This window comes from Sceloporus undulatus, chromosome 6 (assembly GCF_019175285.1).
Source record: "Sceloporus undulatus isolate JIND9_A2432 ecotype Alabama chromosome 6, SceUnd_v1.1, whole genome shotgun sequence".
Taxonomy (NCBI): domain Eukaryota; kingdom Metazoa; phylum Chordata; class Lepidosauria; order Squamata; family Phrynosomatidae; genus Sceloporus; species Sceloporus undulatus.
The window spans coordinates 101,721,688-101,859,182 of record NC_056527.1 but is presented as its reverse complement, the minus strand read 5'-3'; the positions used below and the strand labels follow the sequence as shown (position 1 = coordinate 101,859,182).

The following is a 137,495-nucleotide window of genomic DNA, read 5'->3' as shown; positions in this document are numbered from 1 at the left end:
GATGATGATGATGATGATGATGATGATGATGATGATGATGATGATGACGATCCTGCCTCTCCCTACAGGTTACAGTAAAAGGAAATAAAATACAAAGCATTACATAATCAAAGGCCTGTTACAGACAGGCCAAAATAAAGCTGCTTCGAGTCACTTTGGAGGTATGGTATTTCAATGATGCATAACTCCTACAAGTCCAAAAGCCACACTAAAGCTGCACTCCAGTCCTTAGGACTGGAGCATTGCTTTGGTGCGGCTTTTGGACTCTTAGAACGCATGCATCATTGAAATACCATACCTCCAAAGTGACTCGAAGCAGTTTTATTTTGGCCTGTCTGTAACAGGCCAAAATTATGCAATCCCTAACTCTCCACCAACATCAAATTGAAACAATCAATTGCAAATTCAAGATTAAAATTACGTATACAATGGTTAAAAAGAAGGGCTAGTGGAGTAGAACAGCCAGGGGGGTGGGCAGGATTATCTTGTAATGGGAGGTCAGTCTGGGAAGGTCTGCCAGAAGAGATTCATCTTGAAAGCCTTTTTAAAGTCATCAAGGGTGGTAATATGATGGATCTCCTCCTGCTATCTCCCCCCTATCATGGGGTTTTCTTGGCAGAACATGTTCACAGAGGGTTTGTCATTGCCTTTCTCTGAGCCTGAGAGAATGTCAAATATCCAAGATCATCCAACAGATTGCCATGACGAATTGGGATTCAAACCCTGGTCTGCAGACTCATAGTCTAATGCCCTAATTACTACAACATGTTGACTGTGACAGTTATGTATCATCCTTTAAACAAATGACAATTGGTACATAGTTTGGCAGCAAATTCTGTACACCAGGTTCCTTGAGCTCTCATGTCCCCCAAGCAGCATGGCCAGTAGGATTAGCAAACAGCTGAAGACTGGCATAGGTGATGTGGCAACTGTGGCACACAAACAGAATACCACCAGTCTTCCTTCTCCCCATCCAGTGTCCACTCAATATTTTGGCTATTTCCTCTTTCCATTTCTGTTTTGTCAGTTCTGTTGCATAAAATTACCCTAATGGTGGTAGTAGTACCAGCTGCCTATTTTCTTTGTTTACATTTTTAAAAGAAGGGGAGAGATGGGGAGTGGAGAAAGTGAGCAAGAGAGCTTATGAAGGACAAATTCTACACATACCTTCTATGAATTCAGTCCAATTAGGTTCAGTGGAGCTTACGTTCAGATATGTGAGTACAGGAATGTAACTCCTCTTTCTTCCTTGGTGGCTGCAATTCTAGATACACTTACTAGGGTTCAAACCTTGGGTTCAAGCAATGGCAGATGATGGCTTCCATGACAATAGAGAATCTGATCTAGATTTTAGGCTAAACAGCATAGGAGCTGTCCCAAGTGATAAAAATTGCCCCTGACATAAATTCAGGACCTTGGATAGTGCCTTTAAAGTTTAATCTGAAACTCAGAGCAGATTCCACTGTTATGGGGAACCACCAACTGCTGCTGATTCAGTGGGACTTAATTCAAAATAGGCATACTTTAGATTGCACTCTCTCATTTTTTCATTTGTCCTTAGAATCTAAACAAAATCAGAGTCAGAGAGAAAGGGTATAAATGTGATATCCAATATTTTCTTACTTTGAAGGAAGCTCCTTTGATGGCACTGTGAGTGTAAGACTGTGAGGATAGAAAGAAAGATAAAATAGAAATAAGAAGAAAATGAGAGAGGGAGAGGAAGAATGAAATAGAAGTCAGATATATGTGAGGGTGGTATTCTTGTTTTAAGTAAGTCATCCCATTGTTACAGATTGGAGATAAAGATGAATCCTAAGAAGGAAAAGTATAAAGCTTGAAGTGCTTAATTAACTTAAAGAAATCCACATTGTGTTCAAAATAATGTTTCTGGCTTTACAGCTTTCTACTTAGGTATATCTTGAGTGGTGTAGTGGTTTGAGCCCTGGACCAGGACACTGGGAGACCAGGATTCAAATCCCTGCTCAGCCATGGAAATCCACTGGGTGACCTTGGGTAAGACATACTCTCTGAGCTTGAGAAGAAGGCAAGGCAACCCCCCTTTGCACAAATCTTGCCAGCAAAACCCTATGATAAGTTCGCCTTCGCATCATCCTCAATTGGAAATGACTTGAAGGTATTTTTAATTAAAAGCAGTGAATAAGTTTTTCATTTAAAAAAAGTGTATTGGCTGCCAGTTCAAATTAGGAATGGAAAGAATATTCAAATAGTAAATGAACAATGGGTTCCCTGAGATCTGGGAAACCCTGATGAGGAGACTCTTGGACAGATAAGTATTTTCATAGTTTAGTTTCTATGCAGAAACTTCACATTGATTGTTTCAAGGGCAGAAATGGCATTTTCTGCACAGAATATTCACTTCCCATAAAGAAAACGTGGTTTTGTGCAGAAAGTCACATTTCCAAGCTGAAAACCAATCTTTCTGCACAGAAACTGTTATCAACTGTACAAAATGTCCTGCATGTGCAGGTCTTTTTACCAGGATACATCCTGAACACTGAATAGTCCTTGAAAACTGCAAGAGCCTTTCTCATAGCAGAGAGAAAAACAGTAAAATTATTCATAGAATATGATCATGTGATATGCACATTCATTGATACAAACTGACTGTACTTCCAAATTCACATTTACTTGAAATACACATTCATGCGTTGCTATAAAATATATGTTCAAGAGTAGCTAACGTGGCTGTAAGAATAGCTATCTCGGGTGTTCCTAATAGGCTAGTTTTCCAGAAGAAGGAGATGAGGAAAAGGAGAACAAATGTTTCCCAATTCAAACTTGATTAATTGAGTGACAATTCAAGTTATGTAGCACCTCCTTCAGTTTCATTTCAAGTGGCCCACAAATGCATATTTAAGCATTAAACTCACATGCCTTCTTTACCTCTACAGATGAATCCTGACCCAAGCAGACAATGGAAGAACCAAAGCACAGTGACAGAATTCATCTTGTTGGGATACCAAGAACATCGTATGGTCCTCTTTATTGCTTTTCTCATCATTTATCTGGCCATTTTACTTGGCAATGGTCTGATTGTAGTGGTGACAACATGGGACCCTGCCCTGAAGACCCCCATGTACTTCTTCCTCCGCAGCCTTTCAGGGCTGGAAATGTGTTACACTTCAGTCACCCTCCCTAAGATGATGGCCAATTTGGTCTCAGGCAACCTTTCCATCTCCTTGACAGCTTGTGCTACGCAAATGTTCTTTGTCCTCTTCCTGGGTGGAACAGAGTGCTTCCTGTTGGCAGCAATGGCTTATGACCGCTATCTTGCCATCTGTCTCCCTCTCCACTACATGACAGTCATGAGTCACAAGGTACAAGTAGGGCTGGTAGCTGGTTCATTCGCCATCAGTCTCCCAATGCAGCTGATCCAAATTGGACTTATCTTCTCCTTGCCTTTCTGTGGACCCAATGAGATTGACCACTTCTTCTGTGATATCCCACCTGTACTCAGCCTGGCATGTACTGATTTGTATGTCAATGAGTTGGCTGTGTATACTGAGAACATCCTCTTTGTTGTACTCCCCTTTGTGCTCATCTTGGCTTCCTATGCATACATCAGCAGAACCATTTTGAGCATGCCATCAGGCATTGGCCGTCAGAAGGCCTTTTCCACTTGTTCGTCCCACCTCACTGTGGTCAGTCTATTCTATGGCTCTGGGATGATTGTGTACTTGCCCCCAAAGACCAGTGATTCTGTGAGAGCTAACAAAGTGCTCTCCCTGCTCTACACAGTCATAATTCCCCTTTGCAACCCTCTCATTTACACTCTGAGGAACAGGGAGGTGAAGGCCAGCCTCAGTCGACTCTTGAGTCGGAAAGAGTTCTTCAAGGTGAATACAGGATAAGTGAAAACCAATGAGTAACTTAATGATTCACCTGGTGTAATAAACACTTCTTGCCAAAATTCTACATACCGTTGATAGGACTAAGTAGGTCCTTGACAAAGTCTTGAAGAGATTCCTTCTGCAAACATGATTAGTGGTCAGAAAGTATATTTTTAATCTGAAATTACAACTCCTTGTGGCAGTGTTCAGGGTTATCATCCCAAAGAGATGGTTTACCTAGCTATGAAAAACCCTTCCCTCAGTGCCATTGCACAGTTGAAGATCATGATGTGCTTTGATGTTGAGAATCTTTTGACTTGAATTTTGAATATAATTGAATAGAGTAAGCCCTTGGTATCCACTGGGTTTGACTGTGGATGGTTGGATCTGTGGATGCAAAATCCATGGATAAGGAGGGCCAACTGACTTGAATTTTGCTACAAACTGATTGTGCATTTGTCAGGTAGTCCAAAAATGGTGGAATCAATCCCCCAACATCAAAATCTGATTATAGAAGAAAAAATGTTTCAGTAAAGTTTCACAAAAGCATTTTGTTTTCTTACAAACCTAAACTCTTCTATCTTCATCTGCTCTGTTGTCATGAATAAATGATATTTGTGCCGTGTCCTATTGGGTTTTGCCTACAGAGGTTCAAGAGAGCCTTTCCTACATCTTTAAAAGCCTCAGCTATCATGTTGATGCCGCTGCCATATCTGTCTTCAGAATATTTGGGGAGGGGACTTAGGGACTTAAAGAAGGCACTAAGGAGCTGTCTTTCCAATACTATGCATACTATGGATTTTTCCATCTTCCATACTTTCCATTTCAATACCACAGTCTGCAGTGCGTGACGTGGTCAGTTTCTAAAGGTCTGTTTCCCTCAGTGATGATATTTCATGGTGGTGGAAGGTATTAGAGCCAAAATGAAACAACAGCTGAAGCCCCCAGCAAACCTTAGGGGATGCAGTGTAGGCACAAGTAATTTCTTCTCCAATATTTAGCAGGCATCTTCCAACATACATTACAGTGGACCCTGGCTTTACACAGGGAATCCATTCCAGAACACCCCCCACTCTGCATAAAACAAATTCCATGCAAGCTCAAGCCTCATTTGGATGAATGGGACATGCTCCTATGTGTGGCGCAGTGTGCACTCCACAGGCACATGTGCCATTCATCTAAATGGGGCTTCCTGTCTACGTGACCTCAAGTTCATGTATATGGTGAGCCAACTGCATTTGAAACTCTTGCCCCACTCCAACTAATGGTAGGGTTGGTAACGAAAGTTAGACTACATTGGATGGTTAGGTTTTGGCAGGTCACAGCCCTATGAATCATAATGCATGGCAGGGCCAGCCAAAGATGTTGTGTCACCTCAGGAAAAATGGTACTAAGCTACATTCCATCTATAAAAATTGACTGGATTGGCTACTGAATCTCACTTCAGCACAGGAGATGTGATAGGACTCTCCTCCACCCTTGAGGGCAATGGGACATTTTAGGTGTCTGAGCCAGGTTGTGTGACAGCAATATCTCACCTTCCAAGAGCGGAGGAAGCCCATGGGGAGAGGAAGAGCAAGAACACTTGGGGGTTTGTCCCTGCTGCCCCCTAGCAGTTGCTTCACTTCACCTAACCATAGGACCAGTTCTGATCAGGAATTAGCACATAATATTTTAAACCTTCTACATCCATTTCAAAATATGTGACTTGTTCAATACTTCTTCAGTACTTGAACCCAAAGCTTAGGCAAAATAGAAATGAAGGAAGTAGGCAGGAAAATATCTAATGACTGGCAAACCTGAGGATACAGGCTCACCTGCTCTCCAAATAAGCAGAAGCTATTACATAATCAAAGTTTATTACCTTCTCTCCCTCCGGTACTTACTGTATATACTCGACTATAAGTTGACTTCATGTATGTCGAGGGCAGGTTTTGGGGCCAAAATTATGGATTTTGACATGATCTATGGATAACTCGAGGGTAAAACTTACAAGCATGTAACAAAGGATCTACAGGATGGAGCAAAGGAAAACAATGCCAAAAAACTTACAAAATTCCAGCAGGCATGTTTATGCTCATACTAAAGGCTGTATGGATGAGTGAATAGAGTGTGGTCAGTGCTTCCAGGACAGATTACACTCTTGCTTATCATCAGGTGATGATGCCTTTTTAAACTAAGAGTTAAAGTACCATACTTACATTGACTCATGGATAAGTCGGCTCAGGTTTTTTTAGGTCAATTTTTTGACTAAAATTTCTAGACTTATACATGCATATATACAGTAACTGAATGAACAATGCATCCCCGCACATGCAAGCAACTTCAAAAGGGTACTATTCTCCAACTGCAAAAAGGTTACTGTTCTCCAGCTCCAGCACTACAGTCATCCCTCAGTGATGGCATTGCAAGAATTTATAGCCAGAAGAGGATCCTGGCAGGGTTTTCTCTTTGCCCATCATAATTATTCTCCCTTGATCATGTGCCAATTTTGAGCTATCAAATCTAGGGCACTGGAGAAATTAAGATGGGGGGGGCATAAATTTGGGACCCATTCCTTTCAGACTGGGACAGCCCTTACCACACCAGCATGGGTTATAGTGACTATGCCATCTAATTGACAGGAAGGTGGCATTCTCCATATGTTCAGATTTTCAATTGTTAATCATTCTCTCTATTAACATTTGTGTCTCTTTTAGGTTTGGGAATGGAGCTGGATAGAAGCAATGGGATGATCTGTGGTCACAGTGCGGTTTTCTGGGCTCTACACCAGGAGACACACAGCACTCACTTCAGATCCCATTGGGCGTTTGGGAATGAGCCATGGTGGAGTCGTTAGGGAAGAGGGGGTTCCATTGGAATGGGTTATTTTTGCTTTTTGAGCAACATCAGGATCTCTAGTCTCAGATATTGGTCATTAACTTATGCAGGAATGACCTTGGTCTATTGAACGGTAAGGCCCTTATTATTCAAGCCAAAGAGGACTTCCAGTTTTTAGAGGTTCAGTTGTCTGGAGTGAGAATGCCATACCAATAGCAACAACCAGTAGCGTCACTGGGGGGGGGAGGGGAGGAAGAATGCAGGCCACACCAAGTGATACCCCAGAAGAGGGGGTGACACTCCAGAATGGGTAGTGACACCTAGTTGTCTCCCTGCCCCCTGTGGGAGCTGCTCCGCCTGTGTGCACGCCCCTCAGGCTGCACCGGTGATCCACGAGCCCGCACCAGCATTCCTCAGGCTGGACCAGTGTTCCACAGGCCTGCACCAGCACTCCCTAAGCTGCACTGGCACTCCCTGGGCCCATGCCAGCACTCCATGGGCATGAACAGGCACTCATTGGACCTGCGCAGGTGCTGCTTGTGGCCTCAGGGATGAGGCTCCAGCCCACGAGGTGTGGTTGCAGCCCTTGTGGACGTCCTTCCAGCCCTGGACTTCCAGGAACCTCACCAGAAATCTAGGGCCAGAAGTCCCACCCACCGCAGAATTCCCCCCCCCCTCCGCACCGAGTGTCACCCAATGCGGGCATGCCACAACAATAGCAAATACATTCCTATACTGCTTATCAGTGAACTAGCACTCCCTAAGCAGTTTACAATGTGTAAGCCAATTGCCAATCTCCAAAGAAGGAGACTCCACCACACTGTTAGAGGCACACTTTTATTACTGTCTCTCTCAAGAAGAGAAGTGTTGTGATAGCATGTGGAAAGGCACAGAGAAAGCTGCTACTGTCCTGCTCCAGTTTGCTTTCTTTTCTCATGTGAGAAGGCTCTTAGTAATTGTAGTTGTATTCTGTTTGCCCGAAAGTAGAAAGAGGATGTGGCACTATTGCTTCAAGTACAAAATACTTTAGGTACTAATTATCTCGTCTAGAGGAGGGGCAGCACCATTTGCTGCTGTATCTCAAGTGAATGTCTTCGGTGGAACCTACTGTCCATGTTCTCTACCCCATCTCATCCCTTTTGGGATTGAAGGGAACAAATGTAAATTAACAAAAAGCAAAGATTTAAATTTAGAACCCAGGATCTATTTTGTTAGGCCAGGAAAAGTGAAATGAATTGGCAGGATGTGGAAAGAAAGGTGGCAAATTAATGAATGAAATGAAAAGGTTTGGCATAGCAGAAGCTAGTTGCTAGTACCAACTAGAGCAAACCAATGGAATCAATAGGACTTACACACGCATTGACTTACCTTGCAGTAATTGATTCAATGGGGACTAGAAATTGGATTAATGCCAGACGTGATTTTTCAAGAAAGATTAAACAGCCAAAGGCACATTGAGGGGAAGTCATTGTTGGTCACTGATACATCAAGGCTTTTGGATTTCATAGAAGCATAGAGTTGGAAGAGACCACAAGGGCCATCCAGTTATTCAGCTCTTCAATTGAATTTGGCTCCTGCAGTGAAGAGGTAAACTGGGATGTTTCCAGTGAAATTTTTATCAGTGGTACAGTATTTATCAAATACAGCATGTTTGGGAACTGAATATTACAAAGAAATAATGTTTTGCTGTTGTAGCAACCGCTGCTGCTGCTGGCAGATTATGCCTTGAAAAAAGAGGATAACTAATAGGAGAATGCTACCATCTCAAAATCAAGACATGCAAGACATTTGTTTCTTTGAAGTTACTTGTGGCAAGCAAAAATTTTTAGGAGCAGTCATATGAACCAACATAATTATATTGTCCAGTTTTCTGTGAATATCTTGTACCTACAAATCTTTTTGCTGCAGTTGACAAAACATCGCAACATCCCTGTTGCTCCAAGTGAGTGATGTCTTTTGTACACTTCTAGCTTTTCTCCCTTCTTGTTGCCAGGCTCCTTGCCATACCTACAAAGTTAGAAATCAGAAGGCGCACCAGTCATAGATGGAAACAAGTGCAGGATTATACAGTTTTTTTTAATGATGTGCTCTAAAACCACTGAGATACTCCAGAATCTAAAGTAAATTTGTTCAGTTGATATATGCATAGGTTGTATTTTAATTTCATTTTTAAATTATCTTAAATTAGACTAGAATTAGAATTAGAAAGGTAGAGGAGTTTTGTGGATGAGCAAAAAGAAAAATGCCAGCCCTACTCACAGAAAATCTACTAACTACAGTGGCCAGGAAAACTAGTATAATTCAGGGTAAGAATTCAGCAATCCTTCCCTGTTAACTATCTCCAGCAACTGCTATTCAAATACTGGGTAAACTTATCATCCATGACAATGTTGACTAATCTTTTCTAAACACTTATTCTAATACATGACCACATCTCGTTGCCAACAATCCCACCAGTAAATTTTGGACTGGGTGAAGAACTGTGCATATGTTCTGATCCACTGCCAATTAATTTCAAGGTAGGTAATGAAGTTTTATATATTATGAAGAAAAATCTACCTATGTCTCTACATAATTTAAAAGTCAATATGTATCCACATTTTATGTTTGGTGATGCCAACAGCAAGATTCATTGTGAATTGTGAAACAATAAACTCAAATTATTGTTGGTTAAATCACAAACTTGATACCTAATGTGTAATATGTATACTTGTCCTTCAGAATGAGGCTGACATTCACAAGCAACATATTGACCTAAATGTCACACGTTTTAGGGACTAAAAGTCTTGTAATGATTTCATCCTTATCTTCTGTAATCATATCATCTTCATGGTTCTAGTAGTGGTCAGTGCTTGCAACATCCAAGAAATAACTCACAAGCAAAAAGATAGTAGATGAAAGATAAAACAAATCTTCCCTCCTCCAATTCCATTTTTCTGATGAAAATCATTTGCCATTGGCACTAGGCAACATGTACGGTTTTGAGGACACCAAACTAGGGACTTTGTGTTTACTATGATTCAAAGACAGATGGGATATTTCTTTATGCTTATTTACTGGTGAGAGAGTAGTGTAGTGGTTTGAGCATTGGACTATGACTCTGGAAATCAGGGTTCAAATCCAGACTCAACCATGGAAACTGTGGCAAACCATGAAACGGTGACCATGAGGAAATCACACACCCTCAGCCTGAGAGATCCTATGAAGAATATTCTGTGATGAGTTCACCTCAGGATCTCCATAAGTTGGAAACAACTTGAAGGCACATCAAAAAAAACTTAATAATCAGGGATGGTTTCATAATGTCATGTTCTTTAGTTAAAAAGGCCAGAAATAATATATGCCAAAAAGGGGGCTACATAAATTAGGCCTACATCAGGGAAGGGTCTACATGGCATAGTCTTACACTTGCATAAGACTACTGAGGAACTTTCTGAAGATAAAATGTACATAATATTTAACATTTTTAATATTAAAGGCTTTGAGATCCCGTATAGTAAAGGATGCCTGATGTTTTGTGTGATTCTTCATTTGAGTGTAACAACTCCAAAATTATAGGGAAAACATCCTTTGGTGTCATATAGACTTGTGCTATAAGGACTATTCCAATGTTAAGGGTGTTAAATAACACAGGCCTACAAAACTGAGGGTCTTAAAAACTAGTTTTTAATGTATGCTGGATTTATAGGAATTTAGCATTCTACAAAGAAAAATGACCTCAGATTTGTTTCACCACAGTTCTTTTTGCAACTTGCTTTGATATTTTTATGTCATAATATGTGACTGAATGAAATGATCCTGCTAAGAACAATCCTGCACAGAGTAAGAAAGGGTTTAAAGTGCCCCTGAATAGCTAGCCCACGGCCAGGATTAGATGTGTTTGAGAGGTGGTGATGTGGGACACTGAAAAGAAGGGGGTAACAAGAGGATTTGAGTGACTCAAGGTTCGTTGTTGGTACAATCTGCACTGAGCTGTGATGGATTGATGGGCAGATGTATGGGTGGACGGAAAGAAGGAAGGATAAACAGCTCAGTCCTATGCATATCCATTTGGAAGTAAGTCCTTCGGTGGATCTTAATGACATGTATGTGTGCATCTATTATTGGAAATAATTTCCCATGTTTTTTCCAAGGGTGAGAGTGAGCTGGTTCTCTAGAATCCCAACAAAAAAGAAAGTATCGGGAAAGGAAAGTGGATAACTTGAGACCAATGATTTTACCAAAAGCCTAAGACCAGGATATCATGTAGCCCTACAAATGTTGTTGAACTGCAACTCCTATAATTCCTCACCATTGACTAAGAAGGTTGCAGCCATGGTAGTTGAAGTGGAATCATAGTGCCATCACTGTGTAGTGTAAAAGGGACCTTATGGGATAACCCGGAGGAATGGATGGAATGACTAGGAGGAAAGCTAATCAGAGTTTTGAGGTAATTTGGAGCTATGCCAGTAATACGCTGTAAACATATAATTTATGCCGTTTTTATTTCTATCCTGCCCAATCAGCAAGGAATCCGGGCAGCTAACAACAGTGAAGATACAATAAAAATACAATAAAAACAAACTTCAGAGGTGTGCCTGGTGGTAATTCAAACTAGGCTCTTCTCAAATGGAATGGCAGCTTGCCTCATGGCTTCCGTTATCTATATCCCATTGTCTACCACAATTAATGGATGAATTTGGGGCTTATTCACCCCAAATTATTTATCTGCCATTAAAAATCTTCCAATGACAGCACAGGATGCCATACCACACAGAATTTGGTCAGAGTGCAAGGGCAAGAGAACAGCCCTTTGAGCTGCATCCGAAAAGAGACCTACATATACATAACTGCACTGCTATACGCATATGTCACTAACAGAATGCCAGGCATAATATGTATTGAGGCCAAAGCCTCTAGCAGCTTCATCTTCACAGACTTGTAAAACCTGAGTTTCCTTATGTCATTATGCTAAACCAGGAGTGGAAATCATGTGGCCCAAGAGCTTTTGTTGCACTAGCACCTACTGCATTCCTCACAATGGACTATGCTGGCTATGGTCACTGGGAGGTGCAGTCCAACATCATCTAGAGGAGTATATGATTCCAACCTCTGTGCTACATTGAAAGGCTTTCTTTCATCAATCTGTCTTCCTCTGTTCTTACTGTAGATGGATCTCCAACAAGCCAAACACTGGGGGAACCAAACCACTGTGAATGAATTTATTTTGCTCGGATATCATAACCACCCCATCCTACTGTTCACAGCCTTCCTGGCCATCTACCTGACCATTCTACTAGGAAATGGACTGATTGTAGTAGTGACCACCATGGATCCTGCCTTGCATACTCCAATGTACTTCTTTCTCCGCAGCCTTTCTGGACTGGAGATGTGTTACACCTCTGTCACCCTTCCCAAGATGATGGCCAGTCTTGCCACTGGGGACCTTTCCATTTCCCTGCCAGCCTGTGCCTCCCAGATGTTCTTCCTGCTTTTTCTGGGTGGGACTGAGTGCTTCCTACTGGCAGCCATGGCCTATGACCGCTATCTCGCCATCTGCCTGCCTCTACACTACATGACCATCATGCACCATAGAATGCAGGTGGGGCTGGTGGTTGGCTCATTTATCATCAGTCTCCCAATGCAATTGGTGCAAATTGGGCTCATCTTCTCCCTGCCATTCTGTGGGCCCAACGAGATGGACCACTTCTTCTGTGACATCCCACCCATTCTTAGCCTAGCATGTGCTGATCTCTACGCTAATGAGTTGACTATATATATAGAAGACACAACATTTGTACTAGCTCCATTTGTAGTCATCTTGGCTTCCTATGTGTACATCACCAGGGCTATACTGCGCATGCCATCAGCTACAGGACGACAGAAGGCCTTTTCCACTTGCTCATCTCATGTGACTGTGGTGAGTCTCTTCTACGGATCTGCAATGTTTGCATACATCCTTCCCAAGACCCCCGACTCCATGAAAATTGACAAGTTATTGTCTCTCTTCTACACCATCATCATTCCTCTTTGCAACCCTCTCATCTACACTCTGAGGAATAAGGAAGTGAAAGATGCTCTGAAAAGGCTCTTGAACAATAAATGAACACCTGAAAGGGGCATGGAGACAAATTAAGAAGATAAACCAATTATCTCTTATTCTTTCAGGCTATGCAATTTCCCCTCCTCATACATCCTTGACTCTTGTGTTGAGAAAATCCAGCAAAATCTTGATAATGATGGCAAAAATGACATATTGCTTACCATTTTGGAATAGCTCATATGCTATGATCCAGGATGGAGGCGCCCATTCTTCTGATCATGCAGTGATGTCACTAGGGGGTGCAGACCACCCCAGGTGACAACCTAAGAGGGGGATTACACCGCTGCTCCTCAAAAACCTATCTTTTGCAGAAATGGGCTGTGGCATTCATGTGCTTCCCTTGAAAATGCTTGAAGAGATGATGGGGGAGGAGGAGAAGCCCCAGAATTTTAAAAAATTAAAATTTCAAATTTTGAATTTTACAAAAATTAAAATTTTGAATTTTTTAAAAATATTGTTTTTACATTTTCTTTAAAACATCACATTTTAACCAAATCTTCACTACGTATATATTAGGTTCTGTGCATAATAATGAAATTTGACGGTATAATTTTAATTTTGAACTCAGTTTGCATTAATTGAAGTAGGCCAAGGAGAAAGAGGGAAAGTGGGAGGAGGCAGAGAGAAATGAGGAAATTTTCTGGCACTTTATGGGGGGTGAAACTCTGCAGATCCCTCATACCAGATAGTTTAAGAAGCTCTACTCTAAATCATTCTCAAAATGTGTAAAAATCATTCTGAGCACTAGGAGACGCTGTAAAGCAGCTAAACTAATGAGAACCTGCAATGGATGAATTAATTGGATCCGCTGATTAGTCTTAATGCTCCCAGGGGAAGGGAAGACATGGCAGATAAAAGTAAATAATAGTACACTGTTCTTATTTCAGTTCTGCTCCATCAGAGAGCAGCAGAGAGCAATTCTGCTCTATCAGAGAGCAGAGCAGCTCATGAGCTGTGAAGTCAATGACATCTGGGCTAGGTAATTTTATGGTCTTCAAGGGTTTTATTGTATTGTATTGTATTGTATTGTATTGTATTGGAAAATTTAAATCAGTCCTAGCCTGCATAACTAATTATAAGGAATTATTCCCAATCCCTGGATCACATCTAGGCTACATCCTTTGCATGCTGGCAATACCAACCAGTAGTGTAGTGATTTGAGTGTTTGACTAGACCGACAGGAGACTAAGGGTCAAATACCTTGTCAGCCATCGAAAGTCACCGGGTGGCACTGGTGGTAAGTCACCCTCCCTGAGCCTTAGAGGAAGGCAACAACAAATCTATTCTGAATAAATCTTGCCATCAATCAGAGCCAGTCAGAGCTGATTTGAAGGTGTATAACTAGCAACCCACTGGGTCACTCTGGGCAAGTCACCTCCTCTGAAGAAACTTGTCAAGAAAACCCTGTGATGGGGTCATTTAGGGTCACCATAAGTTGAAAATGACTTAAAGTTGGAAACAACAAAAATATTAATACCTGGATTATACCAGCTCTTTTAAATTGGTGTGCCCCCAGATCTATTGTACTAAATTTCCCATTATTCACTGCAAGCACAGCCAATGCATCTGAAAAGCAATAGTTTGGGTCATCAGAAGTGAAGGGGGGGGGGTAAACTTGAAGGCACCTAATAACAACAAACAACATTCCCTAAACAAACAAAAATACAATTTATAAGTCAATCCAAGGGTGCACCCTCATGATCCCTTACTGTACACTCTTACATCCTGATCTCTGGAATTTTTTAGGATTGGAGGACTCTTGGCAGGCTCTCCTCCACTGCATTTTGAGTTGGTTCTGCATAAACAATTACACTCCATCCTGTTTGTCCTGCAGTGATTCTCTTTTCCCCAGTAACCTAGGATTCACCACATCATGAATAGCCATTTATTTATTTATTTATTTATTTATTTATTTATTATCTCATTTCTCTAGTGATCTTAAGGCATGCATCATGCCTCTCCTCCTTCTCTCCATGTTATCCCCACAACAGCCCTGTGAGGTAGGACAGACTAAAGGGTTCAACAGACCACCCCTTTGGAGTAGCCTGCAGCCACCCCTTTCCTCACCAGATCAGGGCTGTGACAACTACATGCCACAGTCCCAATTTGACCTTTCCATGGTGCAAAAAGCCGCAAAAAGCAGCTCCTTTTTGTGCCACAGAAAGGGTGCCTTTGCCACCACCGTGGCACTTTCCGGTGCTCCTTTTGGTGTGAGTCATTCTCGATGCAGCGCCTAAGTAGTGCCATGGCACCATCCATCATGCAGTTGGGTGCACATAATGCATCAGGGCAGCATCGGGGCATGCATCATGTCCCCACTCTGCCTCAAGACCAACATTTAGTGCTGGTTTGTTGAGGCTGTGAGAGACTGGCCTGTAGCTAGATTTCCACAATTCCCCAGCCAGCACTCTAACCACTGCACCACACTCAGCAACAATGGTTCTTATTCCTAATTTCTCTGTAATTCACAGTTTTCCTTCTGGTGTAAAGGTATTCTTGGCCCAATTGATGAACTAATAAACATCTCTCTTGCTTCTGCAACATGATCTAGCAGAAGTAACACTCCTGGACTCCAATATTTTAATTTCTAAAAAATGGAAGAGAAGTCATTTCTACTTGGGATCTATATTCTAGAGCAGTGGTTCCCAAACTCTAGTTTCCCAGGTGTTTTGGACTTCGACTCTAAGAAATCTCAACCACCTTAACCAATGGTCAGGGATTCTGAGAGCTGATGTCCAAAACATCTGGAGGAACAGAGGTTGGGAGCCACTGCTGTAAAGTCATGAAGCCCTAAAATATAAAAAGAAGCACTGGAGAATTGTGTTGGTGACAGTCTCTTTATTGTGGGGGAACATTTCATTTAAGGGCATTCTAAGCTTATTTTCAAGATACAAGCCCTTTCGTTCCCTCTTCTTCATAGCTCTAACAGTAATGAGGTGTAATGTTATGGACATCTAAGAGGAAAGTGTTGTGCTTATTAGAGAAATTATGGTTAAAGTATTATTGTATATGTATGATATACTATGGGGCTCTCCAGACCACCGCAAAGGGGCGGGCTGGAGGCACCCAGTTTTCCTCCAGAGGGACACCACAGCAGCCAAACTGCATGGCGTCCCTCTGGACCAAACAGAACCTGGAAAAACTGGGTTCTTCTTGGTGCAGACGACATCATAAGTGCACCATTGGTGCACTGTGATGCGTCCATGATGCAAGCGCACCGACCGGAGGTGTGTACGCTGTGCCACACTTGTGTCATGTACGCGCACCCTGTATGGACAGCAGCCTGGCATGATGGTGGCAGCACGTTCTATGGTTCTGAAGCATGTGGTTACTGCGTGCTCCAAAACCCTAGAATCAGTGCAGTGCAGTCTGTCTCGGGCCTATATGTAACAAGGCATGGTAAGGATCTGTTGGGGCAGATGAGAGTATGGAATGCTGGGAGTCACTTCTGATTGCTGTACAGTGGTCCCTTGCCTTATGCTGGGATCCGTTCTGAACTCCACCACGTAAGGCAAGTTCCACCTATGCTCGAGTCCCATTGAGCATAATGGGGCTCGTGCACGTGGTGGCATGGCAGCGCACGCATGCCATTCATTAAATGCTGGAAGCCACGTAAAAGGCGCCCACATATGATGCAGGCACACTGTATATCTAATAGAATTTTTAAAAGTGGGTGTATATAGAAGTTAATCAGAGATTTTCCTGCATAGCAGGGGTCTGGACTGTATGACCCTTGTGGTCTCTTCCAGCTCTATGATTCTATGATATGGGACTATCAAAGTTAGAGATCAAAGTCTGAGTTAGAATCATAGAATAGAGTCAATCAAGATTTGGATGTGTAAAATAAGGAACCTTTAACTGTATATATAGTTGGCCACATCTGTATCCACAGATTCTGCATCCATAGATTCGACCAGCCATGGCTTGAAAATATTCCAAATAAAAATACCAAAAAGCAAATTTTGTATTTTATATAAGGGACACCATTTCAATAGACCATAGTATATAATGAACCTTGAGCATCCATGAAGTTTAGTATCCACGGGAGGTCTTGGAACCAAAATACAGTGGATACCAAGAGCTGACTGTATGTCATACTTCTATTTAATAAATTAAAGTTTGTATTATACCTTTGTGCCTCTGAGAACACCACCAAGGCATCAGTGGTGTGGATGAGTTCAGACATATGTTGTCTGTGGTAGCAGCAGTGATTGGAGGGCAGTGGTATCCAGTAGTGGGATTGTATCACAAGGAACCATGAGGCCATCTAGGAGGTCCCCATATTTGGTACCACAGTAGAGGGACTGGTGGAATCCATCATAATTGGTGGCAGTGGTGGGAAAGATAGACAACCTTGATGCAGGGCAAACTTTAAAAAATGTATAACCTACATTCCAGTTCAGATATAATTTCAAGAGCAGCTGTGATTATTATGATAAACTAATGACAAGTATGAAAGGTGTCCCTAGATACAAGAATAAATCTCATTATACTGAATGGGGAAATGCATAAGGGTATGGTCATGGTTATAGGCATCATTGGATTTTACTGGTAGTAAAATCAGTGCAATGTTGAGCATCCATTTTAAGGGCACTTCCAACAGGTTTAAGGCAGCAGTACTAAAGGGCCCAAGTGTGGAAAATACCCAGGAGAAGGGGCAGAACTAAGAACGTGGCAGATTTGGCAGTTGAAACATGGACACCACTGCTGGTAGCTGTGTTCTTTTCAATAGTGCGCTGAATCCAGTCCATGTAGGAGGTGACTCGAGTGTAGACTCCAGGTCGGTTGGGCTCTGAACAGCTCAACCCAAAGCTCACCAATCCAGCCAGGTACCAAGTGTTGTTCTGCTTGCAAGCCAGGGGCCCCCCAGAGTCACCCTAAAAAAGAAGGAAACAGCCATAAGTCTTCTGAAAATGGAATGGGTAAAAGGCATTAAATGTTTACATCAAGTGAGGGTGCCCATGTAGCTTTCGTTCTCTACCTCTCAGCTTCTTCTAGTCAAGAGCTGCAAATTCTGAGGGCCTTCCATGGTCAAAAGGAGCAAATGGTGGTAAGAGCAGCAGCAATGATGATAATAATAATAGTGGTGTTGTGTTCTTTAAAATGGTGACACTCAATATTTATGTATGATGGGGTTGGGCAACTTGTTGCCCTCTGGATATTATCGAACTGTAATTCTCACCACCCCCAAGAAAGCATGGCCAAGAGTGATAAAACATTGGAGTTTCATTCTAGCAATGTATGGAGGGCCATATATTCCCCACCCCTATATATGACTTTAGAGCAGCTTTGCCATGCTGTAGGTTCTGCTCAACTGCCATCATGGGTCATTCAAAGGAATCTGACATTGGACACCAACCACAACCATACACTTCCATCCATTTACACATACACTTTGTCTATCTTTCTCATGTTCTCCTTCTATCATCACCTGAAATGAGAGATGCAGGGAAAAACATGAAATTTCCCACCTATACAATAAACCTACAGCGTTTTATAAATATCCACATTCTGATGTTACTTGGCCACATGTGTCCTGATGCTGGAGGCTATGACATATGCACCTGCATACTTACATACATAATATCCTTTACTGTTGATTTGCTGCTCTGATCCATAATTCTTACCTGGCAGGAATCCTTTTTTCCTTCTGGATACCCAGCACAGATCATATCATCATAGATCAGCCTGTAGCCTTTTGGCACGGTCTCAGTTTCACTGTCAGCATTGGAGTCATTATGGTACATTTTGTCACACTCATCTACATCGAGGATTGGCACCTCCAACTCTTGCAGGGTCCGAGTAAGGAAGGGGGCTGGTACAAGAAAAGGAAGTAAGTGAAACTGAATGTGAGCTCATTGCACTTGATGCAGATTGATTATCGATCGTTTAATCTATAACCATCTCAAAATGATCAGTGCCACTGAAGTCAACAAAATATGCAATGCATAGTACAAATGTTCCTCTTTGGCATGTTAGGGGCTAAAAATCATTTCCCCAAGAAAAACAAAGACTCTTATAGAACTTTTAAAACTAATGAGAGCCTTTGTGGCTGAAGAGAGTGGTATAGATACTGTAAATAAATAATAAATAAAACCTAGACGAGATTCACTGACCCACCGACATAGAAGCTATCATCTGTCACTGAGTTGTAGCTAACTACTAAGTAATTTTTTCAACTTCCCACAAATACACACCTGAACTAACAAGACTGCAAGGTGATACTTACCATCTGGATAGAGGTTTCCCCAGCCAGTGACCCAACATTGCATCCCAACAGGGAAGGGCTCCGGATCTCTTTTAGTTGGCAGGCAGATGGGCAGAATAGTTCGGGAGAAAGTGACCGGTTCCTTCAGTCGTACCAATGCAATATCCCCACTGAGTCCATCTCCAGCATAATATGGATGCACTATGATCTGGCCAATGGCAGCGGAGACCATGCTGTCTGCAGGTTTGGGGAGCTCATATTCTCCCAGGTTTATCCGGTACATAAATGGAGCCAGTGGTCTATGGAAGTCAAGGAAATGTCAATATCTTCTACAATAGGGAATGTCTGAATTTAAATCCTTACTCTTGGAAGCCTTCTGAAAGGCACTCTTGCTCAAGCTCATCTGTCTCACAGAGTTGTTGTAAAACTAGGATCAAGAAGAGTCAAACTGTTTATAAACTGAGGGACAATTATACTCTGGTCCCAGCCATCTTGATTTGTGTTGCATTGATTTCAATGAGATTTATAAGCATATTTAGAAATGACAGATCGTGACAACTCAATCATCAATGTTCCATTCATTGCTTGCAATAATAGGCTGCAATCCTATATCCCCTGGTCTGGGAATTAGTTTCACTGAACATGGTGGGACTTTTTTTTATTTAACGTGTATAGGATCACACTGTAACACTGTCTCACATACATTCTGCCAATAAAACATACAATAGTCCTTTAAGGTAGGCAAGCAGATTGTCCAAGGCTCAGGGAGTAGGTTTCATGTCCACAATGTTCTCAGTTGCATTGCTATTTGAACTGGAGGCTTCCTGGCTCAAAGTGTATTTGCCAGGAGCAAAATTAAGCTAAAACAATATAAACATCAAATAAGCAGGACAAATTACCTGATTGCTAGCATATCATAAGTAACTGCATTTCATGTGATGTTTCATGACAATACTAATTTGCATTTATATCAACCTGTGGGGTTTTAATTGACTCTGCAATTGGGATAAACAAATATCTTCATAATTAATGCTGACTCCAATTATTGTTCAATTGGACACCAACATTTCAAGTGCACAAACTATTGCAACCTATAAATATATATAATGACAGCTTACAAATGTATGCCATTTTGGATATAAATACTTTTAGCTGTACTGGTTTTAACTTTTGTATGTCACCTTGAGTCCCAGACCTGAGGAAAAGGCAGGGCACAACAAAGGAGGAGGAGGAGGAGGAAATACTAAGAAAGAAAGAAACTGGTCCATTGCTGAATTGCCCCTTACTGCTGTCTCACTAACTCCCCTCTATGATGTATTTGGGGTCTTCACTGAATCAGGGAGATTGCCTAAGCATGCAGCAAAATCTTATCATGTTCTTTATTCTACTCACCCATCAAAGCAATGAGCTGCTGTCACCACCCATTGAGATGAGATGAGGCTTCCACCACACACATGTCGTCTATTTTCTCGGATACTGACTTGCCATGGCCATTCCCCTTCTTCAGCCTTCTGCCCCCCAACAATCCGAAGGGAGTGCACTTTAGGCTGGCCACAGACTTCAAAAGAACCAGAAAAGGTGTTAGAAAGGGAGAAGGACAGAGAGTAGCTGGTTGGCATTTTATAGGAAATCCAAGCCACACACACTTGTAGATATACTGCTTTATTATAGTTCTCTCCAGGGTTGTGGAGTGAGAGATACAAGCAATTTTGGATACAGTAGAAATGTACTGACACCAACTCCAACTTCATATTAAAAACATAGAATATTAAATTCCTGTTTGTTGCATATTTATTTTCATATGAATTTGGGGAAGTTTCCTTGTTCCAAAATGTTAATCAAATACATATATTTTGTGTTCCAAAATGTTAATCAAATAAATATATCTTATGTGCCATCAATCTAAGTAGGCTGATGATTCACATGGTAGTGATGAAATGCCTTGTGCTACCATTTTACTATAGTAAATTTGTTATTATTAATTAATATCCATCTGCCATTTATGAAGGAGTAGGAATCAGACAGTAGAAAAACACAAGAGGTGGATTGGAATAGGAGACAAATATTTGGAGTACTGATTCCGCAGCCCTGATTGTCACTGTTGTTGTCACCACCACTATTATTATTATTATTAAGTGTGGAACAGCAAAGTATCTTCTGTGTGTGTGTGTGTACATGCGCATGTGTACTTGGGAAGAGAGGAATTACAAATTATCACAAAATAAATGATCTACACAATTCATATTTTAGCCAAAATGACAAATCAAATATTTAGATCATAAAATGTTCACTTCAGAACAGATTTTTAAATTATTTGCACAGTCAAATCAAACCTAATGTCATACCTGACAGCAGCTAGAGTATAATTAGACAAATGTTGGGAACATGAAAGTTTAAACAGAGAAATGAAGGGAAGGGTGCTGTTAGATGTAATTGACCTTGATTTTGCTATTTTATATAAACGCACCATTCACTGTGCCATTGTATTTAATGGGACTTGAGCATCCATGGATTTTGGTATCCACAGGGAGCCCTGGAACCAACCCCCAGTGGATACCAAGGGTCCACTGTATATATAAGAAAGAACTGATAAAGTAATAAATGATGAGAGCCAAATATGTAGCAAGAGAGACGTGGTAGAAATTAATATTGTGATGCAGGTGAATGGATATGTTTAATAAATCATGATGTATTTCATTCTAAGAGCTGTAATCCAAAAATAACTTTTTTCCAATCTCTGCATGTCCTATCAGCCAGGAAACTCTATTTAACCATTGCCTCTCCGCATCAGGTAGAAACCACTTAGGAACAAATACTGGTGTTTTCTATTGCTGCTCAACAACTGCAGAATATTTTTTTCAATTGGGGGGTTCACAACAGTTAGAGCCTGAATATCTTCCGGGGAGCATAATTTTTGGTTGGCTTGCTGGCTGGTTTGGTCTGACCAAGTCTTTCATGTTTCCTGTTTCTTTTCAAATGTGTCCAAATGCTGACACCTAACCAAAAGTCTGAAGAGCAGGGTGGGTCGGAAGTAGAGGTGATTAAATCAAAGTCAATTAAAAACAATGTGTGGCTGTTGTGGGCAAAGAGAGAGAGAGAGACAGAAAAATGTGGAAGGTATGTAGGTGGATGGGTGTGGATAAAATAACAATGGAGTGGTAGATGGGTAAATACAAGTGTGTATAAATATAAGGGTGTACACAATGACAGGTAAATAAAGGAATTATATGTGGACAAAGTTTGGTATTTATGAGCAAAAAGAGAACATGGATATACTCAATTTGCCAGACACTGGCCATACTAGCTGGTACTTCTAGAAGCTATAGTACAAAAAGCTATTTTTCCCAAGCTCTGGAAAAGAGAGATGAGGTTCAGATGCTTACATCTGTAGGAAATACCCCCTCCCCAACATTTCACAGATGAAAATTGGGACATATTAGGCTGAGCACCATCAGATTGTGGTCAAGATGGCAAAAGTTATTAATGAGGAAGAACACATAAGACAGAAAAGGCTGCAACAGTTTACTTGTGCCTGAGTCAACTGAAAAGGCCAAGATTCTGCCCTCTTCTCTTCCTCCCGCTGAATTAATTGATTACAAAATATTTCTGTACTTTAAACTCTGTTTGCAGCTATGGAAGTAAGCTGAGGATAAAGGGAGAAAGTGGGAGGAAGGGAGAAAAAGCAAAACATTTTAAAAGCAGCTGGAAAAGTGGGATGACAGAGGATTAACCAGGGCTGTCCCTACCGCATCAGGATATCTGGAGGGTGTGCTCTGAGGATATCTTCGCTAATTCTGGGAGATAGGCACACATACATGTAGACATATCCCCATGACTGGGCATGGTGCTTTAGAGGCCACATGCAAGAAAAGTATCCTCCACCAAGGAGTTTACAATCTCAAAATCAACTCAGGGAAATAACACAAGATGTAAAGGAAATTTGAGGCAAATAGGGAAAGAATCTATTTCATTTGTTTTGAATTAGTTACAGGCCAAAATTGCTTCTCTATCCCCACCCCTCTGCATGCTAGGCCTATTTCCACCATACTGTGATATTTGTGAGTGAGAGAAATGAATGTTTGAATTTAACACATAAATAAGTATATGTGTGTGTGTGTGTGTGTGTGTGTATATATATATATATATATATATATGAAGTGAGTAGAAATAAAATTAAGAGTTTAGACAGGGATGGTTTTTAAAATAGACACCACACACACATCCCCTGTAAAGAGGGGTTTTTTTGGACTTCAGGTTCCAGTTTTAATAAATGGTTAATAATGTAACAATTATACTAAGTCAAGAAGCATCAAAGACTGCACCTGGAATTCAAGGACACTTTACAAATGGGAGTCAAACCATTCTCTGATAAGAGAGCTCCATCCTCATTAAATGCTAAGAACACCATTTTTTTAACTTGGGTTACTAAAAGTTCAAGAGATTTTTTCTTCTGCATATGCTTAATAAGAGTATGAATATTAGTCAACACATCCATAAATGTATAATGACTAATTTACATGAACATGCATTGTATGTTGTATGTGAAGTAGGTGTGGAAAAATACACATGTAATGGGAGTTTCTAGTTTGTACATCATCCAATGAAAATTCAGATAAAATATTGTAACAGAAAATGTCTTATAAATATTGTGTAAAACTTGCGACAGGTGTGCCTACTTGCTTGAGACACCCCTTCTTGCAAGATTGTAATTAATAAATTGGAAATTGCTGCTTCACTTGTTTTGTCCTGATTAATTTGATTTGGTACTTCGGTACTTAGAAAAATCTATATCTCACAGTGAGTAGGTGAGGCTTCTTACCTTTTGGAGCAGGACTGTTTTCAGCACCTATAAATGGAAAAACAGAATGGGGAATCAGAATGAAAGCTTTAGAAGTAGATAGGGAACAGAAACTATGGCTTTTACACTGCTCCTGCCAAGATACAGACAGGCCTGTATAGTAAGTCCACATATAAATTTCAGAAAACTTGGTCAGCAGTGAAATGTCTGGAGCATGGCAAGTCAAGCCAGGTCGATGAAAGCCAGTGAAGCATCTCAAAAAGAAGATTTCTTATCCACCATTGCAATGGCTCTGCTTCTGAGAGATGATAACCAGCAATTCCAATCTCCCTAGCATTGCATTACAGGAATGGGAACAAAGGTAATGTGAACCTTCCACGGGGCCTAGAGAGGTACAAACTGTTTCAGCTCAGGTGAAAATATGCCACGGGCTAATCGTATGATACAAGAAAATCCTGAAATGTTGCACACTTAATGGGTTGCAAAGGGAAAAATCAAGATCCTCCCAGATTTTGAACTTTTCTCTCTCTACTCTCCCCTCCCCTTTTTCTTTCACCCATACACAGACATACACACGTACATTTCCAGAATTAGGATTGATGCCTGCATGTAGCCAGGCCCTTGTATATTTACTGTTTACATTTACATAGACAGAAAATAAACAAGTGAAATCTTCCCTGTGATGGGTCCCTCTGTAGCAGGAGGGAAGTGAGATCTGTTGAACTTTTGTTAGCATCCCTGCAGCAGAAGAAAAGCAGCACCTGTTGGACTATTTCCCAGGGCTCCCAGATCTCAAGGTCTGGAGGCTCTTCTCCAGTCCCGAGGATAAGAGAGAGAAATCTCAGGGCAAGAGCGCGGTCATGAAAAGTGTGCATGTGTTTTAAGTATGTATTTATTAGTTTTAACATAATCTAATTCACAACCAAAACCATAAACATACAGAAAGAAAAACATAAAAAGAAAAAGAAGACAAAGAGAGAGACAAATGATGAAAGATTTTGTTGTTGTGTGCCTTCAAGTCATTTCCAACTAATGAAGACCCTAAGGCAAACCTATAATGGGATTTTCTTGGCATGTTTCTTCAGAGGGAGTTTGCCATTGCCATCCTCTGAAGCTGAGAGAGTGTGACTTGCCTAAGGTTACCGAGTGGGCTTACAAACATGTGCATATATAGGGCACCCATGTCATATGCAGGCATGCTTTACGCGGCTTTCAGCATACGCTGAAAGCCACACGGTGAGAAGAAGCGCCACGACCCATAGGGACTAACGGGGCGCACGCCCATGGCGCATGCATGCCACCGCACTGCTGCACAACTGCGTGCACAAGCCCCATTCATTTAAATTCAGAATGGATCCCCCGCATAAAGCAAGGGCGCACTGTACAACTAAACTAAAACTAACCTATAATACTAAAACACTTAACACTTACTAAAACACTAAACAATAAATAACTTAGGCCCTCAACAGACTGGTCGCCCATCCCCATTATGCCAGCATCACTCCACCTGACCAACGGCACAGTTGATAGCATCTTTGGCGCAGCATGTAGACATGCTGCACCAAAGAGCTGTGGAAAAGCCACAGTGGCACTGGAAAGGGTGCCGTTTCCACAACACAAAAAGAAGCTGTGGCATGTGGTTGCCATGTTCCCAACCCAGGGTTTCCAGGTGCAGGGTGGCACCACCTCTTAACAGCGATCTGCCAAGCCCCTCAAGTGCATTTACACTATTGAAATAATGCAGTTTGACACCACTTTAACTACAATGACTCCATCCTACAGAATCTTGTGATTTGTAACTTTATGAAGCAGAAGCACTCTTGGGCAGAGGAGGTGAAAGACTTTATACAACTACAAATCCCAGTATCCACTGAATGGAAATACATCACTTAATTTCTACACTTATTTCTACAGTGTAGACACACTGAGAAACAAAAGGACAAGTCAAATACTTTTTTATCCTGAATTTGAACCTTAAAGAAAAGGCTTGGAATAGAGTACTGCACTTTTTAAAACTTCTTTTACATTTTTAGGTATGCTTAAAATTGTTACTATTGTTGCTGGTAATTTGATTACCTTTTAATGAGATCTCGTATGTTTTTGTTTAATCTTTACTACTGTACTGGGGAAAGGGGGAGATTACTGATGACCATGATTCTCATGACCATGGGATATTTTCATCCTTCCAACTTAGGTGCTGTTGCAAAATTCACACCATTTATACATCTACATTGTCATCTGCACAACTTTAAATGTGAATGGGATCCTGTAAAGGAAATAAGTACATAGAAGAGTGTGGCTTATGCACACACATATATTTTTGGGGTAGGTCACAGGAACCTGTTCTATAGCTGTTTGTGCTTCATCCAAAACCTCCTCTACTCCCAGGCAGATGCCAAGTTCCTGGAAAGTGTCAATGGCAACCCCTTACCTATGGAGAGAGGACAGAGGGAGAAGGAAATTCAGATGGTGCTCTGGGCTGCAGAGGGGAAGGAAAATTAGGGCACCTATCATTTGTGAGGACACCACCCTCCAAGTCCAGAGCACTTACATCTTCATTCTATGACCTGCTTCCTTCATCTGTCCCCTTCCCATAAGTAAGCAACAACAGCTTCTCCACCAAGGGACAAGAGAAGACTTGGAACTAGCCAGATGGAGCTAGTTGCGGAATCTTGGCTAGTATCCTGTCTAGTATCTTCAAATTTCATCCCCTTCTCATGTATCAGTATTTAATGTAACAAAGAAGGAATAGCCAGGAGGAGAAATATTTAAATATTTCCCAACATATCTTTGGCTTGTGGGAGTTTTTTTCCCAACTGATGTAATACAGTAGGACAAAAAAAAAATATCTGAGGTTTTTTTTCCAGTAAGTTGTAATGCACAAATGGGAAGTGACATGCTCTGGTTGTTCAACTGGTCGGCTCCATTTGGGGGAAACTGAACTTCCTTCCCAGGCAGCAGGATTTGGAAACTCCTCACACTATAAGTTTACATTATGCTCTAGCCCTCAATATATTGGGGCTCAGAAAGTACCATTCAGTTCATTCAATGCAATGCAAAAAACCCAGAGATCAGAAGATCCATAACTAAAGAGTTATTGAAGAAAGTAAAAGAAGTCAGCTAGCATGGTATAGTGGTTTGGGTATTGGACTAGTACTATGAGAGACCATAATCTGAATTCCTTCTCTGGGCAAGTCACATGTTCTGTGATATTATAGTGATATAATAATGCACATATTTTTCTACAGCATTGGCAACACATTGTGGGCCTAAAGCAGGGCTTCTTTAACAGAAATATTTTAATGGGAAAATTCATCAGCCAGGATCCTATAGTGACAAACTGCTCACTCAGTGGCTGGATACAAGGGAAGTTAGAATTTCATCACCCAGGTAAGGATGTATCCAAGACCACCTTGAACCAAAAAAAAAAAAAAAGAGTACCAGCAGTCAAAACAGTTGCAAACCACCCAAATCCTAACACATGCTATCTTTTCAGGTCTGGCTGAAGATTGTTCAGAACCAAGGCACTTTGAGAGAAAGGCATAGGTGATTTTCCAAACTAATCCTCTTATAATACCTTGGCTCCAAGGATCTCTCACAGTTAGACATTGAAGAGACAGGCACATTCAGATACTGGAATTTATCACACGGGAAGAATTTCTCTTAATTCCGAATGAAAAGAAAGTGGGGCCAGGATGCATTCACTTGAATTTGCTAGTTCAGCGAATTTACATGAATTCAAATTGCATTCGAACTGACTTCCCATTGCCTGGAAATAGCTTGCCATTGCCCAATATTGCATGTGATCACCTCTCACGCAATAACGTGAAACCCCATGATTGCGCTCAGGCTGACTTCCCATTGCCCAAAATTGCATGTGGTGATCTATCACGCAACAACATTAAACCCCATGATTGCATTCGGATTGCCATTGGATTATACTTCCAATTTCCCTTGTCTGATAACATCCACTGTCAATAATAATAATAATAATAAATATTTATTTATATCCTGCCTCTTCCGATTGAGGATCAAGGTGGGTAACAACAAAGAAAACACAATATACAACAATAAAAACAACAAGCCCCACTAAACCCCGACCCAACCCTCCCTCCCTCCCAACTATAAAATTAAACAGTGTTTAAAAAGTACATAACAATACATCAAAGTTAAAAACAAATCACAAATAAGAAAAATAAGAAAAGGGGGATTCCATTGGTTCTGGACATTATCAGGGAAGGCCTGCCGGAAGAGAAAGGTTTTTGTCGCCTTTTTGAAAGCTTCAAGTAAGAATAATTGGCAAATCTCTTCCGGCAGGTCAATCCAAGTTTTTGGAGCGATGACAGAGAAGGACCTCCAGGAAGTCACTGCCAGTCTGGTCTTTCTAGATTGTAAAAGGTTTTTCCCAGAGGATCAGAGTGTCAAAATATATCAGGTGGAGATGCACACCAGGTGGTCATTGATAACACTAGTGAAGCTTTCCAGTCTGCCAACACTGAAGAGGATTCAAACTAGGCTCCATCAGTTATTTGAGAATAACAAACCTAGGTCAAAATTTTATAGCCTATTCAACAGTCTGGTCCCAGATGACCAACCTCTATATCTCTCTTGCCAGAAAAATAAATCAAGTACAAGACCAAGTAGAATATTCTCAATAATCCTACAACTTTTCCAGACCTCATCATCCACCATTCATCTGGTGCCAATTAGCTTCCAGGCAAAGTATAAAGTGTTAGTTATTAACTTTAAAGCGATACATGGTTCAGGTCCAGGTTACCTACATAACTGCCTCCTCCCATATAATTGGTCCTGTACACTCAGGTCCTCTGGGGACCTTACTTCAACCAGCCAGAACTAGACTGGCAGCTGTCACCCAGAGAACATTTTTATTGGCCACCCCTGAACTGTGGAATGGTTTGCCGGGAGAGATTCAATAGCTGAATATGATGTCTGAATTTAGAACAATATTAAAGACCTGTCTCTTCCAGCAGGTCTGCTCAGATGATTTTAAACTATAACTTTAAAACTGGTATATTTTTTAATTTTATGTTGGATTAATTTAATTTGTCTTAGGTTTATGTGTTTTAACTTAATGCATTAAAATGGTTTTATGTGTTTTAATCTAGGCTGTGCCCCACCTTGAGCCTTGAGGAGAAGTGGGAAAGAAATTATCATCATCGTCCTCATCTACAGACCACACTTGAGATCTTCTGCTTCATATCCTACCATCTGACTCATACCCTTCTCAGAGAATTGCAGACATCCTGAATGTTTCCTTCTGAAATTAGGATTTGATGGCACAGCTAGCACAAGAGAATGATCCATTCCAAAGCCATTTTTAAGATGGTGGGGGACTCAACATTGACTAGCAGGTCATTATTAATTTTTATCTACTTTCAAGTATGTTGTTATGAAACAATGAAAACACAAAGTATGTTGCATTAAAATACCAAAAAATAACCAAATGACATGTAAAAAAAATCTGACTACCATGAAAGCAATGGCAAAATAATTTGAGTGAATAAAAAATTGAGTAAATTGAATGAATGGGCACAATAAATATGTCAAAAAAGGGGGGGGATAAATAGGACCCTATTAAGTGAACCTATCAACTGAATGAAAGGTTCTTATAATATTTACTAATACATTCACCCCTCCCGTACATTACTTTAATAGCACATGTTTTGGAGCTACATTAGGACACACATGGATGTGCCCATAATATTCTAAAAAGAAAATGCAAAATATGTGAAGCTACCAAGCTTGAGGTCTAGAGATTCTTCTAATACAAATTTGGGGCTAGGGATTAATTAAGGTGGTGGGAGCAAAAAGAAATGGTAAATTGCTCCAAAATCATCCCTCTAAACTGGGATAGTGGTTTTTAAAGTGGTAAATGAAAATCCAGTAAAGACAAGTGCCAAGTGATATGCAATAAAAAAATCCCAACTTCACACATGAACTGAAAGAATGTGAGCTGAGAACATTTAGAGGTCAGCATACAAATCTTATACATGGTACATTAATATCTAATATACAGTGCATCTACACTTAGAAATAGTGCTGAAACTCCATGCTATGGAATCCTAGGATTTGTAGTTTTATAAGGTCTTTCACCTACTCTACCAAAGAGTGCTAGTGCCCCACAAAACTGCAGATCCCAGGATTCTGTAGGATACAGTCATGCCAGTTAAAGTGGTGTCAAACTGCTATAATTTTGCAATAGGGCTACACATAATCTTCTGCCTAAATTATACATGAGAAAGTTGCTCAGCTTTAGGGGAAAAAGCACACTCTCCTTTGTTGGAGATTTCTAACCAGAGGTTGGATGGCCACCTCTCCAGAATACTTTACTTTGGATTCCTATCGTGACAGAGGTTGATCAGGTGAATTTTAGGAATCTCTTCCAACTCCTGATTCTGTGACTCAAGTCTGACCCATCAATGTCCCCAAAGTACTGAGACAAGTTAGTTCCAAACTACAAACAAAAATTACAGGGGGAAAGCATACTTTCTGGAGACTACTCACTCAAGGATGCCTGTGAGTCACAGTGTTTTGACACAGTGAGTCAAAGTAGGCCTTTTTCTTCTTCTATTTTTTCTCTAACACCCAAAGTAAAAACAGCTGCAACAAGTTTCCCTATCCCATTTTTCAACCAAGAGGCAAACCTACCTTTAGCTCAGCAAAACAACTCTTAAAGAGAGTGTATGTTTGCTAGGGCCATTGAGGGCAGGGCATTTTGCCTCCTTATATGTGATCTGGATTCTCTAGACAGGCCATCACAACAGCTATCATAGTGCTTGAGGGCAAAAAGTCAGGAGAGGACACTAGGGTTGGTGTCAAACTCATGGTGTCACCCCCCCATTGACCGCCTCCCATACCACACTATACAGAATCCTTAGTAAAATATTTTGTACTGCTCTTACTCATAAATTATAATTCCTGTATATCACTGAATATAATAGGTGTGACATAAACAACTAGCAAAGTTAAAATTATATGTTTAAATTACAATATCATATGCACAGTCTATATCTAGTTACATGTACAGTGTGCCCACGTTATACGCAGGCGCGCTATACGCGGCTTTGAGCATATGTGCTCAAGCTGCGCAGGAGCGCGCAGGGTGCAAGGGGTGGCATGTCCCATTCAAATGAATGGGGTGCGCACCTGTGGCGTGCACGTACCACCACACCGCCACACCGCTGTGCCACCGCATGCATGAGCCCCATTCACTTGAATGGGGCTTGAGCATAGGCGGAATTTGCCTTAAGTGGGGGGGGGGTCCAGAACGGATCCCTGCATAAGGCGAGGTTCCATTTTACATTGTTTCATATGGTGAAAGTTAAAATTTGGTAAGATGTGATGTTTAAAAGAAATTTTTGAAAGAATAAAAAAATTAATTAAAAAATTAAAAAACCTAGGGCTTCTCCTTTCTCTTCCCACCAAGCCTCATCCTACTCAAACCACCTCTTCCGCATTTTAAAAGGATTCAGGCAAATGCCACAGCCCATTTCTGCCAAAGGACAGATGTTTAGGGTGCAATAGTGCCCTTCCAGGGTGTCACCTGGTGCAGTCCATACCCCTGTTCCCCATAGTGATGCCACTGTATATGCTTAGAAGTCCTATCCATGAGTTCAATGTAGCTTATTTCCAAGTAAGTGTTTATAGGACAGTCTGCATGAAATCTTTGGTATTTCTGGGAGGGTGCAATCGCTATCTGAAATGTGTGTGTTTTCATGATCATTTAGTACACTTCTAATTGATAATTCCTGATGGAACTGAGCTCCATAGTAGTCTTAGTAGTCTAATTTTGCCTGATAATTTCAGGCCTAATCTAATTTTAACCCTGATCTTGGGGGGTGGCAGGCTTGAGCCCTCTCTATTCCATGATCCATGGAATGATCTTCTTACTCACAATATCTGGGACAGGAAACCAAGAATGGTTCTTACATTCTTAGCTCATTACACACTTATGCGCACACAGTATGGAAAAGTGGCCATGCTGGCTGAGTAATTCTGGGAGCTGTAGTCCCATAAGGTACCTATTCCATTTACTTTTATGTCACTCACACACACATACACACTCACATCCTTCCAGCCACTCACCTCTGAGCAACAGGAGTAGCAGCACAATCTGGGAGCAGGAAAGACTCAGCATGGTCCAGGATCATCAGCCCTGAATCATCCAGCTCTGATGCCAACCAGGGAAGGCAGGAGGAATATGTGCTGGGCTGGGATGCTGAGATCAGGCACCCTTGGACAGGATTGGTGCACAGTAAAAAAGGAGCAGCCTCTTGGCGTTGCTGAGTACCAGGGAGGATGCCAACAAGCTAAACCTGAGCTGTTGAGTATTATCCTCCACACTCCACCCCCAGCTACCTGGTGAGGCCAACTCAGCTGCCTACTCACTGGGAAGCCAAGCTATCCTTAAAGTTTTTTTATCTCCACCTCCATCACTGGGTGAGAAGAAGAGGCTAGTGGCTTTAGAGCAATATGAAAGAGGGAGGAATTGATTTGTGTGTGTGTGTGTGTAAGAGAGAGAATTAGAGAGAGAGAGAGAGAGAGAGAGAGAGAGAGAGAGAGAGAAGTGATAGGGTTGCCAGGAACAAAGGCAGACAGGGGTCTGTGTTGATTCACAACAGAAAATTTCAACTGATAGAGGAGAGAGAGAGACAGTGCAGCACTCATTGAAATTCTCCCTTCAGGAACTATAATGTCTACTAATTGTTTGTATGTAGTACAATTCAAAGTGCTGGTGAATGACCTTTTAAAGCCTTTAAATGGTTTGGGATTAGTGTATCTGAAAGACTACCTACAGAAACCTGTCTCTTTGGAGGGGAGGCTTTCTTTAAGTTTCAGTTAGATATCAGGAATTGTTCTGCACCACTTCAGCATTCTTAGTACCCTGACAAGGGTGGAGAATAGGCCCAGAACCAAAAAGTTAGTATCCCCGACCATTTGATGCAACTCCTTCTCACTTTAGCCACTCTGCCCATCTTCCTTCCCTCCCTCAGTAGTCACCAGCCATCACAGGTGTTATCATTGTAGGACCTTGGGGGACATATCCAGAGACCTCATTCAGCAAAATGAGCAGGAAAGCTCCCAAATACAACAAAGAGTATTTGCCACACTATGATGTGAATGACAGAATGCACATTATAGTCCATAGCAAGGGTGGACAGCTATGTTGGGTCCAGGAGCCATTTTTCTGTCCATGGCAGATACCCTCCAAAAATGTTACAGATAAAAACCTGAATAGGTGTGGCCAAGCATGGTTAGAGTATTGTCCAGACTGCAAAGTTAATACTGTGGAAGATAAATAAGATAGGAGAGGGTGCAGCAGTTTGCTTTTCTTCTTCTCTTCTCTTCCTCCTGCTGAGTTAACTGAGTGAGAACTACTTCAGTCTTTTGAACTCAGTTTGCAGCAACTGAAGTAAGCTAAGGTCAAAGCAGGAAATTGGGAGGAGAAGAGAGAAACTGGGACATTTTTAAAATAGCTGAAAAAGTGGGATGAGAGAGAATTATTTGGGATTGTCCCTGCTAAATCAGGACAACTAGGAAATATGAAAGGCCTGTTACTGCAGCTACTACAGTCGGCCCTCCGTATCCATGGATGCATATGAAACTTCCACGGTTTGAAATTATTCAAAAAAGTATAAATTCCAAAAGGCAACCCTCGATTTTGCCATTTTATATAAGAGACACCATTTTACTACACACACACACACACACACACACACACATATATATATATATATATATATATGGGACTTGATTTTGGTATCTGTGGGAGGTCCTGGAAGCAAAGCCCAGCAGATGCCAAGGATCCACTGTACTGCTGTGCTGTATTGTTGTGATGTTGTTTGTTTACAATTTTCTCCACAAGTGAAGTGACATGATGAAATTTTAAAAATTATTTTACCTGAATTGGGATAGAGTTGATAATTCTGTAATAAATTTGAAGAATGGTGAATATATATATTTTTTTTAAAAAAAACTTTCTAAAGGCCAGATATATTCCACTCTGGAAGGAGATGGGCAGATTTCAGGTTTGTAGGACTTATATATGTGTCGGGGCTGTTGGTGTGCTGCCTATGATTCTAGTTGAAATCAGGTGTATAATACTCATTTGGGTAAGTAGTTGCACTTTTGAATTAAGAACAGGGTACCTTTGTTCAGCCCAGCAATACATTTCTTCAGTCTGACCACTGAGCTCATAGTAATCTGGCCCACACACACACACACACACACACACAAAATGCATTACCAGTTTCTCCCTAGATATATCAGTTTTTCTTTTCTTTTCAGCTGCTTATTTAGCATGTTTGGGTTGCTGTCAGTATTCTTACTACAATTGGAAATAAGGAATCCCTGCTCTAGAATGTGAATCTTGGTGCTAGTTGTATGATCAGAGCCTTCCTTCATTTGTCTCTTACGTAAACCAGCAAGGCATCAATGCTATGCATCAAAATCAATAGCCCAGTTCATTGTAGCTCCTCCAGTTTCCTTCCCGTAAATTCAGCTACCCTCCCATCTCCTCCAGGCTTCTGTTCCGCATCCCTGCCCCCACATGCCTCCCATGGGAGCAGCTGAAAAAGAGCCTGGGCACTCGCAGAGCCGGTTTCCCTGGAATTGTGCTAGTAAACAACACTGTAAGTGAGATGTCAACATCCATGCTGGCAGGAGGAACTGCTAAGCAGATAAGTCATACCAATATACTTCCAAAACCTGCCAATGTTCACTTGTGCAAAAATGTCTACATTTCCCCATGGTGGCTAGTAACATCCATGTCAGTAGGGTGCTACTCTGACCCAGGTGGATTGTATTCATTTATATCCCCACCTTTCAATAATGAGACTCAAGGTAGCTAACAACATATTTTAAAACAATACAATTTTAAAACTATACAAAACCTTCTATAAAAGTATAAATATTAAAGTTATTTTAAAACAAACCATTTATAACGTTTAAAAGATTAAACAGTAAAAACTTGAATGCCTACAAGTCATTTCTGATTTATGGCAACCCTAAAGCATACAACTGAAAAACAACATCACACAGCACTAGAAGCCCATCCCAGTCTGTTTCTAAATGTCTGATGGCAGAAACATATTTTAACTTGAAGAATTAGGAGAAAGAATAGAGTCATCTTGGCTTCCCTAGGGAGCGGGTTCCAAAGTCTTGGAACAGCCACCAAGAAGGACCTCTCCCTTGGTCACACCAAACAATCATGAGAAGATCACAGGACAGAGAGATCCTGGAACTCTGATGAACTCATAAAGGGAGATATGGTCCTACAAAAAGTCTGGACCGAGCCATATAGAGCTTTGTAGGTCAACAACAGCACTTTAAATTGTACCCAGAAATTAAACAGTCAGTGGAACTGTTACAATAAGAAAAATCCATCATGTTCTAATCTCTGGCAATTCCAGAAATGCACCTATATCTTTTACCGGCTCATTGAGCCTAAAAAGTGGCAAATTCAGATGAGGCCATCGCATTTACCTGTTGTAGCAGTTCTAAAAAAGCAAAAGTCTGTTACTGCTAAAACATCAGCACTCGTACTAGCAATTTGTAAGACCACTGCAAGGTCTCAATTTTATGACCACAGTTATACAAGTGTCACTATATTGGTCATTATCATCATCAGTTCCACACTCTTCCAGGTGTTACCGTTGGGAGTTTTGGACCATCAATGACTTGGAACCTATCCAACAATCTAGGAATCAAAGAGATATTATCAGATAATGTGGCACGTTCCAAGCAGTGTCACTTTTTTCTAATTGTGCCAATGGCAATCTATGACAATTTCATTCAGACATTTTGTCAGTTCAATTGGAATTACTCCCAAAGCACTGATCACTACTGGAACCACCGGGTTTTGTTTTTTTCTCCTTTGAATCTCAATTTGAGACCAATGGGGGTTCAAATCTCCACTCAAGCATAAAAACCCATTGGATGACCTTGGGCAAGTTATACACTCTCAGCCTCAGAAGATGATAATGACAAACCCGCTCTGAAGAAACTTGACAAGAAAACCCTAGGATAGGTTCGCCTTAAGGTCATCATAAGCCAAGAATAACTTGGAAACATATAACAACAACAAATTCTTTCCCTTCTCTTTGTCTTTGATTCTTGTATTGCTGCATTCAGCAAATTTCCTTTTTCCCAGCCTCAGATTATGTCTGGCATATGATGTTGTAATGTTTTGCAGGTTTGAATCTTAAAGTCCAGCAGGATTTTTGTATCACCTTTTTGACTAGTAATTCTTGTAGGGGTGGTGAGAGCCAGGATGGTATAGTAGTTTCATCATTGGACTAGGACTCTAGGACATCAGGTTTCAAATCTCTGCTCAGCCATGGCCTGTTACAGACTGCCAAAATAAAGCTGCTTCGGGTCTCTTTGGAGGTATGCTGTTTAAATGATGCATGCATCCTAAGAATCCAGAAACTGCACCAAAGCTGCACTCCGGTGCTTAGGAATGGAGTGTGGCTTTGGCGTGACCTCCGGACTCTTAGGACCCATGCATCATTTAAATAGCATACCTCCAAAGAGTCCTGAAGCAGTTTTATTTTGGCAGTCTGTAACAGGCCCATGGAAACCTACTAGGTGACTGTTGACAAATCACACTCTCTCAGTCTCAGAGAAAAGCAATGGCAGACCACCTCTGAATAAATCTTGCCAGGAAAACCATGTAATAAGTTGACCTTAGTGTCACCACAAGTTGTAAATGATTTGAAGGCACATAACAACAACAGCAGAAGTAAAGTGCAATAACATGCAAAATCCACAAAACAGTAATACCCTTATTGGCCGATCAAAATGTACAAAATACATGTTGCAAGCTTTCTAAGCTCTGCTGGCTTCTTCATCAGGCAAAGATGTTAAAATCGTACAGGAGGACAACAAAAAGTATGTTAGTCACAAGCCTGCAGTTTGAAGACATTTGCTACTCTCAGTTCAGGTGTTGTTGAAGGGACATTTATGCAGGCAGCCTCTTCGCCTTGCTATGTGGGTACTTGTGGGGGATGGGATTAAGTTCGATTCGAAAGAAAAAAAGAGATTCTTCTCTTGAGATCCAAGTTGCCTCAGTCCTTTGTGAAGACAAAAACTCTTTTGTTAGGTAGAGAGTACTGAATTTCTAAGGAATCCTTCTATATTTTTGCATTGGGAAACATATTAGGTTTGGTAAAAGATTCTAAATGTAGTCCAAATTTTTAAGGAAAATGTTTTACCTTTGTTGGAGGAAGAGACCTCAAATGGTAAGGTCCCAGGAGATTATCGCACCACAAAATAAAGTGACTGATCCTTGATAGGATACAGTCACATTTCAGATTGCTACCGGATATTATCATACTCAAATCGCCACTGCTGCCACTGGGCAACTGCAATCCAGCTGCATCCTGGGTCCCAGCAGCATTTAGCCCACTGATGTTCCAAAACAGCAAGCTCCTGTTTTGGAAAATCAGCCAGCTAAGTGCTGCTTGGACTTAGGATACAGCCAGATTGCAGTTGTAGAAAAAAATGGAGCCCGTCAGGGGTCAGTCAGTTTATTTCATGGTGCGGTAATCTCCTCAGTATAGAGTGGAAGTAGTGGTGTCGGTAGTAGTAAGTAATAGTACTACAGTTGGTCCTCCTCATTCACTGGGGTTAGGGATGTAGGATCCCTGTGAAAATGGAAAAACCACAAATAAAAAGCCACTTTTTTAAACCTCAGATAACATACCTCTAGGAAACCCTAGGTCATAGCACTACTCTATGGTCAACATCAAATGGAAGTTGACCATAAAATTGTGCTGGAGGACCTACAAATGTCTAGAGAAGTGTTTTCTCAAGAAATCTTTATGGTCAAGGCAGAGATTCCTAGAGAGAATATGTTCATCAAATCCAAAAATAAATTCACAAAAGTCAAAGCTGCAAATGTGGAGGGCCAACTGTATATTCATTACCATCCTGCTTTTTTCCCAGTACTAGGAGTCAAGGCAGCTGATTCATGATGGCCCTGCAGTGGAAATTCTAAGTTCATATTGCCCAGGTACAGCATTCCTCATCAAAACTGTTGTGAAAGGGGAAAAGGCCACCTGCTGGTGACTGCTGTTCTCTGCATGTATTCCCGATTTTGTCTTCCCCAGACATATTCAGTAGCTGCCTGTGGTTTAACAATATTATGCTATAGGGACAGCAAGCATCAAGCTGCAACAGAGCCACTTTGCCTTGTCAGCTGCCCTTACCAAGCCTTTATGCCACAGATGGGAATCATGCAGCCCTCCGGATGTTATTGGACTCATCACATTAGGACTTGCAGTCCAACATCATCTAATATCTGAACTCTAACCTGCCACATTATCTAAATATTGTATAGCATTGTGATTCTACTTTAACTGCTATGTCTAAATCCTGGAATTTGTAGTTTGAGAGGTTGCTAGAATTCTCTGGCTGAGAATTCTAAATGCCTCTCCCTAAACTACAAACCCCAGGATTCTATATGATGTTGCCACGGCTGACAAAATAGAATCATGGTGCTATCTTTGTGTAGTGTGAAAATACTCCAATTAATCCAGGATTTACTATTTTATCAGAAGCTGCCCTAGTAATGTATATGAAGCCTGGGATAGAAACCTAAATACTGAAAAGGAAAGGAAAAAACTACAAATCGAGTAGCAGAAGTGCCAATATGATGTGTGTGTTTTAATGTTCATTTTGTGCTGCTATGCAAGTTGTGTCTCCCACAAATGCTCTTCACCCACCTACTCTGATCACAGTACTGTAATAATGTGTATTGGATCACAAGTGTTTGTGAACTGCAAACAACTTTGGCTGCATCCGCAGTGCAGAAATAATCCAGTTTGATACCACTTTAACTGCCCTGGCTCAGTGCTATGGAATTCTGGGAACTGTAGTTTTATGAGACATTCAGCCTTCTCTGTCAGTGAGCTCTGGTGCCACAACAAACTACAATCCCCAGGATTTCATAGCATCAAGCCACAACAGTTAAAGTGGCATCAAACTTGATTATTTCTGCAATGCTGATGCAGCAGAAGTCATATACAGGAAACAGTGAAAGAAATATAATCATTATAGTATGTCTGAAGAGGAGGAAGTTGTAAAAAGTGAAATAAAAAAGCACCCACCACTCACCCACCCACAAGCAGAAGCCATTGGAGCAAAAAATACCATGCATTTGAAATGCATCCCACTGCCCCGTCCTGCAAGTCCACTGCTGCCACAAGACATCCAGCCATGTGACAGTCACTGGGCACCTCATTCCAACTTCAGAGCAAAATGACCCACAGTGGCGGCGGGTGGCTCAGTGGAATATGTACGTGGTCATCCACCCAGCATCATAATGGAGGGCACTGCAAGGAGGACAGTTGGGACACTTCTGGAGCCAGGAAGCTCCCAGCTGCCCTGCACCAGTGCAGATAGGGCCATCAATTACCCCTTCAACACCTTAAGTAAAACTCTGAACAAATCTTGCCAACAAACTCCAATATAGAGTCGTCTTAGGGTCACAATAAGTCAGAAATGACTTGAAGGTACACAACAACAACAAAAATTCAACAGTGGATTCCCCACACCAATAATATGGACACCACAGGTCACCCATGTACCAGCCCTGACACAAATTCAATCTTAACCTCACAGCATATGACATGGCAAATGATCTGACATGGAATCATGTACTGCTACATAGGATTCCTTCCACACACTTTGTGTCATTCCAAGTAAGCCAAAAGAGACTAAAGTTAATGGGTTAATTGTGGCACAAATACCTATGGAACATAGCCTACAAAAGTTTTTTTATCCTCCATCGGGAAAATGGACATGCTATTGCAAAGAGCATGTATACATGTGTGTGTGTGTGTGTGTCTATTATAGTACTATATTATATATGTATATATGTGTGTATATACATTATATATGTATATGTATATGTGTATGTGTGTATATACATGTGTGTGTGTGTGTGTGTGTACACACACACACACACACACACACACACACACACCTGTCCCTACATATTTGCTAGGGTTAGGGGCACAAGACCCCTCATGAATCTGGAAAAATCGCAAATAACAAAACCATCATGCTTTTACCTTAGAGGACACCTCTCTAGGAATTTCTAGGATCTCCAGAGCAACTCTGTGGTCAACGTTCAACAGACACTGACCATAAAACTGCCCTGGAGGCACTACAAAGGCCTCGTAGGGTATTCTCTCTAGGAATCTCTAGGTCTTTCAATGCAACCTTTAGTTAAAATTGACCATAGAGTTGTACTGGAGGACCTATATATTCCTAGAGAGGACATGTTAATCAAATCTGTGAATAATCAAAGCTGCAAATATCAAAGCCGCAAATATGGAGGGATGAGTGTATGTGTATACGTGTGTGTGTGTGCATGTGTGTGTGTGTAGAACCAAACGTTCCATATATGTACCCCCTTCTGGGGGTTGCTCCAGTGCCTTTCCATTTGCCTGACTAGGGCCCCATTCCCACTGGCATATAACACGGATCAGGACATGAATCATGGGTGCATCATTCCCACTTGAGCGCACATTAGATCCGCATTGCTCTGATATCGTTCCCATTGGAATTCGAATCTGACTCCCATGGGATCGAATTATCCTGAAAAAAACCGAATCAGTGGCTGATAAACCAGTTTAATTTAACAGCGCATTTTCAGCAAGTTTTCCTGTGCCTCCTGAGTCTGATTTGCGGCATACGAAAGGGAACGACAAGGGTGTCCGATTTGGGTGCTTGGGGATGGAAAGAGCAGTGCTCAAGGGACTGAGCTGGGGATGTCACCCGCTTGTTATCTTTCCTACATTACCGGTGCCATTTCCCCCGTTCGCCTAGCCTTTCCCCCGGTGGAGTGGGAAGCAGGGAAGACACAGAAGAGCCTAGGATGCAGAGGAATTTGGGGGAAATAGAGGCTCCTTCTCTCTTCCAGAGGAACTATGGGAAGACACAGAAGTGCCTAAGATGCTAGGGGATTTGAGGGGAATAGAGGCTCCCTTTTCCATTTGCCAGAGGGGAAAAACATCTAAGCGACTGATTGGCTGTGATGTCAAGCGCTTAGGCACTTGATTGACAGCTGCTTTTAAAAAAGAGGTTCCAGAACGGGAACGGGAACGGGGAGCAAAATAACCCGCTTCAAATTACCACAGGGAAAATACCAATGGGAACAAAAACAGGGGTAAAAAAAACAGGTCTGTTTGCACCCGTTTTTAATGGGAACGATGGGTCAGATTCGATTACAACTCAGAAAAAAATCTGAGTCAGAATCGCAGCTATATATGTCGCGTTATATGCCCAGTGGGAACGGCCCCCAGAACTGTTGCTGCTGCAACTGCAGCCCTGTAAGAAAGCCTTAGGCCCGACAGAGCCCTCTCTGTGGAAGCTGTTAAGCCTGGACAATTCCTTCAAGGAGGGGGAGGAGGCAGAGATGGGAGCATGGCAGGGAATGTGAGTCTGGGATGGAATTTGGGGACGCTCCCTGGGTGGGAAGGAGGAGGAGGAGGAGAAGGAGGAGGAGGAGGGACCATACAGGATTCAAAGCCAATTCTTCTCTCCGCCTTTCCTTTGGCTTCCCAGCACAGAGCCAGAATCCGCCCCCACATTCCCAGAAAGGGCAAGCCCTGCTCTGCCTCAGGCGCCCCTTGGCCTTTTTGGAAGGAGACCGGGCAAACCTCATCCTCTGCTCCTTAATAGGTGGACCTAATGACTTGAAGGCACACAACAACAACAACAACTTGTGTGTGTGTGCAGTTTGACACCATTTCAACCACTTTGGCTCAGGGACGTAGCCAGAATTTTAGGAAGGGGGGTCCAGACTAAGTGCCACCATTATAATGGGGCTTGGGCACAGCGGTGCAGCAGCGCACACCATTCACTGTATCTAATGGAAGTGGGTCCGGACCCCACGACCCCCCCCCCCCTGGCTACGTCCCTGCCTGGCTCCATCTTACAGACTCCTGGGACACCAGCACTGTTTTTGGCAGACCTGGCTTTTGACAGACCCAGGGAAACTACAAATCCCAGGGTTCCATGGGAGCCAGCTGCAGCCCTGAAAGTGGGGTCCAACTGCATTATTGCTATGCTTAAACAAACAACTGTTTTGGACTCTTCTCCTCCAGAATCCCCAGCCAGCAAAGCTGAGGGGTTCTGGGTATCGAGGTACAAAAAAAGGAACTTGTCTCTACCTCTAGCCCTGAAGGTGGGCTCATGAAAAAGCTTGAACAAGTTCCATTTGGGGGAATTTGGGGTACAAAAAAAAGGAACTTGTCCCAATCCCTGGCCCTGGAGAAGATATAGAGCTTGAACCAGTTCCATTTGGGGGAATTGGAATTTAGGTACCTAGAAGAGTCCCTCCAATTTGGCCACTTGCCATATTGTTCTTGTTGTAGTTGTTGTGTGCCTCCAAGTCATTTCTGACTTACTGCAACCCTAAGGCGAACCTATCATGGGGTTTTCTTGGCAAGTGTCTTCGGAGGGGAGGTTGTCATTGCATTCCTCTAAGGCTGAGACAGTGTGACTTGCCCCAGGTCACCCAGTGGGTTTCCATGGCTGAGCCAGGATTTGAATCCTGGTCTCCCTGCATCAGAGAATTCCCATCAAACTTTGACCAGAGTGGTGACTGCACTTAGGAAATAAGAAGACTAATGGGAAGGGCAGCAATGAAGAAATTAGAAAAGATCCTGAAGAGAAAAGATATTCAACTGAGGCGGGTTACAGACCACCCATTTGGGGCAGCCTGCACCCGCTCCTTTCCCCGCTGTGTCGGGGCCTCAGCTTCCAGACCGGCAGCCTCCGAGGCCCCAATCCGCCACTTTGCAGGCCACGGGGAAGCAGCAAAAGGAAAGGGGTGTCCTTGGGGCTTGAAGCCCCAAGGACACCCAGCGACGGCGGGGAGAAGGAGAAAGGGGCCGCTTGGCCCTTTTCTCCTCTTCATCGCTGGGTGCAGCCATCTAAAGGCTGCACCCAGTGACGCAAATCCCAGAAGGAGCTCTGTTTCAGAGCTCCTTCTTGCACCGCGGAAAGGGCACTCTAGGCGCCCTCGCGCGGCACAAAGATGTCACGTCCGCGCTGCCTCGTTTGGAGGTGGTGCGGTCGTGACGTTGTAATGGCGGCAGCCATGTGGAACGGCCGCTGCCATTTTGTGTGCACTCCACGCGTGCTAGGGTTGGGGGCATCCAGAAAGGATGCCCCTTTGTAACCCTAGCACGCACGGAGCACGCACTTTTAGGCCTGTCTGTAACGGGCCTGAGTACTCAAGTTATAATTGTCCAAGAGATTGTATTCCCCATCGCCATGTACAGATGCGAGGGCTGGACAGTAAAGGAAGCAGACAGAAGGAATATCAATGCATCTGAGACATGGTGCTGGAGAAGAGTACTTAGGATACCATGGACAGCCAAAAAGAAAAACAAATAGGTAATTGAACAGATCAAACCAGAACTCTCCTTGGAAGCCAAGATGATCAAATTGAGGCTGTCATACTTTGGCCACATCATGAGGAGACACGACTCATTGGTAAAAAACAATAATGCTAGGAAAGGTAGAAGTAGAAGAAGGAGGGGAAACCACATATAAGATGGGTGGACTCAATCAGGGAGGCCACAGATATAGGTTTGCAGGGCCTCCTCCCAGTGGAGGAGAGGGAGTTTTGGAGGTGTCTCATCCACAGGGTCACCATGAGTTCTAGTCCACTCAAGGACAGCTAACAGCAACAACAAAGTTCCTCCAAATGCATCTGAGGAAGCAGACTTTAGTCTACGAAAGCTCATGCTGCCAACTTCTTTCTTTCAGTTAGTCTCAAAAGTCCTACAAGATCTCTCTACATACAAAGTTCCTCCAGTGCTTCTATAGTCAGTGTCTTCCAGAAGTGGGCACTGGAGGCTGAAGGTGTTCTCTCAAGTTAAACAACAACAGGTTTTGAGTTTTGTTTTTGTTTTGCTGTTTTTCCACTATCACAGGTATCCTGGGCCCCTAACTGTTGGAAGATTTTTGTATTCTCTTTCCCACCCACCCCCCTCCTTAGATGGATTTCCTGCATGCAAACTCCTCTCCCTCCCTCCCTCTCTCATTCAAACTAGCCATATGATTTAGCTCACTCCCACTTTAGGACTAACAGACATTCTCTCTCAAGATTTTCAACTGAACTGTTGGTCCTCCATCTTCTTTCTCTGTCAACTTTCTTTGGGAAGATGGTGAGATAAATATATCTTCTCAACTGTCTAAAAAAAGATTGTATGTACAGCGCTGTGTAAATTTACAGTGCTTTATAAATAAAGGTTAATAATAATAATCTGAGCTATTCACTAGCTAGATTAAAATATAGCCTTTTATGCGAATACAGATTAAAGCCATTAGTAAACTTTTGTTTTGAACTACAAGCTGCTTGTGTTGATTTTGGAGTCAGTTTCAGTTCTTAAGGAAGCATCATTAGAGGGACATTTCATTATTATTATTATTATTATTATTATTATTATTATTATTATTATTATTTAAAATGTAATTAAAACATAAAAATACAACTATTTCTATCATCATAATACAAAATGACATACAACAGATTATATAACAACTTCCTTTGTTCCTACAATAGTAAGTGCCTTATTTTCTCTTACAGTTATTGTTTATATGTCTTCTTTGATACTCATGTAACAGTATCTCTCATTTCTATCCTATTATCATAACATGCCATACAAAATTAAATATCTCTTAATCCATGACTATGGTTGCTTGCCACTTTGCTGCCATATTTCCTTACAATAAACTTGGACTGGGGACCACTCTTCATCCATCTTATCAGTATCGCCATGATTCAGTAATGATGTGAATCTGTCCATCTCTAACATTCCTTTAAGTTTCAGTAACCATTCATCTACAGTCACTATTTCTTGTTTTTTCCTATTTCTCTCCTTGTAATAATCCAGATGCTCTAATCATATATAGGAGAACTCTTTCATATTTCCTTTCAATTTGAGGATCGAAATCTCTGGTTTTAGTTCAATGTTTATTTGCAAGATTTCTAGAATTTTGAGGTGGACCCTAACAGGCTTGGCTTTGACATTTTTGATATTTCAGTATTTTTGTTTCCTTACCAAAGGCAGAAGAAGCCTTAAAAAATGTAAGGGCCCAAACAGACAGGCCCAAATAAAGCTGCTTTGGGTCACTTTGGAAGTATGCTGTTTAAATGACACATGCGTCCTAAGAGGCCAGAAGCTGTGCCAAAGCCACGCTACAGTCCTAAAGACTTCAGCGCAGCTTTGGCACAGCTTCTGGCCTCTTAAGATGCATGTGTCATTTAAACAGAATACCTCCAAAGTGCCCTGAAGCAGCTTTATTTTGGCCTGTCTGTTTGAGACCCTTAAATTTCCCCATACTAACCCCAGGGAATGTAGAGGGCCCACTGTGCATCAGAATGAGATTTGTGGATGGCAGGTACAGTACTGCATTGTGCCTGGTACTGAATTTGTAGCTGCTCCCTAAGCAGAGGCGGGGATAAGAGGCAAGGCTGTCAGCATTTTGCTCTGACAAGCTCTCATTTCACTTTCAGTTCTTTGGTTGTTTTGACCAAGGGAGAAGCAGCAGCAAACCACCCAGGATCAGCAGGGTAAGTCTCTTCTTTTCTGTGGTTGCATTCTTTCTTTTTCTAATTATTTTTATTAAGACATTCTCCATATATATATATATATATATATATATATATATAAAAACAAAAACCATAGCAGCATAGTAGAATAGCACACAGTTGCTGAAGCCTCTTTCCCATTTAGACATTAAACTAAAAACAAAAACCATAGCAGCATAGTAGAATAGCACACAGTTGCTGAAGCCTCTTTCCCATTTAGACATTAAACTATATTTAGAGACTATGTTAATCTTCCATTATTTATTGATACAATGTATTCCCTACTGTGATACAAACTGTTTGATGTGTAAAGTGTATGCATCTACCAAGTTCGGTAATCTTCTTTTCAGGCAAACATTTCTGGTACCACAATCTTTTCTCCCATTTTTCTTTTCTGTCCCTTTCTTCTTTTCCCTGTCTTTCTTCACATGTCTCTTTGAACCTTCTCACTTATATCTCTTTCTATATCTTTCTCTTTTATTTTCCTCTCCCCCTTTTTTCCTCATATTCCTTCCTTTTCAGTTTCCCTTTCTTCCTTCTTTTCCCTTTCTCTCCCCTCTCTTTCTTACTTTAATTATTTTGACATCATCTCTCTTTTTTTCCTTTATGCCTACCTTCCATTATATCAATTCTTTCTGCCTTTCATGTTATTGCTTTCTGAGAAGGCTCTTCTGTTTTGTATGGATTGAATGGAGTGGCTTCTTCTTTGGAGCCCAAGATCCTAGGGAAGCCCAGAGGTTTTCTGTTGCAAACAGGACTAGATGCAGAAAGCATCTGGAGGATCATTTAAAGTTCATGTCGTGGCCTGTAGTGGCACTCCTCTCAAACCCTGGCACCCTAGATCTTCCAGATAGGTTGCCCTTTTCTTTCTCATCTAGTCCTGGTGGCAGCAGAAAACCCTCAGGGCTTGCCAGCTTGGGTCCAAAACACACTGCAGAAATAAACTGCAGTTTGAGGTTGCTTTAACTGCCTTGGCTCAATGCTACGGAATTCTGGGAACTGTAATTGTGTGAGATATTTGCCTTCTCTGTCAGAAAGCTCTGGTGGAACAATAAACTAGAATTTCCTAGCACAGAACCAGGGCAGTTAAAGTGGTCTCAAACTGGATTATTTCTTCAGTGTGTTTTGGATCTTGGGCTCCTAAGAGGCCATTCAAATCACCCTGAATCCCTGTTTCCTCTTCCTAGTTCCCCTGCTGGACTCACTAAAAGGTATGGGGTGAAAATCTCACTTTCCAGTCTCCCTCCCCACACCACCATCTTCCCTATTAAAGGCTGCTGCCACACTGTGAAATCAATGCAGTTTGACACGCCTTTTACTGCCATGGCTCAACGCTATGGAATCCTGGGATTTGTAGTATGGCGAGGCCTCAGAACTCTCTGACAAAGAAGAAAAAATAGCTCACCAAGCTACAAATCCCAGCATTCCATAGCATTGAGCCATGGCTCTTAAAGCAGTCTAGGTGCAAGGTGACAACAGCAGATGGGTGACAGTTCTACTTTGTTTTTTGTTTTGTTTTTTAACTTTATTGAAGTTAAAATAAAAATGCACATGAAAAAACATTGTACATTGTTGAATGTATACACTGAATTGACTTTCTCTTCAGTATAAATATTATACAGCTTCTTTATAGTTTTTATTAGTATCTTGATTGCACCGCTGGTCACCTATTTTCCTTCATTTATAAATTAAATTAATCTTAACCTCATGAAAACAAATACATCAGTCTTAGCCTTTATTTTGCTGTATTATCATAACTTCTTTGTTTCTCTATATAAAATCTTTCTCACTTCTATATATCTTTCTAAACTCTGTGATTCTTAATATTTGAAAAGGTCATTCTTAATTCCAAATATATCTTGCCACCAATGTAAAATTGGGGACCATTCTTCTTCTAGTTTATTTTTTGGTTTGTTGTTAATCAAATATGTGAATCTGTCCATCTCTCTTAATTCTTGTACCTTTATTACCTATTCTTCTATAAGCAGTCCTTCTTTATTTTTCCAATTTTTAGCTATCATTATTCTGGCTGCTGTTATAAAATGTAAGATTACCCTCCAATGGTTCCTTTCATCCTATTCTTTCATAACTGATGTTATATTTAACAAGTATAAGTCTGGAACCATTTCAAATTGAATTTTAAATATATTTTAGATTTGTCTATGTATCTCCGTCCAATATTCTGTTATTTTTGCACATGACCATCACATATGACATATAGAACCCACATCATTATCACAGCGCCAACATTTTTGATCATGTAATTATAGATTCTCTTTAATTTTATCGGTGTTAAATACCACCTGTTAGATATTTTCATATAATTTTCCTTAAGATCTTGTGAGGCTGTAAAATTGCTTGTTCTTTTCCACACTTTCTGCCAATCTTCATATGGAATTACATGACCAATATCCCTTGCCCACTTTATCATACTTTCCTTGATCATTTCTTTTTCCATGCCTCTAGTCAATTGATATGATATATTTTTTCCTGTACTTTGAACATAGATAATTTGGAAGATGAAGCCATTTTTCTGGGCCTAGTGGAGCTGTCTGCAGGAATCTGCCATGTAGCATACTCACACTATGGACTTAGAAGTCTATGGCTCCATTTTTATTGCCACGATTCAGCCCTAGAGAATCTTGAGGTTTGGGAGTTTGTTGTTGTGTGCCTTCAGATCGTTTCCGACTTATGGTGACCTGCAAGTCTTTGGGTGCACCTACACTGTAGAAATAATGCAATTTGACACAACTGTTAAGTGCTGTAGCTCCATCTTATGGAATCCTGGGACTTATAGTTTTACAAGGTCTTTGCCTTTCTCTACCAAACATGTTGGTGCCTCACAAAACTACAAATCCCAGGATTCTGTAGGATAGAGTCGTGGGTGTTAAAGTGATGTCAGGCTGCATTATTTCGATGCTATAGATACACCCTTTAAAGGATTGCAGTCTTATTCTCATGACCTCTTGCAGTCCTGCCAAATAAAAGCAAAAGCAGAGATAAAACTGTTGTTTTCTATAGTTGTTGGATATGTCACATGGCCTCTCCTTCTGTTTCAGAGATCATCATCAGCCATGACAACCGTTTGTGGCCTTCTGACAAAGTCGCAGCAACCAGGTAAATCCTCTCCCTGTGGTTATTCAGCAAACGGTTTGCAGAATGGCAGTTATCTGATACTTCAAACTGTAAACTGAGTTTCAGGTGCTGTATACAGCTTAAAAATGATACTGTGATGGCCTGGTTCTTAGTCTGGCCAATTGGTTAGCCTATTCTTGAAGGGCCAAGGTGTCTGGAGAAGGATCCGTGTAGCTGAGGACTCTGAGGAGGGGCAGCCCAAACTAGGCTTTGTACTAACTGGTCTGTTTTCTTCTCCAGTGCCGTTGAAAGGTATCTCTGTGGATGTATTGGTCCAAGGCTTCATTGCTGATGTGGTTTCTGAACTTCGGTACAAGAATGAGGAAAAAACCCCAGTGGAGGCTGTCTTTGTCTTCCCTCTGGATGATGAGGCTGCCGTATATGCCTTCGAGGGTGTGATCGGAGGGACTCGGATTGAGGCCCAGATCCGAGAGAAAAAACAGGTATATGAATCTTGAAGAGACTAAATCTTCGGGGAATATTGTGGTCTAGTTTTTGAGGGGATGCAGAAAATTTTTTAGAGAAGAGATTACCTTCACATTGAGAGAGTCGCAGTGGTATAGTGGTTTGGTGTTGGACTAGGACTCATGAGACCAGGGTTTGAATCCTTGCTTGACCATGGAAATCCACTGGGTGAGGCTTTCTTAGCCTCAGAGGAAGGCAAAACAAACCTTGCCAAAAAAATCTTGTAATAGAGTTGTCATAAATCAGGAACAACTTGAAGGTACACAAGACAAGATCTTCTTGTGACAAGAAGCCTTCATATTATGCTTGGAATTTGTTCTACACATAAAGCTTTTCAGATATTTATTTATTTATTTATTATATTCATTTATTTTTAATACAATATATATCCTCTCCTTTCTCCCAATATAGGCCCAAGGTGACATACACAAAAGATTTTTAAAAATATAGCTAAGAAACTATTATTATTATAATCGATAAAAAATTAAGGTATTCTCTTTTTAAAAGCCTTTAAAAATTTAAAACCATTTAAAGGCATTTAAAACATAACCTTGATGATGAACCTACAGAAGACCTCAAATTTTCAGCAACCACTTAATAGCCAAAAGCCTGTCTAAATACAAAGATCTTTGGCTGCTGGTAGATGGAGAACAGGGTGTCTGAGAGCAGCCTAAACTCAAATGGGAAGAAATCCCAGAATTGGAAACAATTCCCAAGAAGGCCCTGTCAGTCACATTTACATGAAGGGTTCTCCTGTGTTTTATTAGCCATGATTGTGCATTTACAGAACAGTCAACATCTTTAGATGTGATCACTGTAGGCTTTCTACCATGGAAGTGTGGTTTCAACTGGGGAACCAGGAAAGGGATTAAATCCATTTACTTTCCCCAGGCTTCGTGGCCTCAGTATGATTCTGGTGGCCCCACATGTGCTTTCCTTTAGAATTAAAGAAAACCCACCAGGGAGCCCACAAACAAACTAGATTGGCCATTTCATATGTCTTTGAAGTGCTGAAGTTAAAGAAGGGCATTTCCAGATTTGAATAAATATTTTCCAGGTTTACTCACACTTTTGCTTTCTGTAGCTATCTTCAAAATAGCAGAACTTGTGTTAAGCTTTTACAAACAAGTTCTATTTGCATGGAAGCCATCAGTAGTTGCTTCTATTTGCATATAAAAAGCCACAGGGTTTTTTTAAGTTTCAAAGAAGTCATTGCTTATTACTATATCTGCCTGCACCATTGACCTCTTGATACCTTATGATCCCTCTCTCTCTCTGTTTTGTGTTCATCCATTTCAGGCGGAGGAGGAGTATGAGGATGCTTTGAGTGAAGGCCGTGAGGCTTTCATGCTTGGAAGAGAAGAAAACACCAGTGACATTTTCACCTGCAGTTTGGGGAACCTGCCCCCTGAGGGGGAAGCCACACTGAAGCTGCGCTATGTCCAGGCATTAGCTCCAGAGCCTGATGGAGCCATCCGTTTTGTCCTGCCTGCTGTCCTGAACCCCCGCTATGTGCCACAAGGTAGCAATAGCAACTTCATTTGTATACCACTTCATACTGCACTAGGCAGTCTCTAAGCAGTTTACAACTGTAAAATTATTGCCCCCAACAAACTGGGTAGTCATTTCAGTGACCTCAGAAAGATGGCAGTCTGAGTCAATCCTGAGCCTCTGGCTGGGACTGAATTCACAGACTTGTGGTTTGTGAGTGAGTTGCTGCAATACTGGCATTTCACCACTCTGCCACCAGACAGTGGCATCACTAGTGGGGTGCGGAGGGTGCTGCCCACACCAGGTAATAGCCTAAGGGGGGGGGGGGTGACACCACTGCTTCTAAAACACCTATCTTTTGGCAGAAACCGGCTGTGACATTCATCTGTATCTATTTAAAATGCTTTAAGAGATTATAGGAGTGGGGCGAAGCTCAGTGGGAGGAGAAAGAGGAGTGCCCAGAATTTATTAAAATTAATATTTCAAATTTCAAAATTTTATGTTTTGTGTTAAAAAATTGAAATTTTAAAATTTTCTTTAAAAACACCACATCTTAACCAAATCTTCACTACTTATCTGTAAATAAATTTAGGCTGTGAATCATGCTATTGTAATTTGAATGTGCATTTTGTTAAATGTTTTATGTCACAACTATTAGTGCATTCAGTGGTATATGGTGATTAGGATTTACGAGTAACATTAGTGCAAAAACATATTATTAAGGATATTGTAGGGTATGAAATGGGAGGAGACCAACTCTAGGGGCGCCACTGCCATTAGGGCTCTTACAAATCTGGAAATTTAGGAGTTAGACCCCAGATAAAAAAGCATCAAGGAACATAGATGTTCTGGTCCATAATCTTCTCTTATTTTGAGAACCCTCGGTGGGTGCATCAGAGAGATCCAGTGTGGTGTAGTGGTTTGATTGCTGGGTTACAACTCTGGAGATCAGGGTTTGATTCTCCGCTCAGCCATGGAAACCCACTAAGTGACCTTGGGCAAGTCACACACTCTCAGCCCCAGACATCCTCATGATAGGGTTGCTATAAGTCATTAATGACTTGAAGGCACACAACAACAACAACAACAACAACAACAACAACAACAGGGCATCTCAAATTGCTCCTACCCACACCTCATGTCTTTGTTTCTGTATGCCGTTTGCAGCCACATGTCAGGCTTTCTAGAGACAGAGACCCTCCAAGTCTTTAGGATTTCCGCTCCTAGAAACTCCATCTACCAAAATCACTGTTAAAGGACTGTGGGAATAGCTGTCCAAAATATGTGGATTGTCAAAAATGCACACATTCATTAAAGCTTGGTCTGCACATGGGACAGAATGAGGTGCAAGAATGTAGCATACCATTCAGAGAGCAGCTGGAGATGGACACACTACTAATGTTCTTTGGCACCTAAATAAAATTTTAAAAGCTTGAGAAAAGAAGTAAGGAGTCTGAGGATCCTCCCCTTTCTCTTCCCCTTATATACCAGTCTGTTTTCCATTCTTTGTTTTTAATAATCAGAATTCAAAATTGCATCCCTACTTCCTCCATAGTGCTGCCTGAAGTAATGCATTCCACTATCAGGATGCCAAAACCCTTGTTTTGGAATGTATGTAGAGTAAGCCAAAGCCAGTCCCAATCTTACTGTGACCTCTCCCAGTTAAGGTTCTTGCCTAATAATATGCACAATTCATTCCCTTTATCCTTCCATTCCTAGAACTGTGCATCATTTAGGATATAATTTTCAGTGTAGCATATAGTGATGCTGTTAGTTCAGTATAAGATTTTCAACAAGAACTTCCCAAAATTCACAAGTAGGAACTTGAGATTTAAAATAATTTGAATGTGGCACAATGCAAAACTGCCAGTTTTGTCATCCAAGCAGAAGGCTTTAAGTGAAAAACCAAAAGTCTAGCTTTAAATCCCTATATGTTCAACTGTGTTTATTGTCCAGAGTTAACATTCCAGGGTATTTTTCTAAGAGGCTTCTTATCTTTTAATAGGTACATTGCAGGTTGACCCTCTCTCTTCTGAGAAAAACAACCTTTTGAATTTGACTAGCACTTAAATTTGTTTCTGATTAGTCTTTAGTTGGTATCTGCACATTTCTTCTAACCTGAAATGGAGATTTAAAGTATTTGGATGTGGAGCGGGCAGAATGAAGCTGGCAGATTAGCCCACCCTGGTTATTGCTCTCCCATTACTTTAGTGCACTAAGTTGTGTTGTCATCACCTATTGTGTGTCTCTTTCTCCTCAGGATCAGAAGGAACCACTGTCACTCAGAATATAGCACGAGTGCCCAAGGGACAACTTCCCTACACACTTAGTCTGAGTGCCACAGTGGAGTCCACCTATGGCATCAATCGTATAGAATCAAAATGCACTCTTGAGCCACTGCGCTACATAGCTGAGGACCGAACCAGTGCCCAGGTAGAGTTACTGATCAATTAAGTTGCTGACAGTTTTGGAAAACTAGTATGTCTTTTGTTCTGTGCTCCATAGCAAAGTCCATACACATCCCATCCAAATCCAGGGCAGTTTATACTGGAACATGCAGGCCAAGCTAGAAATGTTATGTTTACACTCTTGAGTTTCATGGAGCTGATTCCAAAGCAAAGAGCTAATCCATGTGGGCAGAAGTGATAACCTGAATTGGAGTCATGGAATATGAAAGCGTAGTCTTCATTGCTTAATGTTTTCTTAATCTGTGTCAGCATATTTCCTAATCTACTTTTAAATGAGAACATTCCAAGAAAGGCTCTAATTGCAAATACCCAGCAGATAGTTAGGGGAGATTTCATTTGGGAATTGAGGGCAAAGGCTAATATTATATCTCCTCCTACTCCCATGCCATGGTTGTGATCCTTATTACCTTCTCACTCCCCTTAGCTAAGTTAGCTTGCTATTTTGTTTGATAATTCACTGTTTTGAGCAAGAATGGGCCTTTATCACCTATAAAGGATAGACATATAACAGTACACTGACTCATTAGCTACTGTATGAATCACCAGGTGGTGGTTTGCTTTTTGAGCTAGGGAGAGGCATGCTGAAAACAACACAATGGCTTTTATGTAGCCCTGTTTGCTGAATTGTCACTAAACTGCAAGACTAGTTTAACAGAAAGCACCAGCCTCCACCACCATCAAGCAAGTCACATGTTGATATCACAAAGCAGGCTGGATTTGAGGAGTTAATCCCAGTTACAGTGCTATTTGTCATCTCTATGCATGAGCAAACAGCACTAGAGAATAAATGAATGAAAGAGTGCAAACATTACCAGGCTAACAGAAAGTATACATAGGGTGTGAGAGGCTTCATGCTGAATCCAGAGTGAATTCCTTTAGATTAAGATTGCATTTGAGACTGGCAGTTTTAAGAGATTGAGGTTTGCAGCCTTAAAGTGATTATACCCAAGCCCAGTTTCCAGGCTGTAGAGGAGGGATGGGCAGCTCCTGAGGTTTGAGATCCATTAATTCTGCTCCTCAGGATCCCCTGGGGTCTGCATCAGGCCCTCAAAATGAAACTAGAAACAAATGGAAGGCAGTGTCCTATTTTGACAATAATTAGATTTGGAATTAAAATAAGGTGTGGGGGAAATCACATCAAAGGGATGCAAGTGCTTTAAAGATAAACTACTCCCCCTTTTCTTATTATGTTTCTGTGAGGAAAAACATTCTCTTCAAGAATCATAAAAATGGTCCCTATGCTAGAAGGATAAACACTTATCCTGATTCATGAGTGATCTTTGCATTAGTCTAGAATAGGGGTTGTCAACTATGTGGGTCAGCGCCAGTTCTTCCATCCCAGATGCACAGCACACATCCCATGAACTACACCCTGAAAACAGCAAGCTCCACTATCTTCATTTTCCTCTGCAGGCTTCAGAGGACTTTGGTCAACTCTGGCCTAGAACTATGATCATGCCTATACAAAAAGGGCAGATCGGCAAAGAAACAGCAGGCAGCCTCCTCAACTGTTGTTCCCTATCAGTTACAGCAATTTTTTATAACTTAAATTTATTATCCCCACTTAGAAGTTCAGCTGGACACATGATTTGGAAATACATATTGCACAACCTGCAGTAATGTTTCCAAATGATGTACAGCAAAGGGAAAACAGAAGAGGGGGAGCTCATCTGAAGGTCAGTTGGCAAGAGTTTATCTCTCTCTTCCCAAAGGTCTCTTTGGCTGAAGGGCACCAATTTGACAAAGATGTGGAGTTCCTGATACATTACGAGGATGTTCACAAGCCTAGTGCCTTCTTTGAAGCTGGGAAGCCTGGAGTTGCCCCTGGTGAGCAAAGCCTAAGGTGATGGCCGGGGTGGGGGCTGCAGTGAAAAGGTTGCTGTGAACCCATGTTCCACCATTGGGTTGCAAATCCTTGTTTGGACATCCCTTCTTTCTTCAAAACACAGGTTCACTGATGGGGGACCCAGCACTTCTGCTTACCTTGTACCCCAATATCACAACCTCCAAACCAGGTCAGAATGCTACTGGGGAATTCATCTTCCTTCTGGATCGTTCTGGCAGCATGGATTGCAACACAGACCACAGTCAGGATTCACCCTTGCGTATTCAGAGTGCCAAGGTACCCTGTGGATGCATGAAATGGAATGATGGGACTTTGGGAAACGGAGGGGGCAGTGTGTGCTACTATGTATGTGACTCATGTTAGTGGGTGAAGTTAATCTTCTCCAGACTTTATCCAAGGTGCTGAACTATATTTGGCCAGATCAAGCTTATCACCTTGGATAACCCCTTTCAACTTCAAAAAAAAAAAAAAAACCCAAGAGAAGAGTAATCTTGATTTCAGTAAGGCCTTTGAGAAGGGTTCCCATGACATTCTTGCAAACAAGCTTGTAAAGTGTGGGCTAGACAAGGTAACTGTTACATGGATTTGTAATTGGTTGACTGGCCGAACCCAAAGGGTGCTCAACAATGGCTCCTTTTCATCCTGGAGAGAAGTGACCAGTGGGGTCCCACAGGGCTCTGTCCTGGGCCCATTGCTATTCAACATCTTTATCAATGACTTGGATGACAAACTTGTGGGCATACTTATCAAATTTGCAGATGACACCAAATTAGGAGGAATAGCTAATACTCCAGAGGACAGATTCAAAATTCAAAATGACCTGAATAGACTAGAAAGCTGGGCCAAAGCTAACAAAATGAAATTCAGTATGGAGAAATGTAAGGTACCGAACTTAGGGTGGAAAAATGAAATGCACAGATATAGGATGGGGGACACCTGGCTGAACGAGACTACATGTGGACCACAAGTTGAGCATGAGTCAACAGTGTGATACAGCAGCTAAAAAGGCCAATGCAATTTTAGGCTGCATCAATAAAAGTATAGTGTCTAGATCAAGAGAAGTAATGTAGTGCCACTGTATTCTGCTTTGGTTAGGCCCCACCTGGAATATTGTGTCCAGTTCTGGGCACCACAATTCAAAAAGGACATTGAGAAACGAGAGCGTGTCCAAAGGAGGGCGACTAAAATGGTGAAGGGTCTAGAAATCATGCCTTATGAGGAACGCCTTAGGGAGCTGGGTATGTTTAGCCTGGAGAAAAGAAGGTTAAGAGGTGAAGAGCCCTGTTTAAATATTTGAAGAGATGCTATATTGATGAGGGAGCAAGCTTGTTTTCTGCTGCTCCAGAAAACAGGACCTGGAACAATGGCTGCAAGCTACAGGAAAAGAGATTCCACCCCAACATTAGGAGGAACCTCCTGACAGTAAGGGCTGTTCGACAGTGGAACACACTCCCTCGGAGTGTAGTGGAATCTCCCTCCTTGGAGCAGAGGCTGGATGGCCATCTGTCGGGGATGCTTTGACTGTGATTTCTTGCATGGCAGGTAGTTGGACTGGATGACCCTTGTGGTGTATTCCAACTCTACGATTCTATGATTCTATGGCCCATTGACATGGAAACTGTCAAATGCCACTGATGCTCACAGTGGTTCATTCTCATGCATCCATTTTAATTTAACAATATGCCTATGAAGTAGTGATTGGATGAGATCAGAAAGTGAGGCTCTTGGCACCCTTGCTTTCCCAAGCTCTAATCCTTTACTCCAACCATCACAACACTAGGACTGAAGAACAGCATTATGAAAGACTGGAGGTGGGTGGGGTTGGGGAAGAATAATGTTCAACCTATAATGTTGAAACACATCCTAAATTGTAGGTTTGGCTATTCGGGGTGACTCGAGCCTTTTTTTTTTTTTTTTTCCCATGTTTCCACATCCCAGGAGACCCTGATCCTCTTACTGAAAAGTCTTCCTTTGGGATGTTACTTCAACATCTATGGTTTTGGATCCACATATGACTCATTCTACCCGTGAGTATTAAAACAATTCAGCATAGCATACCCAGTATGCTCCAGGAGAGTGAAACTTTTGACCCTCAGAGTTTTTAGAATCCCCAGCCAGAATGTCCACTTGCAAGGTATTGTGGGAGCTGTAGTCCAAAACACCTGGAAGACCAAAAGTTCTCCCAGCCAGCTTTACATCCTCACTTTTCCAACTCCCACTGGTTTCTGTGTTGTCATTTGATTTTGGCAAAGATTAAAACTAGGTATTATTGAATTATGTGGAGAACTGGGTGTTTTCTTGGTCTTGAAAAGGGCAATTAAGCAAAGCCAACATACTTAATCAAGAAGGGAAAAGAAAAGCCAAAAAGAAGGAGCCTTAGGTAAGCCAGCTCCTTTTCCTTGCAATAGTGTCCTCAGTAATCATCTGCAGATTACTTAATGGAATAACATCCTAAATGTAAATTATCTTGGCTGCTATGTCTAACTTGTGTTTTCCTCTTTTCCATTCTGTTCTTCCTATGATTTTTTTTTTTTTTGCCATGCTTCCTCTTTTCATTTGTATGAAATTCTTTTGTTAGTATTTTATAGCCCAGATGCCAAAACTATGTGACCAACATTAAATATAATATATTATCCAACAGAGAGAGTATCCCTTCCTGCTCTGCCTAAGGCAGCAAAATATCTTGGACTGGCCCTGCTATCCCAAGTCTTTTCCTCCCTATTCATGAATTCCTCCCCCTATTTATGTAAACCCTACCTGAGCCTGAGTTTTAGTAATGAGACAAGTGGTCCAGAACCCGTAAAAAATGTTTCGCTGAATTTGGGGAAATGCCACTCTAGCTTTGTCTCTCTGGTCTCTTCTGCAGGCAGAGTGTAGAATATACCCAGAAGACCATGTCAGAGTCCCTAGAACGTATCAAGAATCTGAAGGCTGATTTGGGAGGAACAGAGATCCTGCAGCCTCTGAAGGCTATTTACAGCCAGCCGTGCCGTGAAGGACATCCTCGACAGGTACTGAGGGTCTGTGCAGGGGAATAATTCCTTTGTAGAGGATCACATTTTGTGGAGAAGTCAAAAGACCTCCAAAATATTAGTAAATACAGGGATGTTAATTTTTTGGGAAGGGTAGTGGAACACACATGGTTCCATGGAAGTTACCATTCAAAAATCTCTAACTGTAGCTCTGCACAAATAAGTAAACATGTCTTCACATCTTATTAACTAATCCACTAATTATATCTAATTACTAATTATTAAATAATTACTTACTTTCAGTTACAATTCATTCAGTGATCTCAAAGTATAATCTCTTTTCTTCACTATATCATTGTAACTAGCCCACAAGCAAGCTCAAGCTGAGAAACAGGGAGAGCCTGGTCCAAGACCACCAAATAAGTCTTTCTGACATGACTGTGGATTTGTATCTTCCTAGTTCCAATCCAGCAACACCACACTGTCTCTGAGCAGCAGCATCTTTCACATGGGGCTCTTAATGGAAGGACATACAAGGAGACCAAGGATATTTTTGATTTTCTTCACAATTCCTGATTAGAGTTATTTCTCACTTTAAAAACTCTTGAATAACTTAGGGGCTAAACAGACTGGCGTTTAACGTCAGCCTCGGGGCAAAGTGGGGGTGTGGTATTCACACAAAGCTTACTCTGACGCTGCCCCAACACCAGCAGCACACCACTCGCCTGACCAGATGGCGGGCAGCATCATGCCATTTCTTTAACACAGTGTTTAGACACACTGTATCAAAGAAACCCTGAAAAGCCACTGTGGCAGTGGCAAGGGCACCATTTTGCCAGCACTAAAAGTAGCAGCATTTTGTCATTTTTTTTTTAGTGCTGGCAAAGTGCCAGATGGGAGCCGTGGCATGTGGTTGCCGCAGCCCTGATCTGGCTAGGAAAGGGGCAGTGGGACTGACATCACCTGCCTCAGAGTGGACCTCAGTGTAGAGACATTGTATGGAACTGTCCCTTGTCTTTTTCCTGTTCTTCATCTCTGTCATCAAGTCACCCCATGGCTAGAATAGCCTTTACCTCACACTTCCTTTCTCTCTTCCCATTCTCTCTTCCCTTAGCTTTTCATATTTACTGATGGTGAGGTCCATAATACAAATGAAGTCATTGATGAAGTTAAAAGTCACAGCAACTCCCACAGGTAAGGCTAGAGAAGAGAAGCTAAAATGCCTCCCAGTCTCCATTCCTGGTTCTTCGACTTCTTTGACTTGCTTTCCTCCCCTTCCCCTCAACAGGTGCTTCTCCTTTGGGATTGGAGAAGGGGCATCTACTGCCCTCATCAAAGGTGTGGCGCGGGCAGCTGGTGGCAGTGCAGAGTTCATCACAGGCAAGGAGCGCATGCAGGCCAAGGTGAGGGCAGAAGAGCTCTTCTTCGTGCTCAGTGTGTTCATCTCCAGGTGTCTTGCCTAAGCTGCAGGCAATTTGCTGTACTTCTTTTCAGTGTTAGAAAATTCAGCTGGATTTTGGTATCCTTACCCTAAAAAGCACTTGGGTTTTATGTGGAGAACTTGAGTAAAACCTCAGTAAATAAAGATTCTCGCTCTGGATGTTCCTCCACACCTTAAGAGGCTGGGCATTTAAGCAGTTGAGCCTTGGACTGGTATTTTGACATCATCATCATTATTATTTTTATTTATTTATTTATTTATTTATTTGTATTCTGCTTTATCACAAAGGAATCAAAGCAGATTCCAAACATCAAACAATTATAAATTACAGTTTAAAACCCCCCAAACCCCAATCCTCCCCATCATAAAAACAGTGATCAACCCATACAAAGAGATTAAACATCAAAAAATTTAAAACTATCCAATAGGAATACATTAAAATTTCAGGCAGAGTAGTGGAAGAAATGAATCTTCCTCTAGAGGAAGGGGGGACGGGGATGATGGTATCAATCAATTTTGGTATCGGTATCAATAGAGGTGTCAATAGAGGGGAGAAGCAAGTCTAATGCATAGTTTTCTCCTCTCCTCCCTTTGTTTGCCTAGATGCCTGTTTCACACTGAGTCAATAGGTCTGCTCTAATAATAATAATAATAATAATAATAATAATAAATTATTTATTTATAGCACGCCCAATCACAAGGAATCAAGGCAGGTTACAACAATAAAAATACATAGAAAATACAATAAAGTTAAAAATTAGTCCCATCCCAGTACTAAAATTACAATTAAATAATCAGCATTAAAAAATAATAGGATTTGGGCCTAAGATTCTGCAATAGCCATGAGTCTGCACAATTTAAACAAATATGCCAGTTGTGCCCATTCCTGGATTTGTCTGATGTGGCCACAGTGCCCTAGTTGTATCCAATTTAGATTCCTGTAACAGTCTCAGAGGATGGCATGACAAATCCCCTCTGAAGAAACTTGCCTAGAAAACCCTGTAATAGAGTCATCTTAGGGGGTCTCCATAAGTCAGAAATTACTTGAAAGCACACAATAACAATAACAACATGTTTTATGTTAGTCTGCCTTCAAAGGGTGTTTGGAGAATGTTTATACTATAGGCGGTTTAAAATGCTGTCGCCAGACTACAGACCAGGGTCCTTTACATGAAACATATATTTCCCTTGTTATAACAGCTTTGCTGACTGCCCATCTGTTTCTAAGTGCAAGCACAGAATGCTGTTTATGACCTATAAAACTATAAGTACAACTCCTGTATCTGCAGGGGATCTATTCCCATGATTCCCATGGATAAGTAAAACCACAGTTAAATGCAAACACTATGGCCTGTTACAGACTGCCAAAATAAAGCTGCTTCGGGTCTCTTTGGAGGTATGCTATTTAAATGATGCATGGATCCTAAGAGTCCAGAGGTCGCACCAAAGCCACACTCCATTCCTAAGCACTGGAGTGCAGCTTTGGTGCAGCTTCCGGATTCTTAGGATGCATGCATCATTTAAACAGCATACCTCCAAAGAGACCCGAAGCAGCTTTATTTTGGCAGTCTGTAACAGGCCTATATTTCTACAGAGTTTGACCATTGAATCATGCTGTAGGATGTCCAGATGCCTAGAGAGACCTTTTTTTTCCCAGATGGCAAGTGAAACTGCAGTTACCGGTCCCACAGACACAGGGGTCATACTGCATATGACTTGCAGCCAGGCGGTCTGAAATATCATATTCCCCCATATAAGCCTGCATGGGTTGCTGAAATTTTCTGGAAAAACTCTTATCTCATTCCTACCACATTTGGCTAGAATGCAGGAGAAGGATTCTTGAGGCCCTTTCACATTATAGAATTATAGTACTGTGATTGCACTGTAACCACCATGTTTTCCACCCTATGGAACACTGAGATTGGCAGTTTAGAGAGGGGTATTTAGAATTTCCAACCAGAGTGCTCCAGTGGCTCACCAAATTACAAATCCCTGAATTCCATAGAAGGCTGTTGTGGTTGTTAAAGTGTAAGCATAGTGCTGTATTTGTGTGGCATAGAAGGGTTCTCCATGGCTGTTTCCAGGCTCTGGAACTCCTTTCCAATAAAAGCTGGACTGGCCTTCTCTGTGTTTTCCTTCGATCATTAGACAAAGACCTACATATTCAAGTACACTTTTGACAACTGAGTAGATGCTGAGGAAGGGTTTTTAAATTACTGGTGCTGAATATTCTATAATAATAATAATAATAATAATAATAATGATAATAATAATAATAGTTGTGCTGTTTAAACTTTTAAAAACTTTTAAAAACTGTGTATTGATTTTATAAATTAATGTTGTGTGCATTTAATTCTTTTCTGACTTATGGAGACCATGGGATTTTCCTGGCCAACTTTGTTCAGAGGGTCATTGTCATTGCCTGAGACTGAGTGTTTTCTGAGAGTGTATAGCTTGCTCAAGGACACCCAGTGGATTTCCATGGCCAAGTGGGAATTTGTACCCTGGCCTCACAGTATCCTAGTTCAGCACAATGCTATAACTTAACTCTGTTTTTATTTAATGCCACCTTTAATCATCCTGTGGTCCCACTTGTAGAGGGCAGGATATAAAACCAGATAGATAAGATATGTAATAGGGCATCTTTTTCAGCCACCTTTCTGGCTTCTTTGTAGCCAGTGCCCTGACAGATTTAAGCAGAACCTCACATCCATAAGATCTAGAGCAGTGGTTCTCAACCTTCCTAATGCCACGACCCTTTAATACAGTTCCTCATGTTGTGGTGACCCCCAACCATACAATTATTTTCATTGCTACATGCAAATATGTGTTGTCCAATGGTCTTAGGCGACCCCTGTGAAAGGGTCATTCGACCCCCAAAGGGGTCCCGACCCACAGGTTGGGAACCACTGATCTAGAGACTGAGAGGATTTGTAGTGGGGTTTCAATTTTTGTTGGGTTGTTGTTATTGTTGTTGTTTTAATGTGAAAATTGAGCTGCTAATTTTACAGTAGAGCACTGGCACTCTCCAACTCCCATATAAGATGGCTATCTTTTTACAGGCACTACAGTCTTTGAAGAAGGCCCTGCAGCCAGCAGTGACAAAGATTTCTCTCAACTGGGACTTGCCTCCTGATCTTGAAGCTGTGGTTGTAGGATCTGGGCCTCAGGTCATTTTCCAGGGGCAGCGGTGCCTCATCTATGCCCAGATCCGTGGGCAGCATCAGGCAAGTAACCTCTATCAGGATCCTAATCGCTGAAAAATCCCTGACTCATATCCTAAATAACAAATCAGACAAGCCTTTGCTAAGGGAGTTCTAGAATAGCAACCTTGGGAGATTTACAATCCTAGCATGTGAAGGGTAAGCTGCTACCACCCACATCACTTTACTGAGGTACTTTCTATTCTTCTGCAGTCATCACACTCTACAGAAGGAACTGCTGTCCTTCATTATGCCATCCAAGATCAGACTTTCATGGAAAAGGCAAAGTTCTCCCTCAGTGCTCAAGAAAAGGATAGGTATGTCTGTCTTTGTATACCCCCCACAGAGTTTGTCATCGATTAAAAAGGATTTCTCATTGTACTATGATTTCTAGCAAAATGAAAAAACTAGGATCATCCTGGTTCCAATGTGAAATTCCTAAGCTCCATGTCTAGGGCTAAATCTGCACTGCAGCATTGATGCAGTTGACACCACTTTAACAGCCATGGCTTAATGCTGTAAAATTCAGGGGTTTGTAGTTTTGTGAGATATTTAGCCTTCTGTGTTAGAGAGCTCTGGTGCCACAACAAACTACAAATCCCAGGATTCCATAGGATGAGAGCCAGTTAAGCAGTATCAAAATGTATTAATTCTGCAGTACAGATTCAGCCTAGGACATAAATTATAGAAATCTGACTATTCTTTGTTAAGTTCACTGCATGCAGGTGGTTGAGAAATTAACAAAGGTTCAATAGGTACATTAGGTTTAGTTGGGACCCTGGACAACCTGTTTTAGGGAGTGCCTTTTTGTCAGTATAATCTGGTGGGCTTATCTGGCTGTATCAGTGTGTAGCAATAACACCCATGGGCCACATGCAGTCCTTAGACTCCACTTTTGCAGACACTACTCCTTCCCAAATCAACCTAATTAGGACATATAAAGTCAGCCCATTCCAACCACAGGCTTGTTATCTGCCAATTTGAGCATCCGTGGATGGCCCCAACCTGTCACTCCAATGGTGATTCATGCACATAGCTGCACCACCATTAAAACCAACAGGACTTTAGGTTCTGTGGGTTCCAGCATCTGGGGGGGGGGGGTCCAGAATAGAACCCCCATGGATCTGAAGGGCCAACTGTATCTATAATTTTTTTTGTGGTTTTTTCAGGCTATGTGGCTGGTGAAACGTCAGGAAGAAACTCTTCTAGAACATGGCCACATAGCCTGAAAAACCCACAAAAAACAATGGATGCTGGCCATGAAAGCCTTCGACTTCACATTGTATCTATAATGATTTTGTAGAAAAAAGAAAATGAACAAATCTTGCTTGTCATACAGCCAGGTACCAAACAACATTCTGTCTTCTTCGCAATCATTATTATTTGGTTCTTTGGGGTATTTATACCCCACTCTCCAGTTTTCATTCTTGCAAGCCTATACTGAATTCCTCATTTAAAAAAAACACGTTTGGGGGATGATTTTCAGACAAAAAGAGAGCATGTAAGATGTGCGAATCAATGAGTTACTCCAAAATGGTTCCCCTGAAAGCCATCCAAGCACTAACTCCCATGTGTTTTGGAAGTTTCAGTCACATGGTCAAACCATGATTAGTGGCTTGTTTTTCCGTGTTCACACAGAAGAAGGCAAGTGGAAAAGACCTAGATTTCTTTAGTTGGGGATTTTCATCCATGTTAAGGCAAAGCCTGTGGTCTTTCAATCTAATCAAGCTTGCAGAGTAGTGCCCATACCTCTACCTCTCGCTCTCTCACTCTCTCTCTTTCTCTCTCTCCAGGTTCCCTGTTCATCGGCTGGCAGCTCAGGCCCTGTTGCAGGAACTGGATGGGGCAGAGGAAATGGACAAGAAACACCTGGCACTGGAGACAAGCCTAAGCTCTGGGGTGGTGTGTTCACAGACAGCCTATGTTGGTGTCAACACAGAGCTGGGCAAACCAATTCAAGGGCCTCTCATCCATAGAAATATACCAGTCGCATATCAAGGTGAATTAAAGAAAATGTTTTTTGAATGAGCTAATCACTGAGAGACAATCAAAATGAAAAACAGCTACAACTACTTCTTTCCCTCCTGAAAATTCAACACAGACAAGCAGATGATAGCTCAGGAAGCATCTGTGGTCTACAGAATACCATTTTGATTAGTACTGATCTAGATCACCCTTGGCTTCATGGAGGAATGGCAGGATAGGGGTCAACGTATTAACCAGGCCAATATATAAAAGCTGGGTTGGCCTGGTTAATATTTCCTAAGGGTTTCCAGAAAGAGCTAGGAATGAATCCTGCCTGACATTCTACAGAGCTTCTGCCAGTCAGTGTTGACAGTCAGTGGAGTCCCTATGGTTGGTGTCGCTCAATGCACGGGAGGGGGTCAGTGAGGAGGCAGACTGCCCTGCCATCTTCCTACTATTCCAATGCTTTGCTGGCAAGACTGCTGGAGTAGGGGTTGCTGCAGCCTCCTAATGGCTGTTTGGAGCCTGGCATGGCAGCTCAGAGGAGCAGCCATAGCAGATCCGGAACAAAAGGCACCCTCCCCCTCCAAGCTGCTGGGTGCTGAGGCCAGTGCTGAGAACAGCCATTTGAGATTTGGTCCGGAGCAGCTGCTCAGAGAAGCAGCCATGTTGGATCCCAAATGAAAGGCACTGTGCCCACTGCCGGGGCTGGGGGGGCAGCCTCCAGAGGGCTGTTTGGGATCACTGCTTGGAGGTGCAGGCACACTGAATCACAAACTAAAGGCAATGCATCCACTCCTTGTGGGGGGGTGGGGCCAGTGCTATGGCATCCAGAGAACCATTTGGGTTCTCATGCAACTGCTGGGCAAAACAAACAAACAGCTTTATTTATATACCGCTTCATACTGAACTAACAGTGTCTAAGCAGTTTACAACTGTAAGCTAATTGCCCCCAACAATCTGGGTATTCATTTTAATGACCTCAGAAGGATGCAAGCCTGAGTCAAGCTTGATCCCTTTCACTGGTATTAGGCTTGCCATTTCACGGCTGCAGCCGTGACTTTCCTGGTTTTTTGACCTTGGGGAAGGTCTTTCCCAGCTTCTGCATTCTGTCACCTGGGACAGCTGGACACCTGATCTATCTTCCCTTCCAAAGCAGCCTCCGTCTGTTTGTGCTGGAGAGGCTGCAGCCAGGCAGGGAGGAGGAGGAGGGGGAGCTTTTCATTCAGCCTGGCAGAGACTCAGAACAGAAGACTTTGCAATTTTCATGCCATTTGGTCCTGCTAAACAGGGGCAATAAATACCTTTTTAAGTTGGTAAACAGATCATGTGATCTAGCTAACTTGCTTAGGAAGTTCTCTCACACAAAAGATCTTTCCTGCTTTCCCTTCAGTCTCTCCATCATCATGCTCGCTCAACTTTCCACCAAAAGATGGTGAGATACAAACTTCTTCTTTTACCTGAACTATTCACTAGATAGGTTAGGATGTTCCTTCCATGTATATGTAGATTTAAGCCATTAGTAAAGTTTTGCTTTTTAAACTACAAGCAATTTGTGTCAGCCTCAATTCTTATGGAAGCATCGCTCTGCTGATTTACAAGCAAGACCCTCACAGGCTTGGCTTTGATAGTTTTGATATTTTTGTTTCCTTACCAAGGGCTGAAGCCTTAGGAAACTTGAATTCCCCTACACATTGCCATGCCCTGAGGCTGAGAGAGTGTGATTTAGCCCAGTGGGGTATGTTTATGTCCAAGCAACAGATCAAACCCTGGTCCTTCTCTACCACTGCCTCATAATGTCCCTTAATTCTGTTGTTATTATTATTATTATTATTATTATTATTACTACTACTACTACTAACTGAAAGAGTCTGCTTCCTCAGATGCATTTAGTCTCAGAGGTGCAACAAGATCTCTATGATATGATTTATATTAATGTGTTTTTAATATATATAAATGTTTTTTACTTTTAGTTGGTTGTGTCCTCCATTGTTTGAATGTCCTACATTTTGTGTTGAACCCAAGGGGTTTGGTTATGGAATAAGCCTCTGAAATATGCAAGAGGCCATGTTCAGTAAAGCCATGTGAAATGCCCAAATGTGCTTAGTGTGTGTTTTGGAATGGAGGGGGGGTTGAGCAGAAAGGGAAGTACATTTCTGCCATCTGTTTAGGAATAATGCCAAAATGTCCTCCATTTTGAGCATGCCCAAGAAACATGCATTTATATTAACATTTTTTAAAAATCATCCAGTTTTTACGAATGTCCTCCATTTTTTTAAAAAATGTGTTCTACATTTGAAAATGTTGTCCTACATTTGACCTACATTTGTCCCGGTTTGGAGGTCCTGACTTATGGCAATCCTAACTGGTATTCAACTCGCAACCTTATGGTTTTGAGTGAGTGGCTGCAGTACCGGCATTTAACCACTACACCACCAGGGCAAGCAAGAAAGGGATGAGACACTCTTTCTCACTCACCTGGCAGCTGTGCCAGCCCACACCAGGTATACCACCCCCTAGGTGACACCCCCTTTGAGGTGTCACTCAATGCAGTACTAATGACACCACTGTTGACAGTTCTGGCCTCAGTGATCTCACTAGATATTCAGAAGGTTTCTGTGTCCCTATGATTTAAAAAAGAAAGAAAGAAAAGAAGTGTATTCATCTTGGATGCCAAAAAATACAGTCACAGGAGCTTTTTCTTTTCTTTTTGATGTTGTTGCTTCCAAGGTTTTTCTTCTGCTGCAGCATCTTTTGGTGGAATGCAACTAATGTGTTCAATGCCATTGCAACCACAGCTATATGCACAAAGAGCATGCAGAAAAGTTGGGATATTACCGAAGCGTGGGAAACTGTCTAAACATATTTCTCCTAAGAGTGATAGATTTGAGCCACGGTTACATGGTAAGTAAATGAATGCCTTCATTGCAGGCTGCTTTCATATTCTGGACAGAAGAGACAGACTGCACATAGGTGTGTGCATGTGTGTGCAGATGCATTCACATGTGTGTAATGACAATGAATTATGTACCAGAAATCATGTGCAGCTGTCTGTATCTTTGCATGTTTGCATATAGTTGCACTGGTACATTCTTCTGATGCCTAAGTTTTTGAATTGGAGAGGTGGTGTGAATGTGGTATTAACTTGAGAGAAAATCCGAAAGAACCATTGTGAGGCCAGGGAATTGTGTTCCACAAAATCCTACTTCTAAGGATATCACTTGGACTCTTCTTTAGTCCATTTAGTCCAAGTATCAGATACCAAGATGCTTTAAAACCTGAACATTTGATGGTCTGTAAATACCAGTGAGATCTATAACTTTGTTCCTAAAAAATAATTTTTTTCAATAGTATACCATATATATTCTAAGTTGAAAAAACTATGCACAAAAATAGACTCTAAAATCCTGAGTCAATTTATATATGGGTCAGTATAGTAATATTGCTCAGAAAGGAACTAAAATACCCCACTCTCCCTGCCTTGGCAGTGATGTCTGAAAGAGCTGCCGAGGCAGGGAATAGGTGGGTGCAAAACATCAGTCTGATGTTAAAACCTTTTCCACCCCACCACATCTCATCATCTTTCTCCCTCTATGGACCTCTTTCTTCCTGATCACCACACCCCACTTCCATCTAGTTCCTTCCCTTCTCAATTCGATGTAAAACTTTCTCCAGCACCAGAGAAATGGCTATTTGGTCATGGTGAGAGGTCCAGAGAGGAAGAGGGAGGGAGGGAAGTGGTGTTTTCTCTTTGTTCCCTGCTGCTGACAGAGAAGGATTTGATATCCTTTATAACCTTTGTTATGTGCCCCTAAATTTTACCCTCGACTTACCCACAGATCTTATCAAAATCCATGATTTTGGTCCTAAAACCTTCCCTCGACTTATACTTGAGGCTGAGTTGCACACAAGTATATATGGTAATTAAAGATTTGATTTTTTAAAAAATAAAATACATGCATTCTAGAATAGGTCAGACAGTCAGCAAAATAATGGGTTCCTGGACATGTGAGCACCAGTGCTGTGTGGGAGGGACCACCTTTGATGGCCTCCAAGGGAAGGAGTCCAGAAGCCTTTGCATCTGGTACGAGGCATCATTATGTTGGAAGTGGGGTGGACTTTCAGCATGTATAAAGCCTGCACATCCTTCCATGTGACTTTTCCCATGTTCCGTAGGTTGCCCCGAATGCATCACCCCTCCTTTGTGAGTGTCTGTTAGTCTGCTCTTGCTGGCATGGCAGATGCTGTGGGTTTTTGCACACACAGCCTGTGTATGTATGTGCAACCATGTGAGCAAAGCACCTGTGCGTGTTCATCCCCTGCTCATGGCTGGCACAGAAGACCATGAAGGCATTCACCACCCACCACTGTGTATGTGCCTGAGAGGCTGTCTATTTGTGAGAGGCTTCTTACAGCTGGTGTGTGTTTGTGAGAGGCTGCTTGCAGCTGGTGTAGCAGCCCCTACGGGCATTCACACCCATTTCTGGGGTACAGTACTTGGCCTCACTGGGGATTTGCAGGCCTGCTGTTTGGGGCCACTGCCTATTTTGAGTTACTCCTTGGCCTAAGGCAATACAAGGGTTGGCAATATCCAGCCCCCCTCCTTTAGACATGTGGTGAACTGCATTTCAACTCCATCCTTTGGGTGGTTCTGTTTGAGTGTTGGACTAGGATAATGGTTGCCTTTGATTGTTGTTTTTGGATATGAGGGAACAGGAATCCAGTTGGTCAGAATCACCTGAGCTTTCCAACATGGTTTGCCTAGTTTTGAGCATGGTGTCCATGAAAGTGGAAAGGTGCTAAAGGGAACTCCCTAGTCAAGAAGCCCCCAGTCAAATACCCACATAGGCCCTCACTTCACTTGACCAGAAATGGGAGGCAGGGCAGAGACATTGGCCAGCCTGGAGTAGTTGGAAACCTATATGCCCCACCAAAAAGCCAGCTGTTTGTAATGATAAGGGAAAGAGAAAACATGCTTTTAACATCTTGTCCTTTGGGAAGGCTTTCTGTGTGACGAAGGTGGTGACGAGTGTGAAGAGTTGGAAGAAGACTCGGCAGGTGAGTTTCCAGACAATTCTGGGTTCCATGCAGATGAACATGGTAACGAGGATACAGGTTCCCAAAGGTAGCTAGGACGGGGGGGGGGGGGGGATTGGATAGCACCAGTTTTTCAGGTTGCATTGAGCACTGAGGGTTCAGGAGTAGTTTAGGGGGGAAGAAGTCTCCCCACTCCTCAAGGTGAGGATTTGGGCCACTGACACATGCCCCCCCTCCATTTCACTCCATGTCCACAAATGTGGTCCTAGGCCACTCAGGGCAGCCCACTGCATCCCTCCAGCAGTGCATGTGGGGATGTAGTTTATGGGGCAATCCCTTTTAGGAATTTGACCATGCCCCTGGGTGATCATCTCTCACAGGCCATGTGGTGGTGGAGAATATGTCAATGTTTTTTTCCTTGCTCTATCAGAAGGTAAAGAGGAAAGACTGGGAGAATCTGAATGAGAATAAGGAAAAAACATCTGGTGGCATAGGACAGATAGGAGCTGGTGGAACTGGCTTTCAAGTTTTTTCATCTATACAGAACTAATCTCATGGTTGCAGCCCTGATGAGGCCTTTCATATGCGGGTGGCTATGAACACAGCTATGAGTTGAGATCAGGTGCATTCACAGCTGTGGATACAGCTCATGACCCCTGAGAGATCAATTCAGGAACAAAGGTCTCACAATAGCTCAAAAAGTACAGTTAGGAATGGCAGGTAAGATCCCAGCAAGGATAGAGCAAGGATAGATTAGGATCATGTCTTGATCTATGGTGGTCTGCAACACCAGTACACCTACAATAACAATTTCATAGAAAAATAAACAGATCCTTAAAAGCATATTTGGATTAAAAAATAAATTCTAGGTCAGAAAAAGTTGAAATCTGGTTTGTATGTTTTAGATGAACCGGCAGAAAAAGAATCGCCACTCTTGAACCTGGTCTCCCTGCAGAATGTTGATGGTTCGTGGCTTCTTGATTCTGGACTGGCCCGCATTCTGGGCCACACTGAAACTACCTTGAGCAAAACACCTTCTCAAGTGAGTTTGTGGCAGGGCTGGGATGTCCAAAATGGAAAAAAGAGGGTCTTGTTCATCTGACTAGGTTCCTGTGGTTTGAAATGGCCATCTTAACTTTTAAAATTTGAAAGCTGGAGATAATTTAGTATGGGCTATTGGGATTGACAAGTGACTCCGTTCAGACATGTGCCCAAAATCCTATTGGTAGTCTCAACTAGACCCAAGTTAAATCAATAGCTAAGTAAATCCAATTGAGTTAATCTCTTTACTCTAGTTGGAAACATAATAGGATTCAAGTGATAATATTAATGCTACCTGTAGATTGTGGCCATAGAGATAGTTTAAGATTTTATACTTGGCATGAATTATGGATAGGCAGCATGGCATAGTACTTTGAACATTCGACTGCAGCTCTGGAGACCAGATTTAAATACCACTTGGCTATGGAAACCCACTAGGTTACCTTGGTCAAGTCACACACTCTCAGCCCCTGAGGAAGGCAAAGACAAATCCCCTCTGAACAAATCCTGCCAAGAAAACCTGATTATAGATTTGCTGTGTGTGTGTGTATGCTGTGTGCACAGCTTCAAGTCACCTGTTCACTTATGGCAACCCTATGAATTTCATATGATTTTCATAGGTAAGGAATACTTAAAGGTGGCTTTGCCAGTTCCTTCCCCTGAAATATAGCCTGCAACACTTGATGTTCATTCACCTTAGAGTTGCCATAAGTTGGAAATGATTTCAAGGCACACAACAACAGCAGCAGCAGCAGTAAATTAATGGCATGTGGAATGAGATGCAAGGGAGGCTGCCTTATGAAAATATGAAGTCAGAGTGCTTCCATCTTTACCGAGAGCCTGTACAGACAGAGCAAAATAAATCTGCTTCAGGTCTCCTTGGAGGTTTGTTGTTTAAATGATGTGTGCGTCCTAAAAGGCCAGAAGTTGTGCTAAAGCCATGCTCCAGTCCTAAAAACTGGAGTGCAGCTTTGGCACAGCTTCTGGCCTCTTAAGATGTATGTGTCATTTAAACAGCATACCTCCAAAGAGACCTGAAGCAGCTTTATTTTGGTCTGTCTGTACAGGCCCTGAGCTTCCAACAAGAAGCCAAAATGGTACTATTCAGCATGAGCTTTGATTTTAAAAATTGGCTTTTAAAATATGTTCTTAATTCATTTTTAAAGAATTTTTAAAATGTTTTTGTTGCATGTCATTTTGGGATCCTGAGTGGGCAGAAAAATAATCTAAAAATATTATTAATAATAAGAGACATGTTGTTGCTGTTGTTACCTGTTGTTAAATCAGCTTTGACTTATTGTGAAAGACCTCCACATCAGCCTATCATCAATAGCCCTGCTCAGGTCTTACAGACTTAGGGCTGTGGCTTACTTAATTCAGGGCCTGAACAGACAGGCCAAAATAAAGCTGCTTTGGGTCACTTTGGAGGTATGCTGTTTAATGACACACACACCTTAAGAGGCCAGAAGCTGCGCCAAAGCAGTGCTCCAGTCCTTAGGAGTTCCAGCCTCTTAGGACGCATGCATCATTTAAACATCATGCCTCCAAAGTGACCCAAAGCAGCTTTATTTTGGCCTGTCTGTTGGGCCCTCAATCTATCCATCTGTTCTTCCTCTTTTTCTACTGTTTTCCATCTTACCAAGCATTGCCTTGCCATAATTGTCTTTTCTAGTGTATCACATCTTCTCCTGAAATGGCCAAGGTACAAGAGTCTCAGATTAGTCATCTTGGCTTTGAGTTAGAGTTCAGGTTTGATTTGCTCTAGAACCCATTTATTTTTCCTTTTAGCACTCCATAGTATCTATAGAACTCTTCTCCAGCAGTACATTTCAAATGAGTTTTTTTTCCCCCTATCTCTATTTTCCACTGTCCAGCTTTCACAACCGTACATAGAAATGGGAAAATGATGGTATGTGCAATACTTACTGTAATATTCAGTGATATATCTTTACAGTTCAGGATCTTTTCTAATTCCTTCATAGCTGACCTTCCAAGCCCCGGTCTTCTGATTTCTACTGCCATCTGATATCCATTCTGATATTATCCATTTTGATATTAATGACTGAACCAAGCTAGATCAGACCAAAGGCATATCCAATTTAGCATTCTGTTCCCTCGGCAGTAGGGAGGTGGGGGAGACAGGAAACTGCTTCATTATTGCATGGAAATCTGAAGCTTAATCATTGTTCATGATTTCTGCATCCACTTCAAACCATGTTTTTATATTCTGGATTGTTGACCAAAGTTTAGGGTTTGAAATGATGCAGTTATGAACCATCATTTGTTTTCTTTAAGAATGGGCACTGTGAACAGGAATCAACGTGTCTCTTGTTTTTTCTCCATCATCACCAGGTGGCCCCAAATGTGTGGGCAACAGTGCTGGCCATCCTCTGGCTCCACTCCAAGGCTTCAGAGCAGAGGGATGAGTGGGAGCTACTGGAAGCAAAAGCTCTCAACTGGCTTCAGGTGGCTGCAGGTGAGATGCAGTAGGCCTGCAAGACTACGAATGGGATGAGGATGAATGGAGGGGTACAGGGCCTGGAGGTGGGGGGGGGAAGACTCCAACTGCAGCCCCATTCCTCTGGTAGAATCAATCCCTCATTAAGGCTCAAATTCATGGGAAAGGTCTGCATTTTTTAAAAAAATAAATGATGCTAACAATGATGGCCATGATGGCTTACTGCCAGAGTTTCCATTTGTCAGATTAGGTTGCATCACTGGGCTTCTCCAAGTTTTTTGTTTATGTGCATTGGACACAAAATGTGGAGCTGAAAATTTTATAATGTAAGGTTGTAAAAATAGGAAAACTGAATACATTAGACTTACTGAATGTTTATTAATTAATTAATTAAATGACAAGGGCATTATGCACAGCAAGTATCATTCAGTTTCAAAACATACTGCCCAAACCATATTAAAAAATTTCTGTTGTGCCAAAGCTTTCTATTTTTCACCTTCATCTGCAGCAGGTAACACTTTGTTGCATCCTTGTAAATGCACTTGAAGTACTTTTGGTTTTGTGCCTTAATAATAATAATAATAATAATAATAATAATAATAATTTATTTATAGCCCGCCCAATCACAATGAATCCAGGCGGGTTACAACAGTAAAAATAAAGATAATAAAATAAAATACAATACAATAAATGAAATACAATAAAATTAAAGAGAGCGAAGTGAGTACATTCACAGTTAGGCCTGATGGAAGTTGGGCCTCTCTTTTTCATTCTCTCCCAGGTCTGATGATGATGTCATGGAGGGAGGGCTCTTCTTCTTAAGGCAAGGATTTTATTTTAATTAATTTTAATTTAATTCTTCTCATTAAATTGAAGAGAAGAATTGGTGGACAGAGTGACATAAGTCACAGTAAATAGGGAGTAGAACTAGGTAGGGAAGGCCTGCCGGAAGAGATCCGTCTTAAGAGCCTTCTTAAAGGCTGTAAGAGTAGAAATGTCACGGATCTCCTTCGGCAGGTCATTCCATAGCTTCAGAGCTGTGATGGAAAAGGTCCTCCGGGTGACTGAAGTTAGCCTAGATTTTATTGGCTGAAGTAGATTCTTCCCCGAGGACCTTAGAGTGCGGGACGGACAGTATGGAAGTAGGCGATCTCTTAAGTATTCTGGACCCAAGCCATGTAGGGCTTTGAAGGTAATCACCAACACCTTGTACCTTGCCTTAGTCCTATCTCAAACCCTATTTTCAGCAGGAATACCTATTTTTGTAAAAGTCCTGTGATTCTCATCAGCCCTGAATTAACAGTTTTTCAGATGTAAATCAGGAGAGGGCTGTGATCATTGTAGAAAGGAAAGTCTAGAGATAAGAGGAAGGATGTCTCCAGCTGTCCCTCTGGCCATGAAAGAGAGCATAAAAAGAGACTGTATAGCTTAAGAATGATCAATTCTCCTTGGTTATTTGCCCCTTTAACTCACATGTGGCTTAATGCTCCCAGGCTCTACTGGGTATTCTTCTCTGTTCCTTTTTGAATTACCATCTCATATAATTCAGAATGAGAGCAGCCCAGATGCCAGAAGCCCATTTCTCCATTCTCAATTACCACCCCATTGCCCTTTAAGAATATTTCTGTTCATCAAACACTTTAAAAAGTGAGTTGCATCATGAAAAGTTAAGGTGTGGTACAGACTGCTCCTTTGGGGTGGCCTGCACTTGCCCCTTTGCTGCACAGATTAGGGCCAGGGCAGCCACACCAGCAGCCCAGAAGCCCCAATCCGGCACTTTTCAGGACTAGGGGAAACTGCACCTCCTTGGTTCTGAAAAGGGCTGTCCTTGGGGCTTGGTGCCCCAGGACACCCCGAGAGCCACAGCCAGAGGAGAAAGGGGCCACTTGGTCCCTTTCTCCCTGGCGCCATTCCCGCAGCCGTTTGGTGGCTGTGGGAACGAGGCGCGCCCCCAGAAGGAGCTCCGTTTTGGAGCTTCTTTCTGTGCCGTTCCGAGGCCACTGTAAGCAGCCTGGGGTGGCACAAAGATGTCACATATGCTGTTTGGACACAGCATATGTGTGACGTAATCATAGCGGCCCCCATGTGTATGGGAGGCCACCATGATTACATCCTTGTCACATGCTAGGGTTGAGGGGCATGTGGGTGGAGCACCCTGAGGCAACTCTAGCACATGACAAGGGCATCACAAATGGCCCATTTGGGACTATATTTCCAACATATCAATCATTATGTATGTTCAAGTTTACATGTGATTGACATTTAACTCTTCCTGAATACTTGTCCATGGACTAAAAAGAAGTGGAAGTACTTAACTTTCTCTCTCTCTTTTCTTTCAGGACCTCAGCTGACTGACTGTGTGAAGGCTGGCAATGCCCTGCTAGGAACCAGTGTCAGCCCCCAGATATTTGGGCTCTGAATTCTACAATGTAACCTTGCAGATTAAACTGGAGTTTCTGCTTCTCGTCTGTCTTCCTGCCAAAGGGTCTCTTGCTGCATCCCCCAAGGGGTGGCATTGATCCCTGGGTTATAGCTCCTTCTGATACCTCCAAAGTGCTGGAATTTACTCTTATTTAAAGATGCTTTATCTTGGTGGTCCTGCCCTTTTTGTAACCTAGTGCTTTGGGCCAAAAACGTGATATTAATATGCAAAAAAGGATATGCTCCTTTTGTAAAATAGAGAGAAAGAGATCTTTACAGAAAAAGGAAAGAAAATGGAAACAAGCCTTCAGATTTATGGCCTATGCCTTGTAACCTGAAGTATATCACATTAACGTTGGTTAATTGTCTCTTCTACATTACTTGTTCTAGGAGATGAACAAATAAATTGCAAATCGACATAACCATGTTTACTTAGTGTGTTATTCCTTAGTGAATAATCAGATTTTGGATACGTGATTAAAGCTACCCTTGGGCATATGGGCAAATGGATTTATTAATGACAAATATGTCAAACAATTTGGGCATTCCACACCCCAGGAACTGCCATGGGTTGACACAGAAGGAAAGCCAGCCCTTCATTTCATTGCCATGTTTCAGCTTATAGTATCAATGGCCAGACATCCTCTGGACAGCCAAGGAACTCTGCCAAGCCATTATGCTGGGGTGAGACTTGTGCAGCTCCCCAGAAGTTACTCAACTGCAACTCCTAGCATTCCGCAGTATTAGCTATACTGGCTTGGGAGGCAAGGAGCTGCAGTCCAGCAACCTCTAACAGGGATTGTTCATCTGTGGTCTAAGGACGCCTAGGAGATAGAGAAATCCCCTGTAAAGAAACTTGACAAGAAAACCCCAGGATCAGGTTCCCCACTGATTCCTGATTTGTTGTAGTCCCTCCCACAGTGACCATCCTCATCCGCATCAGGAGGTGGGGATGCTGATGATGCTGATGATCAGCAGCTGCCTCCTCCTCTTTCTCTGCTCCAGCTGAGGGAGGGCTCTTCCTCCGCCTTCCAAGCGTCTGGCTGGGGCTGAATTTGTGGACGTTCCCTGGGCAGGGAAGCAGAAGCAAAGCAGCAGCAGCAGGGAAGGCAGTGCTTTTCCCCTTCAGTGTCGCCTGCAAAGCCAGGAGCGGTCTCCAGCCTCCCAGGTAAGGAAAGGCCGGTTCCCCCCTTCAGGAACTGCTACTTTCCGGGCAAGGAGGACAGAATGGAGGACCTGGCCCCAGCAACAATGGAGGATTTGACCCAAGAAAAGCTTTTATTAAATGCATGTTTCTTAGGCATGCTCCAAATGAGGGACCTTTGGGGCCTTCCTCAGAGAGGTGGAGATGGAGGACGGGTCCGGGAAAAAGAGGACGAGCCCATCACACTCTTCCCCGGGCTTCTTCTTAGAAAAGCCTCCCGTCTTCAGCTTAGAGGAATGTGGCCACTTGTCCTCCTTTTCCAGCACATGTCCTACATCTCAGCCTTCTATCCAGGAGGAATGTCAAAATGCCCTCCATTATGAGCATCACTAAGAAGCAGGCGTTTAGGTTTACATATGTGTTCTCATTGGGTGCGTCCTACATTTTTCTGGAGGGTCCTACATTTGGCGGTGCCTTGTCCTCCTTTGCGGTTAGGACATCTAGTCACCTTGCCTTGGAGGGAGAGGCCAGGCTGAGCCCTTCCCTGCAACTTATGAGGATCCATCTACGCTGCAGAAATACAGTATTGTGGTTTGACACTGCTTCAACCTCCATCCTACAGAATCCTGGGATTTGTAGTTCCATGGGGGTTTTGTCCTTCTGTCAGGACCAGTATGGTGTAATTGTTTGAGTGTTTGGGTGTGTTCAAACCCTCCTGGGCCATGGAAACTCCCTGGGCAACACTCTCTCAGCCTCAGAGGATGGCCAGGGCAAACCCCTTCTGAAGACACTTGCCAAGAAAACCCTAGGACGGGTTTGCCTGAAGGTTGCCCTAAGTTGCAAACAGCTTGGAAGGCACATAACAATAACAACAACAACGAGGCACCAGCACGCTTTGGTGGAAGAGGCTGAGGAGCTGGTAAACCTACAAATCCCAGGATTCCATAGGAAGGAGCTACAGCATTTAAAGTGGTGTCAGACTGCATTATATCTACAATGTGGATGCACCCTTGCTTGGACCTGTGAGGAGCAGATCCCTGCCCCACCCTCCATGCTTGGCCTTATGCCAGCCATTCTCAACCTGTGGGGTGGGTGCATTTGGGTTGCCCAAGGGGGCACAAGACATGGAGGCCCTGATCCCTCCTTCTCCTTTGCCCAATTATTTTCTGTCCTGGAGGGCAAGCAAAAGGCAAGGAAGGTGCTTGGAGCTGCAGTTGTGGGTGAGATACAGTATATGTGATTTTTACACATGCATTAAGTATTGCATTTATTCAGACAAACCTGTTCCAATTTTCAGCCATTTTATTTCTTTATAAAGTGTTAAACTAGGAATATACAAATGGAAATACACCTGCTCATGAGGAAGAACAGACAAGCAAAGAGAAGGTGCAGCAGTTTGCTTTTCCCCAGCAACTGGTGGAGGCAAAAGATTCTGCCCCTCTCTCCTCTCCTCCTTGCTGAGCTGCGAGCAAAAGACTTTTGCTATTTGATTTCAGTTTGCAGCCATTGAAATAGGCTGCACAACTGAGGATCAAAAGGGAAAGTGGAAGGAGCAGAGAGAAACTGGGACATTTGGGATGAAAGAGGATTTGTGAATACTGTCCCTGCCAAATTGGAGGGGATGTTATTGTGGTTGGGTAGCCCCATCCAAAGGGAAAGTGTGGTATAGTGGTTTGAGCATTGGATTATGACCCTAGAGACTAGGGTTCAAATCCAACCTTGCTTTAAGATCCACTGGGTGACCTTGGGCAAGTCACATTCTCTCAGCCTCAGAGGATGGCAGCCTCTGAAGAAATTTGCCAAGAAATCCCTATGATACGGTCACCATAAGTCAGGAACGACTTGAAGGTACACAACAACAACAAACAAAATATTTTTCTTTAAATACTACATCAAGTGGGGGTGGAGGTGACATTCCCATGTAGATGAAAAGGGGCTCACAAGGATAATAGGTTTGAGAACCACTGCATTGCACATCTTGGAAAAGGCACACCACGACCTGTACTGTTATGCCAGTCCTGCCACTAATTTCTGTCTTCTGTGTACAATTGCCCAGCAAACCTGCCTTGGTGCACACTTTCTATTCGAATCCTGGAACTGTTCACTAACCTCCCCTTCCACAATTGCACAGTAATGAATCCTGTTTTCCCTGCAGTTCTGTCCATCCAGATAAATAGCATTACTGGGCTGTGTCCCTCTCCCTTCTTTAATTTCTGATTGTCAGAGGCATCAAGGGATAAACTCTGCTCGGAAGTCAGTTGATCTAGTGAATCCAACCCCAGCTGTTCAGTGCTGAAAGAAGAAACATTTGGCCTGTGCTCCAAAGGCACTCATTGCATGTATGGGTACTTCCCATTAAAGACTGCATTCATCCCACCAAGCCATGCTTTTGAGTTTGGGGTCTGAACTTGTCAGCTCAAAAGCCACCTTTTTGTTGGAACAGGGCTTGTTACTGTTGTTGTGTGCCTCCAAGTCATTTTTGACTTATGACGACTCTAAGGTAAACTTATCCTAGGGTTTTCTTGGCAGGTTTCTTCAGAAAGGCGTTGCCATTGCCATCCTCTGAGGCTGCGAGAGTGTTACTTGTTCAACGTCACCCAGTGGGTTTTTATGTAGGAGTGGAGATTTGAACTATGTCCTCCAGAGTTGTAAGCTGCTATACCACATTGGCCTTCTGGATGAGGGCTACCCAACCACAATAACATCACCTCCAATTTGGCAGGACAGCACCCACTAGTCAAAAGTTCCAGTTTCTCCTGCCATTTGGCTCAAGTGAAAGTAACTGCCGCAGCGTCTCCTAGCTTGCCTGTTCTTCCTCGCTAATAACCTTTTGTCATCTTGACCATATTCTGATGTCACGTGCCCATGTATGCATCTGTGAAAAGTTAGCAGGTATCGAGTAGCACCTGGCTTGGAAACATTTGTTCTTGCTTCTGTTGACAGTTTGACAAGATATTCACAAAATACAGTTATAGCAATACTGCCCTTTGAGATAGTATTACACCCTAATAATAGAGGTGAATGCTTGTATTTAAGAAACGAATGTTGATCAGATGGCAGTAATCGGGGAGTGTCAACCACAATTTCTTTGGATTCAAGCCATGGGTTCAAGCACTATGGTTAGCATGAACCTTTTATTTATTTATTATTATATTTATACCCCACTCTTCAGAAATGCTCTCAGAGTGGCTTACAATTTGTTAGACCAGTGGTTCCCAACCTGTGGGTCGGGACCCCTTTGGGGGTCGAATGACCATTTCATGGGGGTCGCCTAAGACCATTGGAAAACAGCTATTTAATTACAGTTGTGAAGTAGCAATGAAAATAATTTCATGGGTTTGGGTCACCACAACATGAGGAATTGTATTAAAGGGTCACGGCATTAGGAAGGTTGGGAACCACTGTGTTAGACAGTTCCCTGCCCTCAGGCTTACCATCAAAAAAGACATGATTCAAAAGGAGAAGGGAACAGCAATGGGGAAGAGATCAAGTCCAGCAAATACTGCTGGTTCTTTCTCTCCGTCCAAGGCCAGGGTGGTAGCGGTTGGAATGGAGGAAGGGCCTTTCATCTTCCTCTGGGCTAAGGATGGTGGAGCTCTGCCAGCCTTTTTTCTCCCTCCAAGCTAGACTGGTAAACTGAAAACATTTTGATTATGATTATCTCTTATCTGATCTAGTGTGGCTCTTCCCACATTTGTTTTCTTATTCACTTACTTATACTTCACCTTTTTCTTAAACTGGGGTTCAAAGTACTTAACAAAAATTAAAACAAATGCAGATAAAAACATCACAATGTTTTTATTGTTAAGGAAAAAGCCACATGGGTTATACAGTAAGAGAAATAAAACTTGTATGTGAGAGTCAGAGTGACTCAGCAGAAGCCAATGGAGAACCACACAGGTGTGAATGGTAAAGCAATTAACAAGTCCTGAGTGCCAAGGACAAGAAGTGCATAGTGAATAATTGGACACACCTGACAATTGTTAAGTGGTCAAGGCTGAGATGATGAAATCATTAATTGTGGGATGAACAAGGAGAACCAATGGGAATGATGTACACGCCTACTGGGTGGAAACAGACAACAGTAGGTGGTGCCATGATATGGCTATAAGAATGACTATAGATCCCAATGCATTTTGTGGGTTGTAGTAGTGGATAGTAGTTGGATTGGAGAGTGAGGAGTTGAGTATTGTTTGGAGCTGTGTATATAGTAGAATAAAGTAGATCTTTTATATAAGACTACTGAGTTGTCTGGTGTCTTGGGTGAAGCTACAAGAACCAGCAGGACCCTGGAGAAGAAGGGTGAAGACTTCTGTGGAAGCAAGAGTGAGAAGGCTTGGAGAGTTTGTCGGGGTCTTCAGCCTGTTCTCTGCAACTCTTGCAAAGATACAACAACTGGCCAAAACTGGTCAGCGTGGTGCACAACCAGGTGGTGAGTTCCAGGCCAGGTGAAGAGCCACAACTCCCATCATCCCTGACATTTATATTGTAAATAATTTAATTTAGTTTTATTATCATGGAGGGGTGGTTAGGTGGGGGATTAATTTTAACTGGATTTGATATGTAAGTTACTGTTTTTAGAGGTTGTAACCCGCCTTGATTCTCCGTGAAAAGGCAGGCTATAAATAAATTATTGTTGTTGTTGTTGTTGCATACAGTAGCCCCCTGTAACTGCAAGACCAATATCTGTATTTAACTTACCCGCGTCCAAAAAAAAGTCCTCCCTAGGCATTTTCTGGATCTCCTAGCATAATTGTGTGATATGCTTCTATGAAGTCATTCACTTCAATAGAGTTCATTTTCATCCACAGGTTCACGTGTCCATGGTAAGCCCGCCAACGGTTCATACTGTAATGTTAACTGATTGTTAAAAGAAAAGCACATATGTGCATCAGTTAAATTACATAAATTGGACAAGCTTAGAATTTGAAGAGCTGTTTCAAGTTCTTGCATGGGGTAGTGTCTAGGCTGGGGTATGTTACAGATGGGGCAGTTGACGAGAGTAAACAAATTCAGAGCTATTAACTCTTTCCATCTCTGTCCACAAAAATAAAAGCAGATATTCATTGTTACTTTCACAGCTGGTGTGTGTGTGTCATTAGCCCAGTGCTTCCCCTGGTAAGGAATCTTCTGCCATGGTTGCTTATGGCCTTCTCACAGGCAGTCAGGATCCAGGTGAGTCACCTGCCTCTGGTTATTCAAATAAGGGTGCTTACAGCTTACAGCTGAATTTTTAAAGGAAGGACAACTGACTAATTGCAGGTTCCTGAGGAAAAACCCAGCTTTTTAAAAAACAGTGGGGTTTTGGTGATGGTGGTGGGTTTTTTGTTTTGGTTTTTATTTAAAGCAGATTTTTTTTGTTTTAGTTTATGCAGATTTTACTGTTGTTGTTTGCCTTCGAGCCATTCTGATTTATGACAACCCTAAAGCCCTATCTTGGGGTTTTCTTGGCAAGATTTGTTCATAGGAGGTTTGCCATTGCTTTCCTCTGAGGCTGAGAGTATGTGATGTGCCCATGATCACCCAGTTGGTTTCATGGCTGAGCTGGGATTCAAACCCTGGTCTCTATAGAGTCATGGTCCAACACTCAAACCATTATACCACACTGACTCTCACTACACCAATAAAGGACTAAATCATAAAACATAGTAGCAAAACACAGTTCAGATATTATGGCTATTAGCTTAAATAATAATTGTTCTTTACAAAGTTCTCCTTTAAAGCAAGTTGTTTTGGTTGAACATAAGTTAATGGGAGGATTTTTTTCTGAATGACATTTCTTGAACTATAAAATAAAGATGCTGGGTGATCTTAGGCACACTTTCTCAGCTTCAGAGGAAGACAAAGGCAAACTCCCTCTGAACAAATCTTGCCCAGAAAACCCTATGATAAGATCGCCATAGGTTGAAAAAGACTGGAAGGCTCACAACAACAACACCCTGACCAAAGAACATGTTGTGGTTTACTGATCTGGAGCAGAACAGACCTTGAAATCACTTTCCTGCCTTTCTGTTTTAATACTCCAGTGGCCTTGAGAAGCATTTCTGTGGATGTGGTGGTCCAAGGCTTTGTGGCTGATGTGGTATCTGAACTTCGGTACCAAAATGAGGAGGAGAACCCAGTGGAGGTCAAATTTGTCTTCCCCATGGCTGAAGAGGCTGCTGTATATGCCTTTGAGGGCTTGATTGGGGGGACACGGATTGAGGCCCAAATACGAAAAAAGGAAAAGGTGTGCCAAAATACAATCAGTTAATGGAAGAGAGTCTTCCATATTATTTTTAAGCTTCTCCTTGCCTGCTTTATAACTAATTCTCTATTCTCCATTACAGGCACAGGAGGAGTATGAGGATGCCCTGATTGAAGGCCGTGAGGCTTTCCTGCTTGAAAGAGAAGAAAATGCCAGTGATGTCTTTACCTGTGTACTTGGGAACCTTCCTTCTGATGGGGAGGCCACACTGAAGCTGCACTATGTCCAGGCGTTAGCTCCAGAGCCTGATGGGGCCATCCGCTTTGTCCTGCCTGCTGTTCTCAACCCCCGTTATGTACCTCATTGTAAGAGCTTGCCACCTAATACACAAAACTGGCCTAAAGATCCCTTCACAAAGGCAGTTTGCTGTCATACCCATCTTGTTACAATGCTGGTGTGTATACCTCAATGCTACTGAGCCAGCTGAAGCAGGCACCATTCTGCCTTACCTCTTAATAACTAGGTATTTGTACCTCCATTATCCACCATGGACAAGCCCCACTGGGGAAAGAAATTAAAAAAAACACCCACTGTTCCAATCAGATATTTAGCCCTATATCTGCTTCATGGTGGTTCTGCTTCCACATGGACTTACGTTGATTTTTGTGTAAATGAGTTGGTTTGCCCACATTGTCCTATAAAACAGCATTTTTACCCATGGCTCTTTCTGCAGGCTCAGAAAATAAAAGTGTCACTACATGTATACCACGAGTGCCCGAGGGTCAGCTTCCATACACACTCAGCCTCAGCGCCACTATGAAGTCCTCCTATGGCATCAACCGCATAGAGTCAAAATGCACTCTTGATCCCCTGCGCTACATAACAGAAGACCATACCGCTGCCCAGGTAAGGCTACTTAGGAAATGGAATTGGCAACTACTGTATATCTGAACAGAGGAATGTTGTTTTTCTCCTTGCTGTGCTATAAAATCCCTACTCACTTAATCACAGGTCTTTACTGTTGGTGGAGATCTAAATCATGGCTGCACAGTTTTAGACAGCACCAGTTTTCGAGCTTTGAAGAGTGCTATTTTCACTCTTCATGTTCTACTATGTTCTACTATGCCTTTAAAAATGAGCATTTGGAGAGTGGAAAGGATCTAGCTTAATCCTAGTATTGTTTTGCTTGTTTTCAGTATGAATAGAGGCCTTTTGTTTTTGCCAACCTGGATGAGCTTTCCGCCTTCATGAAATGATATGGTATTGCCATGTAACATTTCTGAATGGGTAGTCTTTGAAGTGGAACTAATGCAGCAAAAGGCCCTGTAAAACAAAATGGGATGAGACTGTTGAAGGGATGTTGGATGCCTCCTTTCTGGAGTTCTTGCTTTCCTTGATTTATATCATGTATCCCTGAATGGAGTTACAGGTTGAATCTCCTTTATCTAAAATGCTTGGGACCTGAAGTGTTTTGGGGGTTTCAGATTTATTTATTTATTTATTTATTTGGATTTTTGAATATTTGCACATACAAAATGAGATCTTGGAGATGGAACCCAAGTCTAAACATGAAATTTATTTATGTTTCGTATACACTTTATACACATAGCTTGAAATATTATGTAATTTTATATACTCTGGTCCCTCGGGTTACGAAATACCCAGGTTACGAAATTTTCGGGATACGAAAAAATCCCATAGGGATTTATTGTTTCGGCTTACGAAGGTTTTTTCGGGTTACGAAAAAACCTCGGCACTATTTTCAATGGAGCCGCGGCAGAGCCGCGGCTTTTTCCCCATTAGCGCCTATGGGCTATTCGGCTTACGAAGTATCCCGGGTTACGAAAGCGGCGGCGGAACGAATTAATTTCGTAACCCGGGGTACCAGTGTACAATATTTTTGTGTATAAAATTTATAATAATAATAAATAATAAAATCTTTATTTTTATCCCGCCCTTCCAGAAAGATCAGGGCGGCTAACAAAAGTGCAACGAATGCACACAAATACAGTTAAAAACAGTAAACAACAAACACCATACAATAAAAGTAAAAGCAGGAATAAAAGCCCCGTCGCCCGTCCTCATGGCCACGGAAGAGGAGGGGAGGCCCACAGGATCTTAATCGGGGAATGCCTGCTTAAATAGGAAGGTCTTAAGATCCTTCCTAAATTGGGCCAGGGTGGTAGATGAGCGGAGCTCAGTGGGCAGCGTGTTCCAAAGGGCTGGGGCAGCTATAGAAAAAGCCCTTCTAGACGTAGAAGCATGCTTGGCCCCAGGCACCTTCAGCAATTGCTGCCCAGACGTTCTGAGGGTGCGAGGCGGATTGTATGGGGAGAGGCGGTCCTTTAGGAATCCTGGGCCCAAGCCATTTAGGGCTTTATAGGTGATAACCAACACCTTATATTGAGCTCGGAAGCGAACGGGCAGCCAGTGAAGATCTTTAAGTACAGGTGTTATATGGCTGGTCCTGGACGCACCAGTGACCAGCCGGGCTGCCATATTCTGTACCATTTGAAGCTTCCGAGTTTGGTATAAGGGTTGCCCCATGTAGAGTGCATTGCAGAAGTCCAATCTCGAAGTTACCAGAGCATGTACCACAGTTTCTAGGTCCCTCCGGTCCAGATATGGGCGCAGCTGGCGAATCAGCCGAAGCTGGTAACAGGTGCTCTTGACCGTCGCATTCACCTGAGCAGTCAGATGAAGCGACGAATCAAGAAGCACTCCCAGACTGCGCACAGAGTCCTTCGCAGGGAGCGTGACCCCGTTTAGGACAGGTGGAACCACAGCCATTCCTGGACCGGGGGAACCTATCACTAGTACCTCCGTTTTCTCTGGATTCAGCTTGAGTCGGTTTTTCCTCATCCAGTCCATTACTGACCCCAGACAGGCCTCGAGAGGAGAGACGCCATCCCCGGTCACTGCACCAGTCGGAGACATAGAGAAAATAATCTGGGTGTCATCAGCGTACTGATAACCCCGCGCCCCATGTCTCCGGATGATCTCTCCCAGCGGTTTCATGTAAATGTTAAATAGCATGGGAGACAGAATGGCTCCTTGAGGGACCCCGGTTTTAAGGGGCCTCTCGTCGGAGCACACGTCCCCCAGCTGCACCATCTGGGACCTCCCAGAGAGGTAGGACCGGAACCACTGGAGCACAGTGCCCCCGATTCCCACCTCAGCCAGGCGTCCCAGAAGGATACCATGGTCTATGGTATCGAAAGCCGCTGAGATGTCCAAGAGCACCAACAGGGACACGCTTCCCCGGTCAGCACTCAGACGGAGATCATCGACCAAGGCGACCATGGCCGTCTCAACCCCGTGACCCGCCCGGAAGCCAGTTTGAAATGGATCCAGATAATCCGTTTCATCCAAGGCCGACTGAAGCTGGAGCGCAACCGCCCTCTCGATCACCTTCCCCAAAAATGGTAGCAGGGAAACAGGCCGATAATTATTATGTACCAGGGGGTCAAGGGAGGGCTTTTTTAGGATCGGTCTTACAATGGCCAATTTAAGATCCGATGGAAATCGCCCATCCCTGAGAGAGGTGTTGATAATCCGGCGTAACAAAGTGGTTACTACCGGTCCCCCCTGGGCCGCTAACCACGAGGGGCAGGGATCAAGAGAGCAGGTTGTTTTATGTGGATGAAACAAAGTTTGTATATACTGAACCACCAAAAGCAAAGGAATCACTATCTCAGCCCCTCATGTGGACAGTTTTGGATTTTGAAGTATTTTGGAATTTCAGATAAGGGATACTCAACCTGTATTTTATGGTTTAGCATTGCTTTCCTTTGCCCTATCTTTCATCTTCTGGAAGCTGTTTGCACATTCTCGCTCTGCCCATGATTCCCCTGTATCTTTAATTTAAAAAATCTCAGAATGCAACAGTACTCTTTTTAATTTTGCTCCCTGTTTTAGTTGCCCCATATCTCTTCACTTCTCCAGCTGTACTATGTGTTGAAAACTTGGGAAGCTGCCGGACATTGGTGCTTTCTGAGGAGAGGACCATAAGGGTCAAGTGACCTCTCTGCTTTCACACTTTATCAGCTGGGAAATTCAAAAGAATACAGGTTGTAGGATGTGTAGAATAATGGACAATACCTATACTATACTTTTTCAGGGATACAACCAGCATGTTGAGATTGATATGAAAACTTGTGTAGATGCACTATTACATGTGAATATCTTTGTGGAATGGCTACATCTGATCCAATTCACAGATGGGAAAGAGTTATCACCCTCAGTAGAGGTTACTTGGCAGTAAGTCAAGAGTGTATGAGGAATACATCCAAAGATTAGTTGCCTCCATATCTGCTCAAATTTAGATTTCATTGTTTAAAATTCATGTATTTCCATTTTGTTATATTAACAATGTTCTTGGAGTGCAGAATATAGAAATGAGCTAATTCAGTTTTCCACAAACTAACAAGTTGGGCTTAAATACCTCTGGGAAACAGAAATGTAACCCAGAACTCAACATTGCCTTTTTTCTTTTTATTCTCTGCTCCCAAAGGTCTCCTTGGCTGAAGGGCACAAATTCAATCAAGATGTGGAGCTGCTGATTTATTACAATGATGTTCATAAACCCAGTGCCCTTGTAGAAGCAGGAAAGCCTGGAGCTGACCCTGGTGAGCAAGCTTGGGAATGGGGGCGGGAGCAAAATACAAGGGCTGCTGAGAAGTAGAATGTTGTAATTGTGGGTAAAAATGCCAGTTGGATCTCTTCCTCTTGCAACCCCCAGGCTCGCTGATGGGAGACCCAGTGCTTCTACTTACCTTGTATCCCAGTCTTCCTGCTCCAAAACCTATCCCGAATGATGCTGGAGAATTTATCTTCTTGCTGGATCGCTCTGGCAGCATGGACTGCAACACTTATTCACCACGATCACGCATCCAGAGTGCTAAGGTGCTCTGTGAATGCATGCATGCATGAATAGAATGGGTCAGCGCCTTTGGAAAAGGAAGGGTTATGGAACAAGCACGAGTATACAGAGGAATATGGAAGGCCCAAGACATATCTGAGGCAAAGGGCAAGATGCCCCTTATTCTAGTCATAGAAGCCTAGCAGAGTGGCAATTGACTCTTACAACTTAACAACAAATGGGATAGTTTTTTGTACAACACGTGAGGAAAACAATTTTGCTTAACAAGACAAGCTGCATAAGCACACACAGCTCTCTCCTCCAGCAACTTGTTGGCATACTTTAATCATTGCTACCTGGGGCTGTTGCCTTGTTATACCTCAGGGATGGGCAACTTCCAGTTTTTGCTTCTGTGCCGCCAACATGGCCCACCAACACAGTTCTTAGAATGCTGTTCTCAGTTTTAATCAAATTTTGCCCCTTTATTTGCTGTTTTTTCTCAATTTGAGAGGATTCTGGGGTGTAAATCAAACCAGACTGTCACATTTTGGGATCTTTACGATACAGTATATAGTTTCAAATTGAAGGGAGGGGTTTTGGAGGTATCCTGGAGGATTCGGGACACCAAAAAGAGGTTTGAGCAGCATATGGTTTACCAGTCACACTGCCCATCTCTGTTGGCTCAGGCCTGCAGAGACAGAGGAAATTCAGTCTGGCATAAGCCCTACAGTTAGGCAAGCTGAAGCAACTGCCTTAAGCAGTGGATACTGGGTGATTCCTGAATGACTCCTTCCTTGGAGGTCTTTAAACAGAGGCTGGATGGCCATCTGTCGGGATGCTTTGATCTAGAGTTCCTGCATGGCAGGGGTTGGGCTGGATGGCCCTTGAGGTCTCTTCCAACTCTATGATTCTATGATTAGTAGAGTCCTGCTCAAGTCACTCTTGCTGCCATTAGGTGTGGTAAAAACAAAAACCATATCATTACCAATGCTAAAGCGTGACTCAGTTGCTGAGACAGCCAACTTCTGTCCTGTACTTTAGGTAGTCAAATTCCCAGGAAATAATCTGTGGGAAAAGATGGGTTGGAAACTGGGGGCCTGTAATGTTGCTAGGACATGTAATAATAAACGGCACTGTTAAAGGTGGTTGTTTCTTCTCCATCTCAGGAAACTTTGCTTCTTCTGCTGAAGAGTCTCCCACTGGGGTGTTACTTCAACATCTATGGCTTTGGAACTGATTATGAATCCTTCTACCCGTGAGTATCAGAATGTCAGAGGTATCCTATCAGCCATCTTGGTTCCTTGTTTCTCTAGCTCCCTGCTCTCTCTGTTACCTCTTTATACTAACAGGGGAAGGAGGGGAAGACCATGACACAAACAGAACTTTGACAAAATGAATATGAAAAAACATTGAAAGGCTTATCCAAGATACTGAAAAGAAACTTGAAAAAGTTTTCAGTTGAATAGCCCAGGAAGGGTCTTGCCTCTACCTGTGTTTCATTTCTCTGGCCTGTTACAGACAGCCAAAATAAAGCTGCTTCGAGTCACAGTGGAGGTATGGTGTTTCAATGATGCATGCGTCCTAAGAATCCAGAAGCCGCACCAAAGCCACGCTCCAGTTCTTAGGGCTGGAGCGTGGCTTTGGTGCGACTTCTGTACTCTTACGACTCATGCATTTTTTTCATTGAAACACCATACCTCCACTGTGACTCGAAGCAGCTTTATTTTGGCTGTCTGTAACAGGCCTCTGTCTTAGACCTCTTCATTATGCAAGGCAATATAGCCTAGGCCACTACATATGTTCTTCCCTGACATTACCCCACTGGTTTTTCTTTCCTCATCTCTGCTTTCCACACTTTTGTTCCATTTGCACTTATCACTGGGGTATTGACAAGATAAAACATGTGAATCTGAGTGCATGAGGGATTGGATTATGAGGTGAATAAAATTTGGGAGAGTAAATTGATGGCTTGTGTTGTCTGATGATTGGTGATTACACAGGGCCTAAAATACCTGAAAGACACCAGATCCCATTTGATCTTGGAAGTTAGGCAGGGTGGGAGATCACCAACAAATACCAGATGCTGTAGGCTGTATTTCAGTTAAAGGAACTGACAAAACCACATCTTGAGGATTCCTTGCCTAAGAAAACCCTATGAGATCCATGGGGTGACCATAAATCAACAGGCATCTTGGAATTGGGAATGTGTTGGAATAGTCTGGGTTGGTGTGGCTGAGTGTGACCAGCAGGGGAAGGAACAAGATGGAGGTCAGAGATTTGATCAAGGAAACCAGGATCTCTACATTCTTTACCCTTGCAGGCAGAGTGTAGAGTACTCGCAGCAGACCATGTCAGAGTCCCTGGAGCGTCTAAAGAAGGTGAAGGCTAATTTAGGTGGAACTGAGATCCTGAAGCCTCTGAAGACCATTTACAAACTGCCCTGTCAGGAAGGTCATCCCCGTCAGGTATCAAGAGTTCCATTATGTATTGAGTCAAGTATACACTGTGACAAATACTGTATTTGCTGAATGTCATCAAGGTACAGTTCCAGTATTTAGAAATCTCTGCATCTCTTTTAGGAGATTTAGGAGTCCATCCCTTTTGAACTTCTGGCAGGCAGCCCAAACAGTGTTGTTCCACATGGCCTTTAATGTTTCAACTGTTTCAAAAATGGATTTTAGAATTGTTTTAGAATAATAAAGAATATTTTAATTGTATTTTTAAAATGTTTTATCTTTTTGCTGTTTTAATTATTTTATTTATTGCTTCAGGAGCCATTGTGGAGTGGGATATAGAAATACTATAGATAGACAAATAGACAGACAAATAGGAATCTTAAGCCTAAATCCTGTTGTTAGTGTTCAGTGGGGTTTACCCATATTTTGACATATCATTCAATATCATACAACATTTGGTTCAATGCCTTTACTCAAGTTGACACAACCAATAGGATTTAAGTTTCTTTCACATCAGGGTTGTCACTAAGGGTGTGCAGATTGCACCAGGTGACATCCAAAGTGGGGGGGGGAGGGTGACACCATGGATCCCCAACCAGCTGCCTTTTGGCAAAAATGGGCTGCAGTTTTTGTCTGTCTCTCATTAAAATGGTGGAGTTCAGTGGAAGAGATGGTGTGAGAGGGGAAAAACCCAGTGGAAGGAGAAAGGAGGAGCCCCAGATTTTAAAAAATAATAATTTTAATTTAAAAATATTAAATTTAAACATTTTTCTTTTAATTTTTTCTTTAAAAACATCACAGCATACCAAATTTCCCCTTGAACCACATGAAACTATGTACATGTAAATACATTTAGGCAGTGTGTATGATACTGTAATTTAAAGGTATAATTTTAATTTTGCTTGTTGTTTTATACCACAGCTATTGCTATTACATTCGATGATTTACGGGAGTTACAATTTACAAGTAACCTAGTACAAAAAAAATTAAGGATTCCATATGATGTGGTGTGGGAGGAGGTCATGATTTACTACACTGGGTGACAACAAGCCTAGTGATGCCATTGTTGCACATTACAGAGTTAGAAGACTTTGATATCACTTTAACTGCTGTGGCAGTATCTAGGTGCAGGTGTTTAAATTACTTCCAGGGTTACCCTACTCTCAAGCATTCAGCTCTGTATTAGCAGGTCATCATAGGACTTGGAAAGGTTTGATCTCACCACTCTCTCCCCAGCTGTTTGTGTTCACCGATGGAGAGGTGGGTAACACAGAGCAGGTCATTGCTGAAGTTTCTCGTCACAGAAGCTCCCACAGGTATGATCTGAAAATGCGAGTTCATCTTTTTGTCCTTTACATACTGGCTGGTGTCTGCTTTGACAATCAATCTTTACAACAGGTGCTTCACCTTTGGGATTGGCCAAGGGGCCTCCACCTCCCTCATCAATGGCATGGCTCGAGCAGCTGGTGGCAGTGCAGAATTCATCACAGAAAAGGAGCGCATGCAGACCAAGGTAAGGATGAAGGAGCTTTGGTTCCAACTCTGTTTTTTTACTCCTTTAGCTTGAGTTTTTGGTAACTGAGCTACATTTATTGTGTTCTGCACATCTAAGGAGAAGATCTTGTATCACACAGCTGGAGCACAGTGCTTTTCCTGGAAGGTAGCTTTCAAGTGCTGGTGGGTGGGCATGAGGTCCCTGGCATTATCTACTGCAGCCCGAAGAAGAAATCTAACATCACCTGCCCAGATGTCAGGAGCCACAAATTTTCAATCAAAATCTGATTTCCAGATGAACTAGCCAAGTGATCTAGTTTTTTGGGGGGGACAAAAAAGTAAAAGTTTTCCTTTTTTTAATTTTGTAATAGAGCATTGCCACTTTCCACTTCCAATATAAGATGGCTGTCTTCTTGCAGGCACTACAGTCTTTGAAGAAGGCCCTGCAGCCAGCAGTGACAGGGTTCTCTTGGAATTGGGACTTACCTGCTGGTCTTGAGGCTGTGCTTGTGGGATCAGGTCCTCAGGTCATTTTTCCAGGGCATCGCTGCCTCATCTATGCCCAGATCCATGGGCAGAATCAGGCAAGTAGCTCCTAATTGAGGAATTATTTGAGACTCCCTTTCCACCAACAGATCCCTAATCCCGACAACCCTGTACATGGAAGTCACACCCTGAAGTATTGGCTCACTGAAGTTTACAGTTCCATAAGGTACTCCTCCTTGGCCATACTCCACCTTCCTCTTCTGTGACATTTTTTGTTCTCCCTCAGTCTTCAGGCTCTACAGAGGGCAGTGTTGTTCTTCAGTACACCTTCCAAGATGAAACCTTAGAGGAGACAATGAAGTTCTCACTCCAAGTTCAGGAAAGTGACAGGTGAGACATCTCTATCAAGGCATCTGAGATAGAAATCGAATGTTTGGAAATGTTGTGTATGGTTGATAGAAGAAATGAGGAGGGACTAAGAGCCCACCTAGACAATATGCAAAACCTGTGACTGACTTTCATGGTAATACTTTATTGCTTTTTAATAGTAGCTACCTTAGATGAGGATTGAGATTGCATAGAGGAAGTGTTGCCCAGTTCTTTCCACAACACAACCGTAACAGAAGTTTATCCACCCTCCAGAGAGTTTTCCTCAAGACTGCAATGCAGAAAGAAAAGATCAAGCCCACACCCCAGCTGCATCTACAGTGTGGAATTAATGCAGTTTGACATTGCTTTAACCTCCATGGCTCAATACTATGGAATTCTGAGACTGGAATTTTTTTAAAGCTATTTAGCCTTCCCTGTCAAAGAGCTCTGGTGCAACAACAAACTACAAATCCCAGGTTTTCATAGGATGGAACGATGACATTTAAAATGGTGTCAAACTGCATTAATTGTGCAGTGTGGCAGTAGCCATATGTCCTGTACAGACCGGTGCTTTGAAGCCAAAATTAGGATTCTGTAGGGCTGGGCATCCACATGTGTCCAACCCTACTATAGGCACGAGAGCGCCATGATTGCATGCACCTGTCTATACAGCATACGCAATGATGATGTCTGCACAGTGCAGTGCCCAAACAGTGCCACACTGTGCATACGTCGTCATTGCACACGAGTGTGGCATAGAAAGAACCCATCGGGTTTGTCTGCTGTGGCCTCCATCTGGGCCTCCACCACTTTCTGCCCATCTGTATCCCCCATAGTCTGAGCCAAGGCCCTGATCCAATCTGATTTATGTCTGATGGGGTTGGGGGGTGGTAGATGAAAATAATACACTCAGCTCAGTTATATCTCTCATATATTGTCTAGGTTGACTGTAAAGGTAGGCAAAGCATCAGTATTGGCAGTATTGAACTAGTGGCGCTTCACAGAGATTAATCCTGAAGACTAGAACTCTTTCTTCATACTGATTTAGTATTGGTGACTTAAACAGTTCATCAGTAACATTTCACACCATTAGCAGCATCTACTGTTACTGTTCTAGTTGAAAATGTCTGCAGAACCCTAGTTTTCAACCATATTAAATATGTGTCAAGTTGCTGTGTGGATAATAGGTGTTAAGTTGCTCTGTGATCATAAAGATATCCATTAAGCTTATTTTAAAACACAACTCCTGCAGAAAAAAGTGGTTCAACTAAGACCAAGATGGAGAACTTGTGACCTTGGTTTTTAGAGTACTGCTCCTCTTAGCCCAGACAGCACTATCAATGGTCAGGGATTTGGAGAACTGTAGTCCAGTAACATCTGGGGAGTCATTGGTTCACAACTTCTGAATTACTAGTTCAAGGTATTTAGATTTTTAGCTACTCTTCACACCCATTAATGTACCATAGCTGCTGTCTGAAGATCCAGGTTGTAATCACTAAATATTGATATGAGATGGCATGGCAAACTGTTGTGGCTGTGGCTTAGAATTTTGTTAGGAACGTATTATGGATATATCTAAAATGGTTGCCATCAGTTCTGTTTTGACAGAAAGAGGTCTTGCTGGCATAAGCCAAGCATTATTAGAAGCTTCTAGACAAGATTAGAGGTATCTCCTCTTTTGCCAACACAGCTTCAGTAATAAACATGTACAAATAAACAGAGTAAAGGCCCTTGCATTTCTGTATTTGGATTGCTTATGCTCACTATAGTGCCTGAGGCAAGAACCACAAATTTTGCAATAATCTGATGTGCTCCAAACTCTTCTTGTTTACTCAGGCTCCCTATTCACCGGCTGGCAGCTCATGCCCTTTTGCAAGAACTAGAAGGAGCTGCAGAGAAAGATGAGGAAAAGAAATGTCTGGCACTTGAAACAAGCCTGAGTTCTGGCGTGGTGTGTGCACAAACAGCATTTGTGGGGGTGAACATAGAGAGGGGCATCCCAATTCAAGAGCCCCTTCTCCAGCGTGAAGTCCCTCTTGAATGTAAGTTGAAGAACATGATTGAGATGATCACTGAGCCTTTTGAATCAACCAGAAAGGGCTTCCTCTCTCTTAAATTGGTGCCTGTGAAAGTCCCAAGCACACTCTAGGCATAGGAGCAGATTGGAGGGAGGTGTTTTTTTAAAAGTCTTAATCCAGTAAGATAGACATTTTCTTGCTTAGTAGACAGGCCAGCCTGTGATAAGGAGGACAAGCTGTTGAAAAATCTATCACATAAGTTAAACCTCTTGCTGGTTATTTGAGAAGTGTTAATATTCTCTCTCTCTCTCTCTCTCTCTCTCTCTCTCTGTGTGTGTGTGTGTGTGTGTGTGTGTAGTGCTTATGTGCATGTGTAACTTTTGAAAAAAATGACTGTAGGTTATCCCCAATTCCTATAATAAAGACAATACCAAATTCCATGCAAATGAGACACTCCCCTACATATTGCTGGCATCACCCTTTATTCTGATTTTGCACTTGAAAGCCAGCTATGCAGTTCATAAGATCAGTTCAGATTTGGACTTCAAAAAAATAGTATAGCATGCCAGGGGCTGGCTCAAATCAAAGATACACTGAAACCAATTTAGAACAAGCTCAGACCATACTGTCATGTAGATTCTTCCTAATCATGATCCAGCTTCTGCAGGGTTTGTTGTTGTTGTTGTTGTTGTTGTTGTTATTGTGTCAAAGCCCCACTTCAAATGCTCAGTGAAGAGAGGGTTGAGAGGATCTAGTGCCTTTATGGTATTTCAAGTGTGGGAAATGCATGCCTCCTTACCTCAGTCAGCTACCAGCATGTGTTCCACCTGAGATGAGGGTGCAGGATACAAGATGTTGACTCAAAACAGAAGAAGAAAAAGTAACTATGTTGTCTTTGTCTTGGCTGGCTGCTCTACTCATTTTTGCCATCTCTTTTTCTCATTCTAGGGTGCTATCCTTCGAAGCCACGTTTATTTGCAAAGCGAACAAAACGTGCAGCTATTGCAACAGGTAATAAAATCACTTTAGTTCTTTACTGATCCAATTGGAAAGTTCTAGCTCTGTATGCAGGAGTCAAATTTTCTATAATGTAAATCAAGATATTTATTTGAATTATGAGTTTGAATTGCATTTCCATTTGTCATTGCAAAGGGATCTGACGCTATTAACTAAAAGGCTTTGAGGAACTGTTCTAATTTTCCTTAATGAGTCTTTTGCAGTAACACTGGGAATGTTACAAATGGAGGATTACAAGGCCTGGATGCCCTGTGATAGTCAACAGATAAAGCAAAGCAGTTACACAATAAAAGCTTTGAATGGAAATACTCAGTGTTATTGTTTCATAAAAGTGATGGGCAGGTTGTGCTGCTGATTTGAGAGGAACTGTTCATAGAATGGGATACAGACTGATGTATGGGATGGAGCAAGAGTGGCATTATGTGATGCATTGATGGAAGCCAGGGTTTTGTACCCTCCAAATTCTTACTGTTGGTGGCAGAGTGCTTTCACCCTTGATAATTTCCAAAGAACTTTGAGGGATTAGTTGTTGCTTTATGTCTTGGTAAAAGTGAAGTCTGGAAATTAAGTTTTCAGAACAGAGACCAAACTTCTGTATCATCTACTTAGTTAACAAAATATACCTAACTAAATAACTTCTCCTGGCCCAACTCTCTCACTCTTATCTTCCCATCCAAAATCCTTATCTCACTCACCCGCTTACCCTGTAGTTTCTACTAGCAATGAAATGGAAAACAGATACAGATGCACTGATTGACTGACTGATTGGCTTTATATTAGGAATACTGTATTAGAAAGAACGTCTTGACAGTAAGAGCTGTTTGACAGTACAATACATCCCTCAGAATGTGGTGGGGTCTCCTTCTTTGGAGGGTTTTAAACAAAGGCTGGATGGCTATCTGTGACTGTGTATTCCTGCATGGCAAGAGTTTGGATGTGATGGCCTTTGTGGTCTCTTCCAACTCCTGTTGCATTCTGGGATTTGCAGTTTTAAGGAGGAGTATTTAGAATTCTCAGGCAGAGAACTTCTCTGCCTGAGAATTCGAAATACCTCTCCTTAAAACTGCCAATACCAGAATGCAACAGGAGGCAGCTAGAGGAGTCAAAGTGGAATTGTAGCACTTTAAGAGTATAGTGTGATAAACATCTATGATTCTGCTCCTTGTTTGACTCCTTGTACGAGAAGCCAAGAGCAGTTTCATGTGGAGCAGGTTAGAGTTTAAATTGGAGGAAAGATTCTATTCTATATCAAGTAACCAATCAGCTGTATCAGTTAACTACATAAAAGTAACCTATTCTGGCCCAACACCACCCCCCTCCAGGCCTGAGGAAAACATTATTCAGCCTTGCTCCAATAACCAGCAGAATGGACCTCCTTCTCCTCATGAAGCTGACGTCTGATAAAGACTTTCTGAGGATGTTATGATCATGGCAAAGCATCACAGTTGTGACTTAGTAGTAATCTTTAATACGAGTTGAATATCCCTTATCCAAAATGCTCCAAAATCCAAAATTGTCCACATGGATGGCTAAGAAAGTGACACTTTTACTTTTTCATGATTCAGTAAGCACGAACTCTGTTTCATGCACAAAATTCTTTAAAATATTATGTATGTATGTATGTATGTATGTATATATGTATAAAATTACATTCAGGCTAAGGCGTATATAAAACATAAATGAGTTTTATGTTTAGGTTTGGTTCTTGCCGGTCTGCACAGCCCCTATGTTAAGTATATTTAATGAAGTAGCTGATTGAAAATTCTAGCCAGAACTTTCAAATATTTCAAATTACCACCCATACCCCTTGTTTGGATTGCTCTGATGTAGTTGATACAATCTCTCATCATTTGTTTGGATTGATCTGCCTTAGAATGATTCCAAAAGGCTGTGTTAAGCTGATGAATCATAACTTCAGGGGATTAGACAGAAAGGGTATGGAATGGGATAAGGCTTGCCTCCTTCAAGTATAGAGTGTAACAGTAAGGAGTTACTTAAATATGTTAAAGAGAAGAAACAATTACTGTACAGAGAGAAAGTGTGGCTTCTGCGTAATAAAACTTTTTTAAAGAAAGGTGGGAAAGTGCAGTGAAATCCCCTTTTCTTATCCTTCTTCACAGTGAAGTTGGAGTCAATGGAGTTGGAAGCAATAAAGATGTGTGTTAAGGAAAGGGACTGTGTACTTCAAACAGTAAACTCCCCAACTTCAGGTAATCTAAATCATAATGGCTGCTCAGTGTAAAGGGGCTGAAGAAGCAGGATATAAAAGTCATGAACAACAGAAATGGTTTCCTAACTCTGGTATGAAATAAGACATTATATTTAATTCAACAGAAGGTAGATACTTATAGATGCCCTGGTGTAGAAGTGTTCTAAAACATTTTTACTTATATTCCTTTGCAGAGCACTATTCTGAAGATGATCCACATGCCATAGGCTTTCCATCTTCAGGTAATCATCATAAGGACTGTAGGCAACTCGCACCTTTTTAAATTCAAAACAATTGCAGTGCAGGGATTTTGGAGTGGCCAGGTGCCCCAAAAATAGCCTTGGGGCCTTCATGCACTCTAGGCTGAGAGGCTTAACACCAACCTCCAGTAAAATGAGTGCAAAGAAGAATTGGGGATGCAGTAATTGTCCAGCAGGTAGATGAAGAAACCATTCTTCCTTAAGTAACATCAGGGATCACATGTTGGATTGCAGTATGGGCTACAGTGCTTCACTTAAGTGATGTTTCATTGTTGTTTCAAATATATTTGTAAATATCTGAAGAATATTTTAGTATAACCTAAAAGGAAAATTAAAAAGACCTAGCACCTACCACAAAGGCTATAATGAATACCTGTTGAGCACTGAATAATACCTGTTCAGCCACTGCCTATATCAAGCCTATAACTTTAAAAAAAGGGCAGGAAAATAGCACTAAGGCAGTGATTCCCAAACTTTAGTCCTCCAGGTGTTTTGAACCTGAACTTCCAGAAGTCCCAACCAGCTTGGCCAAAAGTCAGGAATTCTGGGAGCTGAAGTCCAAAACATTTAGAGGACCAAAATTTGAGAACCACTGCACTAATGCATCTACACCTGGGAAGAGTGCATTGCTCTTCCACCACAGTCACCCCCCTCCCCCAAAAAAGTCAGACAAAAATGATGGCAACAACATTAGAAAAAACATAGGAAGAATTCAGTGGGTGATAAGATGAGGAGGAGACACCCCTCCTCAATAAAATGTGACTCACTGAGCCATGCAATTCCATCACAAAAGCCTGTTCTTGAAGAAGACTCACTAAATAGTTGGCTGACTTCTCTGTAAACTTATCTATCTTTCTTCAAACCCTGTGAAGCTGGGAACATTGATATATATTACGGCAGTGAGTTCTATAAATTCATTATGTGTGATGTCCAACTATTGCCAATGTGGAGTTTGCCTGCTTAAAAATCCTGTGCATTCCTGAATATGAAAGTTTTAGAAAGGTTGCACCCAAAGTAGTGCCTGAGTAAATGAAGTGACTGGACTAGAGAAGAAAGATAAAATAGAGCTTTAACATAGTCCCATATATTGCAGACATTGGCATGAGGGAGAGATAAGTCCAGCTACACATATACAGTGATGGTTCTGAAAGTCATGTGAATTTGCTATGGATGTCCAAACCACCTTAGAAGTTAATAAAACCCTATGTTACATTAATTACTTTTTAAGTTTATTATGTGTGACTTACCCATCTGAGGCAATATGGGGAGATCCAGTCAGGACTGAGAAGGGCAGGGAGACCTTTCTTCTCCATGCTGTTTTTCCACCAAAATCCCTCCCCAGTGCTATTTATCTAAGGATTTTTTCACATCAGTTTGCTATCCCATCACAATCATGCTAGTAAAAGAATGGAGTCATACCAGTTTGGCATAATTTCTTATCACCCTTTTTGCCATGATAGTGCTTTGGTGGTCCGTGGTCACGCAATCTCTTGTCTACACTGTCAAATGGTAATAACAACATTTCTATACCACTTCATAGTGAATTAAGCACACTCTAGCAGTTTGCAATGTGTAAGCCAGTTGCTTCCAACAAGCTGGATACTCATGCTGCCTTCTGTGAGGAAGACAACTGAGTGGGAATGAACAATCGTGGCTGCCAACCACCTCTCAAAACCAGCTGCTGTGCAAATGTGAACATGGCAATTGGCTTCAGAAACCTGTTGACAGCTGTGCTGACTGCAAGGGGGGAAGAGGAGCAGAATCAAGCCCACTCACACCACTAGACTGCCTGAGAAGTGGAACTGCAGTAGAAGGAACTTATGGCACAAAAGCAATAATGGAATAGCTGCAAGATTGAGGGTATTCTCTGTTAATTAAAAATACACTACAGCAATGAATGGAATGCAGGGTGACATCAGAAAGGGCACGAGGTAATGTAAGATGATTTTATCCTGTTAAAATCTCTTTTGTGGTCTCGTGATAAAGTCCTAAATGAGTCTTCTTTACAGTAAATAGGCCTTTTTGGGCCATATTGTACCTTGCAGTTACCTATGGATAAAAACGGGTGAACTCCCTTTTAACTGTCTGTCTTATCTATTGCAGATAGTGAGTCTGTGCCAAAAAAGGCAGAATCCCTTCTCTTGACCCTGATCTCCTTGCAGAATGCCAATGGTTCCTGGCTTCTCAATTGTGGCCTGGCCAGCATCCTTGGATTAGCTGAAGCTGACATTATGAGCAAAACACCTGCCCAAGTGAGTGTGTGGGTTTAAATCTTGGCATTGGACTGGACCAAAGGTATAGCCATGAAGGCAGAGGAAAAATGAGAACATTCCCTCCAAATAGGAATTCTCTCTCCTCCTCATGAAATTTTCCTACAGTACCCAAATTACTAGCATTGCTGTAACCTAAAACTTCATAACGATTTCCAGAAGCACATGTTAGGTATCCAAAGAGAAGGAATCAAATATGGTATAGTGATCTGAGTATTGGACTAGGACTCCAGGAGGCCACAGTCACCTGTGGAAACCAGCTGTGTTAGGCCAGTCACACTTTCTCAACCTCTGAGGTTGGCAAACCTCCTGTGACTAAATCTTGCCCATAAAACTGAATCATAGGGTTTTATGCTGACTTAGGGCTAACATAAGTCAGAAGCAACTCAAATGTGCAACAACAATAAAAGAGACAAGGAAAGTTGCCAAGAAAATGCAGGCACAGCAAATATATGAATTTCAGGTTTGAATGACTCAGTGTCTCACTCTGCAATAATGGAAACTTGGGGACTGAAAGAAAATCTCATCAGGGCCAGAATTCTTATTTGAGGTGGCAATCTCCTTATTCCTCTCCTGCACCCAATTAACTAAACCCCTGAAGCAGATGCCAGTGCTGTCTCATGCATGGTGGATGCCATATCCCATCTGCTTAGCTGTAATTGTAACTGCTAGAGTTAGGGATGTATTTAACCAGTCTTAAGGATGTATGAAGGCTACAGAATGTAGGGAAGCTTAATGCAAATACTTCTGACATAATTTTCCACTGCAAATATAGCACTATTAGAAATAACCATAGTTTCATGCTTTCTTCTTTTTAGAACTGCAGACTGTCATGGTTTAGCTTGTAGAGTTAAAGAGATGTTAGTGTGATTCTCCTGTCACTTTAACAGCTTGGTGAGTTCATCATGATTTGCTCTATACAGGAGTCACATTTAATAATGGTTAACAGACTATGCCAAGTGGTAACTGGAAGCACCCATGTCAGTGTGTTGGTGAATCCACTCTTGAGTTTGAGTCTCAAATTTAGAGAAGGTACCCAAGATGCTCAACCCTATCCCCAAAATAGGTTTACTTCCTTGGATGATTCCTTTAAAGGCCTGACTAAAACCTGAATCGCTCTGGTGGAATCACTGATGGGAGACATCAGCCATCCTGCCTCAAAGCATAGTTTCATGCCATGGTTTGTAGCCCATGACCTAGCTATTCAAGTCCATGTTTAATTCATAGGGTTTTTTAAAAAATAGATAAGATGCAGCCTTGCTTCTGGCACAACTCAATGAAACACCAAGACTCAATGTGTCTCTTGTTTGCCGTTCATTACTTCCAGGTGGCCCCAAATGTGTGGGCAACAGTGCTGGCTATCCTCTGGCTCCACTCCCATGCTAAAGAACAGAGCAATGAATGGGAGCTACTGGAAATGAAAGCTCTAAGATGGCTCTGGGCAACAGAAGGTGATATGTCCTGGTTGGAGGGATCCAAGAATGGGTTAAGGAAAGATACTGGAATAGGGAGTGTAACATTTGGAAAAATGAACACCAGTACTCTTCTTTTATTCCAATCGCAACCCATTCTCCTGCCAAATACAGATTTCTTGAATCTGTCAGGGTAGACCAAGCATTTTCCTCTCATCAAGTACTAACCACTTTTTCTTAATGGAGTTGGGCTCAGTTGTCTGTAATACTCCTTATGAAAGTAAGTCAAATCCAATTAAAAACTGAGTACTGAAATTCTATCCCATAACTTGTGTTCCCTTTGGCTAGGGAGGGTAGCAGAACTAGTCTCTCTCCAGGCTCCCTGGAGGGGTTCATCAAAATTAGGCATGGGAAGGCAGGGACCATTTGAAGGAGATTATATATGGCTTTCAAACTGCAATTATAGTTGTAAAATACTACCTTTGGCAATGCTTACCACATGATGTTGCCTCCGACCTGTAGCTGCTGTGTCTGAGATGTGTGGTATGGGCATTCCTTTTCATTGAAAGGGGAAACCCATCAATAATCTACCAATTGCACAACAGTCACTCTAATCTTCATGTGCAAAATGTCACTGCCATAGCAGTTATGATATTCACAGTCACATAGTGACACAGTCTCCTCCTTTCCCCCTGTCCCCCCATCCCTTCACTATTCCAGACCAGCCTTTTTAAAAAAAAATTTTTTTTAACTTAAACCACACTATCCACTTAAACCACTCTGGAATTGCATTAAAAAGTGAAAATAAACACAAAAAAATTAAAATCTGAAAGGCATGCACAGGGCAGGGAAGCAGGATTAAGGGGAATCTGGAAGAGAGCATGATGACAGAAGCAGTCCCGGTTGTGCAATTGACAAGCCTTGTGATAATGGCTGCTGACAAACAGGCATGCTTCCATTTTCTTTAACAAGCATAGTTGCAGCATGATAGGACTCGTGCCCTAAGAGGGGACAATGTCCTGATTTTAGAAGTGGAAGGGATGACTCTTAAGGTTAAAGGAGTAGATGCAACATAGGTAACAACAACTGGCCATGCCTCAGGGTTTATCAGTCTCAGAAGAATATAAAGTCATTCAGGCATATTTGTGCATTACTGGACTTTCCATCATTGCCTCTCTTTCTTGCAGGACTTCAGCTGGCTGAATGTATAAAGGCTGGAAATGTTCTGCTGGGAACCAGTGTAAGCCTCCAAGATTTTGGTCTCTGAGCTGCAATATGTAATCCTGCATCTTAAACTGGGACTTCTGCTTTACTGTGTCTTGCTGTTCCTGAACCTGCTGTTTCTCTACAGTTATGTCAGTGCCTCCTTCTCCTAGGATTATTGCCAATCTTTAGAGTGCCTTAGTGCAGGGAGTGGGCAAGAGATAAATGGTGGTCCGCCACATGGCTACTGGCTTTTCAGGTGGACCCTTTACTGTATAGTGCATATTGTTACTTTTGCAGTGAGTGCTTGATTTAAGTGCATTATGGCTGAACCTAGCAAACTAGTTACATTCAAAAGCAAAAAGGCATTCTCAGAATTAACACAGAATGGTGGTGCCTTAACTGTTACAAGATTCTGAGTTTGCACCCATGCTTTTTAGTTTTGTAGTATTTGGGAATATAGTACAGTGGAGGAAGGACATGTCAGAATGAAGTCATCTCACCCCTGCCTGAGTCTCTTTCCTCCTTGATGGCATGCCATGATTTCTTCTCACTCAAGATGGCTTTCCCGGCCCTCAAATGCCTTATCTTAGCAGAGTTCTGTTGCTTTCCCCAAAACTCTCTACAGAACAATGTTTCTTGAGCAATACTACTAAGAGTTCCTTCTTTGTCACTGTTCTACATGAGAACATTCTGAAATAGGTTGTCCTTCTCTCATACTGCAGTAAATAGGAATGATGGAGTGGATGGTGCACTCCATAGAGAGGAAAAGCAAGCTACAGAGCCCAGTCTCATTCCTGCCTCAGCTCCAACAGTTTTTCCAAGACCTTCTCTCTGTCAGTTTTTAAAACGTACCAGTCAATGAGATTAAAAATGAATAAATCTTAAAAATCAAATCCAGCTCACGACACAACACAATTAAGATACAGTGTAAATTACAGCAAATTCTTAACGATAAGAGTAATTTGATAAAAGAACCATGTGTTGGAGGATCTGTCTCTCTCTCACTGGAGTTCTGCAAGCAGTCTCAACAGCCATCTGTTAAAGTTGTTTTTGCTCTGGAATTTCCTGCACTGAGCCGCAAGGTTGGATTATATCACCAACAAGAACCTTTGTAATTGAAGTGAACTATTACCTATGCTATGCCAAAGTGTGTGCTTGTAGCACTGTTCAGTCACTGAGCCAGATTAAACTGCATGAAAAAAGACGTGTGTCTGTTTTTTTTTTTCTGGGTGCTTCATGTTGTTTTTTATTGGGAATGCAGGTTCACTTTCAAGGCTTCTTCCTTCTTCCATGGATCTACCTGGCTCCATATCTGTACATGAAGTAAATCTTGGCAGCCAAATCATCTTTCTAATTAAATACTCTAAAAACTATTCTCTTTGGGTTTTCAGATTTGGGAGGAGGCAATAATGGCTGTTCAGATTTTTTTCTGATCTTGGAAGCTCATCAGGGTCAGCCCTGGTTAGTACTTGCGTGGGAGACTGCTAATAAATACCAGGTGCTGTAAGATATATTTTAGAGGAAGGATCAGGTAAAACCACCTCTGAATACTCCTTGCCTAAGAAAACCCTATTAAATTCATGGGGCTGCCATAAGTTGGCAGGTGACTTAAAGGCACATATGCACACAATAGTGCCTGTGGCCCTTTGCTAATACATAATTTGATGGACGCAGAAGAATTTGCAACTAATATTTTTATGTAAGCCTTTTTCTCTTTGTAACAATGAAAAAATGGAACAGCTCAGATGCTTAACATATAAAAGATATAGCTGAAACACCAGGCGTTTTGTGAACCCATCACATTCTTAGGTCCCAATGCAACAATGGACAGAAAGGCTGGCCACAGGATCTTTGCACGTGTATGGACACCTTGTGCCAATCTAATAGGAGGGAGCACTAGAAGCAACAAAAGATATGAAGCAAACTCAAACCAGGGGCATCACCCATTTGAGGCAGAAAAAACAATTATAATGCATTGTGATCAATTAAGAAAGAGACATGGGGAGTGCTGAAGAAAGTAAACAATACCAATGTGCCAGAGAATAGGTCAGTGGGTATATTATAGAAGTAACTGAGAAGATGGGTGAAAGAGTCTGATGATTGGTGTGACTTATAGGGCATAGCTGCAAAAGTTGCCTCTGCTCTTGCTCCATAAAACTTCGCTGGAGTGATGGTTAGAGAAGCACAAGTCAAGACCCAGGAATCTGAAACACTTTTACAGTTTTGCAAGCAAATGCTTCATGAGGACTGGCAACCACTGTTTCATCCTTTGCATGATGCCACCTACATTGTTGCTGTTGTTACATGCCTTCAAGTCAATGGGAATCCTGGCCTAGGGCTTTCTTGGCAATATTATTCCAAGAAGGTTTGCCGCTTCCTTCCTCAAGCTCAAAGAGTGTAATTTGCCCAAAGTCACCCATTAGGTTTCCATGCTGAAAGAGAATTTGAACCCTGGTCTCCTTGAGTCCTAGTCTAACACTCAGACCCAGGTTTGGGGGGAAAATACAGATTTAAACAACAAAAAAATAAAATAAAATAACTGGGTTTGGAGATTTAAACCAGGTTTTTTGCATGAATCTTATAATGGGTGTAAAACTGGAATCTTGCTTATATTAATACTGTGAGACATTGTTTTATGTATTACAAAGCTAGGTCATGTTTTAATGCTTTCTAGCATTAGCAAGCCAAGGTTATTAAGCTTTGATATGATTTATAGCTTTCAACATACACCCATTTTACTACTTATTTTTCCTGTTCAATATGAATATTTATAGACTATACATAATAATGCATGCAAAATACTCTGTTTTTTGGGTTGAATAATTTTTTTCTGAATGGCATTTTTTGCACTATAAAATATTTTTTAAGAAAGTGACTGACACTGGATGCTGGCCTTGCAATGAGCAATTGCCAATAAAGTTAAAATGCTTAAAATTCAAGCACTCACTGTTGATCTAGTAAAAGAGTTGAAAATAGTAAATAGCCAAACTTTTAAAAAATAATAATTAAAAAAGGAGTGTTTTTAAGCCATTAAACTTGGTTTTAACCAGCTAACCCTGCTCAAACCACTCCACCATGCTGGCTGTTCACTTAGCTGCCTCTGTTTCTAAGATGGTCCTGTGTTTAAGCTAGTTATGATTTATTCAGATGATGTAAAGTCTCACCATCTTGTAAACTTGGACTTAACTGTGCTCAATCCATATAATGGAGCTGTATTAGAAGGACAATTTTCTTCATCAGTTGCATTTTTGGTAGGCATGTTGTTTAAGTATAATGAGTGTGGAGTTGATTACTCAGAAAAAAAATCTCATAGAGATTTGGCATAAGACTGCTTGTATAAGCTTTTTGATAGTGGCCTCCAGATGGCACTCTGCATGAGGAAAACACTGGAATCCCCAATAAAACTGTACTGAAGGCGGCATTTCCCCCTTCTTCATTAGAGAGAGTTCTGGACGTAAGTAAAATCTGGGGGTTTGTTTCAGATTTGCATGAATCCAGTACTGAACTGGGCTGGGTTGAACAGATGTCTGAATCAGTGCAGGACTCATAAAATGGACCAAATCCAAATCTGAATGTGTTTGCAAACTGAATTTGGAGGAAGTGTATGCTCCACATTCATCCTGCCCCCTTGGCCTGTTGCACAGTAACTAACTTTAGTGCTAACTGACAGGAAAATAAAATATATCTTAAAAGTGTTTTTTATTCAACCTAACTCCCTAGCCCAATAATGTATCACATAAAATTTCACAGGGTTCTTGCCTTTTGTGGCATATGTTATTTCCACTTCCCAAAAAACAACAGAGGGAAATAAGCATATCCCTTTTTGTTTTGAAAATCCAAGACTGTAAAGGAAGTTTCTATTCAGTGGTTTAATTCCAACACAAGAGGAAATTCTCCCTGCAAATTACCTCCGGTTCCACTAAGATATGAAACAGTCACTGGCAGCTCTTAAAGACGTGCAATCCAAGTAGCGCTCTGTCTATTTGTCTGACATTTGGTAGGTTTAATCCCCTCTTATAGGACACAGAAGCCTTTAAATAGCATCCGGTTCTGACCCACAGAGGAAATGTTATAGTTGTTAGAAAAATATTATTGTTGGTACAAAATGGGGTTTTCTGAACTGAGATTAAGAGACTTAATAAAGCAGTTTGACACCATTTTGTCATAGCTACATCTTGTGGAATCTTGGGATTTGTTCATCCTGTTCTGTCAGAGTTCTGGTGATTCACCAAACTACAAATATCAGGATTTTGGTAGGATAAGAGTCATGGCAGTTAAAAAGGTGTCAAACTGCTTCATTTCTGCAGTGTAGATACACCCTTAAACTATATTCCAACTGGGCCTCCTCTGAATCACCCTAAGTCAAACTAGAATGCTTGCCAAACCCCTGAATCTTCAGTCTGAACTGAATCTTGTAGTTCATGTACACTGTGAGCAGGAGTGGTTTTCATGGTGAATTGTGGAGGTACTGAAATCATTCAAAAGTACTAAATCCAACTATTCATGATACAGCTAGTGTGGCCCACCAGACAATTTCAGTGGGAGTCTGCTGCCAAAGATCTGTGAAGACTGTGAAACCAGATCCTTACCTTTAGAGGTCATCTGCTATTCTTATGGGCATCTGATGGGGATTTTGCCCACCCAGCTGATTTTGCATGAGGACACTGAGTTTGAGGTAATCAGAATGCCTGGCACAGAGCAAGAAAATTTTCAATCACTTTTGAGCCCAAGGAGGGGTGTCACTCGGAAGTCTGGATCATCTCCTCTAAGATGTCACCTGGTGTGGCCCTCTGAAGAAAGGAATGGCAGCAGCAGTGGCAGGAACATGGAGGCCTAAGTCCTTCACCCATCACCTGCTGCTTATCTCTACAGGGTGCTGCAGCTCCCTGAGGAAACGAGCAGCAGTGGCGCCAGCAAGATCATGGAGAACTTAGGCCTACACATATGAGCATTGGCAGCAGTGGCAAGAACATGAAGGCCTGAGTCATAATACACATACATACACACACACACACACAGAGAGAGAGAGAGAGAGAGAGAGATGCCACTGCTCAGCTTTTGGGGACCTGTAGTACCTTGAGGAAACAAGCAGCATGGAGGTCTGAGCCCTCCATGCATGCGCACACCACCACCACTGCTCATCTCTTTGGGGTCCTTGCCACTCTGAGGGAAAAAATGGTCAGGGGGACAGGAATGTGGAGACCTGAGTCCTAGACTCAGCTGCCACTTCTCATCTCTTTGGGGCCCATGGCACGCTGAAGAAACTAGCGGCAAGAACATGGAGGCCTGAGTCCTCCATGCATGCACTCACTGCCACCACTGCTCATCTCTTTGAGGCCCATAGCGCCTAAGGAAATAAGTGACGATGATGGCAGGAACATGGAGGCCTGAATCCTCCACTCCCTTGCCACCACTGCTACTCATCTCTCAGGGTGGCAGCAGGAATATAAAGGCCTGAGTCCACCACCACCATCCCCACTGCTCATCAATTCAGGGTGCCACAGCCCCCCGAGGAGATTAATGGTGGTGGTGGTGGCAGCAGGAACAGATTCAACATTTTTTAAAACACTCCCTTCCCCCCATTTTGTTGGGGAAGGAAGGAGAAAGCTAACTAAGAGACTTGTCCCAAGAGTCTTTGCATGTTGTAGTAACCATTCAAACCTTTGAAAATGTAGCAAGCTGGTGCTCTCCAAGGTGAGTTGGAGATTTGCACATAGGCTTTTCTCCTTGTCCAGAACTGAGCCCACAAAAACTAGAGAATTTGAAGCCTTGTGTTTTGCCAGAAATGACTCATGAAAACTGGAGACTCCAGGCCAGGCCCGGCCCTGAGATCTGGCAATCTTACACACTACCAGCAGTGTCACATAAGATTTAAGCTTCTGTCCATGGCATTGAAGAACAGTAGCTGTCCCTTTACCACATCAACTTATTGCCCAGAGCAAATAAACAGTCTTTGTAATTCATTTGTATAAAAGCTATGGTTTATGCAAACATAATTTGTACGACTTTGTGGGCTGCTAAACTAAACACAGGCCTCCTGTCACGTGTGGTGGCTTATAAGAGACTAGATAAAACTTGACTTGACAAAAACACGAAGCACCCAGCAGGTGGCAGTGGACTTTGTACAAATGCATCACCACTTTCATGATCTGTCCCTGTCCAATGCTGTATTAAACCTACACACATGACAGTCATCATTTCTTCGACTGTACTTAAGCTGTTCTGGTCAGAATCAGCAGTAAGGGAAGTGGCCTACATTCTATATTATTGAGACTTAAAGTGCAGCCTGTATTTTTCAGATTAAACTTTCTTGGCACATACTTAGCCTTTCTTGGCATGCAAAGCTACACAACCTACTTTTCAATATTTACAAACTGTCATTCTGCCCTGCTTAGGTCCCCCCCCCATTTGTTTTAGTTATATGTGCCTAATTCCTTGTAAACTCCTTTAAGCATGTGTATGTGGCAAACCCATAATTACATTTATTAAAGGTCTCCCTTCACTATTTGTTTCCTTTTTTTGATGCCAATATCAAAACCTGGCTTAATAAACTTGCCAGTTCCAAATAGTCCATTCTAAAGGTGACCACAAGGTCATATTTTGACCAGTCTATCTGTTTTAAATCTACTGAACTTTTTAATACAAGCTACCAGCCTGGCTGATTCAAGGTAGTGAATATCTGTTTGTCTGATCACCTTGGGTAAGCAAGAATTACAGTTAAACTTTGTGACTTTGCAAGGATTTCTGCCTTCCTCTTTCCAGGACCCCTTTCACACTACATAATTATAACATCATGATTCTGAATTAACTGCTTTAGGAACATCTAGGGAATCCTGGTATTTGCAGTTTAGGGAGAGGTATCAAGAATTTTCAGCCAGAGAGCTCTAGTGCCTCACCAAACTACAAACCCCAAGATCTCCTAGAATGCAACTGTGACAACTGAAGCAGTATGATAGTGCTGTAACTGTGCAGTGTGAAAGGGCACCACATGTAGTCCAGCACTTTTAACTACTCCACTAAACTGATTCAGTCTTATGCCTAATACTTTGTATGTCCAAAGGCATCTGAGGAAGGAGACTTAAGTCTACGAAAGCTCATGCTGCCAACTTCTTTCTTTCACTTAGTCTCAAAGGTTCTTCAAGATCTCTTTACATACATTGTGGTATGGCAAGTGTGAAACTTGTTGAAGATTATGAACTTCTTGTTTAAAATGGCAAGGGTAATTCACATTATATATAATCTTGGCTCCAGTATGTTGATGTTATCATTACATGTCTACACTTGTTGCCATTGCAAGTTATATTGAGCAGTATAAAAGAAATTGCTAGTTTTTCAAAGTAGTGCTACAGAGATAGATGTACATATAAATGTTTTCCTTTTCATGTAATTACCCTGCAGTTGAACTTTAGTTTTTCCTACACTTTGCCTAGCTAGCCCTTAGTAGCCATGTCCTAGGATAAGTTGCAAGGTCAGACACAATAAAAAAAATGAGCCCACGTGTAATACAAGGCCATGCTGATAGCAGAGTCATGGAACAAGAGGAGCTCACCATTATCAGATGCCAACCCTAAAAGGAAAACCAGAACACTAGCAATGGAGAACTACATTTCAATTAGAAGACCAAGAAGGGTAGACCACTCCTTGTTGAGTGACAAGCAACCCTTCTCTTCTACCCAATCATTAAAAGTGCAAAAGTCCTTCCTAGTTTTCAGCCTAGCAATCCCAGAAGCCCAATGGAAGTAACCCTTCCAAATCAAAAGTAGATACACTCCTGGTTGAGCCCCTTTTGCAGCAGTGACAAGTTACAAGTCCACATGCTGTTTGCAGTTAATTCTGGCCTGTAATACTGATTCTATATGGAAATCCATCTCAGTCCCCCTTTAGCCGTGTCTTCCAGAATACCCTAGTTTCACATCTCCACCTTTTTTCATCCTATTTTCTTTTCCATCTTACATCCAAGGTTATGTGGGCACTGAACATGGTTTGTCCTCTGCTTGCTATTTGAAGGGGATTACTTTCCTTTGGCCATGCCAAAATACCCTAAAGACACCAGATCTTGTCTGATCTTGGAAGCCAAACAGGGGCAGCTCTGATTAGTACTAGGATGGGAGACCACTAAGGAATATCAGGTTCTGTAGGCTATATTTTAATGGAAGAAACTGGCACAACCACCTCTGAGTGTTCCTTGAGTAAGAAAACCTTATGAATTGCATAAGCCACATGCAACTTGAGGGCACATACACACACATGTTCCTTTGGGTGCTCTTAAATGGGCTTTTAAATGGACATTTTTCCTGAACATGCATGTCCCTGCTTCCTATTTGTAATTGCGCTATTGGAGATCCAGTCTTGTCAGCATTCTCCACATTAATTTCCTATTAGCAGAAGTAAATTTTAATATCTGTACATTAGGAATGTAATTCTTCAATGAGGCTGCATCTGCACTGCAGAAATAATGCATGGCTCAGTGCTATGTTATTCTGTAGTTTGTAGTTTTGTATGATATTTAGCCTTCTCTATCAGTGGTGCTACAACAAACTACAAATCCCAGAATGCATTTTCTACATAGAAACCAGCTTTTTCAGCACAGGAAATATGCACAGAAATATTATTTCCTGCACAGAAGATGCTGTTTCTTATACAGAAAATGCTGATTTTAGCACAAAACTACAATGTGTGAATTTTGTACAGAATAAGTCCTAAACATATTCTACAAAGATTCCTGTCTCTCCAGTATCCTTCTCAGGATTTCTCAACTCTTGAAAAACATGTTTTTCAACCATTTTTCAAATATTCTTTCCATCCCTAATGTACATTTGCTTCCTTTTTCATATTTGTATCTCATGAATTTTACTTATAAACCTGTATTCTAGTTTAATGATGCATGATTTAAATGTTACATCTTTTCAAGTATTTGCAGGTTCTTCCCACTTGGTATTGTATGTATATTTGACAAGCATATTTCCAAATTCTTTAAGAAGTTCATCAGTGGAAATTTTGCTGGCCACTGGTCATAGAAGCAGTTACCTCCGTCTCATCTGGACATTGCTCAAGACCCTACATTGCATTCATAACTGTGTAAAAGTAGACACCTCATTCCTGCTTCCTCACACGTTGATTTTTTTAAAAGATACTCCATTGTAATTCTCATGAGTCACTGTAGCATAGTGGTTTGAGTGTTGAACTATGACTCTGGAGACCAGGGTTCGAATCCCAGCTCAGCCATGGAAATCCACTGGGTGACCTTGGGCAAGTCATACTCTCTAAGCCTCAGAGGACAGCACTGGCAAAAAAAAAAAAAAACCCACCCTTTTGAAGAAACTTGCCAAGAAAGCCCCATGATAGGTTTGCCTTACGATCACCTTAAGTTGGAAATGACTTGAAGGCACACAACAACAATAAATTGTCATGTCATCTGGAGATTTTGTACTTGACAACCAAGTATATGGCTTGGGTCCATGTTATTTGAAGGACCGTATCTCTCTTTATGAGCCCATTAAAGTGCTAAGATCATCCCAAGAGGCCCTTCTTTCTGTCCCACCACCATCTCAGGATCATTTGGTGGGAACAAGAGAAACGGCCTTCTTGGTGGTTGCTCCCAAGCTCTGGAATTCACTCCCTAGAGAGGCCATGATGGCCCCATCCCTGCACTCCTTTAGGCAGCAGGTAAACATATTTGTGTGCCATCGTGCTTTTTTAAACTGATGAGAGTTGAGCTTTTAAATGCTATGCAATTTTGACGTCAAGGTTTGCATATTGTTTTAACACATCTCAATATTTTTAATGTGTAATGTTTTTAACTTTATAAATTGTTTAGTTGGTTTTAAAGTTTTATATTTACACTTTTCAATGCTTTTGTATTGCTTTTAATTTGTACTGTTTTAAATTTCTTGATAGCTGCCTGGAGTTCCTATACAGTATCAGGAGAAAGGCAGGATGATAATGAGGATGAGGATGATTGGTAATAATAGCCAAGAAACACCAACTCAGTATGCCTCATTTTATTGAATCTGAGATGCTTGTGTGTTGGTTACGTTTGTTTCTGTAAGATCTTTTAAAACCCTATTTTACAAATGTAGTAATGAATAAACTCATGGTAGCTGTTCCAAGCAATAGCACGGGTGAGTGAGGCACTTCAGGATTACACAGTTAGCCCCACCACCACCATTGTGCATTACAGCTCCGGGGCAGGAGGGGGCTCACTTCACCACAGCTTGGGGTGAAAGGGGACAAATATCATCCTGAAGTGCCCCACTTGCCCATGTGTCAGATTTCCATCCCTAGGAGTGGCTACCTCAAGTCAAAGGGTGGGATCTGGGGGATATTTAAAATCATGGCAATTGAGATCTTGAGAAGAAGCCCTTCTCTCAGTCCTACCACCATCGCAAACACAGCTGACGAGAGGGGCCTTCTCGGTGGCTGCTCCTAAACTCTAGAATTACTTCCCAGCGAGACCAGGCTGTCCCCCTCTCTGTTGTTCTTCTGCCAGCACAGAAAGCTTTTAAAGAATGTCCTGGGGGTGGTGTGTGTTTTAAACATGTATGGTTTTTAAGTGCTTTTATCTTAATTGTATTCTATTTTTAAACAAATGATCTGTTTTAACTATGCAATAGTTTAATTCTATCTTAATTGTCACTTTTGTAAGTTTTTAATTGTACGTTTTTAGACTGTAAGCTGCTTTGGGCCCCAATTCTGGGAAATGAGATATAAATTATACATACTAGTACTAATAAGTTATCACATCTGAACATGGAGCTGCTACAGCTCTGTAACTCTAGGTTTCGAATCCGTAACTGCAGTACCAGATGCCAGCCATTGTTTCATGAATTGCTACTGTTTGGGTGCAGCTTTCCAACCAATTGTGTGGTGCTGTAACACATTCTAGGCCCTGTTTCTCTGATACTTAAGAGTGTCATGTCAACAACTTGCTTATGTAAATGTGCATAGCATCAAGCTTGCTGGCTGAATACCGACAGAAATTAAATTGTCATGGGACCATTTATAATATCAGGACCCTCCTTACTTGGGCTTGCTACTTGCTACTCTGACAGATTTCTGTATGTTTACTAGCTGTATAGAGGTAACTGGGAAGAAGTCTGACTGGTGCTCTATCCTGGATACTCATAACTCTGACAAGTAAAGCTGCACCTGTTGAAGGTGAGGTCAGGAAAGAAGGTAGTAACCCAATCTCCCTGTAAAAAAACAGATTAATTTTGAGGAACAACATCCACCCACCCCCGTTATTTGCTATTAAATATATGCATGGCTGAAATGAGCTGCCTGTCTTTGCTTCCCATCAGCTGGCAATCTCATGCTCTCCATTCCCTAAATCTCCCTCTCCACTGCCCTCTGCACTATTAAAGGCACATTAGGACCTTTACTTCCAAACTAGAGAATTCCCTTATTCAGAAAATGTCTTTTGCTGCATTCGCTGAAGGTTAAAAGTGGTGGGTGCTTCTTCTTCTTCTTTTTTTTACTTTTATGTGTTTTCATAAATTATCTGTTTTAATACTTTATATTGCTGCACATTATCTGTGTTTTGCTGTTGGCTGACTCAGGTTGCTGCCATGTAGCAGAATTAATGCAGTTTTACACCACTTTAACTGTCATGGCTCCATCTGTGGAATCCTGGGGTTTGTAGTTTGTTGTGGCACCAGAGCTCTCTGACAGAGAAGGTGGCATAGCTCACAAAACTACAGATCCCAGAATTCCATAGCATTAAGCCATGGCAGTTAAAGTGAGTCAAACGACATTCATTCTGCAGTGTGGGTGCAGCCATAAACACTGCTTTTAATGGAAAGCCTGGAAATAAACGTAGTTAGCTCATTAATTAATTAACTAAACGATGTCATTATACAGCACTTAACCTATATTCATGCTTTATAGTAGTCTAGTAGTCAAAACTTTGAGATCCAGTGTGGTGTAAAATGGTTTGAACATTACGACTCTGGGGACAATGGTTTGAATCCATGAAAAGCCATTGGCTGATCTTGAGCAATTCATACGCTTTCAGCCTCAGAAGAAGGCAATAGCAAACCCCCTTTGAACAAATCTGAACAAATCTGCCCAAGAAAACCTTGTGATAAGATCACCTGAGGGTCACCATAAGTTGCAAATGTCTTGAAGGCACACAACAACAACAATTCAAAACTCTCCCCTAAGATTTCTAGGAACTGTAGCTTGTTGCTAATACAAACATATTGCAAGAGATTTTTATGTGGCTCATAGTACAAAAGTTCTCAGGGTAGCTTGGCCTGAACACTATTGTTAGTTTCAATTAGAGTATACCAACTGAATCGGTGGAATTTACCTACATGTTGACTCACCAACTGATTCAATCAATCTATTCTAGTTAGGAATAACAAATAGAAGTCAGCCCTTAGATTCATGAATTTTTAACCATGACACTGTTCAAAACATGGGCTTATTTGTTTAACCTTTCGTGCTTGTAGCTATCTGTTTTGGAGGGACTGTCCTGATTAATTCCTTGTTGTCCCACATTTTAGCTGCTTTTAAAATGTTCCAGTTTTTCTTTCCTCCTTACACTTTGCCATTTGTCCCCAGTTTACTTCAGTTGCTGCAGACTGAGTTCAAAATCCAAAAGTAGTTGCATTCAACTCAGCAGGGGGAACAAGGAGAGGAGGAGACAGACTTGCACCCTTCCCTTTAAGCTCAGGAAAAAGCAAACTGCTGCAACCTCTCCTAGCTGGTGAGTTCTTCCTCCTTAATAACTTTTGCCATCTTGACCATACCCTCATGTTGCTTAACCACATGTCCCAGTTTTCATCTATGAAATATTGAAGGATATGATATTGCCAAGTGTGTAGTTAGTTTGACCTTACTCAAATCCCACCTTAACTACAGAATAGGTGTATGGCTTCCAAATCATACCCAACTCTCTGCCTCAGTTTGTATGTTAGTAGAATAGGAAATAACAGTGTCTAAGCCTGCAGTAGTAAGTATAGTTACCAGCATTGGGCGCTTTTTTTCCTGTTCTTCTCTCCAAGATGCTACTGTAAATGAAACTGATTGTCTGTCTTAGCACATTCCTGCATAGAAAACAGTCTGTGCTGTTGGATTTTGGTGGCTGTCATCTGAAATTGACTGGCCATGTAGACCAGGTGGTTTTCAAAGTGTCCAGTATAATCCACCACTTCTGGGAAGCTGTTCACCTTTATTCTAGATAAATAGGGGCTCTTTGGTCTTTTTATATGCCCACTTGTTGCAAGATATAGATAATACACCAGCTAGTTGGTTTAATGTACTTAACTAAATAACCTCCCCTGGCCTGATCCCTCCTAAAAAAACCTGAATGGAAACATCATTCACCTGTGCTCCAGTCATTGACAGAATGAACCTCCTTCTCCTCATGCAGCTGATGCCTGGTAAAGTCAGTTGTAGAAGGGGAGTTACAATCATGACAATACTAAACAGCAATCATGAATACAGAAGAGTTATAGGTAAGAGTAACTATCATCGCAGTAGTGTCACAATTGTGATTTAAGTAGCAACCATCAATATGGAACAATTACAGGTAACCATTCTGTATTCACAATCACTACTTTGTCATGAATGTGACACTATTGTGACACTATTGCCACTAAGTAGTGATCATGACTATTGTAACTGTTCTATGATAATCATGTGGCATAGTGTTTTGCGTGTTGCACTATAACTCTGGAGATCAAGGTTCAGTTCCCTGCTCTGCCATGAAAATCCACTGGGTGACCATGAGCAAGGCACATTCTCTCAGCCTCAGGGGAAAGAAATAGAAAACCTCCAGAACAAATCTTGCCAAGACAACCCCATGATAGGGTCACTTTAGGGTCGTCATAAGTCAGAAATGACTTGAAGGCACAAAGCGACAACAGTTATTCTATATTCATGATTGCTACTTAGTTGTGATTGTAACAAGACCTGTAACTGTTCCATATTGGTGATCAGTACTCAGTCACAATTGTGCCACTACTGCCATAATCATAACTCCCCTTGCCCCCAACCGACTTTACTGAGAGTCAGCTGCATGGGTAGGAGGTCCATTCTACTGGTGATTGCATCATGGGTATATGATGTGTTCATCAGATTCAGAGGAGTCAGGCTATGAGAAGTTACTTAGTTAAGTATACTAAATTAAGTTGCTGATGTTGAATATGGACCATGGTCATTAATTCAGGAAGGTATGGCTGATTGGAGCCAAGTATCCACAGCATGCCTTGTGCATTACTTAAAGTTGGTTAGCTGAAGTAGTTTCCCTCTTTCTAGTTGTGTGAACAAGAGATGTTTTCAGAACTACCCCCTCTGAAAAACCTTTAGATATCATCTATCAGAAATTAAAAGCCGTCATGTAAGAACTGGCCAAAGGTCCAGCATCCTGCTTCTTACAGAACCCAACCTAAAACATTCAGGAAGTCCACCATCAGGGCATGAAAACAATTGCCTTCTCACACATTTGCTCTCGGGCAAACAGGTTCACAAGTCAGAGCTTACATAAGCTAACATGGCTGGTAGTAGCGGCTGATAATAAGTCATCCAGTCTCTCTAGTATATAAATAGGTTTTTCAGTAGGGGTCAGCTGCCTCACGTGAAAACTATTTAGTTCTGAGCTTCCAAAAGTTGCATGTAATTCTGGATTCTGAACGTACAGAAGACTGGCACTTCTTATGAAATTGGCACAGTTGGCCAGCCACCCTGGCTTAGTGATGGGTGAGTGACTCTATGACCTAGAACTGGGAGGCTGCAGCAGACTGCAGGAGTTAATTCCTCCCTCGTGCAAAACCGGATGTTTCAAGCAAGCAGGGATTTTGTCTACCTCTGGCAAAGGCTTTCTTGAAAGCTTAGAGTCTGGAAGGCTGAGGAAGAAGCTGGTTAAGGGAACCAACCCCCCACTCACCCCAATCACCCTGTTCCCAAAACAGAGCAACCAGCTGGCTCTGGGTGAACTATTGCAGGGCTTTCCCCTTCAGCTTTGATCATGGGGCTGCCGAAGGGGATGCAAGAAGAAGGGAGATCCGGCCCTGGCCTGCTGCTCCTGGCACCTTGCCACTTGGTGCCAACATGTTTCCAGGCTCAATGCCAGTTCCTTTTGGACTCCTATGCCCCCCTTCCTCAAATTGCTATGGAAACTATCCCCATAGTGAGGCCTATCCAGATTCTCTTCTCAGCCAACCTGCAATTTGAAAGGTTCCCCCCCTCCAAGACGCCTTTCCTCAGCAGAGCACCCCTTGACACAACTCTCAGTCACTGGGAGTCCCAGGGCCACGTCTAAGCTGAAAAGAATCGTATAAGGGGGCTGCTGTTTTGTCAAGTCTGAAAGTCCCACGCCTTGGCAGGCCAGCCCTCAGGCACAAAAGGGCATTGAGAAGTCCCTCTCACTCACTCACACACACATACACACCCTTCACAGCACCCGGCATTGGGTCTTTTGTTCCCTTCACTGGGAAAAGTCGCCTCACCCAGAGTCCTGGCTGGGTGACCAGCCAAAGCCTCACACGGGTGGGAGGAAGCGGAGAACCCAGAATCTTTTCAAGGGCAGCAGCTCACTGTCTCCTCCGTATGGGCCAGCACTTGTTTTTCTGTGCATTTTAACAGCTGTGTGCATCAGAAATTCAATAGGTAATGTTCGCCTGCAATAGTATATATTTAATATCTAGATATCTTCCAGTATTTCACAGATGAAAACTGGCACACAAGTGCACAGTTCAACAAATGTCACAATTCAAAGACGATCTCAAGGAAAACCTCTTTTAATTGGCTGGGCTCTCTCCTTCTTCTGCTTTTTACAAGATATGTTTATTCCTTTTGCTAATCTCAAAAAGCAATTTGGAGTCGCACAGTACAGGATGCTCTGCTTCAAGAAGCTGCAGCAGCTTGCTTTTGCTTGAGCCTACTGGGAAGGGCAAGGCTCTGCCTCCTCTTCTCCTCTCCCTCCAGCTGAGTTAATTGAATCCAAACTCCCTTTGCTCTTTGTACTCAGTTTGCAGTGAATGAAGTAAGCCAAGGAGAAAGAAGGAAAGTGGGAGGAGGAGATAGAAACTAGGATATCTTAAAAGAAATTGAGAAAGTGGGACAACAGAGGATTAATTAGAACTTTTCCTGCCAAACTGGGACAAGTATGTATCTATTTGTCATTAATTCAGCAGGGAGAGAGAAGAGAAGGAATGAAAACCCTATCTCTTCAGTGTAAGCTCAGCCAGAATAAAAGATAGTAACTACCTTCAACAAGATTCCTCAAGTGCCCAGCAAAAAAATAAATTTAAACTAACATATTTTTTAAATGCCTATAGATGCTCTGTTTTCTGGATCCTTTCACTCTTAAAAGGAGAAATGGAATTCCTGTAATACTTCTGCAGAGGCAGGAATATCGGATGCTACAGTTTTTTTCCACCAATGCCAAAATTCTTGCCCTCTCCACAGCTATTAAAAGTACAGGGATGCTGCTGTTCTTTGTATCTGGCTACCCACTTTTAAAATAGAAGGGCTGCCAATTTCAGGATCTTGATCCCTTGTGTTCCCATCTTAACCTCTAGGTCCTGCTTATTTCCCAGCCTACAGACAGCAAAATCATAATATTTTGATCCAGAATAGCTACCTGTCACCTAGTTCCAAGTTCAATTTACAGTCCCTACTTCATCACAGTGAAAGGAGTATGTAAGAGTATATCTATTTGACACGCAGGTGTGGGTGAAATCTAATTAATTTTGCTAGATTAAAACTGGATAGGGTTCCTGTAACTGTAATGGTTGTGTAGAAGAGAGATTTTCAGGAAGTGTTGTTTGTCCTACAACCAGATACCATGCAGCATCTACTGGCATTCCCTCTTTCATTTCGGGCAGCACCAAATCTAATCCATGTTAAAAGTAACTTGATGACAGCATCCACACTGCAGAAATAATCCAGTCTGACACAACTTCAGAAGCCATGGCTCAATGCAATGGAATTCTAGAAATTGTAGTTTTGTGAGATATTTAGCCTTTTCTGCCAGAGAGCTCTGGTGCCGTCAAAACTATATTTCCAGGATTCCATAGCATCAAGCCAAGGAAGTTAGGGCAGTGTGGATGCAGATGATGTCATGATGCATGCTCCTTATCTTCCAAACCATCCATAATAGAGCATAGCTAGGTCCAACCTTACAAAACAAGGCTTGGAAGAGGGTCTGGCAGCCTCCATTTGCTCTGCCATTAGGTAACACTTTATGCCCAGAGAGTTCAGCAGCTCACATTTCCCATCCTTCGTTCTCTTTCAATCAAGGATGGGAACGAAAGAGCCCAGGAGTTCAAATATCCAACCCACCCACTCCTCCTTTAAAAAGTAAGTCATTTTATGCCCTGGGAACAGCTGGTTGCATGATAGACCAAGGAAGGATTAGTGTTCCCTTCCTTGCCCAGTATGGGGTTAAGTGTGTTTTAGGTCTGCTTGAAGGGCCACTGTCTCCCACGCCCCATGCCTGCTCTGGTGTCTCTTTAAATCAGTCCTTGTTCGCTTGGCATGCTCTGCCAAGTGGCCTATTTTTAGAGACACTCCTTGTCTCCAACCTGATCCCCCTCCACTTGTTTTGCAGCTTCCCCTGCCAGCCTCCCTGAACCCAGGCCAAGTGGGGCTGGGAGTCCAAAGCCAACTGTTTTACCCACCCCAAGAGTGCCCCTCTGTGTCCCCTCAACTTTGCATCCCACCCACTGCTTTCCTTACCACCGTTGGTGTCCCCATAATACTTTGGGTCAGTGGACACAAGACCACCTTGAGAATTGGAAGTAGGATGCGTGCCCCCACATGCATGCCCACACCAATTTACTGGTGGCCCTTGGCTGCTGATAGCTGCTATTTCCTTTCTTAATCCAAACTGCTGCAAAGCTTTATTTCTTCCTCCCTCCCCTTCCAAGGCATCCAGGGAGACGGTTCCACTACAAGCCGCACATTGTTGTATGCCCAGAGACCTTCTCTTTTCTTCGGGTGCCCCCCTTTCGAACTCAAGAGCAGGACGGAGGAGAAAAGAGCAGAGCTGAAGGGCTGCTATCTTTGCAGCACTCGGGCAGGCCAGGAACAAAATGTCCCAGAAGTACATCCAAAAAAGAAGAAAAAAGTGGGGGGCTGTGAGGGAGGAGGGGTGAGGTTGAGGAACAGAAGAAGAGCGAGGAATTCTCTAGAAGTGCAGGCCAAGCCAGAACTGTATTCCTATGAAGAAACAGGAAGATCCATTATGATTCAGATCAAATGCAACCTCAAAAAAAGAAAGATGTTGTTGACAGCAAGATTCAGGGCTGTCCCTCCTGTTCCATCCCCCTGTGATGGAAAGCAGGAGATGCCAGAATAGCCAAGTCCACCACAGTTCTGCATGGCATAGTGGATTATTCTGTCATTCTTGGTGGACAGCAGAATTTCCACCTTGAGAGCAAAGGTTGCTTATGAGCTACAGGTCCATACCCTCCAATCTTGCACAGATATAACCTGGGACACATGTGACCACGCAACCTCAGAATATGGTCAAGATGGCAAAAGTTACTAATGAAGAGGAACACACAGCGTAGATGAGGCTGCAGCAGTTGGCTACCCAGTTTTTATATTGCATAACATCCCATCATACCTTAACTGCATACTCTTCAACTGTCCCATAACTGCATACTCTTCAACTGTCCAGTCTGATAGGGCAGCTCTGGTCAATCCTCTGCTGTCTCATCTGCTCAGCTGCTTTTAAAATGTGGTGGTTTCTCTATCCGTTTCCCATTTTCCCTCTTTGTCCGCAGCGGCTGCAAACTGAATATAGAAGTTAACTCAGCATGAGGGAGAAGAGAGGAGGGATCAGTGTCTTGTCCTTCCAGTACATAAACCCCAAGGTTTCTCTGGTTAAAATAACAGTGTCCCCCCCCCCTTAATAACATTTGTCACATTGCCTGGTGGCACCCTTTTGTTCACACCCTGCCTGATGTGGTTTTCCCAGTTTTCATCTATGAAATGTTGGAAAGTTTGCAGTCATTATCATCTGATACTGCATTGTGAAATAAACAGATCTGTATGGACGTCTCTGTTTTCATCTACAATAGACCCTCCACATTCAGTGGGGTTAGGGGCATAGGACCCCTATGAAAGTGAAAAAAACTGTAAATAACAAAACACTTTTTTTTAACCTGAGAAAACACCTCTCTAGAAATGTTTTGATCTTCCAGCACTGGTCTGTGGTCAACAGCTGCCCAAAGTTGACCATAGAATGGCACTGGAAGACCTACAAATGCTTAAAGAAGTGTTTTTTTCTGGGCACCTCCAGTGCAACTTCTGGTGGATGTTGACCACAGAGTCAAGCTGGAGAACCTAGAGAATACTAGAGAGAATATATTAATCAAATCCATGAATAATCAAATCAGCAAAAGTCAAAGGCGTAAATGTGAAGGGCTGACTCTGTACATATTCACATTTGCATTTGTCTTGTGTATTAGTATTATCAGTCCTCTAGATAACTTTTATGCCTGAGAAGAAAGCCCACCTGCAGCCTCTCTACTGTGGAGCTTAAACATTAATTTTCCATTTGCTACCCTTTTAAGGTCCCTAAAAATCTCCTCCCAGAAGCAGTGTGCCTCATCCTGCCTGGCAGGCCCATGCATCTGTTGGCTTTTCTAAGGCTGGGATCGGAATTGTTCCATAAACCTGGATTGTTGCCCTGAAAAGGTTGGGAGGAATGATATGGGTGAATCATATTAAGTTCTTCAATATATCATTTTACAGTGCCGCTTCATCGAGGCTGATCCTTGGAAGGCCTGGATTAATTAATTATTTTTTCAAAGGCTGCTTTGAATATGACTGTTTAGCTGAACTGTTGTTAAGTCGCCCTGATCTCTTGGTGGCCATAAATCTTGTAAATAAAATAAAATAAATAATGAGGAGCGTGTTTGTTCTCTTACTATAAAAAGAAATGTCTCTTCTGCTTGGTTACAGATTGTACACCGCGTGTGAATTCCTAACGTGAGCAAAGCCATGGCTCCTGAATTGCCCTAAAAACCCTGTGTTTTGTGCCAGAACGTAGTGTAGTTTTCTGGCCTCCCAAAGGCATCTACACTGCAGAATTAATGCAGTTTGACATTGCTTTAACTGCTGTAGCTCAATGCTACAAAATTCTGGGAATTGTAGTTTGTTGTGGCACCAGAGCTCTCTAAATGTCTCATAAAACTACATTTGCCAGTATTCCATGGCATTGAGCCATGGCAGTTAAAGCGGTGTCAAACTGCTTTAATTCTACAATGTAGATGCAACCTTAGGGTCTTAATGCACAATGAAGGTTTGACTTGACTAGACCAGAATTTAAATTCTAATATGAGGGGAAAGGCTATTGAGTTTTTTGCCAGCATTTATTTGTTCTTTGTTTTGCTTTGCAAATTGGATTGGTTCGGGGAGAGATGATCACCAAAAGATTCAGAGCAGGATTGGAGAAAAGAGCACTTTCCTCCCTTTGCTGCAGCCCTAATGGAAGTCTCTCTAATTTACGTGGGGAAGAGATCCTCCATTGGGGCTGATGATGCAATTTAACCCCAAACCAAGTACCAGTTTCAGAAAAAGTATGTTCCTTAGGAAAGAGTTAATTTTCCCCCTCTCTCTTTCTGATGTACCCCCCCCCCTTTAATTATCAGCTGCAATGCCATTTGGATTTTTTTTAAAAAAAAAAGCTTTCACATTAGACACAAAGAGACACTTGATCTAATGTCTAGCTTAGCCCTCAATTTGTATCCAAGCCTGGCATCAACAGCAAGTGAGGTGGGGAGGAAACATGGAGAATTCAATAGTCTTGGCTCAAAATGGGTCTCTTTAGGCTGCCTGCCATGCAAGGTGTTTGAACAAAGAAGTAGGGATGGGCCTAGGGCAGGAGTTGAAATCAGACGCCCCTCCTAGACTTTACATCACAGCAGCTCTATCTAGCACAAGTGACTGGTGAAGAATGATGGGAGTTGTAATCCGATAACATCTGGAGGGCCACACGATCCCCGCTTCATGCCCTGAGGGGTGATGCAGGCCATGCCAGTGACCCAGGAAATGAGGTGTGTGTGTGTGTGTAGTGATGATTTTCCACTAGGATTAGTCCAGGATGCAAACAGTACAGGGCCTAACTGGTTTGACCAGACAGACGTGCCAAAAGAATGTGCCAGGCAAAACAGTCCCACCCAGCCCTGCCAGAAAAAGCAACGTTTAAGTGGGTGGGTGAGGAACATGAGGCAGCCACTAGCTGTGAAGTGAGAAAAGGAAGAAGTTCACAAGGAGAAGAAATTTTTGGATGCTCAAAAGCAGCCTTAATGTTCCGTAGCTCAGCCTCAGTTGTATTTACACAGCTCTCTGTGTGTGCAGTTTTGCATTAAGGGCATCTGGGTGACGGTTTCTTATCAGAGCAGGCCTCATGATCTACCAACCCGAACACACAGAGATATGCTTTGGAATATTCAGAGGTTCCTATTTTTTGCTACCATCCTGGAAATGCAAAAACTGGAAGGCTTGGAGAATGGTGTGTTATCAGGAACATGCTATGCCATAGGAAATGGTTGGTGGGGGTCTGAACTGGTGCTTAGAAAAGTTACTTTCACAAACCATGCTGAGAAGACAAGGAGTTCTGGTTCAAAAAGAAACTTTCCCAAGTTATGCTCTAAATTGGATCAGAAATAATTACACTTATGATGGGCCAGCAACACTGATGGGGCTTGGTGATACTGTTGTTGTGTGCCTTCAAGTCATTTCAGACCTATGGCAACCCTAAGGTGAACCTATCACAAGGTTTTCTGAGGCTGAGAGCATGTGACTCATCCAAGGGCACCCAGTAGGCTTCCATGGCCAAGCAGGGAATCAAGACATGATTTCTAGACTCATAGCCCAATGCTCAAATCAGGATACCATGCTGGTGTACTTGACTACAAACCAGGTATTTATTACACTACCAAAATTCTCATAGCAGCATGCATAGTCTGGCACCACATCATTTAATCTCCATGGGGAAGGTTAGTGACAGGCCCAAGTTCCATCAAAAAAGTTTGAAACTAAGCAGGGATTTCTTTCAAATTATATTATGCTATGTTGGGTTATTTTAATATTTATAACCTGCCCTTTTCTGCCAAGAGGAAGGGAGGGTGCCATTTATGTCTTTGTCTTAAGGCAGCAAAATATGTTGAGCCAAGTCCAACCCTCACAAGGAATTTCTTTTGAAAAGATATGCCCTAAAGGCACCAAATCCTGTCTGATCTTGGAAGTTAAGCAGGATATCCCCCTGGTTAGTACTCAAATAGGAGACCACCAACAAATATCAGGTTCTATAGGTTATATTTCTGGAGGAACTGGCAAAACTATCTCTGAGTATTCCTTGCCTATGAAAACCCTATGAAATTAATGGGGCTGCCATAAATTGACAGGAGACTTGAAGGCACATACACACAGGGACATGCTTAAGCAGTTCAAAATGGATTTAGACCGGAGATCAAAATTGTGCAGGCTTCCAGATGTTCTAGACTACAACTCCCAGCACAGTCAGTTATTAAGAATGCTAGGAGCTGCAATTCAACAACAGCAACATTCCACCTGACTTTGGCTTTTTCTGTGTCACTCAAGATGCTCCTCGGCAGAAAAATTCTAGCTACTTGCCCAGGTCAAATTCAATTACACGGGGGAAGTAATGAGTAACTGATCCATATTCAATTACATGGGGGAAGTAATGAGTAATTGATCCATACAAGTGACCGATCCACCACCGGCCCTTGCATTAGGCTGAAGGAGGCAACCACTTCACAGTGGCACAGTGGCAAAAAGAGGGCATTCTCCCCAACCAAGAATTCTCCCTACCAATGAAATTTTCCTTCCCAAATTGCTAGCATTCCAGTAACATAACTTCAATCAAGCATTTAGAAAAGGGTCAGGGAGAGTTACCCAGAGAACACATACACAGCAAATACAGGAATCCTAGGTGTGCACAACTTTCACTCTTTGCAATGCAAGAAATTTGGGAATTGAAGGAAAATTGCAGAATTCAGGGCAAAATTCTTCTCTGGAAGGCAATGCCCTCACCACCACCATCTCCCTCTTAGCTACACCTCTGCTATGGGTAAGAAATGCCACTAAAATCTTGGAGCTAGTCTGCTGCTCTCATGTGCTCTCATGTGCCCCTATATGTCATAGGCACAACCTGTCAGTCTGATCATCATCTGAACATGTGTGTGTGTGTGTGTGTGAGAGAGAGAGAGAGAGAAAGAGGCTAGGAGATTTGATCTTGTTCTTCACCTCCCTCTCTTCCTTTCAACATTGTCATGTTGGGCTGGCCCTGAGTACGTAAGAAGTATATCACTTGGATAATCCTGTTTATTCGCTACTGAGGGTTGGAATGGTTTTTGCAAAGATATTTGTTTTATATATATCCTGCCTTTCCTCTGGGAAACTCAAGGGTGGTGTACATGATTCTACTCACTTCTGCTTCATTAATAGCCCCAAGTTAGCTGAGAAACAGAGACAAGTCCAAATCACCCAGAGACCTTTATAGGTGAGGTGAGATCTGAATCAGTGTCTCGCATCCTGATCTGAACCTTTAGCCATTACACCAGTTTTGCTTTGCCTTCAAAAAAAAAAATTAAACATTATTTCAGAGCATGTGCAGAGTGCTTCCAGAAAACTTGAAGAATCAAAAAAATCTGACTTTGGAGAGAGTGTTAATTTCAGGCAGTTTGTGAAACACTTCCTATTTTAAAACAAGAAATGTATGCCTATATCCTGATCTAAGATTTAGTGGGGGAAGTGATCTGTTCAGTGTTGCTGAGCTGAAATGTGACTGTATGTGGCTGTCCCATTTCCCAGGATTTTGTGCCAAAACAGGTTCTTATGCATCTACACTGTCGAAATAGTGCAGTTTGACACCACTTCAGAGCCTGATTCCCACTACCTTTTAAACTGGATTGCAAATTGGTTTAAACCAGTTCAAATGACCCTCGTTCCCACTTGAACTGAATTGGAGAGGGGGCCATGCACTAGACCCATTTAACCTGCATCTTTTTGATGCTGATTTTTTCCGTGTCTTTTTGGATAAATTAATTCAGTGAAAGTGTGAACCAGACGCGGATCCGAATTGATTTAAATTTGCCCTTCCACTGGCTGGAGCAGGTCCATTTTGAATCGATTCATTCATGAATGTGAACCACAAATGAGTTATTTTACAGGGGGAAAATGCGATCAGGGCAAACGTAAACCATGCTCCGCTGTTGAATCGATCCACAGATTTGGATAGCAAACCGATTTATTTGTAAGTGGGAATGAGGCCCAAGTGCGGTCGCTCCATCCTATGGTATCCTGGGATTTACAGTTTTACAAGGTCTTTCCTTCTCTACTAGAGAGAGCTGGTGCCTTAACAAACTACATATCCCAAGATTCTGGAACCATGGCAGTCAAAGCAGTGTCAAACTGTGCTGTGTCTAAAGTGCAGATGCACCAAAAGGTGGCCCAATAACAACAAAAAGGAAACATATCCGAGGTAGCCCTATTGCCCATCTTGGTTGTTGCTGTTGTTGTTGTGTGCCTTCAAGTCATTCCAATTTATGGCGACCCTAAGGCCAACCTGTAATGGGACTTTCTTGGAAAAATTTGCCCAGAGGCGATTTGCTTTTGCTTTCCCCCGAGGCTGAGAGAGTGTGACTTATCCAAGCTCACCCAGTGTTTCATAGCCGAGAATGGACTCGTTCTCCACAATCGTACAGCGCATCCACACTGCAGAAATAATGTTTTAACACCGCTTTTAATTGCCATGGCTCAGTGCTATGGAATTCAGAGGATCGTAGTTTGTTGTGGCACCAGAGCACTACTACAATTCCCAGAATTCCACTGCATTAAACCAAACGGATTATTTCCGCAGTGCGGATGCAGCCACCATTCTCTCTGAACTGTTGTGAAAAGGATTCTGCTCCACAACAAACTATAATTCCCAGAATTCCACAGCATTGAGCCAGGGCAGTGAATGTGGTGTCAAAATGGATTATTTCTGCAGTGTGGATGCAACCACAGTCCAACACTTAAAACTCTGTGGATTTTGTTTTTCTGGATTAATGACTCCAGTTTCATTATCATCATCACTCCAGTTTAACGATTGTGGTTCCATTATTATTATTATTATTATTATTATTATTATTATTATTTTACATTAACGACTCCCATTCCATCATCATCATCATCATGGATTGACTCAAGTCCCATCACCTTCATCGTCACCATTATTATTATTTGGATTAACGACTCTGGTTCCATTAATATTATTATTATTATTACTATTATGCTGATTCCAAACTAACAACTCTGGTTCCATCATCTTCATTATGATGATAATTCCGGATTAATGACTCCGGTTGCATCATCATCATCATCATCATCATCATCATCATCATCATTCCGCATTAACGACTCCGGTTCTATCATCATCATGATCATGATTCCGGATTAAGGACTCCGCTCCGCTCTCCTTTTCGGGAACGCCCCTCTCGACTTGCGAAGAAGCTCCAAAGCAACCCAAGGCAGGCGGGGCTTTTCGCCAGCAGGGGGCGCCCCTTTCTCTCTCTCTTTCCCCCTCCCCAAAAAGCCCTTATTCCTCCCCCCCCCCATATTTTTTATCCCCTTCTGCGTTTGATCCCAAGACGACAAGGACGCGAGAGGCAGAGAAAACCCGGGAGTCCCAAGGAGGGGATCCAGGGCGAGAGGTGAGTCTGATTTGAGGCTGGGGGAGTGTGTGGTCGGGGGTCCTTTGTGAGCCCTTTGTTAAGCAGGCGAGGAAGATGGAGGAGCTCCTTGCCTTCCTCCTCCTCCTCCTCCTGGCAGGCGATGATCCGGATTGGCAGAGGCGGGGCTGGGGGAGGGGGAGGGCAGGGAGAAAGGGGAGGGTCTCCTGGGGGAGGGGAGGGGGCGGGAGTCAAAGGCAAGTGAAGGTGGAAGGCGATCCGGGGTTGGATCCAGACGCAGCAGCCTTGGAAGAGACGCACCGAGGAGGAAGAAGAGGAGGAGGAGGAAGGCCACGGATTAAGGGTACCCTCCCCCCCAAAAAAACCACAAAGGAGTGGGTTGGGGGATCCTGGGAGAGATCGGGGAAGGGGATCCACTTGGCCAAGCCAGGCTCAGGGAAAGGCAGCCAGATGTTGGCAAAGGGAGGATTAAAGGCTGTTTATTGCTTTCCCAGATCCTTGGCCAGATCTCGCCCCCCCCCCCCTTTATTTTTTTAATAACCAAAGAAAGCCTCGCTTGAGCCCCCCCTTCCAGACCCACAGACCCCGTTTTGGGCATGGATCGGATGCCCTCCCCCTTTAACCCCCCCCCCCTTTATTTATCCCCCCTCCCAAAAAAATCTGGGACTGTCAAATGGAGGAAAACATTCTGGAAGAGAGGCACACCCCTCCTTCCCCCCTTCCTTCCTTTTCTTCCCTTAGCTGTGCTTTTGGGGGGGGGATCCCCTTTTCTCCATGGGGTCTGGCAGGTTGGAGAGACTGAGAGGGGAGGGATGCGTAATCTGTGTGGGGGATTGTGGGGTGGGTTGGAAGGGGTTTTTTGCCTGGGGGGATTAGAGGTTTTTTTTGCAAAACCAGGATTCTTGAGATCCCATGGATTGGAGCATGTTGCAAGGGAAAGGGAGAGGTGTGGGGTAGATGGATGGTTGGGGGTTCAGAAGCCAGCAGGGTGATGCTGGTCCCAGTCCCTCCAGAGATGTAAATCCGTGTCCAAGGATGTGGGGTGGGCTAGGAAGACCAGGTTTGAGGTTGCCTCCCACCTCCAGTGTGGGATTGGGGTTGTAGGCCCCACACTTGGAGGGGAACAGGGGAGACATTGAGGCCCCACATTTGGAAGAGAAGAGGACACACTTGAATCCTACATTTGGAAGGAACAGGGAACATTGGGTTCCCACATTTGAACAGGAACAAGGTACACTGAGGTCTCACATTTGGACAGGAACAGGATACATTGGGGTCCCATGTTTGGAAAGGAACAGGGCACATTTGGGTCCCACATGTGAAAGGGAAGAGGACACATCTGAGTCCCACATTCGAAGGGGAACAGGGCACATTTGGGTCCCACATTTGGACAGGAACAGGAGACGTTGGAGTCCCAAATCTGGAAGGGAAGAGTACACATTGGGGTCCTACATTTGGAGGGGAACCGATTCTCCCTGGAGTGTGTGTGTGTGGGGAGGGACAAAGCAGAGGGGGTGGGACAGGTTCTGAGGATTCTGGGATTTGCTCTGGGGGGATGGGATTTGGAGTGGGAAAGGTGTAGGTAGGTGGAGAACAGCCAGGTGAGAACAGGTGGATCCAGGTACTGTACTTGCTGTCCTTTGGGGTAGAGAAGGTTTGGGGGGAGGGCTCAAGGTGGAACTGGGAGTGGGTGGGAGAAAAAGCAAGAGGAAGTCTAGGTTCTTGTCTCAACTCCAGGAAAATGGCAACACGGATGTCCCTGGAGGTATCCTATACCGGAGATCCTGGGAGTGTGTCTCCTAGCTCGGGAAGGTGAGAGTCACAGCAGGAGAGGGAATGGAGGCCAAGGCTCAGGCGTCCAAATTTTTAATCTTGGCTCTGTATTTTTGGACATTATCCTCTCAGGGCCGGCTAAGGGCCAAAAGAGATGGCTGGAATAAGGAGAAGGGTCATTATTTTTGGCTTGGTGGTCCAGCAAGGAGTCCAGGGAGGTCTGGCTCCATATGGTCTCAGCCACAGGTGTGGGTGTTTATGTGGGTGTGCCAGTGTTTCTTTCCAACTCCTTGTGTGTATGATGTATGCATGCCAGGGACTCCTGGCACCAGAGTCACTCCCTGGGTTGGCATCCGTGGATACCTCATTTCCAGGTTTCACAAGCTAGCACCATAGCGTCCTACTTCCTTTGGATCAGACTGGGGAGAAAAATCAAGGGTTATGGGTCAGTTATGGGTCAGGAGAGTGACCTGGCTCTTCAGCCGCTTCCCCCCAAACCCCTTAAGGGTTGTAAGCAAGAAGGGCAAAACCAAAGAATTCACCTTGAAAACTGAAAGCTCTGGAAACACGTGGATTAGGCCAAACTAGTCATGGTTTAAGATATACACACAAACACACCCACGCCACATGTTGCAGCATAGGAGCATTGGATGTTTCTGTAGTTTGGTTTTTTAAAGCCAAGCCCACATATGCTGTGGGTCAGGAGATGTTCTCTGTGTGAACCAATAAACTATGACACCACACTGGAGGCTTGGCTGCCAGGGATTGGGAAGGCTTTGAAAAACATATAGGTTCACTGGTGCCCCACAGCTTGGTAGTGTGGATTGTGGGGGGGGGGTGCAATGAGGGGAAGGAGAGCAGAGGGGTCATCCTTTGCTGCCCAGTCTTTTAACTCCAGCATCTAAAGTTCTGTACATAACCTGCTGTTCTCGCTACCTTGGTTCAGCAGATCAAAAGTGTGTTCCTGGCAGAGGGCCATGTGTGACAGGCGGGCATTCAACAGGTGGCACTGCCTCCTAGCAAAGGAGTTTAGTGCATTTGTTGAATTGTTGGGTGAAATCCCCTGATGAGGTTGGTGAAGATGGGGAGGAGTAAAGGAGGCAGCAATAGACAAGGAAATCCAAAAGAGTGGGAGGCAGAGAACCTCAAAATTCCCCCTGCTGCGAGCCCCCCAAATAACATTGTGTTCTGCCAGCTATCTTGCCCTTTCTCAGAAGCAGGGAATGGCTTCCTTTTGAGGGTACAGGTCTCCAGTCCTTTTACCCTGCCTCTGTAAACCTCCTCCGTTCTTTTGTGCGATCCTTTCCTGGGGTGATAGGAATCTGGTTCCCCCTTGGCTTTGGACCCTGCCTTCTCAGCCTGGTGCCCGCAGAGAGGAGGATCTGTTATGTGTGCCAATGCTTTTTCAGTGGTGGGTAGAAAAATTATGTTCTGGGTGCTTGCTCCTTGCCGGCCCCATCAAGGGCCCCAGAGTGACAAGGAGCTCCCAGGGAACTGGATCGCTGCCCATGTCATGGTGACTAAAACAGCTATTTATGGCACAGGAGGGGGATCCTTGGGTGGATGCCAGAGTGGAAACCAGCCACGGCACCTGGGAGGAAAAAAAGAGAGCCCAGGGGAGCAACCTTTTCTTATGGGGCCCTGGCGATCCAGCCTTCATGGCAGTGATGTCTAAGTGTCAACAAGTGATGGTGGAGGGTGGGGGGGCTATATTTTCTTTATTTATATTACATTTATTTCCTGTCTTTCCTCTAGAGAGATGAAGGTGACATGCATGGCTCTCTTCCTTTCCTTTTTATCACCACAACAGCCCTATGAGGGAGGCCAGACTGCGGTCTCCTTCACACTACACAATTGGCAGTTTGACGCGACCTTGAACTTCCATGGCTGCATCCTTCTGAATCCTAGGATTTGTAGTTTGCATGGCGTAGTGGTTTGAGTGTTGGACTATGACTCTGGAGACCAGGGTTTGTTTCCCAGCTCAGCCATAAAACCTACCTGATGACCTTGGGCAAATCACAAGCTTTCAGCCTCAGGGAAAGGCAACGGCAAACCTCCTCTGAACAAATCTTGCCAAGAAAACCCCTTGGACTTAGGGTCACCCTAAGTCAGAAACAAGTTGAAGGCATACAACAACAACAATGAGGTCCTAAATCTCTCTGACAGAGAATTTTAAACACCAAACAATAAATCCTAGGATTCCATAGGTTGGAGCCATGGCAGTTAGTGATATCAAAAGGGCTATAGTTGTGTAATGCAGTAGTAATGCATTTGGTCTAGCAAATGTTTCAGACTTCAGCTCCCAGAATTCCTGACTGTTGTTGGTCAAGCTGACTGGGGCTTCTGGGAATTGAAGTCTAAAACACCTGGTATAGTGGAAACCATTGGTACAGTGTGAGAAAGACTGTGTCTTTCATAGGACTGGAGGAAGACTTGAATCTGGATCTCCTAGTTTAACCACTACACCATACTGGCTCTCTAGCAGCCAAGCATGTGAAGTTAGGCAAAATGGCAAGAGCTAATGGGCTTACTCATCCATCTCCTCCCATCCTTTCTTTCTTTTTCTCCGTGTAAAGGACAGGGCATGTTAAGTGTTCTTAGAATCATCTGCCAGAGAGTGAGGAGTAGGAGTAGTAAGGGCACGGAGAAGTGACCCCATTTGGACCCACATTGTTGGTTCTTCAGTTTATGACTTTAGTTCAACTCTTTTTGTGCCTGGTATGGGAATGGGCATTGCCATCCTGCGAGTCTTCAAGGCATTCTGGTCTTGTGACTATGTCTTGTTGCTCTATGGGACTAGGTAGATGTGTTTGTGTGCACGTCTCTGATTTCTCTGGATGCCCTGTGGCAAAGGGAAGATCCGTTTTATTTTTCCAAACTCAGAGACACCCCAGGATATGCAAGCATTGGCAGAGTATATGTGGACACACCCCTGTCTTAGCACAGTGTGTTACTGTCTGTTCTGTAATTTCACAAAGGGCTTCAAAATGTCTATCTCCCCCCTCCCCCCACTGCACAACAGCCCTATGAAGTAGGTTAGTCTGGAGCTGCTTTTTACTGGATGACTGCACCATCAAGTGATGGTATGCATGTGTGAATGACCCAACACCATTCTGTCACTCCAGGTACAACTAACTTCTGAATCTTCCTCATGAATGATCCTTGGTGGGGCATGTTTTGCTTCCATTTGCCATCACTGCATGTGATGGGACTGTTCCAACGGAGCTTGGTGTTTTTCCAAGTAAACATGTATAATTTTGTGCCGCATGCAAAGAGGGATCTAGTGATGCACTTTCATGTGTGAATCAGCATTGGGAAAGAGTAGTATTTGTCCAAGACTTTGGGGACCTTTGCTCAGTTGATGTTTTGTCCTTCATGGGGACAGGATGGATAGTTTTAAATCAAGATGATTTAAATCACCAAGAAAAAAACACCAGTGCAGACTGCTGGTTTAAATCATGTTTCCCATTTTGAAATGCATAGATTCCCTGAATGAGCGTAAGTAGATTAACTGGTTGCTCTAACATACATTATTATTCTGATTATTCATTTAATCAGTTTAGCTGCTGCTTCCTGTATCTGATGATATCGCCAAGCAATAAATTGTAAACATAATGGGTTAGATCCGGGCTAAGGCTGCAACCTTACACCCACTTAACTCAGAGTTACTTCCACTCAACTCAGTAAAATGTACTTCAGGGTAGAAATGTAGGTTTGTGCTTTATTCTAGTTGCACGTAGTACCAGTTTATATCAATGGGACCTATTGCATGACAAATATGATCTCATTAAGCCTAATGATAACCGGCTTCTTCCTTATCTGAATCCAACCCCCTGATTTGCAACTCAACAGAAGCTTGATATAAGCCAAGAGCATCATCCAAAATATGTGATCACATGTCCACCACAGCAGGATAATCTCCCTTAGAAGATAGATATGTTTTATGTTGGGCTTTGCCCAATGCGAAGATGCTAAATAAAACCCTATAATTAAAAGTTAAAGATGTACCTTTATTGAGAAATAAATCTCATTTTACTCTATGGGGATTATATCCAAGTAAGTGTGCATCATAGCACTGAAGTGTACATGTCCAGAGCTTTTCATAAGCAGAGACTTGTATTCATAAATCAAATGTATAGCCAGTGTGGCGTAGTGGTTTGAGTTTTGAACTACGACACTGGATACCAGGGTTAGATTCCCCACTTGACCATGAGACCCGTTGGGTAACCTTGGGCAAGTCACAGATTCTCAGCCTCAGAGAGAAGCAGCGGCAAATCCCCTCTGAACAAATCTTGCCAAGAAAACCCAAGGATATGTTCACCTTAGGGTCACCATAAATCGGAAATAACTCGAAGGCATGCAACAGCAACAACAGCAGCATCTTATCTTGCTGTTAAAAAGGGCACTCACAGGCTAACAACAACAACTTCAAATAAAAACAAATGCAACTAAAAGGGGAAAAAATGTTAAAAATAAGTCAAGAAAGAAGAAACAACAGCCCTCTTCCAGTTACCATAGATAACCCAACTCCGATGTCAAAAGGTCTGTTCAAATGAAAGGATGTTTGTTTGTTTTTTGCCTGACATTGGAAAGACAAAACAAAGAGCAGGCCAGACTGGCCTCCCATGGAAGGGAATTTCAGAATTTTGGGAGCAACCACCAAGAAAGCCCCCTCTTGCATCCCCCAAATGTGCCTATGAAGGTGGTAGGCTTAAAGAGGAGCTTCCCTGAAGACTGAAAAACCCAGGCAGGCTATAAGGGATAATACAGTCTTTCAAAGTTAAATGGGCATGAGATTTCCCCTCCTCCCATGAAATGGAAAGTAAATGTTTGTGTTATTGGATTAGCAGATTCATTAATATTCATCATTTGAGAATTGAACACGTGGAAGGGTTTAGGTTGCTGGAGAACATAACAGAAGAGGAGGAGGAGATCACCCATATGGTCTCCACGGATGACCTAATAGAATGATACTGTAGGGATTTTCTCAATCCTCTGTACAGTGGGAAGCCCAGTGCAATGAACATGGTAACATGTGCCTTGCTGTATCATCATCCTACTTCATCTCAAAACTCATGTGGTACAAAATCATGCGTGCAGCACAAAATTTTCTTTTGAAAGTTAGTTTTCTTACCCAGAAGACCAACGTTTATAACTTGATAATAGGAATAGGAAACCTGGTATTTTCCAGTTGTTGAAGAGCTCTAACTCCCATATATGCTGAGCTATAACTTCCACCAGCCCTAGTCAAGATACCCAATGGTTAGGGATGATGGTTATTGTGATCCTACAATGTCAGGAGGACCACAGGCTCTCTTTGATAGTCAAGATTTAGTTTTTAAAAATTATTCAAATAAGCATGAACATGTTTGTTTATAACTGATTGAGATTTGATTTTTAAAAGAAAACACCACAATGGCTTTTAAGGTGCTATTTTAACTTTTTTAAAAAGAAAATCTTATTTATCCATTGTGTGTGGAGACAACTCTGTATAACTATTGAACATGCACCAGCCACTGAATTTACTTGCCAGGAGAAGGGAGATTTTAGTATAGAATGGATTGGCTTGGGAAAACTCCAAACAGACCTTCCAGTCAGACCTTAATATTTCTTGCTGTTGCTCCTACCACAAAAAAAGAAAGAAAGAGGGAATATGCATATTATGATAGATTAAAGAGTCTAAACATGCTTAGTATAGATTCTGTGGCATAGAATTTGGGTTCCTTTAGTCCAAATTTTTGATGGCAGGTTGGAGGTGGGGAACCACCAAACATAGACATCCCTGTCATCTGTAGGCTACAGTTCCCTTGTCATTTCTGTTGTAACACTTTCTTCCAAGTGTCACAGCCTTTATAGTTCACTGCCATAATGCTTGATCAGCTATTGCAATCCCAGCAGGAAAGAACAAGAGTGCTTGCTCTGTGTGTGTCTGTGTGTATGTTAGTGTCAGGGTCGATCTAAGGTATTCTGTACCCACAGGCCCGGTGTACAGCACAGATTGGAAAGTGTATTCCATGCTCACAGAGTACATATGGCTATGTCAACTCTGAGAGTTGGTTGCAGAGAAATTCCAGGGTTCATCTTCAAGATTCATAATGTTTCCCTGGAGCCCTTTGAATGGAGAGATGCTCTGGGCTGCTTTGTTGTCAGGCTGGCCCAGCCCGCTCGGCAAGGAGGAGTCGTTTCTATGAAATCACAGTTGGTTGTGCAAGCAGAAGAGTTGGATCTGAAAAAAATGGATTCTCTTTTCCAGCTCTGCCATGAACACTTGTGCAACTTCAGACTAGTCTCTCTCATTCTCTCTAGTCTTGGCCTCAGTACTCCTGTCTGTAAAATGGGAGGTAGCCATTGTTATACTATGAGTCGTGGGCTGTCAAGTCCAAAAGCAACCACATGAATCAATACAAGCTAACATCACAAAGTGACTAATACTGTATCACTATGGGGTGAACTACACTTTTGTTACAGAGCAGTCCAGTTAAAATCAGTGGGATTTGAAGTTATTAGTGCCTTACTTGTCCCATTTGTTTCAGTAGCTTTTAAGTACAATAAAAACCTGTGTGTAAGAGTGTCACAAAATATTAAGCATACCAGCCAAGAGTTTCAAAATGTATTTCAGATGTTCAGTCCATGTAAATAGTGTAAAGTTCTCTAGGGATTGTTGGATTGTAAGTCCCATGATCTTTTGCCATTGACGATGCTGGCTAGGAATGATGGATTTTTTTTGTTCAATAACATCTGGAGAGCTGCACATTCCCCACAGTTTCCATGAAGGTTGAACATATAAACAAGGACAGAATTTTAGATGTATTTGTACAACACATGTTAAGCCCTCTTACCGCTTATCTTTGTGAATGCCTTTGTGATGGTAAAATGAAAGACTGTCCTTTGCCTCAAGGTTGTTGTGAGTGTCAACCATTATAAAGCTTGTGAAGTACAAGCAAATGAGTTATGCATATTAAACTGTAACATAAGGAAGCAGACTTTGGCTGTTTTCACAATTAATGGGTGTGTGATCTGTATGTTTGGGTTTTTGTGTGTGTTATTTTTGCATTTCTATAATCAGTAAAAAGTGGTCAATATCTTTGCTGACCAAATGAGTAGCATATTTAATGTGGGATTTGTTTTGCTTTCTGACCCACATTCACCGTCCTGGGCCACAAGCAAAGCACAAGGAACCTGACCCTATAGTATTTTAGTGATATGTGTGGGGAAGAAACTCGCATTGCTATTGTTAAATGAAGGCCATGGCTGTGGGTTGGTTCACACATATAGTCCTTACCGTTTGATGACTACCTGGTAGTTAATGGGGTTGGCCCAAAACATATTGCCTGAG

General features: G+C 42.4%; 6 protein-coding genes across 21 annotated transcripts in view; 5 read left to right on the top strand and 1 right to left on the bottom strand.

Moving 5' to 3' along the window:
* The first annotated feature begins 2,912 nt into the window (after nucleotides 1-2,912).
* LOC121933760 (olfactory receptor 10AG1-like) lies at nucleotides 2,913-3,872 on the top strand. The gene has a single exon (XM_042473751.1). It carries the CDS (start codon nucleotides 2,913-2,915, stop codon nucleotides 3,870-3,872), a length of 960 nt encoding a protein of 319 aa, XP_042329685.1.
* Nucleotides 3,873-8,625: 4,753 nt separating this feature from the next.
* Nucleotides 8,626-31,918, bottom strand: LOC121933035 (serine protease 33-like). Of its 2 annotated transcripts, XR_006104450.1 has the most exons (7): nucleotides 31,866-31,918; nucleotides 23,781-23,807; nucleotides 20,354-20,519; nucleotides 18,983-19,260; nucleotides 18,381-18,568; nucleotides 16,884-17,630; nucleotides 8,626-8,678 (listed from the first exon to the last, which is right to left on the bottom strand). XR_006104450.1 is itself a non-coding variant. In XM_042472246.1 (6 exons), the coding sequence occupies exons 1-6, from the start codon at nucleotides 31,915-31,917 to the stop codon at nucleotides 17,373-17,375; spliced, it is 969 nt and encodes a 322-aa protein (XP_042328180.1). In that variant the 5' UTR covers nucleotide 31,918; the 3' UTR covers nucleotides 16,626-17,372. The 2 variants fall into 2 exon arrangements, 1 of the variants encoding a protein (XP_042328180.1); XM_042472246.1 differs by lacking the exon at nucleotides 8,626-8,678 and having other exon boundaries at nucleotides 16,626-17,630.
* Nucleotides 11,821-12,756, top strand: LOC121933759 (olfactory receptor 10AG1-like). Its single transcript, XM_042473750.1, has one exon. The coding sequence runs from the start codon at nucleotides 11,821-11,823 to the stop codon at nucleotides 12,754-12,756; it is 936 nt and encodes a 311-aa protein (XP_042329684.1).
* A 12,033-nt stretch (nucleotides 31,919-43,951) lies between the features above and the next one.
* Nucleotides 43,952-75,761, top strand: LOC121933093 (von Willebrand factor A domain-containing protein 5A-like). Of its 4 annotated transcripts, XM_042472351.1 has the most exons (20): nucleotides 43,952-43,969; nucleotides 45,322-45,378; nucleotides 48,456-48,513; nucleotides 48,772-48,974; nucleotides 50,296-50,518; nucleotides 52,748-52,920; nucleotides 54,668-54,782; nucleotides 54,905-55,077; nucleotides 56,740-56,828; nucleotides 57,668-57,812; nucleotides 58,888-58,967; nucleotides 59,062-59,176; nucleotides 62,277-62,441; nucleotides 62,631-62,734; nucleotides 64,211-64,416; nucleotides 67,113-67,286; nucleotides 69,384-69,440; nucleotides 70,325-70,461; nucleotides 72,813-72,936; nucleotides 75,258-75,761. In XM_042472351.1, the coding sequence occupies exons 1-20, from the start codon at nucleotides 43,967-43,969 to the stop codon at nucleotides 75,335-75,337; spliced, it is 2,481 nt and encodes an 826-aa protein (XP_042328285.1). In that variant the 5' UTR covers nucleotides 43,952-43,966; the 3' UTR covers nucleotides 75,338-75,761. The 4 variants fall into 4 exon arrangements, with proteins under 4 accessions (XP_042328285.1, XP_042328286.1, XP_042328288.1 ...); XM_042472352.1 differs by lacking the exon at nucleotides 69,384-69,440; XM_042472353.1 differs by lacking the exons at nucleotides 43,952-43,969; nucleotides 45,322-45,378 and having other exon boundaries at nucleotides 48,480-48,597.
* A 428-nt stretch (nucleotides 75,762-76,189) lies between these two features.
* On the top strand, nucleotides 76,190-103,932 carry LOC121933094 (von Willebrand factor A domain-containing protein 5A-like). 8 transcript variants are annotated; one of them, XM_042472355.1, is made up of 20 exons: nucleotides 76,196-76,507; nucleotides 81,565-81,658; nucleotides 82,510-82,712; nucleotides 82,813-83,035; nucleotides 83,404-83,576; nucleotides 87,184-87,298; nucleotides 87,412-87,575; nucleotides 88,698-88,786; nucleotides 89,852-89,996; nucleotides 91,224-91,303; nucleotides 91,386-91,500; nucleotides 91,901-92,065; nucleotides 92,254-92,357; nucleotides 94,173-94,378; nucleotides 95,303-95,365; nucleotides 97,492-97,581; nucleotides 97,775-97,822; nucleotides 99,944-100,092; nucleotides 101,438-101,561; nucleotides 102,710-103,932. In XM_042472355.1, the coding sequence occupies exons 2-20, from the start codon at nucleotides 81,619-81,621 to the stop codon at nucleotides 102,787-102,789; spliced, it is 2,376 nt and encodes a 791-aa protein (XP_042328289.1). In that variant the 5' UTR covers nucleotides 76,196-76,507; nucleotides 81,565-81,618; the 3' UTR covers nucleotides 102,790-103,932. The 8 variants fall into 8 exon arrangements, with proteins under 8 accessions (XP_042328292.1, XP_042328297.1, XP_042328293.1 ...); XM_042472356.1 differs by lacking the exon at nucleotides 76,196-76,507 and adding an exon at nucleotides 77,679-77,703; XM_042472357.1 differs by lacking the exon at nucleotides 97,492-97,581 and having other exon boundaries at nucleotides 76,198-76,507.
* Nucleotides 103,933-128,263: 24,331 nt separating this feature from the next.
* The window catches only part of NDRG2 (NDRG family member 2), a 46,416-nt gene continuing 37,184 nt past the window's right edge, over nucleotides 128,264-137,495 (top strand). For 3 of the 5 annotated variants that reach the window (XM_042471525.1, XM_042471523.1, XM_042471527.1), the window contains exon 1: nucleotides 128,603-128,729. The gene's annotated coding sequence lies outside the window, so the exon portion shown is untranslated. Of the gene's footprint in view, nucleotides 128,408-128,602; nucleotides 128,730-137,495 lie in introns of those variants that run through there. The other 2 variants (XM_042471524.1, XM_042471526.1) reach the window with 2 other exon arrangements.

What these genes read in the sequence shown, in the direction of transcription:
- LOC121933094 (XM_042472355.1), top strand. Translation starts at nt 81,619, where the DNA reads ATGGTTGCTTATGGCCTTCTCACAGGCAGTCAGGATCCAG. An exon ending in AGGAAGGTCATCCCCGTCAG is followed by an intron (nt 89,997 to 91,223) that starts GTATCAAGAGTT and finishes CTCTCTCCCCAG; the next exon opens with CTGTTTGTGTTCACCGATGG. An exon ending in GCGTGAAGTCCCTCTTGAAT is followed by an intron (nt 94,379 to 95,302) that starts GTAAGTTGAAGA and finishes TTCTCATTCTAG; the next exon opens with GGTGCTATCCTTCGAAGCCA.
- LOC121933759 (XM_042473750.1), top strand. Translation starts at nt 11,821, where the DNA reads ATGGATCTCCAACAAGCCAAACACTGGGGGAACCAAACCACTGTGAAT.
- LOC121933035 (XM_042472246.1), bottom strand. Translation starts at nt 31,917, where the DNA reads ATGCTGAGTCTTTCCTGCTCCCAGATTGTGCTGCTACTCCTGTTGCTC. An exon ending in GCTACTCCTGTTGCTCAGAG is followed by an intron (nt 23,808 to 31,865) that starts GTGAGTGGCTGG and finishes TTCCATTTATAG; the next exon opens with GTGCTGAAAACAGTCCTGCT. An exon ending in GGGAAACCTCTATCCAGATG is followed by an intron (nt 18,569 to 18,982) that starts GTAAGTATCACC and finishes TTCTTGTACCAG; the next exon opens with CCCCCTTCCTTACTCGGACC.
- LOC121933093 (XM_042472351.1), top strand. An exon ending in AGATCCGAGAGAAAAAACAG is followed by an intron (nt 48,975 to 50,295) that starts GTATATGAATCT and finishes CATCCATTTCAG; the next exon opens with GCGGAGGAGGAGTATGAGGA. An exon ending in CCCCCGCTATGTGCCACAAG is followed by an intron (nt 50,519 to 52,747) that starts GTAGCAATAGCA and finishes CTTTCTCCTCAG; the next exon opens with GATCAGAAGGAACCACTGTC.
- LOC121933760 (XM_042473751.1), top strand. Translation starts at nt 2,913, where the DNA reads ATGAATCCTGACCCAAGCAGACAATGGAAGAACCAAAGCACAGTGACA.